The sequence below is a fragment of the Podarcis pityusensis genome (genome assembly GCF_964106645.2).
Source record: "Podarcis pityusensis genome assembly, chromosome: 2".
In the NCBI taxonomy this organism is placed as follows: domain Eukaryota; kingdom Metazoa; phylum Chordata; class Lepidosauria; order Squamata; family Lacertidae; genus Podarcis; species Podarcis pityusensis.
Genome location: NC_138029.1, coordinates 77,747,168 through 77,854,474, shown reverse-complemented (window position 1 = coordinate 77,854,474; position 107,307 = coordinate 77,747,168). Strand labels below are relative to the sequence as shown.

The 107,307-nt window shown below is 42.2% G+C and overlaps 1 protein-coding gene across 1 annotated transcript; it reads right to left on the bottom strand.

Annotated features, from left to right (window-relative positions):
• Nucleotides 1-885: 885 nt before the first annotated feature.
• On the bottom strand, nucleotides 886-85,919 carry IARS1 (isoleucyl-tRNA synthetase 1). The gene is made up of 35 exons (XM_080994253.1): nucleotides 85,765-85,919; nucleotides 81,282-81,359; nucleotides 78,015-78,140; nucleotides 77,485-77,641; nucleotides 74,641-74,760; nucleotides 74,065-74,147; nucleotides 68,764-68,881; nucleotides 63,418-63,565; nucleotides 59,665-59,752; nucleotides 57,972-58,032; nucleotides 56,570-56,665; nucleotides 54,648-54,770; nucleotides 53,591-53,682; nucleotides 49,853-49,951; nucleotides 44,839-44,965; nucleotides 43,344-43,417; nucleotides 42,088-42,282; nucleotides 39,902-39,988; nucleotides 39,383-39,466; nucleotides 36,289-36,436; nucleotides 32,290-32,410; nucleotides 31,713-31,804; nucleotides 31,459-31,536; nucleotides 29,704-29,825; nucleotides 24,089-24,191; nucleotides 23,805-23,888; nucleotides 21,088-21,262; nucleotides 20,270-20,382; nucleotides 19,324-19,419; nucleotides 17,845-18,021; nucleotides 14,832-14,943; nucleotides 13,813-13,938; nucleotides 9,783-9,923; nucleotides 8,817-8,969; nucleotides 886-1,446 (listed from the first exon to the last, which is right to left on the bottom strand). The coding sequence occupies exons 3-35, from the start codon at nucleotides 78,131-78,133 to the stop codon at nucleotides 1,364-1,366; spliced, it is 3,795 nt and encodes a 1,264-aa protein (XP_080850379.1). The 5' UTR covers nucleotides 78,134-78,140; nucleotides 81,282-81,359; nucleotides 85,765-85,919; the 3' UTR covers nucleotides 886-1,363.
• Between the last annotated feature and the right edge of the window lie 21,388 nt (nucleotides 85,920-107,307).

Genomic DNA, 107,307 nt, shown 5'->3' with positions numbered 1-107,307 from the left:
CGGGGCGTCCTCCGGAGGACGCCCCGTGCTTCGCGCAGGTGTCCACAAGCCTTGCGCGCCCGGGGGGAGATCCCCCCCGGGAGCGCAAGGCTTGTGGGCGGCAGCCTGCAGCGCGGAGCACGGGGCGCCCTCCAGAGGACGTCCTGTGCTTCGCACAGGTGTCGGCAAGCCTTGCGCATCCGGGGGATCTCCCCCCGGGAGCGCAAGGCTTGTGGGCGGCAGCCTGCAGCGCGGAGCATGGGGCGCCCTCCGGAGGACGCCCTGTGCTTCGCGCAGGTGTCGGCAAGCCTTGCGCACCCGGGGGATCTCCCCCGGGAGCGCAAGGCTTGCGGGCGGCAGCCTGGAGCATGGGGCGCCCTCCGGAGGATGCCCCGTGCTTCGCGCAGGTGTCCACAAGCCTTGCGCGCCCGGGGGAACTCCCCCCGAGCGCGCACGGCTTGCAGGCGGCAGCCGGCAGCGCAGAGCATGGGGCGCCCTCCAGAGGACGCCCCGTGCTTCGCGCAGGTGTCTGCATCCTGCCGCCCGGCGCGTGGAGCGCCCTGAAGCAGAGCGCCCCTCACGCCGGGCAGACATCGGCCAGCCCCACAAGCTCGGGGGACAACGGGGAAGCGCAGCGCCGCCATCCCACTGTTCCCCAACCTGGTTTTGGGGGGGAAATAAAGGAAAAAAATTTTTCCTTTATTTCCCCCCCAAAAAGTAGGTGCGTCCTATGGGATGGAGCGTCCTATGGAACGAAAAATACGGTACTTAGCAAAAAAACAAAAACAAAACCAACCAAACAATATTTACCTAGCTACAGTCTTGGTATCCGTGGCCCTCCAACACTCCTCTTTAAGACAAGCAGAGTGTTTCTTTAGTTAACCATTAAATCATGTAATGCAGCCATCTAGATAAAGCAATTTATTGTTCAAAATCATGGATATTAGAGAATGTGTGTCAATACATACTTCATGAATAGCCTGTCAGCATTGATGAAAAAACATCAGGTTACTCTTATTTAATTAGGGTTCAAGCCAACATAGCATAGTATGAATGTTGCAGAAACAGAAACATTTGAAAAACTGAAGATAGCCTCTCTATAAAGAACAGACAGAACAGCAATACTGAGGTACTCATCTCAATTTCTTTCAGGCCACTGCATAGATCCTTCTGAGTATTTGAGACTGGGTATTACTCTGCATAGCTTTTAAATATCTCATAACATAATGAAAAATCACTGTATTTTAACCTAAAGCAGCATATTACACATGCACTGATAGAAACACATTCCATGTAGCGCTCCTGTTGTTCAAATCACCCTAAACACTTTGGGGATTCTATCCCAATTGCTAATCAGGTTTCTCCATGACAAAGTCCAAACTGTTCAACATTCAGCTGTTGTTGGTGCAGCATGAACATACACCGTCTTCGTATTTAAAGTTTTCATGGAGGTATTCCTTGTAATCTCTGAAAGGAAAGAGAACATTGAACATTATTTTTAAATTTTGCATCCTACCGTTCATGACCCAATGGTGCCAGGCTGGGTCGCAACATACACAGGGCATAAAAACAATCCATCTCATATAGCATACATTTTAAAAAATAAATCAGGTTTTTGTATTACAACAAAGTAACGGTTTTTTTCTTAATGAAGCTTTATCATATTGAAGATCATATCAAAGAAAAATATGGAATTAGATTTGCAAGCATCTAGAACAAGAGTTACAATTTATTTGTTAGGTGTCAATCAAAATCAAAATGAGGACTTCTATGTGTACCTTAACAGGTTTTATATTAATGTTCCCTACCTTTCCAATTCTGCTATGGTGTCAGAGACACATGCCTGGGTCACAGCAAGTCCTTTTTATCTTAACATTGACATCAAGCTACTCTGAAAGCGTCACCAGGAATCTACAAGATAGATGTACTGGTAAACCCAGACAGCGAACAGGTGCATCCACCTGGATCAGTTATAGGCCTGATATATGTGTCACCTTAATGGCATATGAGCAGAAACATTGAGTCTGCTTCCATTATTGGTAACCTCTGAATAGAAGGGATTATGTGGAGTGAATGGGCTGGCTGATGTGGTTACTTTCCATGGCAACGTTGCCAGTCCTCATGGCAGCTGTGGCACTCACAGCACTTCCTATGGAGCCTCACCTGGCCTTTGGCCAGCTGTAGAGTTGCATCTCAGTGTGCTTAAGACCCAACCTAAATTTTGCAGTAGGCTGCTCATTTACCTGAAAAATTAAACAAAAGATCTATAAGCTAAAGCTCATCTCCATTTTGCAGTCCAAAAAACAAAATTAGGAATCCTCTTAAAAAGCTAAAGAATATGCCACTTCAAATATAGCACTTGTAAGCTCAAATATTATACTTTTAATGTTTTTCAATTTGTGTTATGGAAATAATTCAGGTGGTGACTCAAGTAACAGTAGGCCTAGGCGATGTATTGGGATGGCAGCTGTGGTATATTGCAGGTGAAACCACCACCACTCCCAAGTCCCTCTGCTACCAGCGCTGCTTTCAACATCGGGCTGCTGGTAGCAGAGGTACTCAGGAGCAGCAACTGTTTCACCTGTGATATACTGCCAGGTGAAACCACCATCGCTCTACCTCTCATACCGCAGAGGGAGGAGCAAGCTGTATTGCAGGGCTGATACAGCTTAGTCCTCCCTTGGCTTCTTTAAACTGCTCCTGCTCCCCTAGCTGAGCGAGCCCTGATACCTGCCCCGGGAGCCAGAGAGGCATGGGGCTTGCTCAACTGGGGGGCAGGGGCAGTTGAATGCTCAGCTGGGGGTGGGGGGTGGGCTGAGGCCAATGCAGCTTGTTTTTTCAACCCTGCAATATACCACCAGACCGTGATGTTTGGCTTGGTGATACACTGCAATGTTGAAAAGCTGATATAGCCCAGCCCTAAAGAACAGTCCAGCTGAAACTGATAGAAAATGAACTGAAAGATACAGAAGGTAGAAGCATAAAATCTGCCTCTGAATTTACTTATTTAAAGAGTGTAGTTAGCAATATGCCAGTACGCAAGATAAGCCTGCAGCAAACAAATCATAGCCGTAAATGATTCCCATTGCAATATGTGCACAATTGCTTCATAAAGCAAAGCTGGCCATTCTGACATTGGTTTCAGCATGCTTTAATGAGTTCTGTCACCCTGGGTAGACACAGCATCTATAAACAGATAAATTACATCACTCGGCTTCTCCTGTTATCATAGCAGCAGCACAGAAAGATATCTGTGGTGAAGAGCATATTAGGTCCAACACAGCATATAGATCCAACTCGCATGCCACAGACAGGAAAACCTAGTCCTCCAGCACCACCAGAGCTTCCTAGAGATGTTAATGTTGTTACCAGGTATGGGGCAAGCTTCCATTCATCCCTTTTCATGAGTTCATGCCTTCTTGAGGGCCACAAGTCAGAACCTGGACCTTCTCAGCACTAGACCAACAGGTAGAACCCTCTCTCTCTTTTGGGCCCTAGAAACAAGTGGAGCCACTTTCTTTTTGATATTTCTGCAGTCTCACTTTTTTGAAAAATTAATTTGCTAGCCTCATGCCAGAAATTAGAGTGTGGTGTACAGTTTGTGTCAGATAAGATTTATCATCTTTTAAACCTGCCTCTGGAGTATCATGTTCAGAGGATTAGAAATCACCACCTGACTGTAATAGAAGATTCATACAACCAGACTGCCACATGAATACCATTAGCATTTAAATTCCCGAGCTGATAAATGTTTGCTGTCTCACACCCTCCTCTCCACCTATAGAAGTCCGTATCTCACTCATTTGGTATGCAGATATTTATCAATTTACAACAAATCTTATGCCAGGATAGATAAGGCACTATTGCCTCTCAGTTGAACTGGACTATTTATGCCTCTGCACAAACTGGAAAAAAATAAAAAATAAAATCAGTGGAACCATGTAGTTGTGATAAGAGCCTGAATTTCACACCCAACTCATTCCCCCCCAATCTATTTTGCAATGCAAATTTCAAGAGATATGCTGTTTTCATTAAATATGATGCTGCAATTGTTGTAAATCTCCTGTCAAACCTCAAACTGTTAACAAAACTGCTGATGCTATGAAAAAAATGCCAAAGACATGATGCTATGAAAGACTGGCTATAATTAGCACCAAAGTCCCTTGAATTTTCTAATATATGCAAAGAACATAAGGGATGAGATGGGGTAAGCCTCATTTCATGCTGGGCCTTGGAGAAAGGCACAAACAGCAGGAATTTCACTCCCTGGTCCAACCTCCTTCGATGCTTGGAGCAAAATGACATGCTCTGTTCAAACAAACATCAGCTGTACAGTGAAGACAGAGCGAGTCAAAACTGCACTTATTGGCTCCACCCCATAACCTGTGCATTCAGAAGCTCTTGCACATTTAACAAAGTAGTATCCCAGATCACGCATATACATCATGATGTGTCAACAGTCTTTCTTTCTCTCTTAGTTTGTGCCAGGAACTGAAATGACAGAGGCAGCAAGATTCATGCTGCTTGACATAGAGCAAGACAACACCTCATCCCTGCCTCAGGTTCTCTGTGACTGCAGAGTACCATACCTTATATATCAGAAAATGGGGAAGTAATCTCTTGTTCCAGCTTGACAGCTGAAGTAGGGGCAAGCAGCAGTTACCAAAGTTTAATCTATGGTTGTTATTATTGTTACCAACATCCATCTGTGCCATCATTGTGAAGGATCACTCAAAATGCTCTGCCATTTCATTTTATCCATAAACCTCGCTTGAAGCCAACAACAATTTCTCCCCTAGACACCTCCATAAGTTTCTGAGGACTACATTACGGTACCTGGGGTTAAGTACTTAATTCATTCTGGAGGTCCATTCTTAACCTGAAACTGTTCTTAACCTGAAGTACCATGTTAGCTAATGGGGCTTCCTGCTGCCATCACGCCGCCGGAGCACGATTTCTATTCTCATCCTGAAGCAAAGTTCTTAACCCGAGGTACTATTTCTGGGTTAGCGGAGTCTGTAACCTGAAGCGTATGTAACCCGAGGTACCAATGTAAATAAAAAGTTATGTCTAACACTGGCCTGGTTTGCAAACCAAACGATGGCATGACTATGCAGATTCCTGAAGATAAGCTTGCAACTGCTTTGCTTCTCCTCCCCGCTGCCTTTTTTACTCCGAGGTTTGGCTTAGCATGTAGTCCCAACCCAGGTTCATGGCTCAGCTCCCTAACACTGAGCTGCAGCAAAGGACAATCCCAAGCCACAGTCTGGCTTACCACATCATGCAAACAAGATCACTGGCAGCATTCTCAAAATAACCACTGCCAATTTAATGCTAGATTTTAATATCCACACACTCATCAATATGATAAATCAATAGCTCTTACTGTTAAGACAAATGCATTTTACTTTTTAAAGTGCTTGTTACTAAATGTACGGCACACTTTTAAAAAGTTCACGTCATGTTCCTGATTGAATTAACTGACATGCTTAACTGTAGCAAAAGTTCCTCAAGTAGTAGTAGAATAAAAAAAGAATAGGATATTTTCTTGAATGAGATATACACATATTTCAAGTGGACAATATCTAATTACTATACATCATAGTGTTTGTCAGTTATTTTACCAAGACAGTCATTTTACTGAGATAATTGTCAGACAATCTTCATGGAACATTTACTGTAATAACTTTTTTCTGCCCTGCAACACTGACAGAAGATGAAAATCAACTTTGTTCTAGCATTAAAATGCAATGTTCAATTCCTCTCACGTTTTCTCAGGTCATCAAGATTTCAAGTACTGCCTCATTTTCCATTTACACAAGTTGCTGTGTTTTGTTTTATGCCTTTCTCAAATGCTTTAAGTTTAATGAGATAAAATGTCTCAATTTCAGATGCTTTTATGTGTTTAAATAAGCATACAGTAACCACTTTATCTGAGAAAACAGTCTCCACAATACCACTAAGGGAGCCTGGGGCACCTGTTGTATTTTCAGATCTTAATTTTGTTTTGATTAGGACAGGGGCCTGACAGGCCTCATAAGGACTGCTGCTGTGGCTGCTGCCCAGCAAGGACTGGGGTATTTGGGGGAAAGTTTTGTTTGGAGTTTTTGCTGTTGTTACTGATATTAAGTGATATTAACTTTTTGTATTTTTATGTGTAAATTGTTCAGTTTCGTGATGTAGTTTTAAATGTTTTATTTATTTTTATGACTACTGTGCTATTCTTTGTAATTACCGTATTTTTCGCTCTATAACACGCACCTGACCATAACACGCACGTAGTTTTTAGAGGAGGAAAACAAGAAAAAAAATATTCTAAACGAAACAGTGGATGTATGATTTTTGTGGTTCATGCTGTGGCCACAGACATGTGATCTGGCAGTGAGTTTGGGGTAGCCCAATGCAAAAATCCTGAGGATCCATGTGGATCCATGCTTTGTAACCACGTTTTTGCGCCATTGCGGCCCCATGAAACAGTGGGTGCGTGTGTGTTTTTTGGTGCATGCTGTAGCCATGGACATGCTATGTGATCTGATGGTGAATTTGGGGTGACCCAGTGCAAAATTCCTGAGGATCCATGTGGATCCGTGCTTTGTAACCACGTTTTAAGTGGGGAGGGAAGGAAAAGCACTCAAGGGACAAGGAGCACACGTGGGGTGTGTGGAGAGGGATGCTGCTAATAATGCAGAAGAGGGGTATAAGGGAAGAAGGCTCCTCTCCTCTCCCGCTTTGCTCCTTTAAAACAAGCAGGCTCTGCTTCTCTCCCTCCTCCCCGGCTCGGCTCACTGAAAAGCTTTGTTGCTATTTAGCGAGCTGAGTGGGGAGGAGAGAGGGACAGAGAGCATGGTTGATTTAAAGCAGCCAACCAGACAGGAGCCGCTTACACCTGTGTAAGCGGCTCCTCTCCCGCTTTGCTGTTTCAAAGCGAGCCACGGAAGAGAGAAGGAAGGGGAACCGTGGATCCTCTGCTCACGACTGCAGCAGATCGCCCCGCCATCCGTAGGCATTCGCTCCATAACACGCACAGACATTTCCCCTTACTTTCTAGGAGAAAAAAAGTGAGTGTTATGGAGAGAAAAATACGGTATGTAGATCAGGGGTGTCCAACAGGTCGATCGCACCGGGGGGGGCGTGGTCGATCATGGGATCCTGACAACCCAGCACTTTCCCCGTAACACAGTGGTTTTCAAGCGAAGCACTGTGGCAATCTGTGGCACCTTGAATGATGGTCATGGGCGTTGTGGGGGAAGCCACGGGCAGCCACCGGGGAATGGGGAACGATATTGGAGGGAAACTATCCTTCTTTCCAATTGGTTGGCACTGCTGTTACTCAGTTGGTACCACCTACCATGCAACTGCACTTGTCATTTACTGGTCAAAAGGCTTGTCATTTCACACTCGTCCCTCCCATGCAGAGCCACCCCTTGTTCTGCCCCCTTGCTCTCTACATGCCATGTGCAAAGGAAGAGGGGGTGACTGGTTGATTATGGGGCAGGGAGTTGTTAAACCAGCTGCGGGGCAGTACTTATTTGAGGAAGTAAGAAGCAGTAAATGGATTGGTCAAGTCAAAATAGCATGGCTTGATTGGTTTGCAGTGGCCACAGCAAGCCAGGCTCCCTCCTTGAACTCAGGGTTATAGTCTGTTGACTTTCTGGGGTGGCTCTAGCTTGGAATCAGGACCAGTCCTCATGGGGCAGTGATGGAACCATGGTGAATGGGGAGAAAACATGATGGCACAGGGCAGGGTGAAGTGAACCATGCGGAGAAATAGCTCTGGATCCCTAGGCAGGGAGACCTTGCAGGGTTCCTACCTATTTCTAATGCTGGCATCAAGGGAAAGGTGTTAGGGGGTGGGGAAGGACCCAAACAAGTGGCACACTCCTGGAGTTGGGACACTGAAGTTCAGCAAACCTTCACTTGTCATGAGAGAGAGACAGGTGACCTGTTTGTAAGGGCTGGTGGGGGAAGCAGGGGAGGACGCTGCCAATCTAAATGGTGTATCCATAAATTCCTAGGCAGTAAGTCTAGTTGGGCTCAGTGGGACTTAATTTTTATAAACCCACATAGGATTGGACTGCAAATGGGCAACTGTGAACATTTATAAGACACACTTCCCACAGGCTAAAGAAGAATTCTAAGCTTCACTGCTGGTGCTTGGTCTTAACAGCTGTTGTGGTGGTAACTCTGCCTTAAGGTTCTAGTTTTCCAAACTGGGATTCTGTTAAATACTTCATTTAATGGTGAGATACCAGTGGGCAGGTTAATAGGTAAGAACTTGTCACTTCTTGCTTTGGCCACAAGTGACTTGATCCAACCCTAGCCCCGTACTTTGCTGGGGGCAGGAATTCAGTAGGGCTTACTTACAAGCAAGCATGGTTAGGATTGCAGGGAATGACGAAACAACACAAGTTTTACCAGGTATCCCACAGGAGAGCTGCAGAAAGACTGTAGTTGGTCAAAGGCGGCATGCACTCAAAAAGGCTGAAAACCTCTGCCTTAACAGATTGGTTTATCACCCCGATGAGAACTAGGCCAGTGTACGTAAAAGATGTGTGAAGACAGTACTGCTTGAAACACTAGCAGGGGCTGACATGACTGACTGCTCCTCTGCACAAAATCTTTCTGTGCACATTGGACATTTACATAATGAGAAAAGGTTGTAGCTGAGCCTTCTCTCTACCATGCTGGGATATTATTATTTTTTTTGTTCTAACACAGATTTTATTAAAGTATCTAGGAGGTTTTTTATTAAAAAAAAAACCAAGAAATACTAAGAGCAGCATGAGACTTATCACAGCATGAAGCAAAGTTGCATAAGGACAGCTCCCTCTGCTTACCTTCTGTCAGCGCTTCATCCAGGAACAATTTTAGCCGCCTGCTTCTGAGTCCAAACACTTTCCCCGTTTCATGCAGAAGCCCTTGATATGTGAGTCCGTTCTGACCAACCGGGTTTTCCATTAGAAGAGTTCCCACCAATCCATTCAGACACTCTGCAGGAAACAAGTTGTGATGATTCTCAGCAGCGAAAAAGAAACAAAAGGTTTCCTTACGTCCCACAGGCATGCATTTCTCCTACACCCTCCTAGAACTCTGATGCCAGCCTCAGGCTGTAATCCCATGTGCATTTACCCAGGAGCAAGCCCCATTAAATACATGGGATTGCATGGGGATGCACTATCATTCATAATTCACACCCCGAGCAAGGCTGGAAGTTGGCTGCCTCGTGTTAAGAAAGGATTTTGCAATGCTTTTATATTAAATCTACGATGATATGCCAATACAATTTGTCTAGCATAAATGTACAACATCTACAGAATTTGTGAGAACAAGATCAAGGTGATAACTGAACTTGCCCAAGACATGAGAGTACATGCAATGGGATTGTCGAGTAAATGCCTCTGTTTCGCACACATCCAGAACAGCTGCTCTCCAGTATATATCCTTGAGCTGGTCTTGTTAATTCTATTTTCAGCTCTAGAGATAATTTCGTTTTGTCTTCTTATGTCCTATGAAAACCCCAGGCTACAACTTACTGTTGTCTTTCCCCGCAATATCACTTCAGTTCTTTACCTTACCTCCCTCAAAAGAAACTCCAGCATGTCAAAACCTTAATAGTATTACTGTTTGGGGAGAGGCAGAAAGATCATGACTTGTGCCTATTTAATTGTGTGACGGGGGGTCACATGTAACCACAGCAACTGGAAACAGGAAGCAGCCATGCCTTTAGCTAGATTTCAAACGGGGCCCAAGATTTAAGTTGCAATAAATAATTTGATCTCGTATCATATGATCAGTATAATTACCTTGTGGTTTTGCATTCACTAGTTGTAAATTGATATACTGACAGAGGAAGCCATCAAGACTGTTCAAGGCTGGCACTGACCCCGCAGTTACATGAAGCATCTTTCCACTGAGACTCAGCAAGTCTGTTTGGTTTTTCAGTTCTGAAAAGAAAAATCCGGCTGCTATAAGCAAACCAACAAGCAACAACTCTCCCAGTTATCACCTGATACTGGTCAGCTGCTTACAGTAAGTTTGCTTTCAGATGCAGTTCACAGATTGTTGGCATCCATCTGTTTTGAGAGACAATGGAGTGCACCTCCGGGGGTGAAGTCAAGCTGCTGAAGAATCACAGCGCCTGCTGTGGCTGCAGATACCACTAACTTGTAACAGCTACCTCCTGTATTGTTTTGCTGTGTTAGCAGCACCAAAGTGACCTCTCCAGGGTGCTAGCCTGGGCAGTGTGTATGGAGTTCACAGATACTCCTCCTTAAACTGGAAACATTTTTGATTATTTGTACTCACTTGCTGGGAATACTTATAGTGCAGTAGACATTAGGTGTTGTTGAACTCCACCTCATGTCAGCCCCAGCCAGCGTAGCCAATGATCAGGGATGATGAGACTTCTAGTCTAGAAACATCCACAAAGCCACAGTTTTGCCATCCCAAATGTATATGGCATAAAGAGAATAAAGATTAGGAAGCATCTTTGGACTGGATTGATGTGCCTGGATCGGGACGTCCTACATTGCAAAGTCTGGGCCATTCTTATGTTACCAGGGTGTCAAGACTCTCAGTGTTGCATCCTATTTCTGCAAGGAGAAGTCTTGTTAGAAAGAATTCTAAAATCTTAGTGAGAGGGTCAACAAGCATATAGAGGTGATCCAGTTGACACTGTGCCCTTAAGACTTTCAAAAAGCTTTTGATAAAGCACCGCGCCCAAGACTCCTGAGTAAGTTTGGAAGTTATGGGTTAAGAGCTACTGATCCATAGGACAAGGAACAGGAAGCAGAGGGTAGGAATAAATGGACAGTTCTTTTAATGGAGGATATAGAAAGTGAAGTTTTCCAAAGATCCATATTAGGACCTGTGCTTTCAGAAATGTTCATGAATTATCTAGAAATAGGGGTGAGCAGTGAGGCAGTTGGGTTTGCTGAGGACACCAAATTGTTCAGGTGAGTTAAAACAAAACGTAAGATTTCCATGTAAGTCTATCATTACTGTCCAGCCTAACCTACCATGCAAGATTCTGGGAGGGGGGTCCCCATGCATGCTGTCCTGAAATCCTTCTAGAAACCATTTTTTAAAAGTTTGTTATTTATTAAAGTTATCTTTCACCCTTCCTCCCAAAGGAGCCTTCTTGCTTATTTTTCCCCTTTTGATTTTTTTTTAAAGTGTGCTGTCTAGAAGGACAGCGAAGACTGCTAACAATGGAGAAGGCATTTATTAATGCATTTATTGCATTAAGAAGTATTGCACAAAAGGATTTCTTTGATTTTTTTCATCTGCAGAAGGCAGAAATTCTGACAGCATCAGACTAAAAGTCTAGTGCTTGAATAAATTTACCAGCAAATAAGGATGGCACACCCAATCATCATCAGTCAATGAATTGCAAGAAATGCCATATTAGGATCTACACATTATGTGAATATGCCATAAATTGGGGTGGGGATCTGTCAATACACACCACTCAAAAAGCAATTCCCACACCTTTTACCCTCTCATGCCTGATATGAGATTTTGGAGAAGGTGTATCAATGAATTGGTGCCATCTTGTGTGAACATAAATCACAAATCTTCCAAACACTCTGAAATTAACTTGTTAATATATATACATATGCACACACACATATGAGTGACAATACAGCAAGAATAATTTTAAGTTCAAATCAGTTGAATAGATCTTCAACTTATTTGAATAAATATAAATTAAGAGATGTTACAGAATCTTACAGAGCTGCATTTTAAAGCAAGTGCATTAATTACAAAAAAATATTTCTATAGCTGTGTGGAATTATGTGGAGCAAAATTTATTTGTCCAAACTTTTATATTTAGAAAAATCACATTCTAAGACATGCAAATTAGTCTGCCTCTCTGTGTCTGCCAAGCAAAACCACATAAGCAGATACATAATTTGGAATATGAGCTCAATATTCAGTAAAGGTGCTATAGCTGAACATTTGGTTCAAAATGCTGAGTAGACCAGAGATAAACCTTCCCACTGACCCTCATCACTAAGTGATGATACAGCAGATTCAGCTGTATTGCTTTGTGCTCATGTGGCTTGATGAGCACACTGCTCTTTGTGCAGGCTTGTTTTTTGTTTTTTACTCCAAAGATAATGGCACCATGCATCTTGACACAGCAGAGAGAACAATACAGCTCAAGATGATCCGGGCAAACAAGAAATCACTATAATTAACAGTTTAAAAAATGAAAAGTGCTTTCCTGTTACCTGACCGTTTCATCTTTTTCATATATAGCTTTCTCTGTTTACAACATTAGGATATTAAACACAAAGCAGAAAAAAATGTGGAATCATTCTATTATCTGTCCTGTTTCCTAAACCCTATATTCCTAAACCCTATATTTACAATGCATATGTATAAGCTAAAACTGCCAACATCTGGTGTAGACCACAATTTCGTTTTATATGGGAAGGAGATAAACTAAACATTGGGCAGTTTTTTGCAAAATCAATAGATCTCTCCCAAAACACAACTAGGCACTGCTTTCACTGTGAGTTAGCTTTGGCTGTCATCACATAGACAAATCTGATTGGCTGCATCATTACCGTTGCTAGGAAGAAGGCCAATTTGAAGGGTGAGAAAGCTGCAGCCAATTGGGCTTGTGAGAACAAGCTCACAATGGAGTATTTCTACCACCACAATCAGAATACAAAGGGCTTACCAAAAAGCAGCCACCTACATACGTCACTGAGAAGGAAAGCACTTTTTACAGTGGAGAAAGATTTAGTTAATAGCTCCCCTCACTCAGGCTCACCCCTATCTGCTGTTTCACCTTCTTCTGAATATCCATGGTAAAAGCTACCAAACAAAACCGATGAGATAACTATGTGTGAGCAGTATAAAACTTCCATAAAGTGTGACACTACACATGTGCTATGCAAAGTATACTCAAAAATATGTTTCTGAAATGTACATGAAAGCCTTTAAGCAAAGTACTAGCGTGAAACTGTTTGCTATGGCATATTCAATTTCTCTTAAATTCTTTTAAGAAAAAGTTGACAGCTAGGACACCAGCAACAAGGGGGTTCAGGAAACCTCCATAGGGTCTATGTGCTTTCCATGTGTTGCTACAGGATCAGCAGTTCCTTTTTTAAAAAAAATCCTTTAAAAGGGTAACAATGGCCATACAACACAATATGAACATAGTGTGAGTTTTTTACTCAGATCCTTTTGTTACTTTTTATTGCATCAGTCATGTTTTGTTTCTTGTCGCTGCAAAGTTTTATGTGTCAAAATTATTGTCTACCTGTTTAAGAGAGGAACAAGTTAAAACCTAAAGTGTATTTTAACAAAATTGTTCTGTATATACAAGTCTGGAGATCTTCAAACCTCCGTATGACAAAACACTTCAAAGTGGCAACAGCAGAGAAATGGCTTTATGACAGCTTTAGAATGTAAACCGCATACGTTCTAACTATATCAGAGTTTGAAATGCTATCACAACTTGTTCTTCTGGGTTTAAGTAGCCAAATAAGGAGTCAAAAAGCACTCTCCTGAATATTCCATCTGAAATTGAGCAAATTTACCACAGAAGCAGCCTTCAGGAGGATTTTTTAAAATATAATTCTGGAGTTGTTTATAACCAGTTCCAACAGTGTATAAACTTCTTGTCAAAAAGTAAAGTAAAACACAGGTCCAAGACTAGGCACACTTCCAAGGAGATTTTAATTTTAAAGCAAGTGTCACCTGTGCTATAAAACTGCAGTAATAATAATTTCCCCAAAACACGCAAACACACAGACACGGTGAGAAGTGTGTGCTGCTTGCACATGAGCCCTCATCGCACTTAACCACACTACCCACCTGTTTTTCCATTGAAAACCGCTAACTTTGAATTTTCAAGACCAAAAATGCATGAAATGGTGTTAACAAGTTTGGCAAAGTCTAATGTATTATCTCCTTTGGGATTTTCCAGCAACACCGTACCAGCTGGAAAGAGAAGCACAAAGCAGCAATTGTAAGAAACCAATTTTGTTTAATCAATTTGTTGTCAATACTGTTACAGCTATATGTAAGGGGCAGGGGGCAGGCCCAGGGAACAAATGTGGCTCTTGGGACTCTCGCTGGCCATTTCCCCATCCCATTCCTTCTCCATACGTCCCTCAATTGATTTTGCCTGGCTGGAATGTAGGTTACTGTACAAAGGCAAAAATCACATCCATTGCTGCACCCACCGTTGCCTCCCCTCCTTGGCATGAGGCCCTCAGAGGCTTTCCACAAAAGAACAAGGCTCTCAGGGTGAAAAAGCCCCCCCCCCCCCCCGCTGTGAATACACACCTACTGGGTGAATACATTTACCAAGCAAGTTACTTGGATTGCACAATTCTTTCATCTCATCCAGGAATTATAACTTCATTTCAATTATATCAGTTCAATATATTCTCTAAAATTGACACTAAATAACCAAGCACAATGGTTCAAATGGTTAAGATGCCTAAACACAATTTTCAAGGTTGACTTTGTTAAAAAATATTTAAATTGATTTTTTTAAAAGAAAATTGTCAGGATTAAAACATATGTAAAACTAATTCAAAGGAGCCAAAGGAGGTTGAAACTGATTTTTCTTGAACGGTTGCTCTCCACTGCACATAACAAGGCACATGAGAAATGGAAATAGCTTCCAAAAGCTGCTTGCGATCTGGCACAGGGGTCAAGCCTTCAAAAGGAAGAAGTCTTATTAAGGATATGCAAACCCTTTGTGTGAGCTACCCTTTGGGTCCTTGCCATAACATTTTTAAAAAGCAGTTTTTGATTTTTGATGCAGCAGTTTCAAAGAAGACAAATGACAAGTACCTTTCAGAAATAGTTTAAGGAATTCCTACCTTGCTCTTTCCCATTCACAGAGATGTTCAGATTGACATAAGCACATGCTGGCTCAATGCGATGACTCAGAGCACCTTTGGCTAGTGTAATTTCCAGTTCTGATCCCTTCAGCTAAATAAACAAGTGTTACATTTTCTGAAAATTAATATTCTAAGAGGAGACACTCAAACTATTTCCCCTCAGAATTATTACAACTTGGAAATGCTGCAGGGATGATAGTGACAATAGTTGTAATTTAACGCTGCTTCATAATAAAAGACTGCAATACAGTATGTTAGCAGAGGCAACCCTGGTGACATTAAAAATATAATATTTGCAATTTATAAGCCAGCAAACAAACTTTTAAGGCTGCAAAAAAGTTAAATGCAGAAAATCAGAGGAAGACAGAAAGAAGTCACAGCAGCACATGCAGATAACATTATGAAATGCCATTTCTGGGTCTGCTAATGTTGGCCACTAGGGGGCAACTGTTACTACCCATTAGCCACCAGGAAACTGTCACATTTCAAAGCTCAATTAAGAATTCTGAATAGTAAGAAAGTGTGGGTGCAAAGCTACACACACAAAAACCTTCACAGCTACCATGCAAGTGTTAAGGGCCATTTCCCCCAAAACGTTATTATTTTTATTTATCTGGGTGCACATAGGACTGGAACCTGTAGACTTTAACCTGTAAAAATGCCTTTAAAGACTGGGTAGTATTTTGCTGAAGATTAGCATTTTAAAGATGCTAAAACCAGAGGAAATTAATTTTTAAGTTTGAATCCTTTGACAGAAAAATTACCATTCCATTAATAAATGGAAGTAGGGTTTCTTGTCCTTATTTTCCCCCACAGTCTCATAGAGAGTCAGGGGACCCTGTTTTCAGCAGAATGGAATGAAGCATGAGGGGCTGAAAGGACAGGGGGAAGTCACTCAAAAATGGGGTAGTTGCTTGGAATTTTTGCAGTTTCATTAATATTCATTGCACCCTGATTTGCATAATTATTTGGTCTAAAGCAAGGTTTTGGTACTGCTTTGGACTTTTTGCCTTTTTCATATATAGCTTTATTTTCCAGAAGGCTGTAGGTTGTTTAAGGCAGGCATAGGCAAACTCGGCCCTCCATATTTTTTGGGACTACAACTCACATCATCCCCAGCTAACAGGACCAGTGGTCAGGGATGATGGGAGTTGTAGTCCCAAAACATCTGGAGGGCCGAGTTTGCCTATGCCTGATTTAAGGTTTTTAGGCTTAACTGAAACAGTATTCCAGCCTAAGCAACCAAAGGGCTTTTGACCTGATAAAATGAAAATATGAAAAAATTGCAAGACTCATCTATTCCATTTAGATCAACCATCTGTTCATACACCAGTAAAATTAACATAGAATTTGCTTTTTCTGGCTGTCCCAGAACTGCAACACATTGTTGCTCAGTATCTTGCATTAAACTATTATTCTCACCAAATTACATTTAAATCTGTATTCATCACAATGAATGGGACTGTCACCAACATCTTGCAGATTTGCCTCATTTTAACTGTATGAACAAATTATTAGATGACTATACACTACTATTTTCATATGTTTCCAAGTTATTTGCTAATGAAGTAATACAGGGATTATATTCTGGGGGCTTAGATTAGTTTTCTATCTATCAAGGTCATATCAATAGACAAAGACATTTACATTTCTGTTAGGCAACTTCATAGATTACCAGAAAAGTAAATGACTACTTCCTTTAAAAGGTAAAGGGACCCCTGACCGTTAAGTCCAGTCACGGTCAACTCTGGGGTTGCGGTGCTCATCTTGCTTTATTGGCCGAGGGAGCCAGTGTACAGCTTCCAGGTCATGTGGCCAGCATGACTAAGCCACTTCGGGCAAACCAGAGCAGCGCACAGAAATGCCGTTTACCTTCCCACCGGAGTGGTACCTATTTATCTATTTGCACTTTGACGTGCTTTTGAACTGCTAGGTTGGCAGGAGCTGGGACCGAACAACGGGAGTTCACCCCGTCGCAGGGATACGAACCGATGACCTTCTGATCGGCATGCCCTAGGCTCTGTGATTTAACCCACAGTGCCACCTGCGTCCTTTAAGATACACAAAATAACAGTTATGTTGTGCAGTTTAAATTCGTTGTGCAGCTTAAAAGTCTTTGAAATAATTTCAAGACATGCATTGTTCTATTTTTTAAAAATCTACTATTCGATATAAAAGAAAAAATAATGTATGGTCTTTTCACACTTCTATACTGTGCTACCCAGATGCATTCACTTTATACTCAGGTGAGTAAAATATATCCAACACATGCACTGGCCCAGCAAGACTTAACTTGGGAGAGTAACGGAGCTGGCATTTTCTGCATGGGGAGATGCGCTATTTATAAGCCACAACCTATGCCCAATAATACATATTGCTACATTTACACAATTCTTTGCTCTTATAAAGGATAGAGTTAGACCACATAAAGGAGGCATCTGCAAAACATGGTGTTCCTGTGAAATACCCAGCTTACAGGTGACACCCACATGATAAAAAGTGAAAGGTAGGCTCTGGGAGTTGAGAAAGCACTTTTTCTCAAGCGGCAGTGGCTACAGTAAGCACAATGTAGCTCTTAAGAAACATTTGAACAGATACTACCCCTGTGGATTAAGGTCTATCAAGTCTGCATTAAAGAGACTCCTGAGCATCATCAGAATTAATTTGCTTTACTTGAAATCAGTAGATACAGTCAAAAAGGTAACCTACAACATGCATTTCTGAGTTTTAATTTCATATGGTAGAGATGATTAGCTGAAATGCAGAAAACCAAGAGGGTTTTTAGTGCTGGGTATGTAAGTCCATGCTGACCAGTTCTGAAACCACTTGGATGATTTCTGTGACTTCCTGAACTTAAAGCTTGTCATATAATATGAACATCTGAAATGGATATACCGACTCTGGTCCAATAAACATTTAATGTGAGGCAATGCATTATTCAGATAATGGGGTGAGGTGAATATTTTCCAAAGAAATTCTTGCTTGTTTTTACCTGGGTTTTCTCTTGAATAAGCACTTCCGTTGAGGTAGGCACTGGGTATGGCTTCAAGGCAGCCTTTATTGTTGCAAAAATGAAATCTGTATGCTCCTTAATAACAGTATCAAGATAATCACCTTCTGGATGAGCACGGTAATACACTGTAATTTCATCAGTTGGAACAAGATTGCGCTGTAACAAAATCAGCAACCCAATTGAGTGAGCAATAAAGATTACCTATAGCCAAATATTTGCAACCAAAAAGTAAAATCTGTTTTTGGTATAATCAGAACAAAACACACATTTAAAAAGTCAAGCATAATTATAGCAAATATTCTGGCAAGCAGAAAAGCATCTAACTGCACATCACATGTTAGTTTGTCTTAGCCAAAGTCCAATGGCACTCTACAAAACATTTTTCTTCAAAATAAAGAAGATTTCACCAAGAAAAACAAAGGTATTCTGCAACGAGCAATTGCTTTTTATATTTAAGAATGCAAACAAAAAGTAGAATTGACCAACAAATACTGTCCCCAGATTTAAAAATATTAACCAAATGAACACAATTCTGTTCTGGAGGAGTCTGCTGTTGATTGAGCAATGGCATCTATAGTTCTTGTTATCTTAATAAAATGAGAAGTCACCTTCACACACAATTACCTATGTCATGCTCATTTTTTAAATCATCTTTTCTAGTCTCCTTTTATAGCCATCTGTTCTTCGTGCATATAACTAGACATTGTGAGTGCAGGCACACAGGATAACAACTGAGAGAGGCCAAAGCACCGCAGGCCAACACACAACTGCCAAATATACTTTGAGAGAGTCACGGTTTATAAGTGTTTATACGCTAATGCCAGAAAGCCTCCAAGTCAAGATGCGCAAACTGGAGTGCCTGGTCTTAAGAGGACGGCATTCATATACTGGGCATAACAAAAATCTGATGGAATGGAGAGAACTGGTGGGACACAACTGTATCTCTGGATCTAAATTTGATAGGACAGGGAACAACAGACTGGAGGTGGTGTCACCCTATACATCAAAGAAAGTGTTGAATTCAACAAGCTAGAAATCCCCAAAGAGGTAGACTCCTCTAGCATTGTGGGTAGTGACACCAGGCCCAACAGTGAGTGGACATGCTATCAGTCAAAGTGAGTAGAAAAACATTTTTCTCCCTCTCTCGTAACACTAAAATTTGTGGACATTCAGTGAAGCTGAATGCTAGAGGATTCCAGACAGACAAAAGAAAGCACGTCATAACACAGCACATATTTAAACTATAGAATTTGCTTCCACAGGAGGCAGTGATGGCCATCAACTTGGATGGCTTTAAAAGAGGATTAGACAAATTCATGGTGGAAAAGGCTATCCTGTTCTAGCCACAACAGCTGTGCTCTGCCTCCATGGTCAGAGGCACCATGCTTCTGAATACCAACTGTTGGAAACTACAGGAGAGGAGGCTGCTCTTGTGCTTCATTTCCCAGATTTACTAACCTTCTTCCGAAGTTTCTGGATGCGATTTATTACTTCACGTGCAACGCCTTCATCAACCATAGACTGATCGGGAGTAACATCCAGGAGAACCAAAACCTGGCCAGAAAAAAGGCAGATGCTATATAGATCTTGTTTTATAACAACAATCATAGACATGTTCATGTGGATTGAGACAAGAGAAACTGTGTTTTACAAGTTAGAGCTAGTTACTATTAACTCAATCTTTGTTGTTCTTTTGAACTGTTACAATATATATACTAAGGTGCTACTGGAAGGATTTTTTTTATTTTGTTTCAAATATATATATACTGCTAGAAACATGCACAATGGGGCACACTAGGGCAACCCCATGCATGGTGTGCTTCACTTTTTGCCCTGATGTCAATAGTGACAATACAGGTTGTGGTGGTAGTGATGGGGTGCTAGGCACACTGCAGGTCTTTAGATTTTAGCTGGGCATAGCTACTTGAAAGTGAAATAGCCAGCCACAGGATCAGAAAAAACAGTTAACGTCCTGCAGTTATTATGGAGGACACTTATCTGAGGACGTCATTGCTTAGACTTGCAAAGCGCTCCTCCTCATTTAAGCTATTGCTGCTAATGGCACAGCTCCTTCTCCAAATTCCAGCCAATTTTTTGTTCTGCTCTTCTTTAATTTATCTGCTCAGTTCTACACTTCCTGCAACTGCTATAATGCGATTATGTCCATTTATGATATGGAACAGAAGCCAACTGCTCTATGTCAAACATTCCCCTGGGTTAGTTCAAAATCCTTGCATGAGCCTAAGCAACTCTTTGGATCACTGTTTCCTGCCATCTCGAGCAGATATGCCAAAATGGTATGGTAGAGGTTCTATATTGCAGAGGTACTGATCCACAGCAACTAGTGCTAGCAACATGAACATCTGGATTTCCCACCATCGTCACTGATCACTACATTTGATACCTGAGAATCAGAATGTGCTTCAAACTGGGCAGATCCTCCTTCAGCCTGGTTAAAGGTGTACATCAGACGGAGATCTTCTTCATGCAGTTCATGACCTTCTACAACAATGGTGCCTGATTCATTTAAACCAGAGAATTACCTATTTTATATTAAGCAAGTGTTCCAAGCTTTCAAAAACGTGCAATTAGTCGACATTTCAATGTACTGATGTTTTCTGTCTCTTGTTTGAATGACAACATCCATATCAATGTATTTCTCTGACTTTCTTGTGTTTAGAACAAACATTTTTGCTCCATGGGCCAGATGTTTATCAGAAATTTACAGGAGGATGGGGTCTCCCGCCTGTCAAAATTCCCTCAGTAACTTTGAAAATCCAGTTTCCAACTCTTCAGTCTCTGGCAGAATAACTGGAACAAAGTGTTCCAGGTTCTGAAAACTTAGACCATCCAAAGAACATTCAAAGCAAAATATGAGAAGTATAAAAACATTTTCTACTCAAGGTAGTTTGGTTTCTTTTATAGACATTTAGACCCCTGACTAAGCGCTTCCCTGAACATTTCCTCGTTTTGCAGAATTGATTTAACCTTTCTCCTCTTTGCAGTTATTTTCCAATATGTTTATGGAACCTATAAACATTTGACAATATACTAACAAGAGAAATAGCTTTTAAATCTCTGCCTTTTTGCTTTTAGACTAGAAAAGAAAACCAAGCAGCTAAATGGATTGGTTTCCATACTTTAAAATAAAAATTATTTTGTGTCTGTTTCCAAGGTCATCACACTTTTCTGACAAACTACACATACTCCACTGATACTAACCAGTCTTCTGGAATTCTTCCAACTGCTCACTTTTCAATTCCTTCACAGCAGCCATAACAGATTTAAAGGCACCTTTCAGACGCTTCCCAAGCACCATGTGATCAGGTTCTGCTCTTAGGCGGATCCCATATTTATCTTTCTCAGTTGATAATGTCACTTGACGGACATTCAGTTCCTGTGCATTTCCCAAAAAAGTAATAAAATGAAAAAAAAATAGTTTAAAAAATAATCATCACTTGAAGTCATGATTAACAAACCATTTTACAGGCTGAATGGCAAAATATTACAGAGAGTAGGACAAACAAAAAACAGCTGTCTGCTATTTTGATATATGTGCGCTTGAAGTTTGAACAGTACTATGATTAAGTCATTTTAGATTGTTATGCTATACAAAAATACTTTGCTGTACAGAAGAGCAAGTTAAATAGAGCTCCCATTCATGCTATTAAATATGAAAAAGTTCTCCCACCAAAGTATTATCCAAACATCCTTACCTATTCCCACCCCTGAGTTTCCACCATACACCTTCTAAAGACCCCAGTCCTACTCTACTCAAGGTTTCCTCACTCCACAACCCATAAACCCTTTGAGATCACTCCTATTCCATTCAGCCCTTGTCCTTGGCTCTTTTGTCTTGTTTTGTCTTGCCTCTTTTCCTCCTTGAACTAACCCCAGACTAATATTTTCCTAAATAGTGAACACTTTTCAGTAACTAAGAACTATCTACTGTTTAATTCCATCTAATGCAACGTTGGTGTTAAATACAGTCATACAAACCAAACAGGAGATGGTCTGATAAAATAAACCACCTTTCCTATTTTGCATCTGAAAGCTTTTCTAGCATACTTCTGCTGTGTTGCTCTTGTTCGTAGGAAGCCTGGGAGACCTTTTGTCTGGCCAAACAAATGTACATACAATATTATAAAGAGTTCCATGTCTTTTACGAGGCATTGAGCTCTAAGAATCCAATACACGAAACCACACAAGGGGTCACTTTGTCTGGCAAGCCACACTTTAATCTCTAAAATAGATAAAGGATAAAATTGGCTCCATTTCCAGAGCAGAACAGTTCACTATCAGCTCTCTAAAGCAACGCTTAGCTGAAAGCAATTTACTAGTACAAAACAATCAAAACATTTTATGCACTTTCTTTCCATCTCATTTCTTTTTTTCTCTTCTTTTTTTCAACATGAAAGTCCACATACTAATCTTCCTTCCACTTACTGTTTAATGAACTGTGCTTTCGCAATTGGTATTGGAATCAAAAAGAATGTCAACTGACAGCAACAAGGTTTTACACAACAAGCGAGTGGCTTCTCTTGCGGTTCCATCAGCCACACTCCAAAGGGATGCAGGTGGAAGCAGGTCCACAGACACCCATAAGCAGCCACAGAGCAGGAGTGTTACTTAGGTTCTCTACCTTGTCCCATTTCACCGGGAAACTCAAGGAAAGCCACCACATCCATACCAACAGCTTCTTTTTTAAAAAAAACTTATTTTGCACCAAAATCCAAAACTGCCTTTTGAAGTTAGCTTAGTGGAATGAGACGGTTTAGGAGGGCAGCTTCTTCAGAAAGGCATAATGAAAAATGATACTGCGATGCTTCAAGACAATCCTTTTTCATGATTTTGTGAATGATCAATGATCATGAAGTATTTATCTCCAAAACATATTTGTGGTCAAAAGTCAACTGTATTATACATAATATACAGATGTCACACTTTATCCTCTGCTTAGTTTGGTCCTTGCAGTCTTCATATGTAAGCAAGAGTACTCAGTAATGACATCTTTTTTCTCAAGAAAGCATGTGTTTGCTTAACCCCTGCCTACACATAGATCTTGATACTTTCTCCTACTCCAACTGAGTTAGGTCTCTGTGCCTGAGCTTGACTGGAGTAAGACAACACACAAGAGTCCGCTGCAGGCTCAAGTCCAAAACATGACAGCATTGAGCAATAACAAGGGGAGTCCAAAGGTAAGCCAAGATCAAGCAGCAGACAACTGTAGTCCTGGGTCAAATGAAATCCAAAGGTTGAGTCAGAAGGTATGTGTATGTGTGTGAAAGAGATATCCAACAAACTCAGCCCAACACACAAGGACTTCCACCTGCCAAATGGGTGGTCTTCTCCTTCCTTCTATTCTTCCCACTCCTTGCTCCAAATCTGCTTCAGAGGATTGAGAAAACCCCCCAGAACAGATCAGGAAGCAGTCCCCTTGTGCGGATGGAAGCAGAGGCGGAGCTAGCTACTCCGGCACCCGGAGCGGTGCACATGCTATACACCCAGGGGCGGGGCTAGCTGCCCCCAGGGGTGGGGTGAGCATCCCGGGGGCGGGGGGGCAATTTCATCCCCCTCAGGGATGACACCCAGGGTGGACTGCACCCACCACACACCCCTTCCTCTGCCAGTGGGTGGAAGTCCTTTCCTAACAGGGCAGCTTGGTTGGATACAACCCACTCTGTTTTATTTTTAACTGAATTTATATTCCCACCACCAAGGAGCCCAGGGTGGCAAAGCAGCACCTCCTTTTAAGCAAAAACGTTCTCAACGAAGTTGCAAGGGCAATGTCCACATCTGCCACTCTCTTGTGCAGGCTGGATCATGTGGTGTGCTGTTATGCTGACAGACTTGCAAGGCAAAAAACGTGGCATCAACGTGAATTAAAACCAATAAGAACTTAAGTTCTAGCAGCAATGCCTTCTGCTCTTCTATCTTACCTCAAGTATATACTTTTCCAAGGACTTGATATCTTCCAGCGCCTGGGGATCCTGATGAATAACCACCACCTCTTTCAGTGGATACTGAAATTAAATTCAACATCATCAGTCTGGAAAAAGGTACCCAAGATCTATTGCAAAATGGCTATTTAAACCATGGCTATTTAACAGATATCCTTATAGTTCATTTTCTGGAATTCATTGATTTACCTATGCATTTCTCTGTCACAACCAATAAGTGCTTATGGGATATTGATGTAAGATAAATTAAAAAAACATCTTACCTTTACTGGAATGGTTTTCCTGTCTCTGATTACCCGTCCAAGCTCAACAACAGATTGCATTCGGGAAACGGCACTTTCTATATTTTTGTCAATCAGATCCTCTCTAGATTCAAAGGGGGGAAAAATGGAAACTTCAGAGCTCTGATGGTGTTTCCTGCTTGGCAGGGGGTTGGACTCGATGGCCCTTGTGGTCTCTTCCAACTCTATGATTCTATGAAACTTCATATGTTTTGCATATGAAGCTAACCCCTTTAAAAATAATAACCTACATTTAAAACCTGCCTGAAAAGAAAAAGCCCTTTGCTGGGACTCTCTTGTATGGCAGAATTGCCAGAAACAGCATTTTTACCATCTTAAAGATTGCACCGAACACAAATGCCAATTTGAGAGTCAGTGCACCGTGGTGGATAGAGTGATGGACTTGGGACTATGGAGCCTGGGTTCGAATCTTCATGCTCAGCCATGAAACTTATAGAGTAAACTAGATCTGTTCAAGAAAACTGGAGATATGAAAGGAACATTTCATACAAAGATTACCATAATAAAGGACAAAAGTGGCAAGGACCTAACAGAAGCAGAAGACATCAAGAAGAGGTGGCAAGAATACACAGAGGAACTATACCAGAAAGAAATTGATGTCTCGTATACCCCAGGTAGTGTGGTTGCTGACCTTGAGCCAGACATCCTGGAGAGTGAAGTCAAATGGGCCTTAGAAAGCACTGCTAATAACAAGGCCAGTGGAAGTGATGATATTCCAGCTGAACTATTTAAAATTTTAAAAGATGATGCTGTTAAGGTGCTACACTCAATATGCCAGCAAGTTTGGAAAACTCAGCAGTGGCCAGAGGATTGGAGAAGATCAGTCTACATCCCAATCCCAAAGAAGGGCAGTGCCAAAGAATGCTCCAACTACCGCACAATTGCACTCATTTCACACGCTAGCAAGGTTATGCTTAAAATTCTACAAGGCAGGCTTAAGCAGTATGTGGACCGAGAACTCCCAGAAGTGCAAGCTGGATTTCGAAGGGGCAGAGGAACCAGAGACCAAATGGCAAACATGGATTATGGAGAAAGCTAGAGAGTTCCAGAAAGACATCTACTTCTGCTTCATTGACTATGCAAAAGCCTTTGACTGTGTCGACCACAGCAAACTATGGCAAGTTCTTAAAGAAATGGGAGTGCCTGATCAACTCATCTGTCTCCCGAGAAATCTCTATGTGGGATAAGAAGCTACAGTTGGAACTGGATATGGAACAACTGATTGGTTCAAAATTGGGAAAGGAGTACGACAAGGCTGTATATTGTCTCCCTGCTTATTTAACTTATATACAGAATTCATCATGCGAAAGGCTGGGCTGGAGGAATCCCTAGCCGGAATTAAGAATGCCAGAAGAAATATCAACAACCTCAGATATGCAGATGACACAACCTTGATGGCAGAAAGTGAGGAGGAATTAAAGAACCTTTTAATGAGGGTAAAAGAGGAGAGCGCAAAATATGGTCTGAAGCTCAGCATCAAAAAAATGAAGATCATGGCCACTGGTCCCATCACCTCCTGGCAAATAGAAGGGGAAGAAATGGAGGCAGTGAGAGATTTTACTTTCTTGGGCTCCATGATCACTGCAGATGGTGACAGCAGTCATGAAATTAAAAGACGCCTGCTTCTTGGGAGAAAAGCAATGACAAACCTAGACAGCATCTTAAAAAGAAGACATCACCTTGCCAACAAAGGTCCGTATAGTTAAAGCTATGGTTTTCCCAGTAGTGATGTATGGAAGTGAGAGCTGGACCATAAAGAAGGCTGATCGCCGAAGAATTGATGCTTTTGAATTATGGTGCTGGAGGAGACTCTTGAGAGTCCCATGAACTGCAAGAAGATCAAACCTATCCATTCTTAAGGAAATCAGCCCTGAGTGACGCTGGAAGGATAGATCCTGAAGCTGAGGCTCCAGTACTTTGGCCACCTCATGAGAAGAGAAGACTCCCTGGAAAAGACCCTGATGTTGGGAAAGATGGAGGGCACAAGGAGAAGGGGACGACAGAGGACGAGATTGCTGGACAGTGTTCTCGAAGCTACCAGCATGATTTTGATCAAACTGCGGGAGGCAGTGGAAGACAGAAGTGCCTGGCGTGCTCTGGTCCATGGGGTCACGAGGGGTCGGACACAACAACTAAACAACAACAACAAAGAGCAAGTCACATTCTCTTTCTGCCTAACATATTCCATTAAATTATTAGGACAAACTAGGAGTAGCTGGTGGGGTGGGGTGATGTCACAGAGCTGCCCTCCTGAAAATGTAATTGCTGCCACTTACCAGGACAGTGTGAGCAGTGCTGAGATTAGAGCTCTGCTAACACAGCAGCTGTGCCAATCCAGTGATCCTGCCAGGGCACCTACACTGCTGCCCTGCTCCCACTCTGGTAAGCAGCAATGATGTCAGTGTCAGGCGGAAGGTTCTGCCCTACTGTACCAGAAGCTTCTACTTTATTAGCTTTTAGGTGCTAAGTGAATATTTTTTTCACTTTTAAGCTTTTAAGACATAGCTTAATGGTTGTTTTATCACTTTATTGCCAATTTGCTTCTGATACTCTTGTTAAAAGCAGTTCAGAAACAGCAGCTTGTGCAGAACAGGGCTGCAAGCCAGGACTGGGCCATATTACAAGAGGGTTTTATCAGCTGCATTGGGCTCCCAAGTCTACGCGAGTTTTAATTTTAAAATCCCTAGACAGATTGGTACCACCTCCTCCCATCTGTATCTACCCAAAGCTTGATCTTCTTTGGCAGTCCTGCTCAGAGTGACCCCATAAAATGAAGCAAGGTGGGCAGTCATCAGGAAGAGGGCCCTTTTATCACGGGCACTCCAGTTATGGAATAGCCTGTCCAGGATAGGTTGCCTTTGAAATTGATAAAATCTGGGCCTTGGGACTGTGTTTTCCTTTTTAATCTGTTTGGATTTTCAGTGTGTGGCAAGTTATGGTTTGCGTTATTTATGTAGCATCCCCCTCCCCCGCTTTTTAATGGTTTTATGTTTTATTTTGCATTTCAATTATTATTTTTTACTTATTTCAAAAAACTTTATGTCACATGGAGGGTAAATAAGTAATATTCTAGTAACTAAGTTGCTAAATATTAAAAGGAATTGCAACCAGTAAAAATTCTGGAGGTTAAGCCTGACCACTGAAATATGAATAGCCTTTCATTGGCAATCAATGCTTTTATTGGTCACTCACCAGACAATACAGGAAAAAATCCATCATATTTATGAGAGAGTCCAATGCCTCTTATTTCATTCATTAACCATAACTTAAATTAGAAAATTATTGATCTGTCTAGCAAATAAAACTATCCAAAAATGAAGATGAGAAGCAGACTGGAACGGTGACTTACACACACAAAAGAAACAAATTATGGACGAGCCTTAAAATAAAAGTTTGGATGTATGAAAATGGGACTTGCTTGCTATTCAAAATTCCACACAGCTGAACAGGAAACAGAATTATGAGATTCTAACCAAGCCAAGTTCTGTAAAGTAACTGGTACCTATAGGGCTTATTTCAGAATTCACAATGAGGCGACAAAGCCATCTTCATTTGCTTGATAATCTTTTGTTCCCCAGTGTTTAAAGTGTAAGATAGGAGTGAGGAACATTCTGCAGTCTGAAAGGCAACCTCACCTCTAGCGCCTTCCTGCCAGTGGTGGATTGGGCCAAAGGTAAAAAAAGTTATATAGTGCAATGGATGCAACACTTTCCCTTTGTACAGCAGGCAATACATTCTAGCCATACGAAAGGAGGAGGTTTCTACATCCACACACATCTCTCCATCATGGCAAGCAAGAAACGTTGCCACAATTCAAAGTTCAAGAACACATTCCAGACATGAGGAAGGTATGGAGTCGTACCTGCTGATGGGGAGGGTGGTGTGGCCTATGAAGAGTACTGAGAACTGGACAGAGAGGCCTAGAGGGCCATATTCAGCCCTAGGGTCCAACAGTCCCCACCCCTGGTGTAAGGTTACCAAAATATGGACCTAGAACCTGCTCATTCCTTGAGACCATCTGAGGAGACTCTCTGCTGAAGCCAGATGAATGGGCCAATGATTGGACCTTCAACCCCTGGACCACATACCTAAGATCCACTCTTTTAGACACTGGGTGGAAAGATAAATGCTACAGATTCTAGTGCTGCTTTAATGCATTAACTTTGCCTTAACTGATGCTCATGCTTATGTTGGGTCCATCGTCTTATTATTTTATATTAAAAATACATTTTAATAGTTTTTATATTTAATTATTTAACCTTAAAGCCTTGAAACTATGTGCAGTAAGGAAGGATAGAAACACACTGAAATTCCCTCAGTACACACATCAAGCAAATACTGAACAGCTAGTTTGTAAGAGAATTCAGGAAACCTGACACATTCTCATTTCAACAATGGAGACAGTAAAAATGATAAACTTAACTACTTAAAGCTGCCCAAAGGAAAGCAAAATAAAATTTAAACCTTTAGCCTGACAACCATGGCATGTGCAGCCTAACTGCTTTCCATCATGGGCAAGTCCATCATACAGTACAGAAACAGGGGGAAATGGTATACCAACGCCTCAGTAATTACTACAAAGCTTTTGGGAGGTGGAAAAACTGCTTCACTAGAGACTGGCTATTAAAAACAAATAAACTCTCCAACAAAGCAAGTCAATCTGCAGTATTTTTTAATGTAATTTACATTCACAAATCACATTTATCTTTGGCATCATTAATTGGACAGAACAAGGTGGCACCTGGGACTAAAAAAAATTAAGTTAGATTCCTATAAATAACTGAACATCTTTCTAATGTGCCTTTCAAAATACTAGTTCAAGGGCATTTGTAATGACAATGTACCTTCTGTGCTACAAACAAAAGAACCTTTATACCCTGTAAAATCCACAGCTTTGATAGAAGAGATTTAACTCATATACCTCTAAACTGTTTGAGATACCAAAAACAGTTCCCCCAAGTGAAAACAAGAAATATTCAAAGCATATCCAAACCTATTAGCCAACCATATCCAGAAAACAAATGTTGGGGCTTCTGCTAAACTGCAAACTGCAACATGGTCAGAACATCAAAAAACCAATATATAAACGCATTTTCTTCCTTCAATTGTATTGATCACTAAAACCTTTTCTCTGGCAGCTGCTTACACCTTGTAAAATGTTTTCATCTACTCCTTTCCAGTATTTATCAGAACTGGTTTTCTATGGAACCACAATACAGAATTACCACCCTCTTCAGTCTACAATTCAGCATCAGGTACGGGTATTTAATAAAGTTGCAGATTCTACAGCAGTTTTACAACTGGATTTGGAAAAACATGTTTTAAGAACTCTAATATTTTGCCTTATAGGCAAAGCATAAAAGAGAGGGCTGCCTCAGAATACGGTTCAGAAACTACAGCTAGTGCGCAATTTGCCAGCCAGGTTACTCACTGGGACAAGACAGTTTGAGCTTACTACACCGATCCTGACCTGACTGCACTGGCTGCCAATTGTTTCAGAGTCCAATTCAAAGTGCTGGCTTTGACCCATAAAACCTTAAACTTGGGCATCCACTACAATTGACTGAGTTGCTCACCGAACTTGAGGAACCATGAGGTAGTGAATGCTATCTGTGTTCTTCTCCTGAATGCAGGCAGGATCAATAAGAGTCTTCAAATTCTGGTACATCAGTTCAGTGATAAATGGAGTATAAGGTGCCTGGAATGACAATTTTTCATTACTTGGCTATTCTATATTTTGAAGTAATTACAAATGCGTTATAAATTGCTAAAACTCTTAGGTTGTATCCAACACTGCACAAGCAGAGTTTCACTTATACAAGAAGACTTCCGTTCCCTCTCTTCCTCTACGCCACTGCAAATCTGCTCCGGAGGATCCTCCAACTCTTCAGAGTTGGAGTCTTAAGAGTATGCAGAGGGCTAGAGAGAACAAGAAGTTTTGTTGTATGCACAGAATTCTGTTGGATACAGCCCAAGATATTCTCTGTTACTATAATGCAAGTTTTCATGCACAGTTTCCTGTCAAAAATGTACCAGCTACGGAGTTCAATCAGGAAACTGTTTCCAGTTGAACAACTTCCTCTGGCTAATCAAAATAACAAAATTACAAGGTCTAATACCACCTGATGACTGTACTTCTTACCTGGCCTTTTTACAGATAGGTATTCAACAAAGAAAATAGCTCATCTCAGAGACCAGGAAGGCAACCTATATCTCTTAAGCTCTCTAGACGCCCTCAGAGAACAGAGGAATGAAAGAAAGTGAATAGCATTCAAGTCAGAAATCTTAGCATGCACTGTCTTAGTCCTTGTCCTTTCACACCAGGAGACAGTGAACCTTCCAAGCCTTCTGACTACTGAGATTCCATCAGGCACAGTCCTGACACAGCCAGGCATTTCTTCCTGACTAAAGAAACTTGCCCTCACTCTCCTTCCCTTAATTAAATCAGAGACTGTCTGAGAGCTGGATTCTGCCCCAGTCCCACATTATGTGCTCCTGCAGAATCATAACCCACATGCAGCCCTAGCAAGAACCCTCTCTGTGTTACAAGCTGACTGCCATGAGCTTCATGGGGCTATATCAAAAAGCAACGCTTCTGTACCTAAATCTGTAAGAGGATGACTGTAAGGTAAGGTAAAAGGTAAATGACCCCTGGACGGTTAAGTCTGGTCAAAGGCAACTATGGGGTGCGGTCAGGGCCGAATTTAGGTTTGATGAGGCCCTAAGCTACTGAAGGTAATGGGGCCCTTTATATGTGATATTTTAGGGAGCGGGCTAGCAGGCGGGGCCCATTACTTACTTCATAGGAGTCTACACAACACAAAACACTGTTGCTGTATGTAGGTTTTATTTTATTTGTTTTTTATCTTATATTTTGGAAATGTACATCCAGTTTTTTTCCCTTTAATTTTTTTTGGGGGCCCCAAGAGAGTGTGGCCCTAAGCTATAGCTTGTTTAGCTTATACATAAATCTAGCACTGGGTGCAGCGCTCATTTCGCTTCAGGCCGAGGGAGCCGGCGTTGGTCCACAGACAGCTTTATGGGTCATGTGGTCAGCATGACTAAACGGCTTCTGGTGCAACGGAACACCGTGATGGAACCCAGAGCACACAGGAACGATGTTTACCTTCCCGCCACAGCAGTACCTATTTATCTACTCGCACTGATGTGCTTTCAAACTGCTAGGTTGACAGGAGGTGGGACAGAGCAACAGGAGCTCACCCAGATTCGAACTGCCAACCTTCCAATCAGCAAGCCCAAGAGGCTCAGTGGTATAGACCACAGCGCTACCCGCATCCCAGATGAATAACTGTACAGTTGTTAATTCTTACCATAAGTCTGCACATAGAGTGAAGAACGCTGAATAAGGTTTCTAAGGCCATAATGCAGTCATCTGTTCCATTTTCACCCTACTCAAGAAGTAGTCATAGATGTAAGAGAGATTAGACCAATAATTACACAAAATGGTATTGATCTTCAACACACAAATCAAGAAAGTACTCAGCTTTAAAGGGAACCTGAATTAACTCAGGAGCAAACTACTTCCACCTCTCATGAATACACCCTGGAAACAGAAGTCACATACCTTTAACCTCCTGCGATTCATTCTGACATACCAGTTGGTAAGAATGTCTACAAACTTAACGAGACGAGGAACTACCGTGTACAGTCTGTAGGCTGAAAATGAGAGAGGAAATAGCAAGCTGTAATGTCCCATTAACCTTTTGGCTTCAGTCTCTTTTTCTTATCAAAATCTTGAAGATATAAGAACCACCTGGAGCCTGTGACAATACCTTAACAACATTAAAAATGTATCACTATAAGAAAGAATGGATTTGACTATGAGTCCCTTATTCATGTTATCCATAGTTAAGAAATCCCTTTTCAAACCCTAGTTTCAAACTCATATTAAGAGAGCAAAAATGTTCAAATCTGTAAACAAACATTGGGTTTTATCCAAAGTTAGTTCTACTCTAAGTAGATGCACTGAAATGAATAGGCATAACTAACTAGGACCCAGTAATTTCAATGAATCCACATCACACAACCCACAAAAAGTAAATAAAACCACAGATACAGAAATCAGTATATTTCTACTGTATAATCTTGCAGCACCAACATGAATGTAATTAAAATCCTGAAATTGGAGGAAGCATACGCACCTGCCATTTCTGCTTTGAAGAACTGAATGAGTGACTGTGCAAAGGAAAGAATCCATTTATCCATGATATTGTTGCTTTCTTTAACTGTATTCTCATTGTAAAGGAATTCCTTTCCATCTTCCTATGAATATGGAGATGGAAAAAGAGATTTAACTTGAGCCAGAGCAATATGTTGTGGAGGTGGGAAAGAATCTGTGGTTGGGGTAACCATAACAACATTATAGGTGGTTGGGGAGCAATTTTTTTATTTCTTTCCCCTTGTTTTCTCCTCACACTTCCCCTTCTATTTACTGCAAAAGGAAGATATTAACTAAGCCAGCTCAGGGGGTGATGTAGTTTTGGGATCTATTTAGGTGCATGTCAGGGGAGTGTAGTGACTGAGGATCTTACAAGTCCACAGCCTCACCATCCAAGAACACTCTGCTTGGCTCACACATCTGGCAGAACATAACGAGTAGGCCAAACATGCCTGCTGAGCTTTCCGCATGCCTACCAGGGACTGTAGTGATGTAAGTGCCATCCTGCCATCAGGTTTTCCTCTTCACCAGCAGAGCTGCACTTATGTCAGCTGCAAGATCACACCCTAATTCTTCCAATTTCAGTTGGTGTACTACAGTAGTACAGACCAGTATTGAACCAGTATGCCTCTGACTGTGCAACAATGTCAAGTGAAAAGAGAACTCCTGCAGTTCATGGGTCATTCAAGAAGTCAGTTGCAAATGTTATTCATTCATTAGACATGTTCTCATGCAGGCAAACACAGCAGCTATTTGCAGATTTATTCTCTTTCTGTGACAAAGCCATCTGGGGTGAATGCCACTCCGAGAGTCTGTTCACCTTATCATGCTGCACTGAGAGGGTAGTAGTTTTCAGGATGATACCATCAGTTCAAATTTCTTGGCAAGTGTATCACATAGCAATAGTTTCAATTGCTTTAATAAGGTAGGATAATTTGAAAAGCGCTTCAGTCAAAAAATAGCTGCTTTCTGGGTTCTCATTTGAGGACCTCTCATTTGGACTTTGCTCCCATTAGCAGGGAACAAAGCACTTCACTTTAGTACTATGGTACATAATAACATTTTATAAATAGTTTAGCAGACGGTAATTTCAAAGCAAGCTTAAAAGGTTAAATGCAATGTAGAGACATTTGCCAGGATTTACTGCTTGCTCCTTGCATGAAATGAGGGAGTGGTCAGAAGCCCTCTTTATGGCACTATTCACCTTAATGCTATATACACAGAGACCCTTGAACAATGTTGAGCCACATTGCTATAACTTAAGAGAGGGGAGAGCTTCCTATTTGTGCAGTTGCCAGCACAACTTAGTTATGCAAAAGTCCTGGCTCCCATTTGATGAAGAACTCTTAACTCAGGTTGTGGTTTCCACCAAAGCCTTTAATGCTCTGATCAGTGCGATGCACGGACAAAATGAGGTAATGTGGTTCAAAGGCACAGCAGGTGCTGCCCACAACTACACAAGCAAAGACACGGATCCAACAACAATACCCCACTGAAATGCCAGGGAATGGGGTGGGGACAACTTGGCGCAGCAAACGGTTCTAGTCCTTAGAGTGGGCAAGCAACCTGGCACTTCTCTGCAAAGGCTGAACCTGCCCCAACTGTTCATGCTTGTGCTGGCTTCTCCATGGTCTAGGCGATGGAGGGGGCACCACTGCCTCATAAGAGGCGCGTGGGACAGGTAAGGCAGCAACCTCCCTGGGACAGGCAACACTGTATGTGGTTTCTGGCAACTTCAGAGGCAGAGTTAGTGGCACGATAAGTGGACAAGCCAGAACCAGCTTCCTACAACTCAGAAAAAGGAGCCAATGCCTCAAGTTGCAGGTACAGGGTGAGAGAAACTCACCACCACTAGAATGCTCTCTAGTATCCTCTACCTTGGGTTCTCCTGACCTGAGCAAAGACCTTCCTAGCCCACTAGATTCCTTCCCAGGTCATCTATCTGCAACTCCTCTTCTCTCTGTTGGCTCAACCAGCCCTCCCCACTCAGGGCCCATAACAGCAAATACATCTCCCAGGAACTCAATACCACAAGAACAATACAGTGGCACCAAAACTAAGTTCAGAGTATGTAAAATATTAGGGCAGTTTGAAGAACAGTATTAGGAACATTGTCTGGGGACCCTCAGAAATAGCTGATTAATTATGCAGCTCCAAAGCTCTCCTTACAGAGGTGACTGCTAAAAATGTAAACCAATTTCCATTACTATTTATTGAAGTCTGTTGCCTTTATTGCTTCTAATAGCAAGGGCTCCATGGTGGTTTGAAAAGCTCATGTATCATGAGAGGTGAGTAATTATAAGCTCTTCAAGTTATCAATTTCCCATCGGAAACATAGTGTATTCACTAAGATAATGTATCTGTTGAGACTTTCCTTACCAAAGAACCAATCTTCAAAGGACCCGTGTTCTCTCTTCAAGTAAATTATTTGAAAGGCAACCATTTAGAAACCGTTGCTGAGAGAACAGATTGAGATTTAAGTACTGACTGACCAGAAGAGTTTTGAAATTTGTATCGCTGACAAGTCAGAAGTCTTCCCTCAGGTTGCCAAGTGTACTTTGTAAAAGTTATGAACCACTTCAAATAAGCTGGTATCAATGACTAGAGATTATTACATATAGAAGAGATATATTGCTGTTCTTGGAATCCAACGAATTAAACGCAATCCTAAATACTGTATTGCCTTTTTTACCACTTTTTATGTAGAATATATATTACAGGAGGATTACAGATTTATTAAATCCCACTGGATAAAATGAAATGTTTCTTGACAATGAGGACCATAGACTTTGGAACATAAGTTAAATGAAGAATACACATTCTTAACCTAAACATTTCACATTTGAAACAGGGAAGAGGAAAAAAATGTTTATCAAATATTCCTTTCCATTCCCATTCTGCTTTCCTCAGAGCACTGTCCTCCAACCTAGAATAGTAATGGATGCCATTAAACTAGCAGTTTTTGCAAGTGTTAGGAATATAAACTGGGCTTCATAAAAAGTGTAAGACATACAGAGAGATACAGTGCCATCAGAATTTTTAAACTTTAGTTACTATTACTCTTGTAAATTAGCATTTCAGAAGCCATTGGTGTACCAATAAACTGTACAGCTCCCCAATACAAGTGAACTCTAAATCAGATTCTTAGAATAATGCCAGGGTAAGTGGGCATAAATTGCAGCCTATAATTTTTTGTCTGCAACTACACTCTCAAACTGCATAATTAATACCGACTCGGGCTACTTGAGTTTGAGTTTCCCTCCCCTCCCTCAATTTTTAACATTTTTAAACTTTTAACCTCACCTTCTAAGAAGCTCAGGGTGATATAAACAACTCTTCCTGAACCTCTGCTCACATTTGACCTCCCAAAAAATCATGTAAATTAGGTTAGGCTGAGAGACAGTTCAGTTTCACAGAAAAGCAGGAAGCTTCCTTATACCAAATCAGAACATTAGTCTATTTAGGTCAGAATTGTGTATCTACACAATTGGTTCTCTAAATTTTCAGACAGGTGACATTCGCAGCCCTACCTGGAGATGCCAAGTATTGAACCTGGAAGCTTCTGTGTGCAAGGCCGATGCTTCCCCCCGCCCCCCCAAAAAAAGTCTTCCCCATTACATTTAAAATAAAATAGATGATGGCATTAAGAATGATAGTGACTGACTCAAGGTCAGCACATTATCTTCATGGCAGAGTAGGGATTTGAAAGTGGGTCTTCCCAGTGATGGTCTGACACTATAAGCACTACATTTCTGGCTCCAACAAAATGCAAGAATGATAAACTGCAACCACAACGAACTGCACCAACACATGTTGCCTGAGCCATCTTGAGAGCCCATTTGACCAGATGAGCAGGACAGATATCATGAAGAATAACTACATACATTGGCAGCATGCCGTGTGACTAGAGATCCCATATTGATAAGCAAAATACAGTAATGACCAGAGAAACAACTTTCTTCGACAGTGCAAAGTTTTGTACCTTAAGTTGCAGAATGACAACGTTCTGAATGAGAAAGCGATATGCATTGTACCATGGCAAAAAGACATCCTTCAGTACATCTCTCACACCTTCTTCTTTAAACCTCAAGTTTTCGGCTCTCACAACAGGAGAATTGATAAGGTACAGCCTACAGCAGCACACACAAACAGAGCAGAGTAATGAAAATTTGGACATGGCTTTAAAGAAAACACACCAGATCCCTTTTTAATACACACAAATTAAAATTTCAACAATCCTCCACCCAGGACCCAAAATAATGTTGACGTCCTAATACTTTGTTCAGTGCCAGGAAATCTGTAGATGTTGCTAAGATACAACTCACACTGCTGAAATGGCAATTCTAATTGGCAGTATTAGCAGAGGTGTAACCCCCACCCCACCCCCAAAATTCTGCAACTACATAAAAAGGCATTTCCATTTCTTGCATTAGTCCAATTTAGCTGGATATTTTCTGTCTTTCTTCTTACTCTATTAGGCTGCTGAATAGATCTTCAGAAAGCAAACATTTCTAAAGAACTGTGCTCAAATTCCCATCACCCATCATTTCACATTTCCATATGACAAGATGGCTTTTGGACAAACTGATTTTTTTCTGCATAATGTACAAGAGCCTTGGTATTTTAACAATGCAACCCTATGTATGTATAGTTGGATAGAAGTCCCACTGGGCTAATTCCCAGGAAAGTATGCATAAGATTGCAGCCAAAGCTAAAGAATATGGTTAAAACTACCTACAACAGGGATACAGGGTTTGTAGTTAGTGGCCTAGTTTAAATGACATGGTAAGCCAAACTATGGCTTGCCAGGGCTATAAGTGTGCAGTTCTTTTGAGAGGAGTTTGCAGGCACTTTGCTCCGTTTTGCTCTTGCACCACACTGAACAAAGCCAAGGCTGTTTCTTAATTTTCCTATCACATGTAATGAAAGTTGTCATTTTCTGCCGCGAGATTTCGAACATGTAGCTGCTTATTTTGTTTACCAGCTACACATTTTTATAATGTTGTTTTTCCCCATGCAGCTGTATTCCAAAAGAATGGGCTTCAAGAGACTGTTCCACAATTCTTCCCAGACAGCCACTGGAATATTTTTACCTATGTCCTGAGTTCATCTAACCTTCTGCTCTTTTTCATGTTCTGATTCCACGTCACATTTCAGCTATATATATTTTTGAAAGTATATGTCCGCTAATGTGCATAATTCATTTTTCCAACTCTGAGATAATCCTCCAAAAATATCAAACTAGAAAATATTCAAACAAAGAGAGATTTTCCCCATTCAATTTTGTTTTGATCTCAGAATATACCAATCATTAAATCCAATGGAGATGGTCAGTTTTCCAAATTTCAAAACCATTAACTGTATCTATACTTTAGTTGTATAGCACAGAATTGAATGGGGAAAGGCTTGAGTTAAATAGCCTTTTAAAACAATCCCAAACTCTTAAAATATTGAGTATTAAATGGTTGCTCTTCACCAACCTATCGCTACCCTCAGATGCTGTTGAACTCCCACTCTAATCAGTCTCAGGTGGCCCACCCAATGGATGGGTTGACGGGAACTGTAGTCCAATGTCACCTGGAGAACCACAGATTCCTCATCCCTAATAGGCAAAGTTTTAGCCAAGGAACCAAAAGACAAAAGAAGGCCACTAATAAACTCACTCAGTACTTGTTACTCTCCTTTAGAGTTCTTCACTTCCTTAAGGAGTATAAATGTGCAGCTGTTCAAAAATACCACATTTATCAGTAAGCTGCAGAGGATATTTCTGCAGTACTTAATCAAAATTTGCATATGGGGAAAGGGAAAAACTTCTTCCACAGAAGCTAAATTAGCTCAGTAAAAAAGAAAAAACCCACGAGAAAGTCAGAAGTAGTTTATTCTATAAACAGAACACAAGTGCTTGACATCAAGCACTTCAAATAAGTTCAGACATCTGAACTGGAGCTCTCTCCTTAAATGAACCTAGCAAGCACTACTTTGCATTGTGTGTGGGAGTATGTATAAATAAGACTTTAGTGTACACATAGCAGGCAGGCAGAAAGCAAAAACAGATTTATCTTGCTGGAAAAATGAGGACAGCAATGAATGCTCTTGAGAGCTGGGCATTTTCATTTAGGTAAAGAAAATAAAATTTACTGAAGTCTGACATACAATATTTTATCTTGCCAGAAATATATTTTAGAAAGACAGTGTTCTTTAAGGTGAACAAATACAGCTAATAATTCAAACCATATACACACCAAAAAGTGCTCAAGTTCTTCAAGGCTTCCAGAATACAATCAGCTATATATTTGGTTTAGAGCCTACCAACTTCTGGAAAAAATTAACCATATAATGCTGTGTAGACCTGGAAAGCCTAGAGATGGGATATACAGCCTAGGAATGAAAATTCCCACACATAGACTAAGCTGTGCAATCAATTTGGCACTTACAATACAATCCCCAGGCTTAAGGACTATGCACAAGAAGACACCCACACGTGTATAATCAGGAGCCCCGGAGACACAACATGCTGGTAAGCTCATATGAACCAGCCTAATGTCCCACAACACCAACCCAATCGTCCTTGCTATAATGTTTTCCAGTATTTTTAAGATGATTTTGCACGCATCCACACATTCACACAGATATTTCAATTTGGAAATTAAAAGGAGCTGGCAGTGATGCGAGGCCTGCCTTGTACTTTGTTTGCAGTACTGGACAATCCATTATGCTTCATTCAGTCTAGCACTCTGTTTATACCAGTGGTGAACCAAATGCTTTTTGGAAGCTTTTACAATCTGGACAACTTCACCATTCCATTGTGATGCCTCACAGCACTCCCTCCCCCCTTTTGCATATTATAAAAGTATTTCTGTTCAAAATGTATACAGTTGTTCTGCGGTTGTATCTACCTTCTTGTACAAAGTTCTGAGAAGAAGTACACACACACATTGCTACTGCATGAACAGCAGTAGCTGCACCAGCCAAAGCAAGGAGCAAAAGCCAAATTTTGACTGGCTATACCTAAGCAGAGGACCCACAAACATTAATAGAAACGGGGGGGGGGGGGAGAAACAATAGCAGGATCCTACCTTAGAGCATCAGCCCCATAAGAATTTACAATGTTTGCTGGATCCGGGTAATTCTTCTTCCTTTTGCTCATCTTTTGCCCATCACTAGAAAAGATTAAAGATGGAAACTATGACAAAGTATGCATTGCTGTTCTCAAAATTAATACAAATACTCTTGGGAAATCAGTCTACTATTTTTATGATAGAAAGTGCCAGTCCCATCAAGAGCAGATTATATTTACTTTCACAACAGCCTTATTGCAAAGTGAAGAACAATGGAACAGGTGGAGAAACGACCATAGTTCTTTCTAGCCATATTTATGTCTTGGGTGATAATGAGCTTTTTTACTTTATTCTACCCACTCCCAACGATATATAAACTTGTATCATTTTGGAAGGGATTGGGCTTTCAGTGTAAAGCAACTGTCATTCAGCTAAGGTTGGTTATTCAATGAAGGATTACACAGAAATATCTGCAGCTTAGAACTACATTTCAAGCAGAACCTCAGGAAAGAGCAAGATATTAACAATATTACTTGCCTGGCAAGAACTAGGCCATTTACAATTACATTCTTGAAAGGGGGCTTCCCAAAAAGAGCTGTGGACAACACGAGCAATGTGTAAAACCTGAAAAACAAATTGATAGTTAGCAGCTGATTCTAGGTTAATGCTAAAATATCACACTTTCAAGCCCTTGTATGCCTTCAAATTTTAATTGACTCCTTTTAGCAGATTTCAAACCCCAGGGATATTAATAAGAAATACATGGTGATAGTTATCCAAAAGTGTCATTTTATTATGCAGATCTTCTGGAAAATCTTCACATATTATTTCCCCCCTATTGCTAGCTTCTAATCTTGTAACAAACTACATTAGCATACAAAACAGTCCTCCTTCCAAAGCTACAGTGTCCTGCGTTCAAGAAAACTGAGTGACATAATGATGCAGAACCTTCCTTTCATAATGTGACTTTGTAGCATTGTGTGTACATCACATTTGTAAATGTTGCTTAACACAGTCCTACAGTCACTTCAGGGTAGAGGTGTGTAAGCCTGTGAACACAAATATATATACAAATATATATATACATACACAAACCTTCATCTTTCACTTGGGACTTGATTATAATACTCAGTAAAGGAACAGAATTGCACTGGGATTACAAGGCTCGTTAGAAATTTAAATTTTGTTTTCCCATGTATAATAGTTCCTAAAAGAGGTTATCTACATCACTGGAAAATTAACTCCATGTCATGGAGTGAAGTTTTGTGTGTGCAGAAGTTGCCAGTAAAAGCCGGAACATGCTAGAATATTCTAGCGCATCTGTAATTTTCCATTCTTCTCACAGCACAGCTGTATGCTTACAGGCTGAGTCTTACCTTAGTGCCAAGGCCACTGGGAAGGGTATATCAGCTAGTCAGTGTACAGTTTCTCACTCTCATTTCTTCTACTGACTTCTATTCTTTGCTTTCATTTTATATTTGTGTGGTGTACTTTTTATGCTGAAACTGGATTTTTGCTCTAATAGGAGCCAAGTTGTACCTTGCTAATGATCTAGCAGTGAACTGTAAGCTGTAAGCCTTAGTAAATCTCTGCTAAAGATTTTTCTGTGTTCTGTGGCTTTTTGGGATGCCCGCCACTGCCAGAGTTCCACTACTCTGGTAATCAAGCAATGGTCGGGGATGTCCTGGGGGCTGGGGGCACAGATCCAGACATTTAAGAACAAACTAGCTAACCAAATACAATCTTTGGAAAAAGGAAAGCCAAAAGTAAAAGAAATGACACCTAGCTCTTTACCCTCAGTGAAAGAAATCAACTGAAATAATCCAGCTTTTCCTTACTGTTTTTATCAGCTAAAATGGGGGTGTAAGGTTATGAAAGTATACAATGCAGTTCTACTGCTGAAACTAAGCAGATGTGGCCCTGAAAGTTGCCTTGATTTGAGGCTACCTGAAAATCAAATGCAAATTTCTCTGAGCTTTTCTGTCTAGTGTTCATGAATTACAGTGAGTTAGACCACCATGTAATTCTCTGTTGGGCTGTATCTGAATGGGTCAACTTGTCTCATTTTGTAAAGAGCAAGGTACTATGTAGATACCATTTGCTGATCCCCCCCCCCCCCATCCCACAAAATACCTTCAGGCTTGCCTTGGCCAGGAAATGATACCTAAAAGTTATTCGCTTATTACAAGTTTTGTAGCCAGGTTTCCTATGGCCAAGTCTTTCATCAAGTATTGTTAGTTAAGTACTTTGCTCTCTGGATTTTTTGTTAGGTAGACGGTGAAGCAATTTTAATTTCCATATTGCTGCCTTTTGCCATGGGTCTTCTGTAGCCACCTACCTTTCAATCAGCTAGTGCAGGTATCTTCAACCCTTTCAGACCCAGGAACCACTTTAAACCCAAACATGCATTTAGGGACCCTTTTCTTAATCTTTTACCATATATCTGCATGGCAGTAGTGCTCCTGTTTGCAACCCACCTTGGATCAGACTGCAACCCGCTAGTGGGTCCCAACACACATTTCACAGGTAAGGTTATTGAAATCATTCAATAACAACTACTTTCTTTCTTCCTTTAAAAATCTCTGTCCATGAAACTTTGTTAGTTCAGTGCTCACTATACAAACATGAGCCAAATTATATTTCAAGTACTCTTTTAAAGTTATCCAGATTTCCCAGTGCTCTGCAGTTGTAAAACCCTGTACAGACTAATAACAAAGAATTACCATCCTCTGGTTTGGTCAATGCCTTCAGCAATGAAGTCAGCAGGAAACGCATCTTCAAATTCTCTTTTGTTCTCAAATGGGTAATGGACTTGGGCATAAGGCATGCTCCCACTCTCAAACCAGCAGTCAAACACTTCTGAAACACGATGTAATACACCTTTGCCGCAGCGCGAGGGGATGGTTATATAATCAACGCTAAAGGGAAAATAATCCAGCAACAGTTTAGACACTGAAGGAACCCAATTACAGAAACTGATGCCAATCCCAAACTTCTATATCTAACATATTCAAATTGCTTGCATAGATTTTCCAAAATAATTCAGAACTGAAAGGGTTTCACTAATTTAGCACAAATACAATATACTTAAATTATTGCTAATGAATACAAATTGCTGAAAGCTACCCTAATGTCCCACATATCTCTCCAGGTCAGTTTCCAAAGAATGATAGTTGACAGATAACTAGCTAGCTAACACTAGAAATAGCCTATGCTTCCCAATAAAACACTGCATTTCAAACCACGTCAGAAATGCTTTTGCAGAAGAACCTTATACAATCCACATCAGTCCAGAGTCTGAATCTGTCAGCTAAAGCAACATTTTATGGGGTTCCATTAATAAACTGTTATCATACAGGAGTTTTTTGTGGGGGTTGTACAGATAAATGGCCAAAATGATGGCACTCCAGCCTGTGTCAATCTCTGCTTAAGCTGCAGCTACAGAAGGGTTGGGAGAAACCCCATAACTTATGTGTATGGGTTCACACAGGGAACCAGACTGAACTGAAGGGAACCAGACTGAACTCAATAAGCCAGTGGTGGGAAACCTGTTGTTCTCCAGATAAGGTTGTACTGTAACTCACCATCCCTGTCCATTAGGTATGCTGGCTATTAATCAATATTTTAAAGATTCACAAATTATCCATCCCTGCTCTAAACAGTGACATAAGCTAGTTGGTAGTGTCTCCCCACCAGGTTGAAAATTAAACTCTTGGATTTGCTCTCATTCAGGAGTTAGGGGAAACTGAGAAGGTGGGAAAGTAGCAAAAAATGATATTCTGTAATTTAAGGTGTTGCACAGCAGCAGGGCTATCTCCAGAGAATTGCCTGATAGTCCCTTTCTGGTTTGGACAAACAACTAGTTTTTAGACTCTAATATCAGGATGGTATTCTGAAATGGGTTCAACATCCACAAATGAGAGCAGAGATATTTCTGAGCTACAACAGACCCTGGCTTGCTTTTGTTACAATCACTTACCTTTCTCTGTGGAGATCAGTCACTTTCACTCCTGACAGCTCTTCCAGTTCTGCTACAGATCCAATACAGACCACCTGTTAAATCCAATACAGTGGTACCTTGGGTTACAAACACCTTGGATTACAGACACTTCGGGTTACAGACTCCGCTAAACTGCTAGTAGTACCTCGGGTTAAGAACTTTACCTCAGAATGAGAACAGAAATCACGCACTGGTGGCACGGCAGCAGCGGGAGGCCCCATTAGCTAAAGTGGTACCTCAGGTTAAGAATGGTTTCAGGTTAAGAACGGACCTCGAGAATGAATTAAGTTCTTAACTAGAGGTACCACTGTATATCAAATAGGATTTGTTAATGAACATAGTTCATAGCTGAAGCATGCAACTGGAAAAGTCAGCTGATACTACACTTCTAAACCTCTTATACTAATTGATTGCTATGAAGCCCAGCAGCTGTTTGAAATATTTGTAAATTGGCTTTAGCAAAGCTGAATCACTTCATATTTCCACATGTTTGTAAACATCACAGGTGCTAACCTTGTGATAGCATAGGCAATGGCATGCACTGTAAGAAAAAATGGAGGCAAACAAACTACCCAAACCAACACACTTTCTCAACTTCACCACTGTCACCAAGCGGTTATCTTTCCCCACCTCCCCATGACTCCACTAAATAGCCCTTTAACCTTTTGGATTTTAATTTTCCCAGTCAACTCCTTATACTAGGTGGAGTTGAATGCAACTTAGGCATCTGAGCAAGGTCTCAAACCAAATTGTGATTTTACTTAAGGTTTTAGTAATGCAACAAGAGACCTAATTATAGTTTTTGTTGTTATCCAAAACAGCAGATTAAAATAGTAATAACAGTTTGAAATCAAACAAAACTTTTCCTTCCCTAGTTAGAACTTTTAAAAAGGTGTCCATTGGATTTCATCAGCAGATTGATTGTTTTTGACAATAGCAAATGGAAAAAAGATGGAAAAAGTTTTAACTAGCAAGTTTTAAATAAGTATGCCAACTCTAAATATGGAAAAAATGCTTTTTAAAAAACAAGCTACAGATATTGATGGAAGAATCATTTAATGCTTTTGACACACCAGCAATCTAGAAAGTAAAACTGTCTCCCAGAATTACCATGACAGCAGGATTGCATGCATTCCAGAAACAGATGTACCCCAGAGAAGTGCCTTATACCTACTGTGTTCATTCACAATATACTTTTTGCAGGTTTTGTGGTGCCTAGCTAACTGAGCATCATTAAGACATGTCACCATTCTGAATAGTAGTAAAATCCAGCAATGCCTCCATTTTAGCAGTGGCAGGGGAAAGCAGCCGAAGCATGAAGTAGTCAATTAGTAATCTGCCCAAAATGGCAATGGAAACCTTAAGCCCTTGAGGATCACACCTTTTCTCTCGTTGATCTGATCTACAATTGCACTCTAAGCACAATCATAGTAAATAAAATGTAGCAATCTTGACTTAAATTATTTTTACTCACCTCTTCAAAATCATCACTGACCCACAATGGGATTGGCGTCCCCCAGTATCGATTTCGTGAAATTGCCCAGTCACGTGCCTCTCTCAACCAATTTCCAAAACGCTTCTCTCTCACAAAGTCAGGAACCCTAAGTTTTAAAAAGAAAACCTTACTTACAATAAACAAAAATCAAGAGAACTTGTTAGGCATATGTGGACACCCTATGTTGGAATATTATAACTTTGATAGCGTGTAATTTATTTACTTCTCTGGTTCATTTAGTCATGAATAAAGGGTCACAACAGTGATCAGAAATCAACACACTTTTCTCCAATTTCCAATTTTGTGGTTTGCTATAAAAGTAAATATTTCTGGATCACCCCTCATGTATGGAAAAGAGGAGACTGAAGGTCACTGTGGCTCACTCATGTAGCAGTAAACCATGCTTTTCTATAACATGTGAAACCAAGGTATTACCTACACTCAAAATAATTTTAGATGCAAACAGGTTTATGCTGATCTAGTGTTTTGGAGAGGGTTATTTCATGTGCCTCCTTTGGTTCACCAAATTGCAATGCACTTTCAGAAGAGATATGAGATTCAGGTTCTTTACACCATGTTGCTGCTATATCATCCTACAACCTAGGCTTCCACAACCTTGGGCATTTGCACCTCTTTCATCCTTGTTTCATATTTCCCACATGCTAGCTCACAATAATAGGATGCCAGGAAATAACTTGGTCCCTAAGTTATCCCCCAAAATGAACACCCTAAATATACATAAAAGACTTCTGCTGATTGTCACTGTATATAAACCCAAGCGAGTATGTTTTGTGCTTGCTGCTTAATATTTGGGCAACAGGTCTCATTCTGTGACTTTTCTATGATGTTTTAAGTTATTTTTTGGTTGCAGGAAGTATAAGTCAAATTTCCACCACAACTATTGGGGAAAATTTTTTTTAGAACTCAGCAATTTAGCTTTCCAATCGCATGAATTTCCTTGCTTTGAAAGAATCTAAGTGCCTTTGAAAGTGCTAGAGCCTCAATTTATTACAGTTATACACTTTGTACTGACCTAAAGAGACCCAGTCTAAGCACAAGTGGAAAACTGAATTAAGATAAAAGAAGAGCATTTGAACAATTCGCTAATGTGGAAAATGAACTTTGCAACCTTTACAATAGCTTTCAACTACAAGACGCTGGCAGGTGGCACCTGTAGCTTAAAACAGATAAAAGCTACTTAAACTGTGAATAGATGCTAACAAGAGATCCAAAAGTGCAACAATGCAGGCAATGTAGCTTATGGTCACAGATATCTTTTTCCTTTAGTTGAAAAACTGAGCATCTGGGAACATTTTTCATTATTACTAAGAGCTGAGGTGAGGCAGAACAGAGGTAAGCTGACCCCTGCACTCTCTAGATTTGCCTCTCTTACTTGCTGTAACAGTTACATCAACAGCATTCCCAACCTGCAGTGGTACCTTTGGGTAAGCAGAGAGATGATAAAGGTTCCTTTTGTCCCTCATTAAAATGACAAGACATTTTACTAATACAGTAACAGAGTCAAATCTGAGTGTGCACTTTTACAAACGCTCAACTTTAATAAGACATGATGGAGTTTTCTTCAAGCAAGTTATTCTTTTGCACAATGGCATACATTGAACAAGGTCATTTGTTATTTAACCATCACAAATATTATATAAATATTATATATTATATATTATTATATAAAAAAAAATGAATGCAAAACTTGGTTGGCTGTATGAAATAAACAAAGTCACCCTTACACATGACTTAACTAGTCTTCCAGAACAGTTGCTTTATTCTAAATCAAGGGGAGAGGGGATACAGCTCAAGGCCCAAGCGCAGTCTTTTAGACCCAACACAAACTTGTATCACTGGCCTCCTCCCCCAAACATATCTATCCCATACATACAATTTCTTGAGTCATGAAATAAAAGTTCCTGTTTTAATTCTGAAATTACATTTTCTGCATTGCTGAACTTACAAAACGCCCCACAGTGGGACTTTTCAACCATGCCCCAAAGCACTCCCACCTCCCTGCTGTTTTGGTTTACCACAACATCCAGCTTGAAGACGAGTTTTCACACAATACAAACAAACAAACAAGTGAAGTGAGCATAGTGATTTCAAAAGATATCTTTGGTCCTGTATTCTGATTTGCCACACTTCTCCCACTTCCATAACCTTCCGGATTTTAGATAGTAAATTGACACATTTAAAATAGGGTTTCTCCAGAAAGGTTTTACAGTGCACCACGGTGCTGTTTTATTATCAGTTACAACCACTTCCTTTTGTTTATTCGTTCCTTGGAAGATACAGCAGGATCATTTGTCAAAATTAAGATAAACTGTTGCTAGGTTCTTAAAATATGCCAGTTCCAAAATACATTAGTATTAAGTTCTCTCATTAAAAACAAATTAGAAATTCAATTAGGTTATAAAATTAGTCAAACCACATTTAATCTAGTTCATCAGAAGCAGTGCCTATGAGGAGTAGAAAGTATTCCTATGAGAAATCTAGTCCTAGCAGCCAGCAAGGATTCTAAAGGCAGTGCAGGCATCATACCAATTCCAAAGGATGCTATAAAGGCATCCCCTCTTTTATCACCCCTAGTTTAAAAATTCTGTAAATCCCTCAACAACCCCATTGGGGAAAAATAGAGAATATCACTGGACCTTTTCATGGCACTAAATCAGACAGATCTGCAGACATTTTTGCACACTTTCATTAAGTACCAATGCTGACCCAAAGCATTTACATATAACATGGCGCCGTACTCTGATACCTACACATGCAAATTTATCATATAGCTTCAACTTCAAAGGAGAGCAGCTCAGCAGGCTACTAAAACGGGCTTTGAAAACCTGATAGCAAATAACGGGCCTAATATCAAATATAGTCCTCTCTCAATTCCAGAAAACATTGTTCATGCTGTGTGCAAGGTGGAATAAACTATCAACAAAACTGTCCAAACAATGCCAGGGAATGCTGGGGAATGATGTTGAGCACCAAGCTCTTTCTTGCTAGATATTTGGGCTCATATTAAAAAATATTATATTCAAAATCAAGGTGAGAGTTTAGCATCACTAAACTGCTTGAATAATGAAGATATCCCAACAATTAGACAAGATTTGTTAACCATACTAATAATGACAGCTAAATTCCAAACTGTCCTACGTTGGACATTCCTCTCTCGAGGGCTAGCAGACAAAAATCTAAGACACCTTCAAAGAGGACAAAGGAACTACCCAGCTAAAAATTCTGTCCAACCCCAAAAACATCAACAACTTTCTAGTGAAAAGGTTCCTTTTTCATTCTGACATGTATGGATTTAATTAAGCTCTTTTGGAAAAACCCAGCTGCAGACAACTTAAATCTTTGTACACTTCTCACAAATCTATTGCTAGTATGACTATCAGCACTGTACCACCTGTTATGTGACTTTAAATGTGTACTAAAAGGAATAAGCAAAAATCAAATGATAGTAAAAATAAATGAAAAAGGTGCACTATAAACCAGCCTTCTCCAATGTAGTTGGACTCTTGAGCATTTCCTAAGGAGAGTTTGAGTCCAATAACATCTGAAGTGCACCATTTTGGGAAACGCAGTTGAAATGTTTATTGCCTAATACAATCCCGTAAGAACGAAACCCTAGAAGTCAGTTAATTAAAAGCTCAATTGCCACCTTTTCCACAGAGACATAATTTTCTTTCACAGAATAATGCACTGTCATTTGCATATTTTCAGTGTATACTTTCAAGACAGTAAAAGCTTGCAGCAGACAACAATTAACATAGAAGGCAAATACTTCAAGCTTACAACTATTTTTCCCGTAAGGTCATTAGCAGCTCTCAGCACTGAATACCAAAGATTGCACTTGCTTGCTATGGAGCCTTTATAAGAATGTGAACCATGCATTTGCCTACATCAAGCCAGAAAGTCACACTGGAATCATTTATGGAAACTTACATAAAGGCCCTACTTAAATTTAGCTTCCATGAAAAGAATATGACTACGAAAAATTATTCATGTTAACAGTATTGCAGAGAAACCAACACATACATTTTTAGTCTCTTTCTTTTAGCTTTTTCCCAAGAAACAATAACAGCAAAAAAGCAATTTGCCCCTGAAATACTACTATATTTATCAGGCTCCCAAATCCTAAGGGAAGAGAACTCTGACACACTCAGATGTTTACCCCATTATGTAAGTTGTAGACTGCAAGAATATCTATCTGTTAAAACGCCCAATTGTATACATTACTTTCTGTCACCCTTGATAAATGGTACACGTCTTTATTTCCATTGCACCATGAGTTGTAGAAGAGGTGGAAAAGATTATTCCAACACAAAAGCGCTGCCAAAGATTGACTCGAAACTGAAGCCCAGTAAGACTAAGACCTAAGACCAAGTTCACCTGGCAGCAGACACGTGCCCTTGGCCGATAGGTAGAGACATCAAAAGAAAGAAGCAGCATTTGGAGCAAGAGATCTCCATCTACTGACACAATAGTTGGAATTCAGACTCCTTGTTCAATCAAAGCAAATGTCAGAAAAGATCAAGACTTTACTGGCAAATGTCTACACCTCATTAGAAAAACAGACAACCAAATATTAGAGAAAATACAGGAATTCTGCATGGATAGTAGCTATGTGAACATCAACAGCTTCATGCAACAATACTAATGGACTCAATGCAACAGCAGTTTCTAGTATGGTCCTCAGAGAAATTAAAAGTAATCTTCCCGTCCAAGTGTACTTGGCTACTGGATCAGTTCACACATCACCTTAAGTCATAGGTGAAAACAAACTGTGGTAAAATTCAGTGGGATCGACTGCAGTAATTTTTCTTTACAGCCTGGCTTAAGCTCAAGAAACCTTTTTCCAGCTTATATTCAAGTAGGGGATGTCAGCCACACAGCAACAGAGTTCCTTATTAAAATAGAAGTGGGGGAGAAATAGCTGCAGGACAATAATGAAACTATGAAGTAAAAGGGTAACTGAGGAGATTACCAGTAGCACTGGGCATTATTTTCCAGCAACTTCTCCACCATGTGCTCCACACGGACAAACCAGCTTGGCACAGCTTTGTATATTAGAGGAGTATCTGACCTAAAATAAATGATATGAAAAGAAAATTAGGCACGCTCTTTAGGTATTCTGCAATACTTGTTGCGCCAGCTTCACAAGTCACCCCTCTAAAATTCAGTAGCAAAATTCCCATTGATTTCCACACACAGTGTGACTGTGCCCCTTGCCTCCAGAGTCTCACTGAAATGGCAACTAATATAGAACTCCAATATATCACCCAGGGAAAAAGGAAAGCTATCTGAGTACATGAATACATGAGGATACCAATTTAGTCCATAAGAAGTGGGAAGTCTTTTATTTAAAACCCACCTGGCAAGGAACTTAAGAATACAGTTACTGAATCATGCATCAAGGAGAATCGTAGAGGACACCTTGCAAAAGTATAGATTCATCTTCCTTTAAAGATTCTTCCGTAAAGCTTCTGAAAGGTTTCCTTTGCCCCATACAAGCATAAAATTAGAAAGGTTTAATAATACATTTAAGAAGAAGGGCCATAGCTCAGTGGCAGAGAACATGCTTTGTGTGCAAAAGATCCCTAGTTATCTTTTGGGATCCTTGGCATCTCCAGGGAGGGCTGGAAAGGAACCCTGCCTGAACCCCCCACAGAGCTGCTGCCGGTCCCTGTAAACCAGGCATAGGCAAACTTGGCCCTCCAGATGTTTTGGGACTACAACTCCCATCATCCCTAGCTAACAGGACCAGTGGTCAGGGATGATGGGAACTGTAGTCTCAAAACATCTGGAGGGATAAGTTTGCCTATGCCTGCTGTACTGGGCTAGATGGAGAAATCCTCTGACCCGGTATAAAGCAGCTTCCTGTTCCTAAACTCAGTTTTCACTATTAACTTCTTATATTAAAGACAACACAGGGACTGTGCCTGCATTCAGACTCTGCAATATTTTAAGATGCCATGGGCTATTTGCTAATCTGTCCAGACATAAGCTGCTGGAAAGCTAAAATGCATTTCTCAACACCAAGAAAGAATTTAAATTCAATGTATAGCGCATACTAAACTGAATGAAGAGGAGAAAGAGACAACTTGCTTTTGAAACCCCATACAACAAAAGCGAAAATATTATCTGCCTCCTTTCAATCCAAACATGTAATTCTACGTAATCTAACGCTAATGATTTTCAAGAAGGCTGGCAATCTCTCTTGTCAGCATATTGAAATCCTAAACAGAACAAAAGTACCAAAGCTATATATGTAAAGAAGCTTAGTTTCATCATTTATCCCCTGCCTTGTACAGGCATAATACTGGCTCCCTGCAAATGCTAAGCAGAGTCAATATCAACCAGGATTTGAAACCAGGGCATGAAGAATTGAATAGCCTGATTAAGAGAGAGCCTTGTTTTTAGCAGTGTAGAACAAATACTAAACTGCAGCTAGGGCTGACAAAGGAAAAATGTGTGCTAGATATGGAAGGGAAAAGGAAGAGCATATACATACATTCCAAAGGCATGCTTCTAATATCCAAACCATAGTTTGCAGGAAGCAAGCATTACATATGGGCCAGATCCCAATGTACCTACTGTCATCATCTCTCAAAACATTTTGCTATTAATAAATATCACTCTGTTCAGTTCAGCACATGGAAAACAGAATTAAAACTGAGCAAAAGTGATTGCTCCAATACTACTATGCCAAACCAGTTTGGGGCAATTATTTCACTTTCTACAGCTCTCCCTAAAAGTTTAGAAATTTAAAGGATTGCACACACACACAAAGCTAGCCTTTTGCTATGAAAAATGTCTCCCAGGCCTAGCCAATTATAGAATTTTGGGAATAAGGGAGATTCAACAAGATTGATGAATTCTTCTTTTTAAAGGTCTTAGAGAATATAGACAGATTACACTTGAATACAAATTCAAACTAGCTTTAAAAGATATATAACTTCACAGAAAGAATTTTCATACTCTTTTTGCAATTTCAAAGGGCAAAATAAATTGATACATGAGATTTAATTGGTTTGAACTATATAACACAGCTTATATTTATACACCCACTGCTAAATTCCTCTGAGCCAAAACTTTGATTTTTCTGAAACCTATGCCAACACTGGAAATATTAACGAAAGTCCAGTTATAACAGCAGCCAGTGTAGCTCTCGCAGAATTGCTGCAGTGGGAAAACAATCTGGCACACACACTATTTAACTTCTGCAGCTGACTTTTGCATTGCATGCAGTTTCTGAACCATGGCATTTGCAGAATCTTTTTCTTACGGGGAGTGGGAGACAAGGTAAAATACTGAAAGAGGGGAGCAAGCTAGTTTCTCATATTTCAGGTTCTACAAGTGTTATAGAACTTTTTTTTAAAAAAAAAAAGCTAGGAAACAGGATTTTTGCTCACTCAGGGGAGGCAACTGTATCTCCCCTGCCCCTGCAGACACTCATGTTCGAAACCATCTTCAAGAGTGCACCTAACATAGAACACATTACAACGGTCCAGCCACGAGATTATAAAGGCATAAACAACTGTGGCCAGCCAACTGAAACAAGAACCTTCTGCAGTTATTAGTGAATAAATGGTGTCACTATGGGTCATATCCAATACAGTGCAATTAAAAAAGAACAAGAAGAAAAGGAAACACCTGCCTCCCTCCCCACTGAGTGGGACCCTCACCAAACGTCTGGTCTGTAAAAGAGGGAGACTGCAATGGGCATGGGTGACTCGGGAAAGTCGGCAAAAACAGCTTCCATTCTAAAAAGCGGCCTCTGCCCAATTTGACATATACCGTATTTTTCGCTCCATAAGACACTTTTTTCCTCTTAAAATCTAAGGGGAAATGTCTGTGCGTCTTATGGAGTGAATGTGTGGTCCCTGGGGCTGGAGGGGGGGGAACCGGGCTTCCCCCGCCAGCCCCGACCTGCTCTTTGGTGCTGGCGGTGGGGGAAAGCCGGGCTTCCCCAACTGCTAGCCCCACAAGCTCGGGAAGCAGCGGGAAGGCTGCTCCTTTCGCTGAAGCCTTTCCTTTCGCCTCTCCTTTCGCTAAAGCCAGGAGAGTCCTGCTCTCCTGGCTTCAGCGAAAGGAACCCAAAGCCTCCGGAGCGCAGTGGGAACTCCCGCCACACTCCGGAAGCTTTGGGTTGCCTTCACTGAAGCCTGGAGAGCGAGAGGGGTCAGTGCGCACCGACCCCTCTCGCTCTCCAGGCTTCCAAGGTAGCCGCCTGAAGCCTCCAGAGCGCAGCGGGAACTCCCGCTGCACTCCGGAGGCTTCGGGTTGCTTTCACTGAAGGCGAAGGCAATGTGGGAGAGGGAGAGCTGCGCAGCGCCCCTTCCGCGAAGCGGGAGGAGAAATGGAAGGGGCTTCGTTTCTCCTGCCGCTTCGCTGAAGGGGCGCTGCGCAGAGAGGGGGAGAATTTTTTTTTCTTGTTCTCCCCCTCTAAAACAAGGTGTGTCTTATGGTCGGGTGCGTCCTATAGAGCGAAAAATATGGTAGTTAGTCTTTCACTGATACTTGTGAGAAATTATACACACACTGTGCCAGAGGTGAGATCTACTTACAGATACGAAGAGAGCTTTGAATACAACTGATTTAACTGCATAGGTATGTCTTAGTGTCTAGTAAATAAAAGACAATCTAAACAGAACATATTTTTCACAAATAAGTTACCAGTCAAAATGCTTCCTTTAAATAGTATGTTAATTCTTCTCCGTACCTCCAACAAAAAGGATAGCTGTGCTTATAAGAGCTGGTATGGACCAGTCTTCCTTGTTCTTTTAGGAATCTGACAATGTTCTTATCTGCATCCTGAGTAAAGCAAAATATTATTTTAGAATAATGATAACCCATACAAAGAATTTCTCCAGGTGGGTGGTAGCTTCAGGAAAGAAAAAAAGAGAGAAGTTACAAGCTAACAGCCAGTTCCGATGTAGCGTGAGATTAATAATGTATCTAGTATTTAGCACAGATGCTGAGCTGGTTTTTATGTAATATTAAACCATAGTTGGGATGTGGGTGGCGCTGTGGTCTAAACCACTGAGCCTAGGGCTTGCCGATCAGAAGGTCGGCAGTTCAAATCCCCGCGACGGGGTGAGCTCCCGTTGCTCAGTCCCAGCTCCTGCCAACCTAGCAGTTCGAAAGCACATCAAAGTGCAAGTAGATAAATAGGTACCACTCTGGCAGGAAGGTAAACTGTGTTTCCGTGCGCTGCTCTGGTTCGCCAGAAGTGGCTTAGTCATGCTGGCCACATGACCTGGAAAAACTGTCTGTGGACAAACATCGGCTTCCTCGGCCAGTAAAGCAGATGAGTGCCACAACCCCAGAGTCGTTCGCAACTGGACTTAACTGTCAGGGGTCCTTTACCTTTCTTAAAACCATAGTTAAAGATAAAACTATGGTTTAATGTGAAAGAGCAGCTAGTACAGTGCTGACTTTGCTCGTCCCACACTCCTGCTGTTCTGCCAGGAAACAAGCTAGAGACTGACTTGCTATGATGTTTGAAACTGGGCTCATTGTTTCTCCCTCCTGACAGAGGATGAGTGGTATGCCAAGAACAGACCCAGGTTTCTGATTATAGCTTGTTTAGACAGAAGTGAGCAAAGGTCTGAACGAAGAAGTGCTGGAGTGGAAATGGTTCATCTGGATTTTTCACCATTTTCACAAACAATACCACTGACAAAATTTATGGCAAAAAGTAGCAGTAGGAAACAAAGCACACACATCTCTTCAGTCTCTGAATAATGTTTTTCTAGCTTCCTTCCTTCACAACCAACCTTCACATATTGTCCAGCAAAGTCTGTCACTTCTGCTGTGAAACAGCCCGAGGCATCAACAGGACAAACTGGTACTGAATCTTTCCGAATGATATTAAAATCCATACAGACTCTGTAGTCATCCTATGTGAGAAAAACAAAGTTAAATATTCAAATGTGTGTCTTTTGATTTCTAAGGCAGCATTCTGAATTTCAAAATTCTGCTGGATTTTCTAGATTCCCCAACTTCAACAGGAACCTGATAAGTTCTTTCTTCACACTGTGAAATACTTTGCTTCTTGTGTTATAAAGTATCTTGTCACACTGAGGATGAGTTCATTCATGCATGTTTTTCTCTTCATGGTTGCAGCATCAACCGGTTACCCACATGTGCAAATGATCAAACGCCACAGAAAGAAGTACCACATTTCTGCATACTACCTCAGGAGACAAATACTTTCCAATCAAATGCAGATAGTTGCAAATCAAATAATGAGTAATCAAAAGATTTTACATGATATGAGCCAATCCCAAGACTTGTAGGATTTAGTCACCTTAATTTGCAGTTTCCCATGTTTTGGAGTGGGTGTGGGAGGTAATGATGACTAGGGCAGGGTTGTAGATCAATGGTAGAGCCTGTGATTGTTCACAGAAAGTACGCTCAAACCTTGGTTGTCAAACGTAATCCATTCTGGAAGCCTGTTCAGCTTCCGAAACATTCGACAACTGAGGCGTGGCTTCCAATTAGCTGCAAGAGCTTCCTGCACTCAAGCGGAAGCCGCATTGGATGTTCAGCTTCCGAAAAACATTTGACTTCTGAAAAATGTTCAAAAACCGGAGCATTTACTTCCGCGTTTTTGGCGTTTGGGGGCAGAAACATTCCAAAATGGAGCCGTTTGGGAACCGAGGTCTGACTGTACCAAGTTCCATCTTAGGCATTTCCAGGTAGGCCTGGAAGAAAGACTCCCATCTGAAACCCTGGAAAGCCACTACAAGGCAGTGTAGACAATACAGAGCTAGATGATTCGACTTGGTAGGAGGCAGCTTCCCACACACTGGGCCCATGATCACATCAAACTGCCTGAGCATTTTGCCATTCTTGGAGAAATTGCAAATAATAATAATAATAATAATAATAATATCATCTCAAGTTCTCAAATAGTCTAGAGAGCTTTTTGTTGGCATATGTTGAGAGCAAACCATGGTTCAGCATTCTGTGAATGAGCATTGAATAAATCTCAGGTTTGAATGTTTTCTTCCTCTTTTAATGCTTCCAGAATGCTCTCTCATGGTTTGCACATTGCACTACGTCAAACTATGGATCAGTACCATCCAGATTTGCAGAGAAGAACATGCAGCCACTTCGCTCTGCCCCAGTTCTTGTTCTGCTGCTGTGGTGAGTTAAGCCATGGTTTGGATTAACACACTGTCCAAGCCCAGGCTTGTGGTTTAATTCTACCAAACAAAATGCAATCCATAAACCATAAAATGGACAAAGTTCATAGTTGGTTTGGAGTAACTATGAGTAAGCTGTGTGTCTGTGTGTGTGCTATAAAAGTTTGGAAAGAGCTAAATCATGAGCCCAAATTCAGACAACATGCTAAGACAAACCATGGCTGAACTAAGGCAGCAGTCCCCTTGAGAGTTCATTTTTGAAATGTAGTGGACACATAGCCTGCTTACAATTAGGCTATCTTCTTTTCAAAAAAGATGTACTGCACAAAAGAGTTCCAATACAAATTATAATGCTGTTTCTGTATTGCGACAGGAGCAAATGGAAATTGGTAGGTAACAAGAATGTACTCGTTGTCATTAGAATATGTGTACAGTGTGCTCCTGACAAGTTACTGGATCAAAAAAGAATCTGAATTTCTCAATTTAAAAAGTTAAGACAAGATGAAAACATGTTTGACATAAAAGCACATAAGTGACTTTAAACTTACAGCGCCAAAGTAAGGAGCTTGATGTACAACCCCGGTACCTTCTTCTTCCTTCACATAGTTGTCAGTCACTACAGTAAAAGCACCATTTTCTTTGCACTAGCACAAAAGAGATAGTTTTTTTTAAAAAAAATGTACAAAACATTGGCATGGAAAATATGACAAGCCAGAAACATTGTTCAAACATTCTAGTAATGGTTACATATGAATTTGTTCATTAAAACCACTGCTACAAACATGAGTTACATAAACTGACATAGAGAGAGATCAGCAGTATGAATACCAAACAAAAGCTTCCTGGATAGCTCAGTTGGTTAGAGTGTAGTGCTGACAATGCCAAGGTTGCAGTTTCGATCCCCATAAGGGACAACTGCATATTCCTGTATTGCAGGGGGTTGGACTAGATGATCCTTAGGGTCCCTTCCAACTCTATTTTTCTATTAGATATCTATGAGACACCCTCCAGAACTGAGGGACAATTCAAAAATCAAAATAAAAAAATAGCCATTTTCTAATCAGGGTGGAATGTGGGTCTTTGCATGCACACATGACAGAGCACACAGAACCGACATGCAAAGGTGGCATCCATACATTTGCATATGATACACCCACAATTTCCCTAATCCTTCATCTCAAACAAGGCATGGGAATATTCATGAGAAGATGCAGTAAGGACTCAGGATGATTAAAAAGGTTCTAAAGCTGTCAAGGCAAAGGTCACTGTGCACTATGGATTGTTCTAAACTGAGTAGTTCCACTGAAATCAATAAACTTAAGTTAGTCACTGTTCACAGATTTCAATGGATCTGCTCCAATTATTAGTTGGATGCAGCCCTCTGTTGTTCCACAAAGGGAAGCAAAGCACATAAAGCTACCCTAAATGTATTTTACACTGCAAGCCTATACATATCTACTCAAAAGTAAATTGAGTAAGCAGAGTTGAATGGAACTTACTCCCAAGCAAATGTGTATAGGATTACAACCTTCGTATCTTAATGAAGCCAATTTGGATGGTATTCAACTAATGAGTCCCATCAGGGGAAGCTCTGGGCAAAGACTGATACTCCCAGTACAACACTGTTCTATTGCAAAACACAGTAAATTTGAGTCTCATTAATTAAGAGACTGGGTCATAAGATCCCACATTCCCTCCCCAAACGCAACTGCATAAATTGATCCTTCATGGATCAAAAGGATTGATTTTTCTATTACTTTTTATAATCCTGAACAATACTAACACCATTTGCGAATTACTCTTAAGTTAAAATTACTTTTTAACTATTATATTTTCTGTTTCTATTTTCTTTATTTTATCTGTGTTCTTTTAATTTGTGTAAGCTACCTTGAGTCCCAGGAAAAAGGTAGGAGATAAATAAGTATTATAATAAAGACACATACTGCTCACCTTGATAAAATACTTGAAAAGAGGTTTATATTTCTTCCCTTTAAGGGTAACACCAGGAAACCTGAAACACATTCCCCCCCGCAAAAAAAAAAATTAGCAGTAGTTAAGAAGTTTTGTTTATGTACAATATTTACAAATAGCTTTTCTGCTATAGAAGCAATATGCAACATAATAAAACAAGACATTAAAATAAAACTGCATGGAAGTACTGCATAAATATCAAAGCAACAAGCAAAAGAATCTCCATCAGCAAGTTACAATCATATAAAAACTTCTTGGAATTGCAAGAAAGACAATAACTGAGCAAGCCTAGGGGGCCTAGAGAGTGCAAAGTGGCAGATCTACTCCACTTCCTAAGTCCTACTAGTTTGTGGCAACGCAGCAGGAGGCGGGGATGTTGGACCTTTCCTCCTACATCTTTTCTTCAAAATTCCCCCCATTGGTTTCAGTGGCTGGGAACTGCTCTGTGGTGAGAACTGAGGGCCCACTTCACAGGCCTCCTCAAAGAATGAATGGGCCTTGGATCCAATCCTCTCTGTCCTACCTTCACCTCAAATGCCCTATTTCAGGGCTACTGCTCACAGGAACTCTACTGGTAGAAGTGCTAAGCCTACTGCGTTTTCCACAGGGGCCTCCACAGTGAAGTGCCCACCCTGCTAGCTAAACCTTTCTCCATCAGCAGCAAGGCACTGGAAGCTAAGCCTCTTCAGCCAATGGACCTGATGAATAGGAATACTTGGCCCACCTACACTTTTTAAAAGAGGGAAAGCCACATGTCTGTGTTGCAGCAAATACAACTAAGTTTTGTGGTACCTTAACAACCAACAAATTTATTACAGTATAAGCTTTCATGGACTAGAAGCTGAAAATCTACATAGTTTTGTGTGTGGTGGTGGTGGTTTACATTCCAGCAAAGCATTCCTCAACCTCCTATAAACTGGCTGGAAGGAGGTTGGACTAGATGACCCTCGGGATCCCTTTGAAGTCTATAATTCTGTGATAAATCTCTGATGTTCTATTTATTTCAGTTAAGACTTTTTTCTTACATCTGGAAAATGAAATCAGCTTCGCATTGTAGATGCTTGAGAAAATTGCAGCAGGAAAGGCAGTGAATGACAAAAGAACACTCTTAGGAAAGTATTCTTCAGAGTTTGTGACAGTTGCAATTCTTAACAAAATTCTATCATCTTTGGTCATTTGATGTGTGGTGTTTTTTTTATATTCGATGGCCTTAACAGAATTGGGGCAGACACAAAATTGTGCAATCCTAGTTCTTTAAAACAAATGGGAGCTTTGCCAGTGACTTCGATGGTTTTGTGGATAGCACTTTAAAAGCCTTGATTTTAAAACAATTATGCCAATAAGACCATAAAGGAGATCCAGAATGCTATTGTCTGAGTCAGATTGAGACTTGGAGAACCCTACTTTTCAAAACCAAGTTCACACTCTAACATTATCGATAAAAAGCTGCATAAAAATAAAGTCACCGCTTACTACAGATGAAACTTCAAATCCAATGCAATCTTCAGTGGCAGATACCAGATCTTTTGAGAGACTGCCGTACATACAAGCAATTTCATATATTATGGCATCAGACTAAGAAAAAACAACAATTCTTCCATTCTCTTACCTTGCAAGGCAATTATTTATAGAATGTAGAATTTAGAATGTATGTACTAATTTATCTACTTGCCTGTCAAGTACTGCATATTCACTTTCAGATTTGTACAGGGATGCCAGTCGAGCTTCCATCAAAATGAAAATCTTCCCTGTATTTTTATCTGAGGAGGAAATCCATGGATGTTAATATTCAATTACTGAACTCTTACAAAAAGATATATGAAAAACAGCATAAGTATGAAGATGCCAGGCTCATTTCTGCTAATTAAAATATGTCTTACGCTATTATTACCAGGGAGAAGAAGAAGAAGAAGAAGAAGAAGAAGAAGAAGAAGTGGTGTTTGGATTTGATATCCCGCTTTATCACTACCCAAAGGAGTCTCAAAGCGGCTAACATTCTCCTTTCCCTTCCTCCCCCACAACAAACACTCTGTGAGGTGAGTGGGGCTGAGAGGCTTCAAAGAAGTGTGACTGGCCCAAGGTCTCCCAGCAGCTGCATGTGGAGGAGCGGGGAAGTGAACCCGGTTCACCAGATTATGAGACTACCGCTCTTAACCACTACACCACACTGGCTCTCAAGACCAAATAAAGACATAGGCTATTACACACTTTTAAAAAAATCACTTCCAAAATCCAAATCTGTACTTTCGGACTCAGCACAGGCATCACACCAAAACCATGGTTAAGGAAGCTAGAATCTGAAACCAACAGTCCAGCTCTCCCTACCCAGGGCCCGTTTCTTGGTGGTTCCTTCAAAAGCAGAACTTTCAGTTAGGCAAGCTGGTCAGTCAGTTTTTATAGCGCAACAGCACAGCTCTCTCAAAGAGGTTTTCAATTATTTAAATGAGACAAATGATTGGAAGTATTAAAGCACAATTGTTGGCACAGCACACACCAATAAGACGTGACCCTTCCCTTCAAACCAAACTGAGTTCTGATCGGCCTGAATCCCCACTGTTCTTGCCCCAAGCTTCTCTCAATGCTCCAGCTCTGCCACCAAACTCTGACGTGAAGAGCATGCCTAAAGTTTTGAACATGACAACAACCCAAGCTGATTGTTGGTCTTGCAGTGTCCTCTGTATCCATTGCCTCATAGACAGCAAGCATTGCCTACTTTCACAATACGAGATTAATAAGAGGAGCAAGCTTTTCCAGGATGAAGATGCTCTGTGGATACGAAGGCCATATTCAGTTTCCAAAATCTAAAAAGGTTACATTGTGAGGATGAGAATTCTGCTTCCAGAAAGCAACATATAGCAAACTAATAAGAACTGAATATATTACTCAGATTCTGATGCTTGGGCAACAGCAAGACCCAGAGATTCTGGGGAAAGGTTGAAGGGACAGAATTACCCCCCAGATCTTCTATTACTTCTATTACTGGTTCCCCCAAGACAGGATGCATGCTGTGTTGCAAAGCAGAAGTATGCATAAATATAAAAAAAGTTCATGTCATTAAGGGTATGAATGACCTTTGGATTGGAAAGAAGGAACGCTACCAAGCAACAACTTTTCATGATGGACACTTTGGCTATGAGTGCCCAAGAAAAATATCTTGAAACAACTGGGAATTGTGTGGAAGGCAAAATACAGATTTATAAGAGGCAACCTTTTTTCTCTGAATACAAGTATTAATTGTTGCAAAAATATGAATATGTTTACATAATTCTTGTTGATTTACAAACTGAAGTTGAGGATTTAGCTATTCCAAACTGTCAACCAAACCGTCCTTGTGCAGCTCTTGCAAAGATAAAATGTTGAAGAACCATGAATGCCTTAGCTCCATGAAGGACAGGTCAGATATGTGCAATAATAAAATTAAAATTATTTTAATGGTAAAAAATTAGGTGGAAGGTTCTAACGACCTTACGTAGTTGAAAAAAATATGCCTTCAACTGCTATCTTGCAATTTGTTATATAAATTTGTATCAGCCTTGTATTTCAGCATTCACCTGGTAACTAGAGCAACAAGGGATTGCAGGCAGGCAAGGAGCAGGCTGGCAGAAGACCACAGCAGTGTTCCATCCCTTCTCTGTGTGCAGCAGAGAAACCAAGCAGGCTGTCAGGAGGAGTAAAAAGCCCTCCTCTACACCCAATATAGAAATACAGTTGCCTGCTGTAGGAGGGTGGCACTCTTAGGTCCTCCTGAAAATATGTACACTAGCAACTTTTATGGGCTTATTTACAAGGCTGGTTTATGTATTTTTCTAACATTTCTTTTCCTTTTGTATCAAATATTTTTAGTATTGCTATAAGTTTAATAAACTTTGAGAATTTTTTTTTAATGAAACAATTGCTAGAGCTGTAGAGACAAGGGATGAGCCCTGTATTTCATGCAGATAAAACTCCTCCCATCTTTGTGGATCACTGCAATTCAGACACCTGGTGGAATGAGCCGCAAGACTGAGAAAATCTTGCAAAGGCTTTCAAAAAGCCTTGAGCAAAGCACTGTAGCAGTAGCAAAGAATAGATGTGTGCTAATTTGGGAGGAAGCAAATCTTTCAGCCATTATGGCTTTGTTCAGAAGATTGCTTTAGAACTCGAGAACTATCAATTCAAAATTTCTAAGGAGTGACTGGGCCAGGCCCAATTTACTACTGAGGCCAAATTTGCAGAGGACGTAATTGATGAGCAACAAAGAGTGGGAGATAGTAATTTCAGAAACTGCTTCATCTGAGCTGAGGAGATAGCTCTGGATGTTTCATTTGCAACTCTGTGAAGGAATCAATACAGCTCTACATGATATGCATATGTATGTGCAACTTAAGGCTCCAGATTCTTGGCAGGCACACCTCCACCTGGCATCGGCGTATGAAGTCAGATGTTGGCCAGATAGGCACAGTTTGGGGAAAACAGCCTGGTGGGGCGAACTGAAACCAGTATCAGGCCTAATTAGCCCCATGGGCCAGAGCCATCCCTGGTGAGGGGAATGCACTCTGCACCTCCTCAAGAGCATCTCACATATTCTTAATCCATGCTTTCCAGGGAACAGCCTGGGCACTGAAAACAGATTACAGGGTTCAGCCCAGGCAAACTGATGTACCAAGTTAGATAATGGCTGTTGAATGTGCAGAGTTCATCTCAGGCATATTTTTGCTTATTTTGTGGGCCAAGAGAGACCCATGCTTGAAAAGAAGCTGCACCACTCTTGTTGCTCCCCATGCTTAGCTGTGACTGGAAAGGATATCTTTATTGGAAGGGGATTGGCCTAGCCTGCAGCACGGAGCTCAGCAGAAGACGCACCAGAGATTCCCTTACAAGGAAATTTTCCAATTATCCTTTTAGCATCAGAAGGCAGCTTGAATCATCATGGGTAGGTAAATCAGAGGGCAAACCAATTAGATAAATCATAATAAATTAAACAAAAGCTACAGGAGTTTGGAGTGAAGCACTTTATGTAACCATTGTACTCTCCCCCATTATGCTGCCTTCCTGAGATTTATTATGACAACAGCATGAAGTTACTTTCAGGTTTTTTGTTTTTATTAAGATGACAGAACAAAAGTGAAAAGTTACATCAGCTTTGCAATAAGCCACTTGCGTATTTGACTGAAGGAAACAACTCCTGCTGCTGCCAGGCAAGTCAAGTCAACGTACATGCTGTTCTAGAATAGAGCAGTACATGCAGGTGGACAGGATATGGAGAAACATTTTGTATGGGTTGGTTACAAAAGTTGCCATTGGCAAAACCATGACTACAATCCTATGCATGCTCACCTGCGATTAAGCTCCACGAAACCAACTGGGACATAATTGCAAGTAAGCATGCACGTGAAACCACTCAAAGAAAGCACTAATTGTACGGCATAGCATATTTTGCACTTGCCTTCCACCTTCACATATTGCAAGTCTGGGTTGACGCAGAGGGCCAGGTTGCTAGGCAGAGTCCAAGGAGTTGTCGTCCAAGCAACTAGAGAGATGCCTTCATCTTCTTCCAATGGAAAGGTAACAATGACCGAAGGGTCTTGGACATCCTCAAATACAGGATTAGAAAAGTTAGAAGCGACGTGGAAAAAGTTAACCTTTTTATGCACAAAGAAGCAAATAATGAAAGCAAACTGTTATGGCCAACAATATTCTTAATACTTATTACAGAGCATGATTCATTTATCAAAGGCTATGGCAACATGTATCTTTCTTAAAAGAATCTTCTCCATAGGCTACTGGATTGTTAAGAAATAGCCCCGTTTTTAAGGACTTCCGGGGTGGCGCCATCGGCAGTGGTGGACTCCCTCTGAACTGGAGGGACTAGCTCTGCGTGAAACGGGTCTTTTCCGCTACGGCGAAGTGGGGACCCTGCTAAAAATCACAGGCGGATGAAGCCTGTGACCATGGGACTCGGCGGGCACCCTTAGCGCCCCCCAACCCGCAAAGGAACCCACTAACGGGCTCCGAAGTGAAGAGGGGGAAGTGGCGCGGTGCTGTGAGTCAACTGCTATTTCCGTGGAGCAAAGCCACATAGCCGTTGCCGGAGAGCGCTGCCTTTTTCCTGGGACAATTTGGCTTCTCAAATAAGCACCCGTGAGTACTTAAAATTTGAACAATCGGACTTTAAATAAGGACTTGCGTGCAGAAAGGAATTGGACTTAAAAATTTACTTCAATTTGGTACTGAAACGGGAAGGTCTAAACAGGAAGTCAGCCTTCCGTTTCTTTGTAGACAGAATAAAGCAAAGACAACGTAAACTAGAGCTCAGAAAATCGCCTCTAAAGGATTGGATTTCATCATTTAAAATTGTGGAACCCCCCTTCGACAGCAGGAGAAGAAGGGGGATCTTTTTCGGACTGTTTAAACCTGCAGAAGTGAGTTTAAAGTAAAGTAACTTTCCACCGTCCTGATCCTGGAGCGGGGTGTCAGGACAGACGTTTGAAGCTCATTGACCAGAGAAAAACGTTTTTGACAGATAGTTAAAGGAAGAGAAACATAGTGATTCCACTGTTTCCTTTCGCATTTTAAAGGAACAAATATTGACAAAATATCTCAAAAAGGATACTTTGTTGCAAGAACAAATAGAAGTTCTCCCCCTAGAGGGAGACTGTGAAACTGTAACTAATTTCAGGGAGCTTGCAGCTGTCACAGATTACAATCATGGGAATGGACTTGTGACCTTGTAGGACAATGTATTCAGAGGCTCTGTTGTGTGCTCTCTGGAAAACAAGTGCCCTACTGGAACAGTTAAATGAGAAGATGGATTTGATGACTAATGTGGCCAGAATTTTTGAACAGGCAGTGGGAAACTATGTGGAGCCCACCCAGGAATCAGATCAGGAGTGCGTCCTGACAGAGCAGATGAGAGAAGAGGATGTTGCTGAATCTTGGGCACCAGAGATGGAGGGAGCTGCGGCCTTGCAGGAACATGAGCTTTTGGATTTGACAAATGAACTTGGAAAAAGCCAGATTTGGAAAGATAAAGTTTGGTTTGGTTTGGAAATGGGGGGTTGGATAGACCCCCCCCCTATGCAGGGATGTTTGGACTTTCCGAGTCTGGCAATGGGCCGTGAGATGTTTGGAGCTGTGGGGGCTCTCAATTTTGGAGGGATTCTGAAACATGTTTTTAAATACCACATGGAGTTGAGTCTGGACTATGGAAAAGGGGCTGATTTGTTGAAAAGGGTCAAAAACATCACCAAGCTGGAGTTCCCACGAGTGAAAGGAGAATATGAAGAAGAGCTGCGGAAGGGACATGGAAGGGACTTAAGGGCCTTGGATATAAGGTTACCAGGTTAATGCGCTAGATCGATGGGATAAAAAAGACTGACAAAACCCGGGACCAGGAGGAAGGGATGCTGGAGGAAGACTCGATTATTTTTATTTCTTTTTTTTTATTACCAAGATTGTTTTATAAAACTGATGAATGTTAGAAAAATGTTGGAACGAAATTACTTGGCTCTAGTAAAAATGTTTAAAGAATTAGGTAAGCATATTATGGTTGTGAGAAGTCGGTAAAAATAAGATTTAAGTTTTAAGTCTTTAAGGTTTTCTATAAGATAAGATGAAAATAGATTAAGGTAATGTAATGACAGAATATTATGAAATATGGAAAGGATTTGCTGCGATAATTATTAACTAGGATACAAAAAAAGGGAGGAGGAGGAGGTCAAAGAAAGAAGGTAATGAGAGTTGAGGATTTGAGAATGATGGAGTTATTTTTGTCTGTTTGCGGTGTATTTTTGTTTTTTGAATTTCTATTGTTTGATGTGGTTTGTTTTTTCTTGTTTCTTCTTTTTTCTTTTTCTGCTTTGTTTTTTCTCTGTAATTTAAAAAATTTTCAATAAATATCATTTAAAAAAAAAAAAAAATAGCCCCGTTTTTAAAAAAACCAACCTATTCCGATTTTTATGTAATTAACTATTTAAACGGAGATCGGAAGCAAAACACCATTACCTAGGTTAACCAAAACAAGCAATATAGCTGGATACAAACAATGTGGCTATTGTACTGAGAGGTACAGCAGAGGTACACTCCAGATAGGCATGGAGCTAATTTGAAGCTTCAAATTAAACAACTATTTTTGTTTATCTGTATGGCGCTGCTTCAAATTCTACACGTCGAGTTTAGGGTTGACATGAATCCAAGAGCACTGTCCTGTACTTTTACCTATAACCTACTAGGGTATTCACATGATTACAATAAAACAGCACAGTCTATCCCCATCTGCCTCTTGGTTTTTTTACAGCATTTTCATTTCCAATATTCAGTTGTTTGCCAAGTTATACAGTGTTCAGGCTCACATGACTCAGGTAAGGTTAGGATAAAGTGAGTGTCAATGATTTGTTTGAGTCCCAGATTAAAAACTGTTAAGCTGGAGAAGATTCCATCCCTGCCTCCCATTCTTCTAGCACTTTTGACAGTCTGGATAGCGATCTTCAAAGGTACAGCATCAGAAGACCTTGCAGTATATTAATTTTTGCACTGCCAGCTCTCCCTGGTTCCTTCTTCACACCCTGAGTAAACTCTGGTAATTCCATTAGTGTTTGCCACTATTTATGTTAGAACTAGGAATTACTCCAGAGGGAGTTCACTCACTGAGCATGAAGCTCACTCAGCAGCCAAAACATAAGCATGCTTTTCCCGTTGTTATTATATAACTGCTAGCAATTCTGTTCAGTCTCTGAGCAATGTTGTATGCTGCCAGCCACCTTCACGGTTTCAACAAATACTAAATATAGTTGAACAATTTTCACTGAACATTTATTGGCATTTTGCAGGATGAACAACACTTCAGCTGCAGAATACTGGTGAGCTATTTTTCTTTTTCCACTACCTTCTAAAATAAGCTTACTTCTCAGGAATACAAGCTTTGTGTTAGAACAAGGGAAGAGCCATTTGTGGACTTTGTGTTCAGTTTAATACGCATTTCAGAGGACCCCAGGAAGCTTAAGAACATCACTCTTTTTTGTTGTTAAATAACTTGTTTTTGTAGTTCTTGAATTCACATACAGAATGGGGAAAAACTTTTTAAAGAAAAGAACCACCAAGGTTATTTTTTGTTCTCTTAAAAGTTAGCTGAAGCCTGTTTTCAGAATTCCGAGTTTTGACAGTGTACACTCCAAAAAACTGAAACACTCCAGAACACTTTGCAGGAGAACCAGTGATAGTATAACACATTTTATTCAGCAGAGTGTAACAGAGAATTCTCAATTCTTATGTTTACTTGGAAGCTCACATAATGTACTCTTCACTATATGGAAGAGAAATTGATACCATTTTGCAGATTTACGTTGTTTAGTCTACACTATCCTTCAGGTTCAGGATTTGTTACAGCATTACAAAATCCTAAAAACATCACATTTTGGGGATAGGCGCTGACATTTAAAAATAATCAGCTGTTTAGAAAAAAGCAACTATTCAAAATCTAAACAGCAGCAGCTTCAAAATTCCAACTACACACACATACAAACAGGGTGCCAGTAACCTTAATTCCCTAAAAGCTGGCCAAAATAAAAAGTTTGAGTTTTGACTGAGACCTTTTTAATCTGCCAGTTTATTGTTTGCTATAGTGTTGGATTTTTATAGTAAGCCACTCTAAGAACTATTTGTTGATGAGCAGTATAAAAAATATCAACTTGAGCTGCTGCTTCTAACCCATAATTGATATTTTTTATACTACTCGTCAAAAACAACACTATACAGTGTGGCGCTCATCTCGCTTTCAGGCCAAGAAAGCTGGCGTTTGTCTACAGACAGCTTTCTGGGTCATGTGACCAACATGACTAAACCGCTACTAGTACACGGAGGACCATGAAGGAAGGCAGAACGCATGGAAATGCCATTTACCTTCCCGCCGCAGCAGTACCTATTTACCTACTTGCACTGGCATGCTTTTGAACTGCTAGCTTGGCGGAAGCTGGGATGGAGCAACGGGAGCTTACCCCCTCGCACGGATTTGAACTGCCAACCTTCCAATCAGCAAACCTAAAAGGCTCAGTTGTTTAGACCACAGCGCCACCTGCTCCCTTAGCCCACACAGAGCACATTACTGTAGGCTAAACAGATCCTAGGCCCATACCTGCCTACCCACCCAATAATATGAGACAGAGCAGCACAGGCAGTGGCAGGTTTAAGGGGGCACCAAACAAACTGTATTGTGCAGCTCTCCCCAACCCAGATGCTGCTCTCTGCAACCTTAGTGCTGTGGCTGCCCCAACCTTTGCATACATATGCACCCTGCCTGCCTTCTTGTTGTTATCTATCCCTCCACTCTCGTACCTGCACTTGCTGCCCAGCCTTACCACCACCACCATTTCAGGCATAGTTGGCACGGCAGCCAGCTTGGCCAGGCCAGGGTGTTTGTGGAAGCCTAAAGCTGCCTACCACTGCTTAGCTTTAACTCTATAACTTCCTCAGAGTGAAAAAAGAATGGCAATGAGCTGAGCCACTCAGATGCTACCTGTTAGGCTGCAGAGCCACGGGGGGCATCAGAGCAGCTACAGGGTACCACCTCAGGTATTTGGAGCAATGCTTTCTAGCACACTATAGCCTGCTGCTGCTAACAGTCATTAGGAGGCCCCTGGCCTATGGCGTCCTAGACATATGTAGGGTGGCAGATGGACTTATGCCACTTGGTCCAGTGGTAACAGCAGCACCGCACAGGAATCTAAAATATTTATTCAGCTGTAGATCAGGCTGGCAGTTAAAAAAAGAAATACAAGAACATAACAAGCCTACATACCTTATAATTCTGGTGAGACTCGAAGTTAGAAAGGGGTGTGTTACATGCTGTTGAAAAAGGCATGACTTTAACTCCTCGGTATACCAGTCCTTTGTCATAAAGCTGCTTGAAAACCCACCTAAATGAATAAACAAATAGCAATTTAAGCAAACAAACAGAACAAGTTGGTTTTATTTTGAAAAATTATAATAGCGAGAGAAGTCAATTGACTACATGTAGGAAGAAGGTACAGAACTTATGCCCAGAACTACTTTCCTCAGTGGTGAGTTTACTGTAAATAACTTCTTTAAAAAAAAAAAAAAAAAGCATTTTGCCCTTCGGTATCTTATCATGCAAGTTGTACTTTCCAGGCCTAAAGCACAGAACATAGAGCAACAACTGCACTGAAATACAATTTTTTAAAAGTAATGAATATTCAAGCTATCTATCTTAAGTTGCTATAGCATCTGTAGAGATTTCTAAGGTCAAACAATACAGAGGCTGCAAGCACCTAGAGAAATCATCACAGAAACACTTCTCATCTTACAATCAAACGCCAAACAGAAGTCCCCCTTAACAAGGCAGGAGGGGCATTTATAGGATGCTATGTCATCCTAGAATAAATTATAAAATGTATTTGCTTTATTAACCCTGGAGCCTATTCACTATTCAACCTGGCTAACTCTGTAACTTCTCATGCTCTCATTTGGTATACTGACGTTAATACTTTGCCATCCTGCTACACCACCCACCCTGCTGCCCCGGCCACTAGCAGGGAAGCAGTGCCAGTATCAGGACTGATTTCTGGCAAGAAATCACTGAAATTGCCTAAGATTTTGGTGGAAATTGGCACTGGTGCCAGGTGGGAGCTTCACCCCGCTTCATGGGTGGGCTGGGCCTAACACAATGCGTAGCTAAAAACTGTGGAATTTAATGCCACAAAATGTGGCATGGCTTTAAAGGGGATTTAGGTCACCAATGTATACTAGTCACAATGGCTAAATTGCTTTCAGTATCAGAAGCAGTATACCTGTGAATCCCAGATGCTGGGGAACACAAACAAAAGAGTGTCTTGTGCTCACATGCTGCTTGTGAACTTCCCACAGAGATCTAGTTGGCCATTGTAAGAACAGAAATCTGACCTAGATGAGCTTTTGGTTTGATACTGTATTCTTATTACAGTAGACACAGTAATGCACATTTTTAAAATACAAAGTTGTTATATTTTATTTCTATATTCCAAAGAAAAAGAAACTAGTAACTATTACTAGAGGGGGAAATCCTCTCTGAGGAAATAGATATAAATATCATGCACATACAAAATTTAGGAGCTGCATCACCAGATGACTGAACTGCTAAGCCAAATTCAAGTCAACGTTTCCCTCTTGTGGAATTTTTTCCAAGTGCAGGAAAAGCATTCTTTCTTTTCCCACACCATCTTTCATTTTTACAGCTCACAAATGTTTGTGTTGCCATTAGAATGAGACAGTTCAATTCTGCAAGTACAAGCAAAAGCTGAATTTACAAGATGTCTATCTTTCAGAGAAAAAATGTAACATTAATAATTTTCAAGTGATCCAGCAATGGCTCACATCACATACTGTTAAACAGAATAGTGCCTTGGTGCTAACTTGCAAGAAGGCAGGATCCCAGAGACGAGGCTGCAGCCAAGCACTCCTTGCCCAGTCCTCCTGCTGCCAAGCTACCCAAAGCTAAGCCATGGTTCAACTTAGCATGCTGTCCAAATCACAGGCCCCCAGTTTGTCTCCTCAAGACAAACCATAAGCCGTAAACAAACAAACAAAAACTTTTTATAGTTATTGATTTGCCTGGAGTAAGACAAATCACAAGCCCAGATGTGGATAACATGCTAGGCCAAACAATGGGCCAACCCCAAGTAGCACAACAGCAAAAGGGGCAGAAGAGGAGTGTTCCTGTTCCTCTCCACGAACCCACACAGGTTAAGCCACTGTTTGGCTTAGCATTATGTATGAAGTGGTTCAGTATTTCATTTACTTGTTATATTTGTGACCATTTCCATGCCACAGAATTAAAATAGGCATCAGTAATTGCAACCCTGTTGTAGAGACTCAATAATTTTTTTGAAGTGGATATTAGATATATACTAGAGAACTGCAATTGGCAGGGGTAGGTATTCTTTAGCATTTTCTTAATTTCTATAGAACTGTAGAATTGGAAGGGAACCTGAGGATCATCGAGTTCAACCAAGGCAGGAATCTCAACTAAAACATCCATTACAGATTGCCATCCAACTCGATGAAGGAGCATCTACTCCACTGTCTAACAGCTCTTACCATCAGGCTGCAACCCAGTGAAGAGACCCAAGCCAACATTTGGTGTACAGGACTACTGGATATGTGGACTAGGTGACATGGTTTACATGAGAAAACAATCAAGGACATTTGTAGAAGGCAAGACTCTTCAGCTCAGACATAAGGTTACAAAAATATCTAGTATTTTTATATTGTAACTAATCTGCTTTAAAGACTTATTGCCTTCAGGAGTTCAAAAGTGTCTATCATAGAAATCTGCTTCATAGCAAGCCTGCTAAAGATAATTTTTCCACTTATTAGTCATAGTTCATCATATTAACTCTGAAAACAAATTAAGGCACCTAGCATAGTGAGGAAACGTGCTAGAAATGTCAGGCACATATACCTCCAATTACAGTAGTCTTGCATTACTGTCCCTTCTCCATCTGTGTAGGCAGATTATTATTACTTTACATTAATTTCAGCTATCTAGATATAATTCTCTTTACAACAGAAGAGTTTTTTCAGACCCTAACCCTAATGCAGCAAGCTTGCCTGGTTGGCCTTGCATGGCTAAGCAACTACCAACCTTCCTCCCAAGCTCGGAGCTGGGGGGAAGGCGGGGATCACTGCACAAATTTAGGACCAATCACCTGCAGCTGCAAGGTTGGGAGCCAAACTGGCATTTTCCATGTTGAGTGGGCAAGTAAAAATGTGAAAGCCTGCCTACTGCAATAAGATACAACTTAACCAAAGCTTAACCAAAGCTTTAAGAATATATTGGAAAGAGACAAGTGAGACTGCTATCTTAATATATCATCTAAAAACCATTTACGGTATATAGTTTGATTAGTAATTTTAGTGTGCAGAATCATTGCAAAGCAAGACTACTTTAGGCAAGCCTAGCCATCAGGCATACATAGTTCTATTTTTGACTTTTCCACCTTTGAACAGCTGGCATCTGCATTATGTAACAGTTTTTTAGCATGATAAAGAAAAAGAATCTAGGATTGGGCTATGCTGTTTATTGATAGTGGAAGGCTTGAAATAACAAGGGCAGGTAACCAGGGCAGGTAACCAGGGCAGGGAGCAGGTTAGCTACCTCCTACATTGATGTTTCTGGGTGTTCCCTTTTATTTTTTTTCTCCCACACGGGAGTATGGTTGCTTCTCACTCCTGTGTAGACAAGGTAAGTGCTAAACTTGGAATGAGCCCCACAGGACAATGTAGGAATAAAGACATGCAGTATTGTCCAGGCCGACGCCAGCTAGGGAAGACTCGCATCTGATAGTTAAGTCTTTATTGACAAAAAAAGCACTTGCAGCAACTCCCATGGTGCTCTGTATGCGCGCACACACAAGCCTCTAGCCACTAAGCAACTGTCCCCTACAGTTCTGAGCTCTGAGGAGCAGTTGCATCAAAAGTTAGACCCCTCCCCTCCTCCAGCTTTATATACCCTCCCCTGCCAGGTTGCACACCTGCAAACTGAGACTTCTCCTGCATGGAAATCGTTGCTGCCCTTCCTGCTTCAAGCCCCTCCTGGTTCTAGGAGAAAGTGGGGAGGGGGAAGGTGGGGAGTCTACTGACCATATGTCAGCTGAACAGCCACCTGCTTCTTCTGCTACATCATGCATGCCTTCCTCCATCTCAGACTGCCCTGACTCTCCCTCCTCCCCCTGCCCTGGCTTCTGCCTTGAAGGAGAATCAAACCCCATAAACTGCTAGTCCCCTCTCCTGGCTCAGTCCCTTGGTCCCCTGCTTCCACTACACACTCTATGGAGCCCTGCCAGTCCCCGACAAGCGTAGGGAGCAAATATGGATCAGATTATTATTATTAAAAAGAACCTATACCACCTTTCATTACAAGATGAAATTGCGAAGTAGCTGTGTGGGGTAGCTTAAAGGGGAACTTCCAACTGAGAATACAATTATTATTATATATTTATGCCACCTTCTTGCCTGATGGTACTCAAGCATCTAACGACATGTGGGATGTGTGTGGTGAACAGGGATAGATGGACATATTTAATATGAAAATAAAGAGTGCAAAACAGAGGTGCATGGAGGGTGAAGATGCAGAGGAAGGGCAGAGGAGGAAGTTCTTCCACCAAAGCACAATTTCAGAACTATTAGCCGTCACAGTAAAATGCAACCTCCAAGTTCAGAGGCAGTGTGGTTGCAAAGATCTGATGCTGCAGACCACAAACAGGTAAAAGTTTCCGCCTTCAAGCTCTGCTTGTTTCCCAGCATCAACCCACTGGTCATAATTGGAAGCAAAACTCTGAACTAGATTGAGACTTTGGAAAGAGATAATGTTTACACACTGCTGGGCTCACAGAGGAAAAATTCAAGGTCAATTGCAACAGTATCCTAGTACAAGTCATAAAGGAATTTAACACACTGCCTGAAACACATAAAAAGTTCAGATATTGAAAGCTGACGCTCAAATTCAGACATCTTTCTACTTCACTTTCACACTGTTCTCATTATCCAGCAGTGACAGAGACCACATAAAGATGTTTTGCTACATCAGGACTGTTTTTACACTGCTCTATTGTTCAGCCTCTAATAAGCAGAATCTCATGTAGCATTATATTTCTCAGCACCTCCAAAAGGGTACACAATATCAAATGACAGTGCTTCATTCACCTGGTGCAGTACAGCAGGGCACTGTCTTTTCATAGGATCAGCAAAATCACAGCACCTGACCTGCAGCATAATTGGTTTCCTAGTGCCCAGGATAATCTCAAAAAAAATAAAGATTTCAGTAACCATACAACGTGAAACCTACACATACTTTCTGCCTTTCTATTTAAGAAGTGCCCAAGCCAGCTTACAAGTTCTTTAAAAAGACTTCCATAACAGTAAAAAAAAACACAAGCCATTAAAAAAATACTACAGACTGCCATTAATTATAATAAACTCAGTTCCATGGTGCCAGGAGCCTCAAATAATTGAATCAACTGGCAAAAAGCCTGTCAGGAAAGATAGTCTGTGGAAGGGGAGGCAGGGCTTATGGTGAACAGCGAGAAAACCAAAGTAAACTTACCACACAGTCTCCATGAACTCTGGATACAAAGTTTTATAGTCATTGTCAAAGTCAATCCACCGTCCAAGTCTTGTAACACTGATCTGCAAATGCATTAAATTGTGACTCTGTAACAGCTTAGTGAACCCTGTAATTATTCATGGTTATAGTTCATGAAAGCTACCCTTTACTTCTTTGATTGCTAAAAGATATACACCTTCCTCAAGAAACAGATTTTAAACAAGAATGTCCATCAAGAAAGATTGGCAGATCTCTTTTTAACAGCTAGGATTTAAATCATGCAATTAGGTTCTGCGTGCCCAATAGGGCTTCACATTTGTGTTTTCTGAACAGCATCCCACCAAATCACATGGCCCACTTTGGAAGCAAAACAGAATTTTAAACGCAATTTGTGATATAATATTGAGAGATTACAGTTCAACTCTTAGCCATACCTAGTTTTTCAAATCCCAGTCAATAAGTACATGCATACAGAATGAAGGGGAAGAAAGGGGACCTGCATACCAACATGTTTGATGCTTTGGAACCATTGCTCTGGGGGAAGAGGGTAAATATATATATCTATATTGAACTTACTTTCCATTCTTGGGAGTACCTCATCACAATTCCTCTGCAACTCTTGTTGTATTCTGCAATTCCCATTTTTGCAACATCTTCTGGTCCTTTGATGCCCAATGTTTTATCAATTTCATACTCCTGAAATGAATTATGGTGCTCAGAATAGGTTGCATTGGTATTACGGTAGCTTTGTTAACTATAACAGAGAACTTTTTGAACCCCGTCAACCAAGAGGATCTGTGGTACTTGGCCTATAGCTTTGTGCCAAACGATAAGGCAAAACTCCTCTGAGTGCAGAAGTCTCACGCAGCAAGAATAGCTTCAAAGTCAGCAATATTTGTTTGTTGTTGTTTTTTAATGATATTTATTGAAAATTTTTAAAATTACAGAAAAAGACAACGCAGAGAAAGAAAAAAGAAACAAAAAAGAGAAAAAGAAAACAAACCACATCCAACAATACAAATTCAAAAAACAAAAATACACCACAAACATATAAAAATAAAACCAACATTCTCAAATCTTCAACTTTCATTACCTTCTTTCTTTGACCTCCTCCTCCTCCCTTTTTTTGTATCCCAGTTATTAATTATCGCAGCAAATCCTTTCCATATTTCATAATATTCTGTCATTACATTACCTTAATCTATTTTAAAACTTAAATCTTAATTTACCCACTTCTCATAACCATAATATTCTTGCCTAATTCTTTAAACATTTTTGCTAGAGCGAAGTAATTTCGTTCCAACATTTTTCTAACAGTCATCAATTTTATAAAACAATCCTAGTAATAAAAAAAAAAAAATAGAAACAATCCAATCTTCATCCAGCGTCCCTTCCTCCTGGTCCCGGGTTTTGTCAGTCCTTTTTATCCCATCGATCTAGCGCATTAACCTGGTAACCTTATATCCGAGGCCCTTAAGTCCCTTCCATGTCCCTTCCGCAGCTCTTCTTCATATTCACCTTTCACTCGTGGGAACTCCAGCTTGGTAATGTTTTTGACCCTTTTCAACAAATCAGCCCCTTTTCCATAGTCCAGACTCAACTCCATGTAGTATTTAAAGACATGTTTCAGAATCCCTCCAAAATTGAGAGCCCCCACAGCTCCAAACATCTCACGGCCCATTGCCAGACTCGGAAAGTCCAAACATCCCTGCATAGGGGGGTCTATCCAACCCCCCATTTCCAAATCAGTCCAAACTTTATCTTTCCTAATCTGGCTTTTTCCAAGTTCATTTGTCAAATCCAAAAGCTCATGTTCCTGCAAGGCCGCAGCTCCCTCCATCTCTGGCGCCCAAGATTCCGCAACATCCTCTTCTCTCATCTGTTCTGTCAGGGCACACTCCTGATTTAATTCCTGGGTGGGCTCTAGATAGTTTCCCACTGCCTGTTCAAAAATTCTGACCGCATTAGTCATCAAATCCGTCTTCTCAGTTAACTGTTCCAATAGAGCATTTATTTTGCAGAGAGCACACAACAGAGCTTCTGAATACATTGTCCTACAAGGTCACAAGCCTTTTCCCACGATTGTAATCTGTGACAGCTGCAAGCTCCCTGGAATTAGTTACAGTTTCCCAGTCTCCCTCTAGGGGGAGAACTTCTAATTGTTCTTGCAACAAAGTTTCTTTTTTAAGATATTTTGTCAATATTTGTTCCTTTAAAATGCGAAAGGAAACAGTGGAATTACTATGTTTCTCTTCTTTTAGCTATCTGTCAAAAACGTTTGTCTCTGGTCAATGAGCTTCAAATGTCAGTTCTGACACCCCGCTCCAGGATCAGGACGGTGGAAAGTTACTTTACTTTAAACTCACTTCTGCAGGTTTAAACAGTCCGAAAAAGATCCCCCTTCTTCTCCTGCTGCCGAAGGGGGGTTCGAGGATTTTAAATGATGAAAGCTGATCCTTTAGAAGCGATTTTCTGAGCTCGAGTTTACGTTGTCTTTGCTTTATTCTGTCTACAAAGAAACGGAAGGCTGACTTCCTGTTTAGACCTTCCCGTTTCAGTACCAAATTGAAGTAATTTTTTAAGTCCAATTCCTTTCTGCTCGCAAGTCCTTATTTAAAGTCCAATTGTTCAAAGTTTAAGTACTCACGGGTGCTTATTTTAGAAGCCAAATTGTCCCAGGAAAAAGGCAGCGCTCTCCGGCAACGGCTATGCGGCTTCGCTCCACGGAAATAGCAGTTGACTCACAGCACCGCGCCGCTTCCCCCTCTTCGCTTCGGAGCCCGTTAGTGGGTTCCTTTGCGGGTTGGGGGGGCGCTAAGGGTGCCCGCCGAGTCCCATGGTCACAGGCTTCATCCGCCTGTGATTTTTAAAAGGGTCCCCGCTTCGCAAAGTCAGCAATATTTGATTTCACAACCCAAAAGACCATGATGCTGAATTGCAAGTTGCAATAAAAACCAGGTCTCAGCTGTGCCATGGCATTGTAATTTACTTTTTACATCTTAAGTCTAAGTCGCTTACCAGTACTCAAATTTACTAAACATGAACCTGATATTTTAAAATTACTACTTTAAAATTAACTCCATGGTATACACATGATCCCAGGATAACTCTGAAATCCTGATCGATTAACAGGACATATTTAAGAAGTTAGGAAAACTATTCATGAAGGAATTCAAAAAATAAGCTCATAAAAAAAGAAAATGAGATTTTTCTTTTTATTTCCAACAAATAAAACAATGATCAAAATCATTTCTTTGAATTCTGTCTATGACTGAAGCAATATCAAAGTAAAAAATGAGCCTTTGTGAATGTAAAAAAACAAAACCTCATATGGAGTTCTCCATCAGGACAGCAAAAGGTTAGGAATGAAGTACTAACAACTATACCTAGGGAAGACACAAAAGAAAACATTCAACATACCACTGGCAAACCATGGCAATCCCAACCAAATCTTCTGTCCACATGAAATCCACTCTGATGAGCAAATCTAGTTACTATGTCTTTGATGGTTCCTGCAAGTATGTGTCCATAATGAGGAAGTCCTGTGGCAAATGGAGGCCCATCATAAAATGTAAACCTATATTTTAAAAAAAGTTAAAAACACAGATTAAGAAAATAAACCAGACACATTAAGAAACAAAAATATCTCTTACACAGTAAAAAGAATAAACAGCTTTATCTTCTATAGTTCTTAAGTTATAACACTTCATAAGTCAAGTGAGCAGTGAACTAGATCATTTATAGAAGTTTTCAAAATGCCATGTTTTATGCAAATATGCATATTTTTACTCTTAGGATTACATGGGTCAAATGATCAGTCAGCCATTGCCCCGCACTAACATAGATCTTTCTCCAAAGTTTGAGTCATCTCAGACTTCAAAACGAAACAAAAACCAGTTGTTGCCCATTTGCAGGAACATTGAAGAGAAAACTTGGAAAATATATCTTACCTTGGTCTATTTTTTGACTGTTTTAGGCATTCTTGAAAGCAATTAAGCTTGCCCCAAAGCTGCAATATTTTCTCTTCCTCCTGTGGAAAGTTTATGTTTTCTGCAACTTGCTGAACCATGGTTTTCCTACATGAAACAAGGTAATACACAAATCTAAGACCAATTTTCCCCCAGAGACCATGTTACACAGCAATGCCTATGTATCATTTCATATAGCAACTTTGTTGAGAAGTCAGGATTGGAATGCTACATTCCAGCACATCCAGGGAATGACCATTTTGTGCATGACTAAGGCCCGTGTGACCGCTGACGCACCTGCTGCTTTTGGTCCCAGAAGGGGGCTTAACAGGGCAGGAGTGGAATAGGTTTATGTGCGACCACTAACACACACATTGATCCAGAAAGCAAGCTCTACACAAACAGGGAGTTGCCTGTACCTTGATAAGAATTCAAAAGGCCATTTAAAAGTAGTTTTCTCTACTTGTACCACATTTGTCGGATTCCAAGAGCTATTTGCAGGGCAATCCTATGAGTGTTGAAGCAGAAATAAGTCCCACTGATTCAGTGGGCACATAATGCTACATGCTCTATGTACATGAACAACAAGAAGCCATGAGTCTTGCTTGGGCTTAAACATCTGCTTCTCCTACAGGGCCAAGACTAAAGCTGCAGCTGAGTTTCCCCTGAAGAAACCTGGTTTCTTGTGATATATGAGCCAGAGATCAAGCAAACTCTGGTTAAACCAGCCAGCTTTATAAACCACAAAATCTGGTTTGTACAAAAGTTAGCCAAGTTTCATGGAAAGTGAAACTAAACTCTACTGAAGTCTTCCTTCGTCCCTCCCAGGAGGAGCAGGGAGAAGAAACATGGGCTTCTTCCTGCTTGTGCACATAGCACGAAACCACAGCAATGAATGCAGCAACTGAGCCAGATTCAACTAATCCCGTGTACTACTGAAAGGTAGCACAAGGACTCCCACTAGCACAATGGGGCTCCCCCCAGCAACTCTTAAATTTCCAGCAGATCCACAGTGAACGGTCAGAATAACCTGCGGAACAGCGCATGGGGGAAAGAGATGAGAGACTGTTCCATCTGGCAAGCAGAAATGTTTGCACTAACAGAACGGTTAACACAAACACAAACACTGTGTTCAATGTTCACTCAATCAGTATTCACTGTACTCACTTATTCCTTAGTAAGGAAACTTAGATTACAACCTCATAAGGTGTGAAGGATGTAACAGCATCTGACAAAAGTCTAATGAGCAAAGGAATTTACCAGGCTTGAAAGAATAAAAAGTAGAGGTCATCCTAGCTTTGCAGGTGCACACATGATGTGGATAGTGAACAATCAAGGCATAGATTTAAATGCAACTCTCTATATGCCCCCATCTACTGCCCATCTGTTGCAGTTATTTGATTTGTCCCTCAATGTCCCTATGCTGCTTACTGGATCAGGTTAGAATTTGTCCTTTTAAAATAAATATTCCAGTAGGCAGGGTGGATTTAAATCACTAGTCAGTAAGACTTGATTTAAATCATTTTTTTACAGAAAGATTCATTCTGGCTGGTATAATCTTAATATTTACAACCAGATGAAGGTTTCATTTTTGTGAAAATAAATTTTCAGAGTAGTTTTTACTGTTACTGTATATCAAAAATTACTGATTTGGTTATACTATTAGAAATACATAGACAGATAATTATGAAATTATTGAGAGGTTTAATAAGTTAACTGTTTATATGTGGACAACTTTTCTGCTGTACTTTATTGGAAGGAGAAAAATAATCATTTCCTTAATAACAATTTAAACAATTTATTTAACTAAAACAGTAACATTATAGCATATGTATCCATGTTTGTTAACCAATGTGGTTAAAAGGTCATTTAAAAAAAAACAACTTAGACTGAGTTTCAGCACACATGAAAAACTTAAAACAAATCCTTATTTCCTGATGAATAGCCTTTGGACTATAATGTAACTTAAATAGAAAGCTATCTTTAGAAAGACTTTTCCTCCAAAAGCATTTTATTTTAAAAATCCAATTTAAATTAAAAAAAAAATCAATTTTAAATTTAAAAAATCCGATATTTTTTTTAATCATTTATTTTTATCTACCCTGCCAGTAGGCATTTCTATATACAGTATCCAACATTCATAAAGCTAGAAAGGATTCTGCTTACAATACCTATACAATGTAACAATGACAGGGCTATGGAGGCTGCTAAAGTATCAGACTCCATGCGTAAGTCAGAGTATTATTTTTTGCCCTCTTCTACTAACTGAAGCACTGTATGGAGATAACAGTGTCCAGCAACCACAGGGCACATATTTAAGTATACCACAGCATGCTACCTTTTAAAGCATAGCCCTGTGCAGAATTCCTCAAAAGGAAATCCCACTGGCTCCTGCATGAATCTGAGCATGTTCTAACAACCTCCACAGTGGCCCTTCTCAGAGTTCCTCAGATGTCATGAGTGAAGATGGTTGGTGGTTATTGTAGCAACCCAGCTGCAGAATGCTCCCCAAGAAGGCTTGCCTGACACCAACCATAATGTAATTCCATTGCCCAGTAAATAATTCTTTTATTTGCCTGGGCCTTTCAATCGCAATTGTTTTAGATCTGTTTAGATGAATTTCATTGGAGCTTTGTTTTTTTAAAATGATCCAGCTATCATAATGTTATTACTGGTGTTATGTTTTAATTGTAATCTATTCTTTGTTTTTCATTTTTTTAAAAATAATATTTATTAAAGATTTTCTTGATTTACAAAAGTGTGTGCATTGTCTCTTTTTTCAGAATTGTAAGTTATTCTGAAAGCCTTCAGATTGAAAAGAAGCAAAAATCAACCAAATAAAAATAAACTGATTCCCAGATATGTGTGCATAGAAAAGATTCACTCTTCGATGGGCAGGGCAGGATTCGGGGGTGGGGGGAGGATGAAGAACTAAAGCCAAGGCACAGATTCACATCACTTTAAACCACTTTCACATCTTTGACAGATAACTGATGCCAGAAAGTGTTTCATTTGATGTAAAAGGACTTTTTAATCTTCAAGCAATCTTTTAGCAGTAAAGCATGATCATTCCAAATGGCTCCTTTTTAACAACCTTATAAACTTCTTTGTCAGTGGGAAGGTTCCTTCAGGTCAGATTTCTTTTAGTCTCTCTGCATATACATACACATCTCAGAACTTTGCAATAATGTATCTGTGCATATAATAAAGCAATTCAACATTTTTTTTTGAAAATGCTATGTTACTCACTACTTTTAAAGAGAAGAACATCCAGTGGGAAAGGACGTGGTATGAGAGTTCCTATCAATAGGACAGTGGCCTCCAAACCTACAGGAAACAAAGAAGTTATTAATGAGTGTAATTTCTAAGTTGTAGGCAGGATTCACCCAACGAATCTGTCAAAAGCTGGAACTATTCCTATGGACACTTCTGCAGGTAGAGACAAAAGTCCTAGTCAGAAATACTAGATACAGTGGTACCTCGGGTTACATACGCTTCAGGTTACATACTCCGCTAACCCAGAAATAGTGCTTCAGGTTAAGAACTTTGCTTCAGGATGAGAACAGAAATCGTGCTCTGGCGGCGCAGCAGCAGCAGGAGGCCCCACTAGCTAAAGTGGTGCTTCAGGTTAAGAACAGTTTCAGGTTAAGAACGGACCTCTGGAACGAATTAAGTCCTTAACCCGAGGTACCACTCTATATACTACATGGATGGATGACAAAAACCCATGAGATGAGCATCAAAAACAGCTAACCTCTGAAAACTGAAAAATTCTATTTGTACACTATGTTCTTTAAATCCACCTGCCCAAACTTTCATACATGTTCATGAATGGGGGGCATACTAAACTATGCCTCAGAACTGCATCACAGGATATCCACTGCAGCCACAGCTATTCCAAGCACACACATTTAGGAACACCTCCTGGTGGGACACGGGTGGCGCTGTGGTCTAAACCACAGAGCCTAGGACTTGCTGATCAGAAGGTCGGTGGTTCGAATCCCCGTGACGGGGTGAGCTCCCGTTGCTCAGTCCCTGCTCCTGCCAACCTAGCAGTTCAAAAGCATGTCAAAAGTGCAAGTAGATAAATAGGTACCACTCCGGCAGGAAGGTAAACGGTGTTTCTGGGCACTGCTCTGGTTTGCCAGAAGCGGCTTAGTCATGCTGGCCACATGACCCGGAGGCTGTATGCCGGCTCCCTCAGCCAATAAAGCGAAATGAGCACCACAACCCCAGAGTCGGTCGCGACTGGACCTAATGGTCAGGGGTCCCTTTACCTTTACCTGGCATTTATCCATCACCAAAAAGTAACAAAACACAACTTGTTAGGTTTTTCACTAAAATGTGAAATATGAAACAGCGCAAACAATGCACAGCTTCTTGGATGTCTCATATTTCCACAAAATCATATTTGTTTTAATGAGGGATCTTGTGGAAGTATTTCAACTGCCAGCAAGATTGCATTGATAAATGTGATCACTGTACTGCCAACATAGCTGTAAAGTAAGCAACAGATGAATGAAGATGAAGTTTGAAGTGTTTTGCAATTGGGAATAGAGCCTGGTTATAGATGTGGAGATGCTCGCAGGTGGGGGTGCAGCAGAAGCCAAATCAGTGAGGAACTTAGCTGTTTTATCTACTCAAATAGCAGCATGATGTAATTCCATCATGCAGCATTGGTACCACCACCCACTTTCATGCTGATGTGGAAACAGAAGGAATTTAATAAGCTGAAGTGTCTATGAATAAATACCAAGGTACAGCCATGGTGGTCCTGGACATAATTCCATCCACACTAACATGGCTCCACAAATCTCAATCACTTGTAAGCCCACGCTGCTCACTTCAAGATGAGGCAAAAAGACCCCCCTCTCAGATTTCTCTGCATATAGCAAAGAACTCAGAGGAATAAGACTTTCACCATGATAGACACAAGAGACCAACCATACTACTCTTCCAAGTCCTTGGAAACCTGGGGAAAGGGGTCACCCAATTTCTGCTGGACTTTAGAACAGGCAGATGCAGCAAGGCACTGACACAGATTCTGCATGTTCCCCATCTCAGCATAAGAGACTGACTCCACCCCTCCATCAAATTCTCTGTACAAGGCAGTGGATTCAGAGGAGGAAAGGGGAGGGGATGAGTTGGTGATTAACACAAATACTGGCTGGCTATTAATGTGATGCAACTGTAATTCAATATTGACAAATTTTCTACTACAGTGGTGCCTCGCAAGACGAAATTAATTCGTTCTGCGAGTTTTTTCGTCTTGCGAATTTTTCGTCTTGCGAAGCACGGTTTCCCATAGGAATGCATTGAAAATCATTGCAATCAAAACAAACTTGCAAGACGTTTTCGTTTTTCGTCTTGCGACGCAAGCCCATAGGGAAATTCGTCTTGCGAAGCAACTCAAAAAATGAAAAACTCTTTCGCCTTGCGAGTTTTTTGTCTTGCGAGGCATTCGTCTTGCGAGGTACCACAGTAAGTTACACCCACACTGCCAGGGAATAAATACCTGAAAGCATATGCAGGAGACAAAGAAGACAGATATCCAACAAGATGCAAATATTGTCTCCCTGGCTGAAGCTCTGCCCTCATGATGCAATTATCACACAAGTTACGAACAGATTATCAGTCAGAAGTAGGCAGTTGTGTGGACAACTTTTCAAGGCCTTAAGCTAAGTAGTAGACATCAACTGGGCTGTATGGGGTGTTAGGGGAGGGAAGTACCTCTGGTGAGGAACACATTGTGCATGCTCTTTCTGGGGTAGTTTGTCAACCATTAGTCCCACCCTGCACTCAGCTCTCACCTGTGGCTCCCAGAAGCTGTCAGCATGCAACAGCAGCCACATCCCAGGAAATAGCGTTGGGGCTGGCTAAACCAGGTGAGGGTAGCTGATGGGTCTCAAACCCTCAGTGAGTTATGAACTTCCCCTGCATGTGAAGACAGGCTCTGGTGGATTGAGTGGATGAGGCAAATAATGGGTCCAACAGCCAAGAAAGTGGTTTTGGCACATGCTGTAGAGGGAAGTGAGAGGCAGATGGGGCTCATCAACCTGGTAAGGTAGCCCATCTAGGAGAAGGAAAATGCTGGTCCTAAATCTCCACTGCCTTGTGGGATATCTTGGAGAGAAAAAAACACTAAGGAGTAAACACTACACAGATTCAGAGTGGAGTCCCTAAGATGATTGAATACTGTCTTGTACACCTCCTTCTGGCAACTCCTGCAGCCAAGCAGGTACCAAATGTATTGTTCTGCTTTCCTTTGGACCACATCAGTGAGGCCGAGTGGGAGTGTCTTGTCGTCTGGGCAGCTTGGGACCGCCATACACACTGCCCAGGCTTGTGAAATAACACAGGAGGCAGCAGTTACAAGTTATTGGTCTCTGCATTCACAGCAGCTGCTGTGATTCTCCAATGGTTTGATTTCACCTCTGGAGGCACACTCCATTGTCTCACAAAATGGCAACAAAAACAAAGACATGAACTACTTATTAATTCTGTTGCCTCCCTGTTCTCATCTGGATAGTGAATCTCTGTAGTTTTGCTCATTTACTATAAAGTCAGGCTTGTGTCTATACTCAAAAATAGATTTTTGCTTTGGTACAAATGTAAGGCTTCCAAGTATTTCATGCTGCTAGTACCATTTGATTATGTTTATATTTTCTACTTTTACTAGATAGCTATACCTTTAAGATTCAATTAACAGAGGTGATAAGCCTTTCATTGACTGGAAGTAATTGCTAAAAGAGCAGGTTTAAGTCTAGACTCTACACATACAGATGGTATGAGTTCATTAAAAAGCATCTGGAAAACCACTCCCTCTGCCCCATTCTCTTTCCACCTGAACTATGAAATTTGTATTACTCTCTCTTACAGCAGTGCTGTAATTATTACTAAGATAGTGTATACAATGGGCTTTGAAGACTCTGAAGAACTACATAAAGGTGAATTGTTATACGTACACTTCACTCTCATAGACACATACAAATGAACCTGTACATATGAACCCATCTCTTTCCTCCTAATGTGTATCTTCTTGTTAGGAGACTATGCAGAGCAACCCTTAAGGGAAAGCTACTGTAAGGGAAACCCTTAAGGGAAAGGGAGAGGGGAAATGAGAGCAAAGCATTTCTAGTCATCCTTAAGTTCATTTTAAACTTCATAAACCTGGAAAAGGGAGGAGCCCCCCCCCCCACACACAAAATGAATGAATGCTTAGGCCAAGAGCTCCATTTTGAACCTTAATATCAAGAACTTTAAAAACATAAAATTTCTTCAAGGAGCAAGCAAAATTAAGCCACGTGAGGAACGCAAGAAGACGAAAGCTTTTTAAAAGTACACCAGCGTTTATTCGGCAAAATTGCTGGCGATGAGATACTACAGTACTTTTAACATGGGGAATCAGCCTCTTTTGCTGCTCCCTTAAAACATGAGATTAAATAGTGACCACCCAAGATTGGGCTCAGTCCATCCTTAAAGTCTCCTGAGGCAGGAAATATCGGGGGCTTTTTTAGAAACTCTCACTCGCTCCCCGCCCGCGGCAGAATCACACCCACAGCTGTCAGCCCCGGGAGCGGCGGGGAGCCACCGAGCCAGGCTCACTAACAGCGGCAGGTAGGGCGGGAAGCGCGAGGGACGAGCCCACTTCTTCCCTACTACCCCCACCTCGCACCCCGCTTCCCCCCCCCACCCCCGAAACGCACCTGCCCTTCCAGCTCAACGGACTCACCCGGCTGTAGGCCCAGCAGCCAACCGGCTAGAAATGATGCAACCTGAAGGAAAGCATGACAGGAAGTTTAGAGGGAGGAGGAGGGGCGAGAGCAAGGCGCGGCACGCCCACTCGCAACAGCCTCTCAGGGCGCTCCGTGCACAGGCTGCAAATAAGGCGGCCTCCCATTGGGCAGGAGGGTTTCCGGGCAACCATAAATCCTGGCCGAGGTTTCGGGGGAAGGGGAAGGGAGGCGCGTAGCGGCTGAAGAGTAGAGATAAGAAAGGGTAGAAGGGCGCGCACGTCCTACTTGGCTTGCGAGTTCTCTTGCGCTGCCTGCGAAGGGCGGACGGAGGGCGAGTGGAGCGAAGCTGCGCCGCGCTCACTCTCGGGGGGGGGGAGCGCCTAAAAGAAGGACCTTGAAGGTCTGTGAAGGAACTAGACTGGCTCTCAGTGCAGCCTGGGCCTGCTTTCATAGCTGCAGCACCCTGCGAGGCTCTCCGTCGTCAACCCTGATTGTTTTATGCAAGACATGGATGGCGAGGATGTATTACATATATTGTTGTGACGTGGGGTTTGTGATTTCAGCTCTCCTGATATAACATGCTGGAGACAGTTCTCTAGTAACACTTCTTTATTAAAGCAACAAGACTGACTACTGGGGAGAGGAAAGCTACATTTATAGGGACAGGGAACTAGCAAGAAAGGATACATTTTGGAGGGAACAATATCAGGCAATCACAGTCCTGCCTTTTGGAGGGAACCAGTAAGACAGAGGATCCAAATACAGCAGCTTAAATGAACCAATAGTAGCTGTACCCTCTGGAACCAAAAGGCAGTTACTTTACCCTAATGCAAATACAGACAATAATAATACAGATATAAAATCCTTTGACTCAATACACAACACCCCTTCCCCCCTAGTGAGCACAGCAGACGTAATCTCTCAGGTACTGTGGGGGCCTACAACTTCTACTTGATCTCCTGACAACAGGTGTTGCAGGTTCTGAATTGGGTGTTACCTGTGGTAGAGGGGCTGCTCTAGGGGTTTCGTCAGGAACAGATGGAGTCCCCGACATCTCAGGGTCCCCTATCTGTACCTCGTCATCGTGAGGACTAGCAGACCCTGGTTCATTTGTTAAAGCCCCTGGTGATTGCACCTCTGTGCCATTTTCACTCTGGTCTTGCAGCTCTGCGTCGTTAGCCAGGGATGAATTATCTGGCTCCTCCCTGCTGAGCGCCCGGCGCCTCAGCTGATCTATATGTCTCTTCCACACTTGCCCATTTTCCAAGGTCACATAATAGGACACAGGTCCACTAGCCCGGGTGACCACACCAGCCACCCACCGCGAACCTTGTGAATAGTTCCTCACCCAGACCAGATCTTCAGGGGCAAGATACCTTGTTGTGTCAGTCTCAGCCTGGGGGTTTGCTCTTGAATTATGGTTTGGCATTTTATCCGGGTGGACATAATCCAGCACCGTTACCAGTCTCCTACCCAAGAGCAGCTCAGCTGGCGACTTGCCCGTTGCGGTACACGGCGTCGCATGCTGCAAAAATAACATTCGCGCGATGCGAGCTGACCAGTTACCCTCCATTAAGCGCGCAATGGATTCTTTGGCTGTTCTTACCATGCGCTCAGCCTGCCCATTGGAGGATGGGTGAAAGGGCGCGGATGTGACCCCTCTTATGAAGTTATCAGCCAAGAATGCCCTGAATTCTTGGGATACAAAAGCTGCCCCATTATCTGATACAATGGTCTCAGGTAACCCGTGGGTTGCAAACAGCTGCCTCAACACCTTGATGACGGCAGCTGATGCCATGCTAGGGACCATCGCCACTTCTAACCATTTGGAATATGCATCAACGATAACCAAAAAGACCTTTCCTTGGAATGGCCCAGCAAAATCTAAGTGCAGCCGGCTCCAGGGAGATCTGGACTGCTCCCACCAGTGGACTGGTGCTCTGGCCACTTCTGGCCGCACCTCTTGGCATGCCTTGCATGTTCGTACCCATTGTTCTATGTTCTGGTCCATTCCAGGCCACCACACATAACATCGGGCTAGCGACTTCATCCTGACCATTCCCGGGTGTCCCATGTGAAGCGTCTCAAGAACCCTGTTTCTCAGTGGTGCTGGGATGATCACCCTATCTCCCCACAGGAGACAACGCTTATGCATGGACAACTCGTGCTGCCTAGTCGCATAAGGCCTGAATTTGTCTTCATGCGGACCACCTGGCCACCCCCTCCCCACCCAAGTGAGCACACGGGAGAGAACAGCATCTTTCCTCGTTTTCTCAGCTATATCAGTAGCCGTTACAGGAGCCCCCGGAAGTGTTTCCAGCATCATTATGTGCTCCACTGGAGCAGGATCCTCAGTGCTCCCGCCAGGAAGGGGCAATCGACTCAGCGCATCCGCGTGGCACAACCGTTTCCCCGGCACATGGGTCAAGGTGTACTGGAACCCGTTCAGGAATATAGACCAACGTAACATTCTGGGGGAGAGAATTTGTGGCGTTTGTTTGTTCGGGTTGAACAACCCTAACAGTGGCTTGTGGTCCGTTTCAATGTAGAAATGGCGACCGTACACATAATCATGGAACTTTTTGATTCCTGCCACAATTGCAAGCGCCTCTTTGTCAATTTGAGCATAGTTGCGCTCCGTGGGCGACAACGTACGGGAATAGAAAGAGATGGGCTTTTCCGACCCATCCGGTTCCCTATGACTTAGCACCGCCCCCAGGCCGTATTGAGAGGCATCACATGCCAGGACCAGAGGCTTTGACTCGTCATAATGAGCAAGGACACTCCTGCTACTCAGCATTCCTCGCAAGGAGTCAAAAGCCTTCTGCTGCCCCTGCCCCCATCGCCACACATTCTTTTTCTGCAACAGTCTATGTAATGGTTCAGCTACCGAAGCTTTCTGGGGTAAGAACGAATGATAAAAGTTAATAAGTCCCAGGAATGACTGCAACTCCGTCTTGTTCTGTGGTCGTGGCGCCTCGATGATGGCCTTAATCTTAGCATCTGTGGGGTGGATGCCTGATGCATCAATTTTAAACCCCAAGAAATCCACAGTTGGCACCCCAAAACTGCATTTTTCCTTTTTCAGTTGCAACCCCACCTCCTTGAACTTGAGCAACACTGCACGAACACGCGCAACCAGTTCCTGTGGGTCTTTTCCAGCAATCAAAACGTCATCAAAAAATGGCAAGACCCCCGGCAGACCTCTTAACAGGTGTTCCATGAGCCCTTGAAAAATCCCTGGGGCCACACAAACTCCAAATTGTAATCTGTTAACTCTGAACGCCCCTTTATGTGTGACAATAGTCTGTGCTTCCGCTGATTGTGGGGTTACTGGCAGCTGTTGGTAAGCTTGTGCCAGGTCAATTTTGGCGAACACCTTGCCCCCAGCCAGTTTAGCCAACAGATGTGATACGACTGGAATGGGGTATGAGTTTCCCCTGAGTGCCTTATTGATAGTACATTTGTAATCTGCACAGATCCTGACTTCCCCATTTGCTTTAAGGGGCGTGACGATTGGAGTCTCCCACTTAGCAGAGTCCACGGGTGAGAGAACTCCCTGCTTGACCAATTTCTCCAGCTCTGCTTCGATCTTGGGTTGCAGTGCAAATGGCACTCACCTTGGTTTGAGTCGGATTGGGGCCACCCCAGGGTCCAACTCGAAGTCAACTGGGGGCCCTTTATAACAACCCAGTTTTCCATTAAAGAGACCAGCAAATTCTTTGCATAATGCCTCGCTCATCTCAGGGCAGGTTTGGATTGAATTAAGCCCTGATATACTCAGTCCTAGGGCGGGGAACCAGTCAGTGCCCAGGAGACTGGGGCGACTGCCCTTCGCAATCACCAGTTTGAGTACAGCCTGTTTGTCCCGGAACTGTACTCTCACGGCACACATTCCCATAACATGGATGCGGCCCGCTGAGTATGACTGCAAGGTTGCCGGGAAGGGTTCCAGAGGGGGCAACTTACCCCTGGGGAAGAATGTCCTCGCGGTCTGGTCCGACACGATAGTGAATCCAGATCCGGAGTCCACCTCCATGTCGCACTGCTGACCCTCAATCTTCACCTTGACGTGTGCCTTGCCTTGTGCTGGGAACTGCACGACCCTCCCGTTGATCTCCGTAACGTAGTGGCAGTCCTTTAGAAAATGGGTTGCTGCGGGCGGTCTGCGATGCTCCGGTCTAGGTGCTCCTGTCGCTCCCAACGCCGCCGATCTACAGACCCTGGCGATGTGACCTGTCTTCCCGCACGTCCGGCACATAGCATCCCGGAAACGACAACTCTTCCGCTCATGGTTTCCGCCACAACCTGGGCACCTGCCTCGGTGATCTTTGTGCACTGTGCAGGCCTGACTCACTGACTCGACCCCACGGACTGGGCTCTGGCTCGGAGTAGCCTCTAGCTCGTCCATGGCATGCGCAACTTCTATCTGTGGCTTAGGGGCCTTGCGACTGGCATCAAGCTCCTCTCTTTCATAATTCTCCGTGGCGGTGGCCTCCTTCAAGGCTGAAGCAAGGGTAACCTCTTCTTTAGCCACGATGCGTCTTCTGGCCTTCTTGCTGCTCAGACCACCGATAAACCGATCCAGGAGAGTCTCTTCCAGATTTTGGAAGTCGCAGTGCTGAGCGAGCTTCCGCAGTTCAGCCAGAAATGCAGATACAGACTCCCCAGCATGCTGCTGCCTCTTATGAAACTCCATCCGCCGAGCCATCTTGGTCTCAGTAGGCGTCAAGTGGCTTGTTAGGCAGGCAAGAATATCTTTGAGAGATGTCTCACTTAGCTTCGCTGGAGCAAGCAATGCCTTGGCCAGCTTGAAGGTCTCAGGCCCACAGTAGCTCAGGAATGTGGCCCTTCTTTTGCTGGCATCGGTGATCCCTTGAGCCTCTGCGAAGAACTCGAAGCGTTCGACGTAGTCTTCCCACGTGTCGGGCTCTGATGGCTGGAAGGGCTCCAATACCCTTGGACTCTCCATTGTCCTGTGGCAGGGTCGTCTTCTCAGCTGGCCAGTGAGTCTTGTTCTTAGCTGCAATCCGGACTCTGAGGCAGGGCTGCGTTTAACCGCTCCTCAGCATTCCGGATCCCATCCTCGTCGCCAGTTGTTGTGACGTGGGGTTTGTGATTTCAGCTCTCCTGATATAACATGCTGGAGACAGTTCTCTAGTAACACTTCTTTATTAAAGCAACAAGACTGCAGACTGGGGAGAGGAAAGCTACATTTATAGGGACAGGGAACTAGCAAGAAAGGATACATTTTGGAGGGAACAATATCAGGCAATCACAGTCCTGCCTTTTGGAGGGAACCAATAAGACAGAGGATCCAAATACAGCAGCTTAAATGAACCAATAGTAGCTGTACCCTCTGGAACCAAAAGGCAGTTACTTTACCCTAATGCAAATACAGACAATAATAATACAGATATAAAATCCTTTGACTCAATACACAACATATATATTGCAAATAATATTGCTGTCTATTAAATTTGTATACCGCCCTTCATTGGAAGATCCTAGGGCATCTTCACAACAGAAAAATACAAACTGATAATTCGAATGATGAGTTTGAGTTGTTGAATAATAATACAGAAATTCTGTGAAACGACACTTTTTTAATTGGCAGCTACTGAATTAAAGTTTTGTTATTATAAGTGAACCTACTTGGGGTTTTTTATGGGGTAACGGGAATAACTGTAATGGATTGTTTCTATATAGAAATGAAATATACTCAGAGTCGCAAAGTGATTTCATGCTCTTTATTCAGCTCATAGTGGTGAGGAGGAATGAATGAAAGTCCCCTCCAAGTATCTGCTTTATATACATTATTTACACAATGGGCTGCACATGATTGGCTAATTCCGGAATTCTACTGTAAGCCAATCAGGTTGTGGATTCACTTCTATCTGGAGCAGGATTGGGTGGTTCCTGCCAACCAATCATACTGCTGCATTGTTCTAGGACCAATCAGACTGCTGCATTCTGAATCATATTGTTCTAAGACCAATCAGACTGCTGCATTTTGGATCCTATTGTTCTAGGACCAATCAGACTGCTGCAGTTTGGATCCTATTCAACTCAGTACATAACAAGAAATTAATTTTTTTTCAAATAAAAAAGAAAGAAATTGTGGCAATTGTAAGCCAATCAACATATGAAGTGTGATTTGAAAATTCTCTCTGCTGATTCAGTCCATAAGTGATAGAGAACTGATCAATTGCAATGTCAGTAGTTTGCATTGCAGTCTTCCTCCTCTGTTTCAGTTTAAAATCTCTGGATTTCAAAATGATCTCTTGCTGTGTTGTTAAGTGAGCTATAAGAAAGTATACTTTCTTATATATAACTCAGTATGCTTTCTTATATATAAATTTCTTATATATAACTGAGTTGTGGGTGGGTGGCACCACTTTGTGATGGCTCCGGTCCTACTTGGATGGTTGTTTCCAGAGGGTGATGCTTGGAGAATGCTCTTCGGAGCCTTCTTTGTGGGGTTCCTCAGAGTCTGATTTTATCTCCAGTGCTGTTCGACATCCACATGAAACCACTAAATAGGGATTCCCATGAATTTTGAGAACATTGTCGGCAATATGCTGATGACAGAAAGTTCTACTTCTTTACATCTGCAGGTGTGGCAGTGGATGCACTGGAGAGCCAATAAACTGAAGCTCACTCTTATATGGATTGAACTTCAGTTTATTGGCTCTCCATTACTGAAGCAAGGCACTGTTAGTGGGTGGTTCCCTAGACCAGATGGATGGGAGGTTGCCCGCTCTTGATGGGGGTTATACTGCCTTTGAAGGATTGAGTACTTCTGGATCCATTGCTATCACTTGTGGCTCAGGTGGCCCTGTGGAATGGACTTCTTTCCATCAGATTGGTTGGTGGCCCAGCTGTGCCCCTATCTGGACGGGGATATCCTGACTTCTGTTGCCCATGCTTTGGTAACCTCTAGGTTAGAATACTGAAGCACGTTATATGTGGAGCTGTGTCCAAATATGGTTCAGAAACTTCCGCTGGTGCAAAAGGCAGTGGCCAGGTTGCTCACAAGGTCAAGACAGTTTGAGCATATAACACCAATCCAACCTCAACTGTACAGACTGCCAATTGGTTTCTGTGCCCAATTCAAAGTGCTGGTTGGAATGGAGTGAGGAGATTAATACAGGCTAGCGGCTGCCTGCTTTGTGATTCATCGGGGTGGGGATGTGGAGAGATTAAATACTGAACATTTATATGTAGGAACAGATGCTGTCTATAGGCAAAAAAAAAAATAGGCAGAGATGTACAAACATTATTTCTTCTTTTCTTTTTATCACTGATATTAAATTTCCATCAACGTGTGTTTCCTTTGCTGTTTTGTCTTTTATGTAATTTGAACACCAGCATGGCCTGTTTGTAATCTAGGGTGTGTTCACAGCAGTTTGCTGCTGTAAGTAATCAAGGACCAATCCTTCTGGCTCAGGCTTCATCAGTGTTCAGTGTTTACTTATTTCTAGATTATCTTTCAGGGTTCGCTGCTGTTTTCCCTATACTGCCTAAAAGGGAGTGAACCACTTTGGAACTACATTAGTTTTTCTGGGGAACAATTGCTGAGGTAAAGCAGGTAAAGTATTGTGTAGCTATTTCTGCCTTCCTAGGGGGAAATAGTTGGAGTAAATGAAGAATAGGCATTGTGGTGCCCTGCACAATGTTGCCAGCTATAACGGCAGCCCCAGCCAACTATGCCAGTTGTCAGGAATTGTGACAGTTGGAGCTCACAACACATTGGCAGCTCCTTGGGGTAAAGTGTCTACTTTCAAAAGCAGCATTGACATAATTAATGCAAAGGAATGTTAAGAGTGGCACCATTTTTCTCAGCCTATATCAAAGCAGAAAGGCACAATAGTATCTACTACATACCTCACCCTCCATAAATTCTTCAATTTTAAATGAAAATAATCCTGTATTCCTTAGAAGATGGGATTATCTAACTTTACCTTTAAAGTAAACCTGACAGGTAGGTTAGGCTTAAACAGTGCACTTCACAAATGAGGAACACAAGTCATTTTGGATCAAGGTCCAGAATTTTGCCCTCTATAGTACAATGGCTTCTGTTACTACTATAATTTCACGGGAGAGTAAGAAGTGCAGTTCTTTACCCCTCACATTAATGTCAGTAGCAAAGTACAGTAATTTTAAAAGTAAGGGGCAAACATACTATACCTCATCAAGGTATCTGGTTCCATCAGTCTTGGCTCTGGAAGTGAGAGTCCCATATGGTTTGAAAATATTCATCTAGTTCTCTAACAGCTAACTGGGCAGAATAAAAACATTGCCTCCTTTCTGTTTCTGGTTCAGTATTCCTCCATACCTAGGGTGTAGTTATCTTAATTCCAACAAAATCCTGTGGTTTGTTATGAAAATATTTCTTCTGCCATTTAACAAGAAGGAATTGAAGATGCTGATCATACACCAAAAGCAAAATGCAATAGTCTGGAGATGGCATGCACTAAAACTGTAACTGTCCAAGTCCTAGAAATGAGGCTATGCAGAAAACCTGAGCACAGGGTATCTCTTAATAAAATACCAGCACTTATGTTCATTAATGCAGCACTTGCAGAGATTTGTAAAGCATTTTACAGCACAGCTATAAAACAGAGTTCACATGCATACATTTACAGCTTCACTCTATGCTTTCCAACACACCCTGGTACCTTAATGCTATGCCAATCAGCTTTGAGTGAAAGACCACAAGAGGGCAATATTTTCCCTCACTGGGAAATTCAGTAGTGTACTGTTATAGAGTCCTATAGACATCTGCTTGGGAAGGACTTTTCATATATTCATATTTATCCAAGTTCTGGATTCAGTTATTAAAATCTGTTTTCATAAATATTTCAAAGTTAGTGAAAAGCACTGATGATTTGTATAGGGCAGGGGTGAGAGCCCCAGCAGAGATTTAAAATCACAAAACATGCAGCAAAGTAAAGTGTGGAAATATAGACTGTTAGACCTTTAAAATAGCCCTTCTATGTTGCTTGCAAAGTTCCCCACTTCCCTTAGCATAGAAAGAGACTGTACATTTGGTAGGTTAGGAATTGTTTACTTACAAACTTTTCAAATGTCAGATTCATGTGCTATTCCATACATCGGCAAGAAAAGACATGCAGCAAAACCTAGGTTAGTTCCCAAGTGGTAAATGTTTCTAAATTAATTGTATCAAAAACAAATATGGCTTGCTTAAGCCATGCAATCTAAGCTCAGAGCATGCATTGTAGACCTCCTTACTGTTAGGGTTCACATCGTGGAAGAGAGAGAACAAAAAATTTGGTAATGCTACCTCCCAAGGTGAGGGTGTGTGACCTAGCTAAGCCTGGCACGTCAGCTTACTCTATGGTTTTAACTGCTTTTTGCATTCATTAGAATTAAGCATTTGGTTATATCAGCCTGATTTATCCCACAGGAGTCACATGCCAATGGTGGGTGGAGCAAGAGGCAGAAGTGTGTGGAACAGTATTAACGTAAATGTGCGCTTACATAATAGGCTAGTTTCTACACACCCCTCTGTCTTCTTTCCGTACAAGCAAGAAGAATCATCAGAGTTCAAGGACACAAAATATGGGCTGGACAAGGTTACTGTTAGGCAGTGCTTTTTCTTAGAACAAAAGGTGCCAGAACTCACCATGAAATGGTTACAGTAAGTGCCACACTTTTGACATTTAGTGGGGGGAAAGACCCCGGTACTGCGTAACTTTGAGTACCCCTAGAAAAAAGCACTGCTGTTAGGTGGATTTGCAGCTGGTTAACTAATAGAACCCAAAGAGTGCTCACTAATGGTTCCTCATCATCCTGTAAAAAAAAGTTGACAAGTGAGGTGACACAGGGCTCTGTCCTGGGCCTGTTGTCGTTCAACATTTTTTATAAATGTCTTGGATGAAGCACTTGAGGGGATGCTCATCAAATCTGCAGGTGACACCAAACTAGGATTCACATTCTGTGCAAACCATAAATGTCAAACAGGTATGTTTAAGTTAGAGTTATTCTGTGTTTCAGACTACAAGCAGCACCCACCAATTTCCTGAAGGTATACAGTCCCAAGGGACTCCCAGTGGAGCGAAAGGGCAATGTGGGCCAATATGATTATCACAATAGCAGCAAAGAAAGTTGTCAAACACCACGGATTAAATGTTTTGAAACAAATTATATATGTTTGGGTACACTGTTACATGGAGAATCTTAGCAGATGAGCATAGCTGTTTCTGGATGCGACATGATCTTACCTGTATGGTGGCTGAAAAATGTTCTGCTGCTGCAAGAATCAGCACTAGGAAGTCACAGCTGCCTAGGTGGAGAGTGCTTAGTACACATGCATTGATTCAGGCAGTCAAGCTGAATCATATGGGCCTTTCTGTTACATGTGAGCCAGCCCTAAGGCAGACAATTATGAATACAGTGTTTCCCTAAATTCCTATAGTAAGGTACTCTAGGATAATTTCTCCAAATCAGCTGAGCCTGATGATTCTGCATCCTCCATTAAAGCCTCAAGTACTGTGAGCAATATTAATGTTAAGCCTTATAACTTTGCAGTCTATTGGAAAGTCTCATGGAAAAATAACACTCCCAGTGATTAATTTGTTGTAAGGGAGACACCAAAGTCTGAATATATGTCACGTAATTAGTCCTGGAAGACCTACTCCCTAATTCAGACTGTATACAGTGGGGCAGCTAAGGAGGCTTAGACTCAAGACTGTATTGCCCTTGCTCCCAACTCGGTAGTTGGTAATGTGCACTGTTTCTTTTTTAAAAAAAAATAATATTTATTCCAAATTTAAAGTTACAAAAAAGAAAAAGAAAAACCATACAAAATACAAAAAAAAACTTTAACAAAGCGAAAAATAAAAAGATAAAGTGAACAATAAAATAGAATAAAAAATAAGACTTAACAAAAAATATAAAAATGCATTGAGTTAAAATAGAACAAAAACAGATTAAACCTTTACATAGCCTTTTCCCTTTACTTATTTCCATGACCTCCTCTCACCTCCCAATTTTGTATTCTAGTTCAGATCGTATTTCCAGCAAATCCTTCTAACCTTATTTTCATTTGCGTATTTTAATTTAAAATAATGTAATTAAACATCCTCTGTTTCATCAATTACATCAACTCATTTTTGCTTAATCCTTTATATCATATCTACCAAAACGACCTAATTTTCTTTTTCCAACATCTTTCTAACAGTCTTTTATATTACAATATTTCTGAAGATATATTTTGAATTTTTTCCAATCTTCTTCCATCGACCCTTCTCCCTGGTCTCGAATTCTGCCAGTCATCTCTGCCAGTTCCATATAGTCCATCACTTTCATCTGCCATTCTTCTCGGGTGGGTAATTCTTGTGTCTTCCAGTACTTTCCGATGAGTATTCTTGCTGCTGTTGTAGCATACATAAAAAAAGTTCTATCCTCCCTTCGCACCAATTGGCCGACCATGCCCAGAAGAAAGGCCTCTGGTTTCTTCAGGAAGGTATATTTAAATACCTTTTTCAATTCATTATATATCATTTCCCAGAAAGCCTTAATCCTTGGGCATGTCCACCAAAGGTGAAAAAATGTGCCCTCAGTCTCTTTACATTTCCAACATTTACTATCTGGCAAATGATAGATTTTTGCTAGCTTGACTGGGGTTAAGTACCACCTATAAATCATTTTCATTATATTTTCTCTTAAGGCATTACAAGCCGTAAACGGTAATGTGCACTGTTTCACTCACTTTAAAATGTGGTAAGCCAGCCATGAGTAATTAGACTAGGCACAGGGTGTGGTTATTCAAGGGTGAAGGAATGGTTCTCTGAACATGCTCAGATGCACCTTTTTATTCACATTTTTGCAGGCTCCACTCTAAGATTAAGAAGTTTTCCTGATAGAACCCTGCCCAAATTAAGCCCAGCCTTTCCTCCAGGAATGCTATTTAAATGTGGATTTTAATTTAATTTTCTTTGTCCAGGCAGATTTTTTATATAGAAAGAAAAGAGTGAGCAGGGGGGAAATAGCAGGCTTGAGGTTTATGAGAGTGCATTGTACCCTTGGCATATTTAGGATAAAATGAGTGGGTTGGGAGGGTGTCTGAAGACCCAAAAGCTTCCCAGAATTTTTAACATAGACACTTCTTAGGACAGGTGGACTCCAACCCGCATAGCCCCATGGGTAATGGTCAGGAATGACAAGAGTTGTAGACCAGCAACATCTGGAGGGTGTCACACTGGCTATCCTGAACTTAGGGAATGACTATGAGGTTTCAATGCAAACCTCTTGATCGGCAGCTGTTACAAAGTCTATCCAAATATACGTTCACAAGGTAAGCAATGACATCACCTTTTCTCATCCCACTACTTTCCATGTGACAAAATACACACATGGTTTATTCATAGCTTAGATGACAGTTATAGGTCTGACATCAAAGCTTAACCCTGGAATGTTGAATGCCAGGTGTCTGTCTCAGAGGTTACAAAACAACAAAGCAGGGATATGAGTATGCAGAGTGTCTTTCCCAGGCTAAATCTAGGTGCGCACAGCTATGTGCATCACTTGGCTTTTCCACACTTGATTTATAAATATGACTGCTAAGTGAATGTGTGGACTGTTGGAAAGAGGACATGAAAAAGGCTTGAAAGGCAGAGGTCCTTTTATCTACACATTGCAGAGAGTAGTCTACAAACAGCCTTGCAGTATAATTCACTGTTATACCCCGATTGTAGGTTGGAGGGTAATGTTGAGAAAGGTGCTTATGGTGGCCCTGCAATGTGCTCCATTGTTAATATTGCAAATTAAAAGTTGAGACTGGTTTTGATTCCCATTCAAAAACCCACATTCAGATGGCACCAAGGCTGTGTACACACTCCCATGTACTCTACATCCAGTGCTCTCCCACCACTGATTTGGGAAGTGGTGTACACATCAATAGCCATGATCCATTTCAATCCCCTCCTGAGGGTTTCTTCCAAAGATGTTGTGCACTTCTGCAAACTAGGTGGTTACAATCAGCTAGCTGCTGATGGTTCCATGTATGTGGCTGTGGTTGTTTTGGTTCCATAAGCAGCAGCATTTGGTTTATTTAATTGCAATTGGTACATCAGACACATTTTGAGTCTAAATGAATACACATACTTTTCATCAGAGATCTGAATAGATGCTAAACTACCACACAATTCTGATTCTCATTTTCTACTGCCACTCCACAGATTAGACCAGGCATCCCCAACCTTCGGCTCTCCAGATAATATTGGACTACAATTCCCATCATCCCTGACCACTGGTCCTGTTAGCTAGGGATCATGGGAGTTGTAGGCCAAAACATCTGGAGGGCCGCAGGTTGGGGATGCCTGGATTAGACAAATGACAGGCTCTTCTCAGCAGATGATCCTTTCCTCTGAAAATTGTTCTTTCTTTTTTTTAGTCAATGGTGGCTGATTAGTAATAAGTCATGCTTTGTATTGTAGTTCATTTTTGTAGTTCTTCACCAGGTGAAGAAACAGGATGAGATGGCAATGTGAACCAGTGGGGTGAGTCAGGATGTCTTGAGTTATATCCCTGACACTGCCTTCTGTTTTGCCTCGGGCAAAACACTTCTTCCTCACATGAAAAAATATTTCAAGGGTACTGTCTTAACCAGGCATATGCAAACTCCGGCCCTCCAGATGTTAGGGATGATGGGAATTGTAGTCCCAAACATCTGGAGGGCCGGAATTTACCTATGCCTGATCTTAACCTAGGCCTCTCAGAATTATTTAGCTGGTGAATGTATTTTGGACTCCCTGTGGTGATATAAGTTATCCCTGTGACTTTATTTGAAATATTCACATGGAAGAGAAAAAGAGAGGATCAGGAGGTCGTCTAATACAGCCAATGCCAAAGAATAGGATTTTATCACGCTAACCATATCTGTATATCATACAGGTACATCATTACAAACACCCCTGCCATTGCTCAACCAACTGAGCAGTGTATTACACACATAAACAAATGCTTTTAGTGTCATCAATATGAGGACTAGCAAGACTCTGGAATGTGAAACAAAATCCATTAATTTAGCCTCCTGTGGAAATGTAGGGAGGAATTTGACATCATGCTAAAGTTTCTGTTATGTACTGAGTTGAATAGGATCCAAAATGCAGCAGTCTGATTGGTCCTAGAACAATAGGATTCAGAATGCAGCAGTCTGATTGGTCCTAGAACAATGCAGCAGTATGATTGGTTGGCAGGAACCACCCAATCATGCTCCAGATAGAAGTGAATCCACAACCTGATTGGCTTACAGTAGAATTCCGGAATTAGCCAATCATGTGCAGCCCATTGTGTAAATAATGTATATAAAGCAGATACTGTGAGGGAACTTCCATTCAGTCCTCCTCACCACTATGAGCTGAATAAAGAGCCTGAAATCACTTTGCGACTCTGAGTATATTTCACTGGCAACAAGGGTGGGATCCCGCTGAGCTGACTGCCACACACAGCACCGCAGCACCGCCACCTGCCGCACTGCTGCCTCGCACCGTGTATCCAGGCTTCAGCTCTGGGACACAAGGAACTCAGAATGGCAGCCAACAGCAGCTTCTCGCCATTCAACCCAGCATCTGGAGACTGGGAAGCGTACGCCTCCCGTTTCACCTTCCTCCTAGAACCCAAAGGGGTCACCGACGAAGAAGACGCCAAGAAGAGGGCGATATTCTTCAGCGTCTGCGGAGAGGAGATGTTTGAAATCGCCCAGGCTCTCCTTGCGCCTGAAGACGTCGCTACTGTTCCATACAAAACAATAATGGAACAGCTGAAGGGGCACTTTTCGCCGCAGCCCTCAGTGGTGGCTTGTCGAAATGCCTTCTACGCAAAGCGGCAAGCCCCTGGGGAAACCATAACTGGATTTGTGACCTCTCTCCGCCAAGCCGCCCGGTTCTGCAACTTCTCAGAGTTGGAGAACATGCTTCGTGACCGCCTCATCGGTGGCCTGAAGGATGAGAAGCTGCAACGACGCCTCTACGCTAAGAAGGACCTAACGTTCCAGGTCGCTCTGGAGGAGGCCCTGGCAACGGAAGCTGCCGAGAGGTCGACGCAAGAGGCACAGCCAAGCCTGCCATCCCAACCGAGGGTCCACCACGAAGACCTCACCGATGACTCAGGATCCGACAGGGAGGAGGTGCACTGAGTACAGCAGCGCACTCAAGCAGCGCACAGACCACAGCTGCCTCGACGAGAAGGAGGGAACTGCGCAAGCTGCGGGGAGAGTCACGAGAGGAGGACCTGCCGTTTCCGCAACGCAGAGTGCAGGCAGTGCAGAAAATCGGGACACATCGCCCGGGTGTGTCGGGCTCGGCCCACCCGACACCAGGCATCAGATGACTAATCCAAGAGCCCCAGGTCCCGGGGCCCAACGCACCAGGGCAACTCAACGGAGCTCACGGACTGCCAGGTATACCAGTTGCCCCACCCCAACGTAGAGAAAATTTATGTAGAGGTACAGATAGAGGGGGCCCCATGCCACATGGAGCTTGACACGGGTTCAACTCTATCCATAATCTCGGCAAGGACCTTAAGGAAACTGTGTCCTACTGGGGGTCCAAAACTCAGGCCGGCCCCATTCACCCTACGGGACTTCCAGAAACGTAAGGTCCCCACAATGGGGGTGGGGACCTTCAGGGTGCAATACCGAGGGCGGACGCGGCAACTGGACTTGCTTGTGTTCAAGGGCCCCTACATTAGCTTACTGGGATTGGCATGGTTTGGACCACTGGGGCTAGCTGTCACCGGGGTGAACCACACTAGCTTACAAGTGGACGTGGACGCCATATGCAAGGAATTTCCAGGGGTTTTCGATGGGAAATTGGGACAGTATACGGGGGCCCCCATTGCGCTACAGCTTGACCCCGCAGTACGACCGGTTAGGCTCAAGGCCCGCCGGGTCCCGTTCGCCTTGAAACCCCGTATAGATGAGGAATTGGACCGACTCGTGGAGCAAGGAGTGCTGGAGCCGGTGCCTAATGCCCCCTGGGAAACCCCAATCGTCACACCCGTCAAGCCTAATGGTTCGGTCCGCATCTGCGCAGACTACAAATGTACCATAAACAAGGCCCTCACAGCCCACACATACCCAGTGCCAGTGGTCAGCCATGTCCTTGCCACCCTGGCTGGGTCAAAAATTTTTGGCAAGCTGGACTTGGCCCAAGCATATCAACAGCTGCCAGTAGATGAGGCCACAGCAGAGGCACAGACGATTGTGACGCACAGAGGAGCGTTCAGGGTAAAGCGGCTGCAATTCGGTGTCAGCGTGGCACCAGGCATATTCCAGAATCTAATGGACTCTCTCCTTAAAGGGATTCCTGGCGTCACTCCCTTCTTCAATGATGTGTTGATTGCCGGGCCCACACCAGAGGAGTTTGAGGACCGCCTCCACACCGTTCTGCACCGTTTCCAGACGGCGGGTCTCAAGGTGAAGCGGGAAAAATGTCTACTAGGAGTGCCTCAGGTGGACTTTCTGGGATTTATGGTGGACGCAGAAGGGGTCCACCCGACTGGGGACAAGGTACGGGCCATTTGTGATGCCCCAGCGCCCAAGAGCAAGACTGAACTTCAGGCCTTCTTGGGACTATTGAACTTTTACCATTCCTTCCTTCCCCACAAGGCGGCAGTAGCGGAGCCCCTACACAGACTCCTGGACAAGTGGGCCCCTTGGGTATGGGGCCAGCGCCAGGAGGCCGCATTCCAGGCAGTCAAGGACTTGCTTGTCTCAAACTCGGTCTTGGCACACTTCGACGAGAGGCTGCCGGTGGCGCTAGCATGCGACGCCTCACCCTATGGCATTGGCGCTGTCCTGGGGCACCAACTCCCAGATGGAAGAGAGGTACCGGTGGCGTACTTTTCCCAGACACTCAACGCAACCGAGCGGAACTACTCGCAAATCGACAAGGAGGGTCTGGCAATCGTGAAGGGAGTAAAAAAAATCCATGATTTCTTGTACGGGCGGCCCTTCACCGTGGTGACTGACCACAAGCCGTTGCTTGGCTTGTTTGCCCCCGAAAAGCAGACCCCCCAAGTGCTGTCTCCTCGCGTCCTCAGGTGGTCGATTTTCCTTGCCAGCTACCAGTATGCACTGATTCACCGACCTGGGAAGGCGATGGGCCATGCGGACGCCCTCAGCAGGCTACCACTACCGGAAACAGGCCCTGACCCAGCACCTGCACAAGAGGTTATGAGCCTGGAGCTGCTTCCCGACCGCCCCATTCAGGCACAAGAAGTTGCACACCATTCCAAGAAAGATAGGGTCATCTCCCGGGTCCTGGACTGGGTGTGGAGGGGATGGCCCAGCGGCAGCCCCGGGCCAGAATTCGCTGGCTACACAACCCGCAAACATGAACTGTCGGCCCACAAGGGGTGCCTGTTATGGGGAAGCAGAGTCATTGTTCCCCAGCCCCTCCGCAAAAGGGTCCTCACAGCCCTACACGAGACACATCCAGGGGTAGTAAGAATGAAGGCCCTTGCCAGGAGTTATGTGTGGTGGCCGGGGATCGATGGAGAGATAGAGGCCTGGGTCAAACACTGCCAGGCCTGCCAAGAATCCTGCCCAGATCCCCCAAGGGCCCCAGTCCAGTCCTGGGAGTCCGCCCGAGCACCATGGTCACGCCTGCATGTGGATTTCGCTGGCCCCTTTCAGGGGAAAACATTCTTCATAGTGGTGGACTCCTACACCAAATGGCTGGAAGTCGCACTGGTACCGTCCACATCCACGTCCGCAGCCATCCGGGTACTACGCAGGCTGTTTGCAACCCACGGGCTCCCTGACACTCTCGTCTCAGACAACGGGACTGCATTTACGTCAGGAGAATTCCAAACCTTCACAGTGCAGAACGCCATCCGCCACATCCGTTCGGCGCCGTTCCACCCTGCCACCAATGGCCAAGCAGAACGCATGGTGCGGACCACCAAGGACACCCTTCGCCGCATTACGCAAGGGGATTGGGAGTACCGCCTTGCCACATTCCTTCTAGCACAGCACAGCACCCCCAGCTCAACGACTGGCCAGAGCCCCGCTGAACACTAATGGGTCGGCGCCTTGCAATCAGATTGGACCGCCTTCACCCCGATAGAGCTCAGGATGAGGTAGTGGTGGGGGAAGGCAGGAACCCCCGGACCTTCGAGGCCCAGGACCCAGTGTACGCAAAGAATTTTGGGGCAGGCCCAGCATGGGTACCCGCCACAGTCACCAGGGTCACTGGCCACGTGTCGTACGAGGTGCTAACGGATGGGGGGCAATGCTGGCGCCACCACTGCGACCAGATACGGCGACGATTCCCAGGAGAAAACCAGGAGGAGGACAGGTCAGAGGAGTCCCAAGCGAACAGCGGGGCAATGAGGCCCATAGAGCAGGAGGGGCCAGCAGGAGAGGCAGAATCAGTAAATACAGAGAGGACCCGTGAGGCCGAAAGGACACCGGAACCAGAACCACGACTGAGCGAGCCGGTTGCACCAGACCAAACAGCCCCATCACAGCCAGCATCCTTGGAACACGAGCCAGAACCTGGAGCCCGGACCAGGGAACACCCCAGGCCACAACGCACATGTAGGCCGCCGGCATACCTTGAGGACTATGAATGCGACCTCCCGGGCAGGACTGGAACTTAGAGGGGAGGGGTGTTATGTACTGAGTTGAATAGGATCCAAACTGCAGCAGTCTGATTGGTCCTAGAACAATAGGATCCAAAATGCAGCAGTCTGATTGGTCCTAGAACAATGCAGCAGTATGATTGGTTGGCAGGAACCACCCAATCCTGCTCCAGATAGAAGTGAATCCACAACCTGATTGGCTTACAGTAGAATTCCGGAATTAGCCAATCATGTGCAGCCCATTGTGTAAATAATGTATATAAAGCAGATACTGTGAGGGAACTTCCATTCAGTCCTCCTCACCACTATGAGCTGAATAAAGAGCCTGAAATCACTTTGCGACTCTGAGTATATTTCAGTTTCCAAAATCACAAGAATTTCTGCTTGCCTGACCAACTCTCTCCCCTCTCATTCCCCTGCATATTCTGAGGGTTCTCCCAAGCACACCCCTGAGACAATATATTGGGGGTAGGAGTGCAGGGGCACGGAGGGAAGAGAGGGGGCAAGTTCCATTACACTAACGGAAGTCATTGTGCAGGCCAGTTACTGGAATCCAGCCCATAGCTGCACACCACGGCCAATCTCTGCCGAGCAGTAGCTGGATGCCAGGGGGTTCCAGGCGCTCACCGAAGGTTGGGTTTCTGTTGGAAAACCAAGGCACAGCAGATTCTGCAGAGTCTTAGAAATATGCTTTATTCATACATATTTACACTTGAAGCCTTCAATGGCGGGGGTGCAGAACATTATGTTCAAAGAGTGTCCCTCATTGCTCCTCTCACAGCTTCAGCAAGCTTGGGGCCAAAGTAGCAACAGCCAAGCATGGCCTCCAGTCTCACAGTGCAGCCTCCTCTAGCCAGTGCCACATGGAGTTTTGCCTACATTCCTCCTCCTTGTTCCCAGAACACCTTGCCCCAAAACCTCTGCATAAAAGGACAATTTTTTCCCTGTGTGACGTCACACTCATATTGCCCTTGTAGGGTCTTTTGTCTTCTAGATGGCTTTTGCAATGGGGTAGTGGCAGGGCCATCATCTCCCTCTGCCTCTCTATCTTGCAGCAAAACAAGCTCAGCCTGTCAGCTCACCTTAATTGTCAAAGCTCTGATTAAACCCCAGCACCCAAGAAACTAGAAGGAAAAATCTGGTACCCACAAATTTGGGGGATCCCTGCTCCTCCACTAACCCGGTATTGACCTACCAACACAAGTAATAATTCCACCTCTTACGTATCGTGATAATTATAAGTAAATGTATTTGCCCCTTCAACCAGTAAATGAGTTATGAGTGTGGATGGGGTGTGGGGTTTAATCCTTGCTATTCCAGCATGATGGAGATTAGGAGATCAGACAGCAATAACTTCTCCAGTTCACTGTTTTGGTCAGAGCTACATATAACTTCCTGTGCAAAAAGTCTGATGGAGGGGAAGGGGCAAAACAGAGCTGCTCAAACTACACACACCAATCAGCCATGCAAAATGTGGGCAATTGCACAAAACTTCCACACAATGCAAACATTTCAGAACTATTTTGGATATTTTACAAATGCCAGATCTTTTTGCAATTGAATTAAAAGTGGTTTGGTGAATGCAGTGTTCCAGAATAGCGATGGAATGATAATGACATGTGGAAGTATGGGGATAAGTCGGGGGGGACGGACCCAGAAGCTATAGAGCTACACAAAAAACATCTGGAAGGGCGCTAAGGCACATTTAAGACAACTAGAATTTGGCTGAGAGCCAGTGGGTAGCATATGAACTTTACATTTTGCCATATATCAATTTGTAATGAGATAGTTTTCCTTTAAAAAAAAAAAAAAGCCGGGGGGGGGGGCTGAATAATTAGGATAGTGAGCCAGATCCTCACATATCCCCTGCAGCTATTATGGTCCTCCTGTTTTCCATAAGTGCAAAGCCCAAGATTTTAAAGTGGTCGTTTACCATTAAGAAACAAGGTGTGCATTAGTGCACCCAGCAAAAAGTAGTGAATCTAAATCATCATCATCAAGACCCTCCCATCCCACTGAAATATCTGCAAAAAAAATAAAATAAATCCAATTGAAAAATCCAAGCTGAACTGGGAGAAAATAAGTAAAGGAACACAACAAGGCACAAACTCCTATTTTTGAAATCTCTTAGTGAGACAGTTCTGTTTGTTTACTCATCTTCTCGGGGGGGGGTGTGCAAGAACTGCTCCACGTGACGATTATAAACAAGGCCAGAAGAGCTGGCTGCGCGCGCGTCCCCTTCGATTCGTGCTGGCGCTGCTGCACTCTTGTAAATAGGGAAACGTTTGACCCATCCTCTTCCTCCTAGTACACCATCTTCCACGGCTTCTCGTTGCCACCCGCCGCCATTGCAAGGAATTTACTACACAATACTGTACTGTACTATATAGCAGTCATTTTAAGAATAAGAACAACGCGCATTCTTAAAAAGTAACATTAACTTGACCTTAGCGATGATAGATGAGCCGCACTGCTCGCTGTTCTTAAACTGAACTGCCCCCGAAAATGTACCCCGTGCCGTCCAATCTCAGCGTCTTGTTTACGCAGAATAAATATCCTGTGTTCAGTGAGGTTTACCCTCACTTCTAGCAAGTGCGCATAGGTTTGCAGTCTTAGCCTGACAGTTTATGAGAAAATGTTTCATTGGTGAGGGAGGGAAGCACCGTCTATTTCAGGAAGCACCTGTGGAAGCGGCTTCCCCGCCGGGGCTGCTTCATGTTCCTGGAAAGAGAGCAGATCGGTCTCCCCTAAGTCCCTAAACATGTTTCCTTGTGAGCTCCGCTGATCTAAAAGGGGTTTGCTTCCAAATCGGGGTGCAAGTGGAAACGTCCAAACAAATATGTCCACCTTCAAGGAACACAGTCCACCATTTTCTCTGCCCTGGCAAGGAGACAGGATGGCGGAATCGTCTGCCAGCTGACATG

Coding starts and splice junctions, on each gene's coding strand:
- IARS1 (XM_080994253.1), bottom strand. CDS start 78,133: ATGGTTCAGCAAGTTGCAGAAAACATAAACTTTCCACAGGAGGAAGAG. Junction 77,642..78,014: donor CAGTCAAAAAATAGACCAAG/GTAAGATATATT, acceptor TTTAAAATATAG/GTTTACATTTTATGATGGGC. Junction 32,411..36,288: donor TTGTCATTCTGCAACTTAAG/GTACAAAACTTT, acceptor CCATATTCATAG/GAAGATGGAAAGGAATTCCT.